At 38.0% G+C, this 144,179-nt stretch overlaps 1 protein-coding gene and 1 pseudogene across 2 annotated transcripts; one reads left to right on the top strand and one right to left on the bottom strand.

The window, feature by feature from the left end:
- Positions 1-41,988: 41,988 nt before the first annotated feature.
- CAND1 (cullin associated and neddylation dissociated 1) lies at positions 41,989-92,811 on the bottom strand. Of its 2 annotated transcripts, XM_032170675.2 has the most exons (15): positions 92,373-92,811; positions 80,277-80,420; positions 69,245-69,399; positions 66,865-66,988; positions 64,363-64,619; positions 64,173-64,278; positions 62,935-63,080; positions 59,448-59,740; positions 57,325-57,466; positions 55,474-56,967; positions 54,585-54,680; positions 51,988-52,157; positions 51,742-51,906; positions 50,130-50,237; positions 41,989-49,333 (listed from the first exon to the last, which is right to left on the bottom strand). In XM_032170675.2, exons 1-15 carry the CDS (start codon positions 92,438-92,440, stop codon positions 49,109-49,111), a joined length of 3,693 nt encoding a protein of 1,230 aa, XP_032026566.1. In that variant the 5' UTR covers positions 92,441-92,811; the 3' UTR covers positions 41,989-49,108. The 2 variants fall into 2 exon arrangements, with proteins under 2 accessions (XP_032026566.1, XP_032026567.1); XM_032170676.2 differs by lacking the exons at positions 80,277-80,420; positions 92,373-92,811 and adding an exon at positions 70,393-70,451 and having other exon boundaries at positions 44,482-49,333.
- A 5,255-nt stretch (positions 92,812-98,066) lies between these two features.
- On the top strand, positions 98,067-99,169 carry LOC116479642 (N-acetyllactosaminide alpha-1,3-galactosyltransferase-like; annotated as a pseudogene).
- Positions 99,170-144,179: the final 45,010 nt, after the last annotated feature.

The following is a 144,179-nucleotide window of genomic DNA, read 5'->3' as shown; positions in this document are numbered from 1 at the left end:
CTGTAGTTCCAGGTGACACATAAACCTTAATCATCTGATCACTTCTTTAGGTATCATACTTTTGTGGGACTCCCATGCACATGTACATAATTAAAATTGTTTTCTTCTGTTAATCCTATGTCAATTTAATTTCTACACCCGCAAGAACCAAGAAAGGTAGAAGGAGGCAATTTTTCCTCCCCTACAATGGTATTGCCTGGCCCTCTACAATGTATTCAGGTCCCTTGTGTGTCTTCTAGCTACTGTGATCTGTTTCTATCCAAAGAATGCCAAACATCAGTGAGAGGAGGAAGGTCTCACACTAACCAGTTCTGTAACTCTAAGGATACCAACTGGGTGTCCTACAATTCAATTCTGACACTATGTACCTGCAGCTAGCATCAGATTCCATAGGTTAAGGGCCCAGCCCCACAACAAGGCTACCCTCATTTTAGATGCCAATCCGAAGTTCAGACCTCCCATGCTTCTGACCAACTGGCTATAAATCAGGGGGTTCCCATTTTGACAAATGGTCATTTTTAGGTGCTCAAATTTAAAACAGAACCAGGCAGCATGGCTGGGTGAAGGAGCAGTCAGGTACTCTGTGTTCTCAGAAAGATACTGTAAAAGTACCATAGGACCTCCCTTTCTACAATCAAGCCAAACTAGTTCCTGTTTTTGGTACCAAGATAAACTGTGGCCCAATACACCCCTACTGGCTGTTTGAAAGAAACATCTGACAGAGACTTCCAGTGTGAGGCTTGGAAGCCAACCAATCAAATATCAGCTGTGTCAACCAATCAGGGCTCAGCTGTATTGACCAATCGGAACTTAGCTGTGCCAACCAATCAGAACTAAGTGCGTTTCAATCCTTCATTTGTATGAGCAGACCTAGTTGGGAACCTGGGCCGGAATTTTGCTATAAAGCTCAAACTCTCTCTTTGCTCTCTGGAAGGTAGCTTCCTTTTACTCCAAAGGCTGCTTCTGCCAGTTTGCAAACTATTTGCTGGAAAAAAAGTCTCTTTCCTCCAAATTCCTTTTTCAGAGAACTTTTTTTACAGCTCCTAGCAAACTCACAGAACTCAGGAAAACACTGCTTACATTCACAGGCTTATTCTAAAGGATACAACTCAAGAACGGCCGCATGGAAGAACTGCATTGGGCAAGGTATGTGGGAAGGAGTGCGGAACTTCCATGTTCTCTCTGGGTGCACCACCCTTCCAGTACCTCACTGTGTTCACCAACCTAAATGCTCTCCAAACACTGTCATTTAGGGTTTTTATGAAAATTTCATTATGTGGGCATGGTTGATTAAATCATTGACCACTGGTGATTGACTTAATCTCCAGCCCCTCTCCCCTCTTCAAAAGTCAGGGGGTGGGGCTGAAAGTTCCAGCCCTCTCATTATGCCTTGGTCTTTATGGTGAGCAGCCCCCAGCTTTTTAGGGGCCCCAGCCACAAAACATCTCGTTACCATGCAAAAGACAGTCATCACTGTGGGGATTGCAAGGGTCTTAGAAGCTCGGTGTCAGGGACCTGGGACTAAGACCAAATACCATAACAAAAGATGTTTCTATTATTACCCCTATCATTCAGGAAATTACCAGGATTTTAGGAGCTCTGTGCCAGGAACTGGGGGTGAAAGCCAAATATATATTCTATATCACAATATCACACTGGCCTTCAGGGACACTGAGCTGACATCTGCTATTACAGTCTGTGATTCCAGTCATTTGCTTCCATTTAACAGGTCTTCAAATTCTTCATTTATTTCTTCTGATCCCCAGCCCCTGATGGTACTCCAACCTCTGAGTGTCTCCAAACCCTCTCACTGGGGCACACAGGGGCTCTGTGATATCCTGCAGGTTGTGGTTGCCCAGAGCCTCAGGCTCATCTCTCTTTCCTGTTGTCTCTGTTTCTCTCTCTCTCTCTCTCTCTCTCTGTCTCTCTCTCTCTCGCTCTCTCTCTGAACCCCACTCTATCCCATTCTACCCCATTGCCCTTTCACCTTTTGGGATATAGTGCCATTTTAAATGCAGAAGCTTGCATTCATCCCCAGGCTCTCATAGAGGAAAGAAGAAGAAAACTTTTTTCCCTACCCACCTTAGGTTTTCTGGCTGGGGCCCTACAAATTAGTCTTGCAAAAGATTAAAAAGAGAAAAACAAATGTAAGTTTAACATATGCATGTACACATGGGAGCACCCAGTGATAAATAACCCCAAGGGATGGTTAGAACTTGGGCTTGTATAACATCTTAGGCTAAACAAAGGAAAGAAAGTTTGAGCTTCTGGGTGGTCAAGTTATGGGAAGGTAACCAGGAAAAGTATAGTAATCAAGGGTTTTTTAGTAAGGTTTGTTATAAAGATTTAAGTATGTACCTTCTCCACTGATAAGAGTTGTTAAGAATCCTACTCTTTCTGCTATGATAGAGGGAGACACCTTTTACAAATGGAAATTTCCTTTATAAATGTAACTTTTCCTTTACAAAAAGAAAACTTCTGCCTTGTTTTTAGAGTTCTCCCTACATCTGCCGGTTCTCAATGGCTTTAGTTCAAAATAACTCATATGCCAAAGAGGCATATATTGGGGTTGCGTATTCTGGTACCCTCTAATATGTTTATGGAAGTGGGCCACTACTACCAATTTCATTACATTCTCTCATGCTTACACACGTTTCTAGATCTCACCTCTTACCATGGTTCAACCCTAAGAGAATAGGAGAAATCAAGGACACTGACACCTCCTTCTTTCGCTCCCTCCCTTCTATCTATCCGTTTCTCCTTCATATTAGAAGAATCTTCTTTTATTTCTTTATCTTGTTTGTCAGGGCCTTGACTCCGATTATTGCCTTCTCCTCAAATCCTTATTTATACTCACCACTTTTCTGGGACTCACACTGACAGAAAGGCTGCAAGAAAACATTTCAAGTTGGAGGAAAAGGAAATGAAAAATACATTCATTTAATATCTTAATATACTCCCCTCACTCCATGATCCATCTACTACATCACTTTCAAATGCCCCTCAAAGGACATTTATTCTATGTAGGTCTCTTCTCTTTCTAAGAAAGTGAGAGCTAGATCTCTGATCTCCATTTATCCTCTAGTCCTGTGCTGTCCAATATGGTAGCCACAAGCCACATGTGAATATTGAGCCCTGGAAATGTGGTTTGTCCATTAAGATGTGCTGTAAATGCATTAGAATACATACCAGATTTTGAAGACTTAGTATTAAAAAAGAGTGTGGTATATTGCATCAATAATTTTTATATTAATTGCATGTTGAAATGATAGATATATTGGGATAAATAAAATATAATGTTAATTTCAGTGGTCTCTTCTTACATTTTAACATAGCTATTAAAAAACTTTAAATTGGCCAGGTGCAGTGGCTCATGCCTGTAATCTCAACACTTCAGAGGCCAATACTGGAGGATCACTTGAGGCCAGGAGTTCAAGACCAGCCTGGGCAACATAGTAAAATCCCATCGCTATAAAAAAATTTTGAAAAATAGCAAGGCATGGTGGTGCATACCTGTAGTCTTAGCTCTTCAGGAGGCTGAGGTGAGAGGACTGTTTGAGCCCAGCAATTTGAGGTTTCAGTAAGCCATGATCATACCATTGCACTCCTGGGTAACAAAATGAGACCCCATACTCTAGGGAAAAAAAAACCTTTAAATTACACATGTGTATGCATCATATTTCTACTAGCCAGCTGCCAGCTTCATGAGACCTAGGACAATTGCTGGTTATTAAGTATTGTACACATGGCTGGTAGCTAGTGCATTGGCCCTGGGGTGGCCATACCAATTGTTTATTGATGTTATCGGTTTTGGCCCTGACATCATGAGTGCTTAAATATTTTTTCTATCACCTGATTGTATTGCCATTAGCTACCACAGTGCCCGCATATAGCAATAGATGGATGGATGGATGGATGGATGGATGGATGGATGGATGGATGAAAACACAAAGGATACTTTTTCAGTATCTAAAATTTCCATGCAACTCTGACATGACAGATGATTGCGTAAATCCGTCACACTATCTAAATTTTCATTCCCTGCCCTATGATCCAAAAGCCTAAACTAGAGTGATCATCACATTAATGTCAAAGCACAAGAAGTAAAAAAAAGCCTCCTGCCCCATCTCTTGCGTGGGAGACTGAATTTCCACTTTCAAATGTAGAATCAGATGAGTAACAAGATATACAAGCACAATTCATGTGAGTTTTTCTGTCTCCATTCCCAGCCTAAGCTACTGTGACAAGGCCAACTTCACACAGGGCTGAGCAACAGCTGTTTATACCGAATGATTGTAGAGCCCCAAGAGACACTTCTACCACTAAAATGTCTTTCTTTCATTTCTTCCCTGGAGAGCTATTCCCTGTTGACTGTAGGGGGTTGAACCGCATAACCCCAAAAATTCATGTGTTAAAGTCCTAATCCCCAATACTTCAGAATGTAAACCTGTTTGGTAATAGGGTTAAATGAGGTCTTCCTGAAGTAGGGTGGGCAGGACTGGAGTCCTTATAAAAAGGGGAAATTTGAAGTCAGACATGCACACAAGGAGAAGACAATGTGAAGATGAAAGCAGAGGTTGGGGTGATGAAGCAAAAACCACAGAACACCAGAGGCTGCCAGCAAACCCCCAGATGCTAGGAAGGAGGCATAGAACAGATTATTCCTCACAGACCTCAGAAGGAACTAACCCTGCCAACATCTTGATCTCAGATGTCTAGTCTTCAGAGCTGTGAGGCAATAAATTTCTGATGTTAAAGTCACCCAGCTTGTGGCACTTTGTTACAGCAGCCCTAGAAAATTAATACACTTTCTTGATCTAAATCAGACTCCTAGTTCTTCCTCATACCACCTCCTTTGTGGTACTTACCAAATTTGTAAATATTTTTCCCTGTGTGTCTGTCTGTGTAATGTCTATGTCTCCATTTTTCTCCAAGCTCAATGCGACACCAGTGTCTGTTTTGTCCACCACTGTCCACCCAACATTTAGAAATGAAGTCCCTTCATAAGCACTTTTGGATGAATACCTGGGCTGTCCGGCCATTGGAACCAGAAATGCAACTGTTACAGGACCACAGGCAGCGCTCCTCAGAAAGAAAAGCCAGAATGCAGGATGGCAAACACTGACAGGCTGTCTCAGCAGCCCTCTTTAAACAAGGTAAAAGATGAAGGTGGCCGGGCACGGTGGCTCACGCCTGTAATCCCAGCACTTTGGGAGGCCGAGGCGGGCTGATCACAAGGTCAGGAGATTAAAACCATCCTGGCTAACACGGTGAAACCCCGTTCTTACTAAAAATACAAAAAATTAGCCAGGCGTGGTGGCGAGCACCTGTAGTCCCAGCTACTTGGGAAGCTGAGGCAGGAGAATGACCTGAACCCTGGAGGCAGAGCTTGCAGTGAGCCGAGATCATGCCACTGCACTCCAGCCTAGGCAATAGAGTGAGACTCTGTCTCAAAAAACACAAAGGGTGAAGGTTAGCGCTGACCTCTTTGGCATAGGCTAGTCTATTCGGTTATCTAACTGGATCAGGCAGAGATCAGGAGCCTGAAGTAAGTTCTAGAAAGAGAACCCCATTCCCCTGGAGACGGCAGACCTAAAGGAAGCATCACAGCGTGCATGTATTGTTGAAGAGGGAGGAGGAGTGTTCCTCTAGAATGGCAGCAACAAGCAAGCACAGGGAACCAAGCCCTCCGCAGTGGAAGGAAACCAGCTGAAGCGAGACAAGCAGAAATGATCACAGTAGCTACCACTTATTGAGTCTTGAGTGCCATGCTGAATGCTTTACTTACATTATTTCATTAAATCCCAATAACAGACTCACCAATAAGTACTATTATTCCCATTTTACATGAAAAAAATGAAGTTGAGAGAGGTTAAGCAATTTGCTCACAGGCACACTGTTAATGAATCATAAGCTACAATTTAAAGCGAGAGATCTGCTGTTTTGATACTTTCCCAGCTTTGCAGCCTTGCATAGAGCTGGCCTTGATGACTTTCTTTCATGCTGTGATTACCAAAATCTGAAAAACCTACGTGTTTTAGAAAACATTACTTACCAATAATTGCTTACATGTCTATCTCCACCTATTAGAAAGCAAATGTCTTGAGATAGCAAATGCATACTCAAACTTATTAGGATTTTGATCCAGTAAATAGTAAGAGCTCAAAAATATTTGTATTAGGAATGAATTAAATAAGCACTTATTGACCACCTAGATGTACTTTAAAAGACATTAATGTTAAAAAAAAACTTCATATTAGAAAAAGAACCCTTACAAAACTACTGCACTAGAATGAAGCATTTATCTTTTCCACTTTTCAATTGCGAAGTACTGCGATATAGTTAAAGTTTCCGTGAATAAAAAACTATTCTGTGCCGCCCTATAGAAAGTTCCCATCCTTAGTTTTACAAACTTCCCTTCTCTGTATATTCATTTTCTTCTTCTAGCTGCTTGTGCTCAACTCTCCATTGGATTCTCTTTTGCATACCTATCCCAGTTTTGCTTGCTAAACCAGGAACTTTTTGTTTTAAGAAAATATTCGGGGGCCCGGGGGAGGGATAGCATTAAGAGAAATACCTAATGTAGGGATGATGAGTTTATGGGTGCAACAAACCAACATGGCACATGTAAACCTATGTAACAAACCAGCACATTGTGCACATGTACCCCAGAACTTAAAGTATAATTTTTTAAAAAAGAAAATATTAAAGGTAATCAAACAGCAGATATTTTCAAATTAGATCACTCTAAAAGATAGTTAATCCTATTAGGATTAGGCAGCTGTTGATGATAAACCTCAGAATAACTTTCTCTCTCCCCTAATAAAGAAATCAGAAATCAACTGGCAGGTGCACAAGTAAGATACCAAATTCCTGTTTCCCAGCCAAGCTCCTGTGGTGAAATTGTTCCTGGCAAATGTCCTTTTTTTTTTAACTTTGCCTTATCTTAAGATGAGGAAAAGCTGCCAAATACCAACTTGGAGAATAGTGTACAAAATGCGAAATATAAAGAGTTGAGGAATATCGGGGCTATTTTAAAAATTAGTCTCTAATAGAGCCTGTCGTATCCTCATATGTCTAGAAAACAGCATGGCAGTCATGTTGGTTTACAGCAAAAGCAATAATTCTAGGTTCAAAAGCCCAATCTACAACAGCACTAGTAAATCTCAGCATCTTTCAACTGGAGGCCAACCTATTTAACATTTCCTGCACTCAACAGCATAAACTCAGAAAATGAGAAACTAAGTGGAAAAACAAGTGATGAGTGGAGTTGAAAGTACTTCTGCTCTCTCTTCAGATATGACTTGGAAGTCAAATATTACAATAAAAGAGCTCACCCAAGGCTCAAATCTTGAATAGTAACTCAACGCTGGTCATAAGCTCCACAATGGGAGGCTTTGGGGGGCAAAACGCATGCATTGTGTACCTTGATATTTATGATGTTCTATCGCCACCTCCTGGAAGAAAAGACCAAGAACTCAAAAAAAAAAAAAAAAAAGGTGCTTAGTATTAAGGCTTCCAGTGAAGATAAATTTCTTCAATTCTCAAGAAAGGTAAAGACATTCTGCAGCCACTGACAGTTCCATTTCAGATGAATTAGCATAATGTTGGGCAAACAGCAAAGCTAAAAGGCGAATGTTCAAGACGCTAGCGTCAGTTATTTGCCAACAAAAGATAACATCGAACATATGAGTAATGAGCTTTTAGAGTTGCCAATCCCCAGGGAAGATTTGAGTTCTCATTAGTAAAGAGATATGAGATCCCATTTTGCAAGAGTCAATAGCACCGCAGGAACACAGAGAGATACTAGAAGAATAATTTCCACACTTGGCTCTGAAGATAATCATCCTTATCTTTGCATTTTAAGTCTCAGAATTTGGCAAAAGAGTTCTGAGGATTTTAAAACATTAATAACAAGACTAAGAATGTTCCCAGATGAACTCTTATTTCTCAGACTATCTTGTTGGAGTTATTTACACATATGACACAAACAAAGCCAAATGAATTGGAATATTTGACTTTCTCTCCACAAGATCTTATCAGTCTTTGTTTCTCAAGGTTTGGTTTGCATACGGACAAAGGAATACAGTCAAATACTTAAAAGCATTATTTTAAAAGACACTTTTTTTAGATAATTATGTCTTTTCCATCAATATCTTTATTCACTATGTGAAAAAAAAAAAGTCATACAACTTCAGAGTAGAAAGCATTTCAGTCCAACCACTTCACAGTCGCAAATCACAAGCTATTCACCCAGGAGGAAAAGCTGCTAAAGTCAATTCCCACTAAATATCACCAGGGGCAGTTTAAACCTTCTGTTCTGTCTAGACATTTTGCCCTCTTCTGCCCAAACATCCTGACTTTTAAGGAGTTTTACAGCTTAGTCAACTCACCAACATCCTGAAGTAGGCTGAGATTGCAGATTTATTTTCTGAACACCAATTATGCTTATTTATAAAACACGGAACATGGAATAAAGAATTTAAGATTTTAGAGCTGCAAGTCACCTTCCTTTTTAATCCACAAAAGTGATTTGCTGCTGATACCTGATGGCCTCTTTTGGAAAACAGAAGGCTTGAACACAGCACTGAAATGTGTCAGACTTTCTTTTTTAAATTTTTTCAGCTTCTTTTGAGAGCATATCCTGTAAAGCACTATGAGAAACATCCGAAAGACACAATTCTTATCCCCCAAAAGCCAACTATGTTGTCTGACTTTGGTTTCCTAAGCTACCCACAAACTGAAAGGCAAGGTATGGTGGTCAAACAGTAAAGTCGATGTCTACACAGAAGCTTCCCTCTTTCCCTCAGCTCTGCCTCTTTCCAATGCTGCTCATGTGATATGATACTTAGTCAAGCTTACTTTTTAAGTCAGCCACTTTGTGGGAACACTTTCTGGAGTGATGGCCAGCAAGAGAGCTAAACTTTGTTACTGCCAAACCTCATCTTGAGGCAGGAACTCTGCCTACACAAAGCAAAAACAATATTTCAGCATCCCACCCTCCCTTTGAACCCACATTTGGAGTCATAATTTCAGTTTTCGTAACTATCCGGAAAACTGAAATGCTTCCCTGGCCCACAACCAAACTCTTGGGCTCTTTTCAAGTCTGCCATCTCCTCCTCTTCATTCCACTTCCTCCCTCACTGTGGAACCTTGCTTGCTTGGACACTCCTGTAGTTTTAGACACCTTCCTGTCCATCTTTGAGCTATTTACCAGCTGAACATTTGTATTGTTGGTGTTAAATGATAAATTCATATAGCTAAGACACTTGACTGATACTAATATCACTGGTCTAAAAGATAGACCGATACTATCATTTGAGCAACTGTCTCCTGCAATCTGTCATCACAATGAGATAGCCATGTTCTAACCTATCAGTAAGACTATACAAAAGTAAACAGAGTTGTCGGTATAAAATTCATTGTCAGCCAGGCACAGTGGCTCAAGCTTGTAATCCCAGCACTTTGGGAGGCCGAGGTGGGTGGATCACAAGGTCAGGAGTTTGAGACCAGCCTGGCCAAGACAGTGAAACGCCATCTCTTCTAAAGATACAAAAATTAGCTGGACATGGAGGCAGGTGCCTGTAATTCCAGCTACTTGGGAAGCTGAGGCAGGAGAATCTCTTGAACCTGGGAGGTGGAGGTTGCAGTGAGGCAAGATCACACCACTGCACTCCACAGAGCTAGACTCCGTCTCAAAAAAAAAATTGCCACTGAGAAGTCATCTTTTATGAAATTCAAAAGTTTTAGAAATGTATCTAAATTGTCACCAATCCTTTCCCTGTAGCATTCACCGGCCTCTGATGAGTTGATTTTAGGCAAATTTCTCACCTTCCACACTCGCAACACAAACTCAACTTCCAGCATACAGAGCTACTTGAAGGTTTCCCTAAATATGCCAGGCACGCTCAGTCACTATGTTACATATATGCTCTTGTTTTTTTGCCCAATGCCTGCTTTGTGACAGCCTGAGTAATACCTACTTGTTTTCAAACTTCAGCTCAGGAGCTGCCTTTGCTTGTCTCATCCAAGCAGTCTGCAGCCCCTAGCTTTTATGCTCCTACAAGACCCTGTTTATAACTCCATCACAGTGCCCATCATATGCTGGTAAAATGGTTTGTTTTCCCCTCTCACCTGCCATAGGTTCATTCTGAAAAAAGATTAAGAGTTTGACCCTGCAACCCCAGCACCCCAGGCTGTATCTAACACGTGGTAGGCACACTGCAAATGTTTGCCAGATGTGTGACCGTTCCTGATGGCCAAGACATTAAGAAAGGGGCCATTTTCCAGTGGCTCATAGCACTATGGACAGCAAAGATGACTGCCTCACCAGTTCAGAAGGGGAATAAGACATGCTCTCACTTACTTTCCTCCCTCCCCTTGTAACGTGTATCTGGAATTCTAGACAGCCCCATTTCCCCATCAGCCAAAGTTTTGGACCTATCAAGAATAAATCTTTAATTGAAGTCTATAAGTCTGTTCTCACACTGCTATACCTGAGACTGGGTAATTTATGAAGAAAGGAGGTTTAATTGACTCACAGTTCCACAGGCTATACAGGAAGCATGAGGCTAGAAGGCCTCAGGAAACTTACAATCACGACAGATGACTGAGGGAAAGCAAGCACGTCTTACTGTGATGAATTAGGAAAGAAAAAGAAGAGGGAGGTGCCACATGCTTTTAAATGATCAGATCTCATGAGAACTCACTCACTATCATGAGAACAGCAAGAAGGAAACATGCCCCCATGATCCAGTGACCTCCCACCAGTCTCCTCCTCCAATTCAACATGAGATTTGGGCAGGAAAAGAAATCCAAACCATATTGTGAATCTTCAGTTGAAATGTTTGATTCTTCAAATAAGTTACTTTCAAGTCAACCCAAGTGGTGTACAACTCTTGTAAACAAGTTTTCTAAAATTTGGTCACATTTTATTAACAAGTATTGAAATTTTAAATCAAGGCATTCAACAAGTGGAAGAACAAAAAACTTCAGCTTGCAAAGCTTTTTAGAGAATTAAAATTATTGAAAACAAAACTTACAGAAGAGCAAATGAAATTTGTCTATACAGAAACAAGGATGTGAACAAATGTTAACAATACAAATTTAAACAGGATACAGGATTTAATTTTGAAATTCTATAATTGCACTTTGGAATATTTTAACTTGAAGAGTCTTTTGATGCAGCTCCTGTATTTATTCAGATATATTGGCATTCTGTTCCAGAATAGAATGGAATAGAGTTGAGAAGTCTACATTTGCACAAAACCTAAATTTGGTGAAATGCTCCAAACAATTATAAAGACAACCTTTTTCTTCCTTTTATTTTTTTTTCTTTTTGGATTAAACATGTGTTTATTAACAGTATGCCTGATTCTGTGGAAAGCCGACTGGAACCCTGGTCATTCTGACTGTCGGGGCCTCATGTTCCAAGGTTGGCTGCTGCAACTCTCTCTTGAGCTCTACGTATGTGTACATCTTGGTGATGTCATTGTACCTGCCTTTGGGGGGCTGGTAGTTAGAGACCCATAGTGTGTAATCTGGACCTTCCCACTCAAAGGGGAACACGCTGCGGTCCCACTTGATGGCCTCAGTGGGGAACTCAGGGGACTCGAGTGGTAGCTCCTGCAGAGCTTCCTGCTGGGCCTCCAGCACAGCCTTGATGGTGTCCCTGTCCATAGTGTACTCTCGCTGCTTGTACAGGGACCACTCATCAGAAGCAGAGCTCTCTACTCACTCTCCTCCAAGGAGAGCTCCACCTGAGGCCACTAGCTTGCTTTATCCAAGAACTTCACAAGGCTAATAAAATCTGCAACAAGAATGAGCTCTTGGCTAGCCTTTTCCAGTTTTCATATCTTATTTTTCAAGCAGCCCTTTCCTGCTTGGTCTTTTTTAGGATTCATCTTCTGCTCTCGAAGAGGTTCTGCTCTCACAGGAATGAGTTCCTAGGAGGACAACACTGAAGCTCGCTGGTGGGTGCCTCAAACCCGCTCCAGAAGCCACTGGGTAGGCACATAGTGCATGCCAGCTCACAGCCTAGCACTAGGACTAGTTGGCAGCCTGGCCCTGAGAAATATTGATCTACAAGATTCGTCTTATAGAAGTGCATATGAAAGAAAGGTATTCCAGATTGAAACAAAAATATCTAGGCTAAAATGTTTACCCTTTTAAATATATTTTCAAAGAGAATTGGGAATATCTTCTATTTAGCTGCATTTGTTGTGAGCCTACTGATTACCTCACCACTCACAGAGAGAATATATTCTCATTAAAAATAGAATTTTCATCTAGAAGTTAAGTAAATATATCAAACATTTTCCATTTATATATCATAAAATTATATTTTGAAGATTAGAGGCAATTTTATAAAAATTTTGGAACCATATTGGGGAAAAAAGCATTATTTACTCAAAGACTAAAGAAAGAAAAGAAGGGGAGGAGGAAGAGAAACAATGTCATAGGCTTAAAGACAGACCAAACTAAGAAACTAAGTAAAATACAGTAATATGTTTGAAGAGTAATTATTACACTTGTGTTTTTTGAAATATTCAATCAATAGATCTGCTCTAATAATTTTTTATTTTTTGTTTTTATTTTTGCTCTTTGTTTTTTTATTTTTGCTTTAATATTTCTTAGAGAGACCTTTTAAAACATAGTTTTAATGGAACTGTTTTATATGCTCAACAATAACATAAAACCAGTTTGTTGAACAATAAGTAAATATTTCAAAACTCATATAATTTTAATTTTTTAACAACTCATTTTCAAAATTGTATCAGTTTGGTTAATAAGTTAGATTCTCATCTAAGCTCAAACTAAGTGCAGCCAGCATGGCAACTTATGGGTTGAATGGAAGTTGTTTAGACCACACTGAGGGGTTCTGATTATATCCTGATGGTTGGAGGATGGAAGAAGGTGCACGAGGAGAGAGGTAGATGAAGCTGAAAATGCAGATGCCAAGCCCTCACCCGTACTTCATCCAGAGCAACTCAGCTTATATTTGATTTACATATTGAATTTCTGTGTAACTTCTAATTTGAAGAAATGGTTCCATGACTAAAAATAAGCTTGAGACCACCACTGTGGGCAATGAAGAGTCAGGGAAGAATTTTAAGCAGGGGAGTAACATGATCATGTTGGCATTTTTAAAAGTCACTCTGGCAATGGGAGGGAAAATGGACACTTACAGAAAATAAACACCTAGAATATGTGGGTTTAGCACATGCATACAATACTTCATTGCATTAAGATTTAATGTCATGCCTGAAAGGCATTCTTTAAGACTTTTAAGAAAGTCCAAAATATTGTTTCAAAGCCCCTTTGTACAAGGATCTGCACATTGAATTATGATTAGAATTTCATAAAAAGTTCATTTCTTTAGATGACCTAATTTGATTCAATTACAAATCAACAAGAACTATATACATAACAGTGTTTTCGTTTTTGACATAGCTGCCTAAATGCTCAGAACTAAAACATTTAACTGCAACTGATTTATTCTACGAACTCACGATACAAATTTTTCCTGTATTTTTTCTTTGTTTTGTTTTGCCTTTTTAAAATAGCCACTTCAAATATCTTTTAGAAGTACTGACTCTAAATAGTAAATAATAACTGTCATGATTATTATTATATAGGGCTTACATGTACCAGACAATGTTCTAAAATCTTTGTATATATTAACTCATTTAATCCTCACCAAAGTAAATATGGAACTATCTCTGGCTTTGGAATTTGTGAATTGATTTATAAAACATAGGTGACATCAGAAAACACCTGTTTCCCTTTATCACCAGTATAAACTTACCTAGTAATTTCTGTGCTTAAAACCCATCGAGCATATTTCAAGGCAATTTCAAAAAAAAACAAACTTGGCTCAAAACAACTAAAAATCAAATCACTAGAAGAAATCACCTCTCTGATCTTCCAGTCTTGTCTATGTAAAATAAATATAAAAATAATGATATATATAAAAAGGTTGTAGGGAATTCTAATGAGAAATGTATAAACCATGTCGAAAATTGTAAGGTGGCAAACAAATATGAGTTACTCTTATTCTGAAAAAGAGACAGTAAGGAATTCTTACTATCTCACCTATCTCATGCAGTCCATGGGCAAGTCAATCTTCACAATACGTCCAGAATCTGACAACTTCTCTGCACCTCCACCCCAACCACTCTTGTCCAGGGCACCATCTTCTTCAACCAGAAGCATTGCTACAGCCTTCTGTTGGGTCTCCTGCTTCAAACTCTTCCCTTCCACCCAGCAGGTACAGAGATTCTTCTAAAATACAGTGCAGATTATATCACTCTTCTGCTCAAAACCCTCTGAGGTGGGCAGAATAATGATCCCTCAAAGATGTCCTGATCCCCTAATTCCTAACCCACAATCCCCAGAACCTGCGAATATGTTGCCTTACATGGTAAAAGAGTCTTTGCAGATGTGACTAAGTTAAGGATCTTGAGGTGGGAGATTATCTTTGATTCTCCAGGTATAATAACAAAGGTTCTTATATGAGGGAGGCAAGAGAGTGAGAGTTAGAGAAGATGAGCCAAAGGAAGGAGAGGTGGGAGTGGCGCCATTGCTGGGGGGGGGCCATGAGCCCAGGAATGTGGACTCTAGAGGTGGCAAGGTCAAAGAACAGATTCCCCGCTAGAGTATCCGGAAGGAATGCAGTCTTGACATCACCTTGATTTTAACCCCATATGTTATGAATTGAATTGTGTCCCCTCCCCCCCAAAAAAAAGTATGTGGGATTCCTAACCCCCAGTATCTCAGAATGTGATCTTATCTGGAGATAGGGTCTTTAATAGAGATAACCAAGTTAAAATGAGGTCATTAGGGCAGGAGCTAATTTAATATGACCAGTGCCCTGAGAAAGAAGTGATAATTGGACACAGACATGAACACAGGAAGAACATCACGTGAAGGTGAAAGCAGAGATTGTGGTGATGCTTCTACAAGCTAAGGTATGCCAAAGATTGCCAGCAAACCATGAGAAACTAGTGGAAAGGCATGAAACAGATTATTCTTCACACCAATCCTGCTGACACCTTGATCTCAGATTTTATCCTCCAGAACTGTGAGACAATAAATTTCTGATGTTTAAGCCACCCAGTTTGTACTTGCTTCATGGCAGCCCTAGAAAATTAATACACTCTGCAAGACTCATTTTGGATATCTGACCTCCAGAACTAGAAGATAATTAATTTGTATTTTCCTAAGCCAGTAACTTTGTGGTAATATGTTACCATAGCAATAGGAAACTAAAATACTCTATGAAGTCTCCCCTTCTAACATCCTAAAATATGAAGTTGAAATGGTTTGGATTTGTGTCCCCACCCAAACCTTGAGTCAAATTGTAATCCCCAGTGTTTGATGGGGAGCCTGGTGGGAGGCGATTGGATCATGGGGGTGGATTTCCTTCTTGCTGTTCTCATGAGAGTGAGTTCTCATGAGATCTGGTTGTATAAAGGTGTGTAGCACCTCCCCCTTTGCTCTCTTCCTCCTCCAGCCATGTAAGATGTGCCTGCTTCCCCTTCACCTTCTGCCATGATTGTAAGTTTCCCGAGTCTTCCCCAACCACGCTTCCTGTTCAGCCTGCTGAACTGTGAATCAATTAAACCTCTTTTCTTTATAAATTACCTAGTCTCAGGTAGTTCTTTATAGCAATGTGAGAATGGACTAATACAGAAGTCCTTACCAGAGTGTAACATCTTCCAACCTGACACTTCCTCTCTGACCTAATCTCCTAGTACTCTTTTCCTCACTCTCTGTGTTCCAGCCCCACTGGCCTCCTTGTTGCGCGTTGAACACTGATACGGTTTGGCACTGTGTCCCCACCCAAATCTCATCTTGAATTGCACTCCCGTAATACCTGCAGGTGTGGGAAGGACCCAATGGGAGATAATTCAAATCATGGGGGCAGTTTTCCTCACACTGTTCTCTTGGTAGCGAAGAAATCTCATGAGATCTGGTGGTTTTATCTGGGGATTCTGCTTTTGCATATTACTCATTTTCTCTTGCCATCACCATGTAAGAAGTGCCTTTTGCCTCGCACCATAATTCTAAGGCCCAAGCATGCTTTAGCTATGCTTGCTAAAGCATAGCAACAGTGGCCTTTACTTTACTTACTTTCCCAAATAAGTTCCTCATCTCCATTTGAGACCACCTCAGCCTGGACTTCACTGTCTATATCACTATCAGCATTTTGGCCACAACCATTCAACGAGTATCTAGGAAGTTCCAAACTTTCCCTTATCTTTCTGTCTTCTGAGCCCTCCAAACTGTTCCAATCTCTGCTCATTACCCAGTTCCAAAGTTGCTTCCACATTTTCAGGTATCTTTATAGCAATACCCCACTACTCGGGACCAATTTTCTGTATTAGTCCACTCTCATCTTGCTATAAAGAACTACCTGAGACTGGGTAACTCACAAAGAAAATAGGTTTAATTGGCTCACATTCCCATAGGCTGTACAGGAATCATGACTGGGGAGGTCTCAGGAAACTTACAATCATGGCAGAAGGTGAAAGGGAAGCAAGCACATCTTGACATGGCCAGAAGGAGAGAGAAAGAGTGAAGGGGGAGGTGCTACACACTTTCAAACAATAAAATCTCATGAGAACTCACTCACTATCACAAGAACAGCAAGGGGGAAATCCGCCCCCATGATCCAATCACTTCTTCCAACAGGGGGGATTACAATTCAGCCTGAGGTTTGGGTGGGGACACAGAACCAAATCATAACAAATAGGCTGTTATTTGGTCCACTCCTGTGTCCCCACTGTCTGTAACAAACAGTGCTAGACACACTGGAACAACTTAATGTATCTTTGTTGATGGAGTAAATTATTCAAAGTTGTTGCTATATTCTGCTTCTAAAGTTCTTTCCACTTAAACTATTTTTAATATTTTTGTCTTTGAGCATATAAACAATGAAACTAATAGGCTCTGGGGTCATAAATCCAATAGGCTTACCCCATGTGACCCTCATCAAAATAAATTGGAAGGAGATAACTCACCGGGGAGATAGCAGCTCAGATTTTTCAACTGAACTTCAAAACCTTTCAAACCACAGTCAAGAGCACATGAAGCACTAGTTCAGAGGCAGACCACTCCTGACCGGAGAAACCAGTCAGAATGTAATGACAGCTCTGGACTTATAATTAATCTCAAAAGGCTGGCTGGGCAATTACTCCTGAGTTTGCAACTAGATATTAACATATTTTTAATGCACTCTCACTTAGAAGTAATAAAGGGGAGGCCACAAGTTGGTTGTTTATAAGGAATTCAATATTAATCATAGTTTTCAAAAGCTTTCTCATTCTGCACCTTATAATTTAACTAATAGAATGTGACTGTTGGTGACAACATTGGCAGCCTCACAATAGACATCACAATATAGATAAACAGGCTGGAGAGAGCAGCTAGAAACAAAACTCTTTCTCAATCCCATACTCTTTTGTGATTTTTTTTTTCTTCAACTTGGAAGTAAGATCATGCTCCACATCTGAATACAGGTGAGGATATAGAGGATTTTGTTTTAGGTTGTGTTTTAACCGTATAATCATCATCCTATCTGTATATCGCCATGCCTGCAGACTTAGAACTTAAAAAATCAAACATAAGCAAAGGAAAGAATGGATTGTCCATTCTTTAAACAACATGTCTTCAGCTTCTTATCAAAGTCAGATATATATCAGTCTGATAAATGATAAGAATAGATTCATCTTGGGAGGTCCTTTTAGACTCCTTAAGTCCCCAAATCCATAATTGCCATTGTAAGAGGAAGAATGCTCATGCTCTTCTAGATACCACCAAGGGAGGAGAAAGAGCTAATCTGATTGGTTAGAATCCAAGATAATCCATCAGACATTGTTATTAAGAGCACATCACATAGCCATTTCCCTTGTAGGATCTTTAGCTCCTGTTCCTTCTCTATAGCAGGAATATTAACTGAGTCAAGGCTGCCTCAGGGTCCAGCAGTCTTACTCTTTCTGAACACATGCCCAAATCTGCTGGTCACTAATGAAAGCTCCTCTACCAGGAAGCCAAGCAGAGGTGGTAAAAGATCCCAACTTTGGATATAGGCTTGAGGGGAACTAGGATGTCCAAATTAGGCCTCAAACCTAAGCCAAGAGCTCCCTTCAATTATATAATTGGGGTACTGGCCTGGTCTGTCCAATAATAAAGTGGCCCTTTGTTTTCCATCTACTTTTGGTCCTTATGTCTAGCTCCCTCAGACATTCCTGGGTCCCTCTTGCCAAATATTATTAAAAATCTGCCCATCACATATACACCATGGAATACCATGCAGCCATAAAAAAAGAATGAGTTCATGTCCTGTGTAGGGACATGGATGAAGCTGGAAACCATCATTCTCAGCAAACTATCGCAAAGACAAAAAACCAAACACCGCATATTCTCACTCATAAGTGAGAATTAAACAGTGAGAACACTTGGACACAGGAAGGGGAACATCACACACCAGGGCCTGTCCTGGGGTGAGGGGAGTGGGGAGGGATAGCATTAGGAGATATACCTAATATCAATGACGAGTTAATGGGTGCAGCACACCAACATGGCACATGTATACATGTGTAACAAACCTGCACATTGTGCTCATGTACCCTATAACTTAAAGTATAATAAAAAAAAATCCACCCATTTACTTCACAGTACCATATAATTTCCACCCACAATGTAAAGGAAAACATCCAGACTCTGAAATAATCCCTTGGGTTTCTTAATGAGCATCAGAGCACACACAGCCATTAGCTGAGAACCTCCTGGTCATCAGCTGGGATCCCTCACCAGTTATTCCACTCTCCCAAATTTGAGCGACATGAAATTACATTCCAGCAAAATCATATAAGCCTGCAGAGCTGCATGTGACTAGTCAAAACCATATACATAAAAAGCAAAAATGTTAAAGGTCAACTGTTTTATTTTCAATAACGCTGACATTTGCTGGGCACAGTGGCTCACACCTGTAATCCCAGCACTTTGGGAGGCTGGGGTGGAAGAATTGCTTGAGTCCAGGAGTTTGAAACCAGCCTGGGCAACATAGTAAGATCCTATCTCTACAAAAAGTAAAAAATCATCCAGGCATGGTGGCATGTGCATGTAGTCCCAACTACTTGGGAGGTTGAGGTGGAAGGATCACTTGAGCCCAGGAGTTCTAGGCTGCAGTGAGCTGTGATCATGCCACTGCATTCCAACCTGGGCAACAGAGTGAGACCCTGGCTCAAAAATAATAATAATAATAAACATTCTGTAGATTCCTGTAGGTAGTTTTCCATAGCTGTTAAATGCACAAGCTGAGGAGTTTGGCAATCTGGGATAGAATTCTGGATCCACCATTCCTAGGGTATGTGGCCTTTAGAAGTTTCCTTAAGATTTTGTTTCCTGAACTGTAAAAGGGGAATAATAATAATAATACTTGGTAGGATTACATAAAAAACACTTTGCACAATGCTTCCCACACAGCATGCATTTAGTAAATGTTAGGAGTTATTGATATTGTTGTTGCTATTATTAATATTATTTCATTACCAAATGAATTTGTCTCACCAAAACTGGTAATGATAAAGATTTAATTAATAATATTCTTTAAACTATGATCATAATTTAGAAATGCATGTAAAAGTAAAGCAATCTTATTGTTTTACATGAGGAAATAGAATATATGCTAAATAAAACACACACACCATCCCTTAACCCCAAGGCCATATCCAAGTCTCAGAGAGAAAAAATACATATATCAATAGACTTCAGTATGATAGAATATGAAGCATGACAGGCCTGTGCATTCATTTTCTGTGCTGGATAATGAATAACCAAAATGTAGTGGCTTAAAACAACACAAAATTATGATCTCACAGTTTCCATGTGTCAGATGTCCAGGCACAGGTTAGCTGGCAACTCTCCTCAGGGTCTTACTAAGCTGAAATGTTATTTACAGGTACAATTTCATCTGAAGCTTGGGACCTCCTCCAAGCTCACTGATTCTTGGTAGAATTAGTTCTGTGTGATTGTAGGACAGAAGACCCTATTTTTCTTGCTGACTGTCAGTTGGGAATTACTCCCAGTTACTAGAAGTCACCCTTAGGTTCCTGCTGTATTGTCTCCTCCATAAGTAGTTCACATGGTTGTTTGTTCCTTCAAAGTCATCAAGACAGCATTTCTGTTGCTTGAAATCTCTCTCACTTCTAGATCCTCTTTCAAGGGTTCATCTGATTAGGTAAAGACTACTCAGAATAATCTCCTTTTTTTATTAACTCAAAGTGAACTTACAGGGACCTCAATTACTTTTCACCTTTGCTATATAACCTAATCTAACCATGGACGTGGCATCCATCATGTTCACAGCTCCTGCCTAGACTCAAAGGGAGTGGATTACACAGGGTGTGTACACCAGGGGATAGGAATCTTGTGGGCCATCTTAGTGTTCTGCCTACCACAATCTGAAATCAAATACTAAAGCGATAAAACATAACGGACTTACTTATTCTGTAATGGTGTCAAAATTATATTTTTAAATAAAGAGAGAAACTAAGAAATAATAATAATAGACTTGGATAAACATAATGGTTGAATATATGTATATATCTCTTTTATCTTTCCCAAATGCACTCAAATGACAGTAAAATAATAAAACATTTCAACATTTTTTAGACAAGGAGAATAGGAGAGTATGGACAAGAGATGTTGATAAGCATTTGGAGGATACGAAATGAATAGAGATATGAATGGCCTTGTAGAAGAAAAGAAAACTGAACCCAAATGCTGGGAGAGGTAAATACCAACCAACATCAGAACCCAGAAAGGCCCAGAGATTAGAGTGTCCTGTGATCTCAAAAAACACATGGGGAAGGGAGGGTGGTTAAAGAATAAAGAAGTAATGCAAGTCTGTATGAGTAATAGAATTACTGAGTCACCTAAAAGTTGGTTTTTTAAAGAGATAAATAAGTTAGCAAACCTTTAGCTAGATTAAGAAAATAAGAGAGAAGGCTCAAATAACTAAAATTATAAGTGAAAGAGGAGACATTACAACTGAGTGACAACAGAGAAATAAAAAGGATAATAAAAGAATACTGTGAACAATTATACACCAACAAATTGGAAAACTAGAAGAAATGGATAAGTTCTTACAAACTTACAACCTACCAAGAGTGAATCATGAAGAAATAGAAAATATGAACAGACCAATAATGAGTACAGAGATAAATTAGTAATCAAAATCCTCCCAACAAAGAAAAACCCAGGACCTAATGGCTTCACTGGTCAACTGTACACTTATTTAAAGAGACCTTCTTAAACTCTTCCAAAACAATTAAGAGAAGGGAACACTTCCAAACTCATTTTACAAGGCCAGGATTACCTTGATACCAAAGCCTGCCAAAAACACTAGAAGAGATGAAAATTATAGGCTAATATACCTGATGAACATAGATGGAAAAATTCTCAACAAAATACTAGCAAACTGAACTCAACAGCAAAGTAAACAATCAACATTATGAAACCTACATGTTGAGAGAAAACATTTTCCAACTATATGGCTGAGAAGGAGTTAATATCCAAAATATATAAAGAATCTAAATAGTAACAAAAAAAACCCCCAACAATCTTTAAAGTGGGCAAATGACCTGAATAAACATTTATCAAGAGAAGACATACGAAGTGGCAATAGGTGCATAAAAAAAGGTCAACATCATTCACTAATCATCAGGGAAATACGAATTAAAATTACCATGAGATATTACCTTACATCTGTTAAAATGGCTATTGCCAAAAAGACAAAAGATAAGAAGTATTGGAGAAGGTGTGGAGAAAAAGGAACCCTTGTGCAGTCTTGGTGAGAATGTATATTGGTACAGTCACGGAAAAAGTTGAAAATAGAACTACCAAATGATCCAGTGATATCACTACTAGGTACATATCCAAAGGACATGAAATCAGTATGTCAAAGAGATATCTACAATCCCATGTTCATTGTAGCATTATTCACAATATCCAAGATATGGAAACAACCCAAGAGTCCAGTGAAAAATGAATGCATTAAAAAAGTAATGTGTATCTACACAGTGGAATATATTCAGATTTTAAAAAAGGAAATCTCGTCATTTTCAAAAATGTGAATGACCCTGGAGGACATTATTCTAAGTGAAATAAGGCAGATACAAAAAGACAAATACTTCATGATATCACTTATATGTGGAAACTAAAAAACACTGAACTCATAGAATCAGAGAGAATGATGGTTACCAAGAACTGGGGGAGGTTGGAATGGGGGGAATGGGGAGATGCTGATCAAAAAGCAAAATATCTCAGGTAGACAGGATGAATAAGTTCTGGAGATCTACTGTATGGCATGGTGACTATAGTTAAAAATAATGTACTGTATACTTGAAAATTGCTGAGATAAGACCTTAATGTTCTCATGACAAAAAATGATAAGTATATGTGGCATGAACATGTTAACTAGCTTGCTTTATTAATTTCATAATGCATATATATATATATCAAAACATCATACACAGTGTAAACACATACAATTTTTAATCATCAATTATACCTTAATAAATGGTAGGGAGGAGAAGAATTCATTCTCCCTAATAATTATTTACTGTCCCTCAAAAGAATTGTCTACATTCCCCGACTCTCCTTTCTCCCTTTCCTTATAAAGAAAGTTGATTTTTCAGCAAACTTTCAGAGGGCAAGGGGGAGGTTTCCCCTTGGTCTCTATAATTTTGGCACCACAGCCAGGATAGCAAAGTCTCTCTATTCTTTTGGGAGTCACAGTCAAGGGAAGCTGGGACCTGAAAAGCCAGGACCTGAAAAGCAAGGAGAAGGGTTTGCCTACTCTGAGAACTAAAACCCTAATTCAGTAGACAAATTGGCACTCACTGGGTCCACCACTGTGACTGCTGGCACCTGAACAAGCCACCTGGAGGCCTAAGGATCAGCCTGCCTGGACTCACTACCACTGATGTTCACATATGCCACATGGGGACCAAGGACTGATCCACCTGGTGTCCCTATGCCCAGCAAAACCTCACCACAGTCTTCACTATCAACCACAGCTAAGCCACTGAAGAACTTACAGACACCACTGATGCTGATTATAGACAAAGAAGTCTTACGGAGACTATACTACTGCATCCACCCAGCTTTCAAAGCCAAAGTGCCCTGCCCAACCAATACTATAGATACATTTATAGGAAAAACTCTTCCTACAAAAACCAACCCACAAAACTGGAAGAAGCAGCTGTAAAAATCGATGTACAGACATCAATGTAATGAAAAAAGAAACATAAAGAAACAAAGAAACATGACACCTCCAAAGAAACACAATTCTCCAGCAACAGATTCCAATGAAAAAGAAATATCTGAAATGCCTAAAACAATTTTCAAAATACTGATATTAAAGAAACACAGTAAGATACAAGAGAACATGGATAAACAATATTTAAAAATCAGGGAAACAACTTATGATCTGAATAAGAAACTCAACAAAGAGATAGGTATCATAAGAAGACTCAAGCAGAAATCCTGAAACTGAAGAATTCAGTGAATAAAATTTTAAAAATACAATTCAGGGCTTCAACAATAGACTAGATCAAGCAGAAGAAAAAATTTCTGAACTAGAAGACAGATCTTTTAAAATAACCCAGTCAGAAAAAAAAAAAATGAAAAAGAAAGAAGGAAGCCTGTATGACATATAGGAAACCATAAAGCAATCAAATATTCTAATTTTGAAAGCTTTAGAAGAAGAAACAATGGGCAAAGGCATAGAAAACCTATTTAACTAAATAGTAGCTGAAAACGTCCCAAGTCCTATAAGAAACAGACATCCAGATATAGAAAGCACAAAGATCTCCAAACAGATTCAACCCAAATAAGTCTTCTCCAAACTACATTATAGTAAAACTGTCAAAAGTCAAAGATAAAGAGAAAATTCTATGAACAGCAAGAGCAAAGGGTCAAGTCATATATAATACAATCCCTATCGACTAACAGCAGGTTTCTCAGCAGAAATCTTATAGGCCAGAAGAGAATGAGTTGGTATTTCCAAAGTGCTAAAAGAAGGGGGAAAACCCTGATAGCCAAGAATACTATGCCCAGAAAATCTATCCTTCAAAAGTAAAGGAGAAATAAAATCTTTCCCAGACAAGCAAAAACTGAGGGAATTCATCACCACTAGACAAGCACTACAAGAAATGCTTAGGTGAGTCCTAGATCTAGAAGTGAAAGGACAATATGTACCATTCTGGAAACATATGAAAGTTTAAGACTCTACTAGTGGAGCAGATACACAAATGAGAAAGAGAAGGGACTAAAATATTACCTCTACAGAAAATCACTAAGCTACAATGATAAACAATAAGAGAGGAAGAAAGAAACAAAAGAAATACAAAGGAACCAGATTAACAACTAACAAAATAACAGGAATAAGTCCTAACCTATCAATAATAGCGTTGAATGTAAATGGATTAAATTCCCCCTTAAAAGATAGACACTTAAAATCCATACACCGGCTGAATACATTTTAAAACAAAACATAACCCCACTATATGTTGCCTACAAGAAACTTCACCTGTAAAGACACATTTAGAGTGAAAGCAAAGGGATGAAAAAAAGGTATTTTATGCAGATGGAAACCAAAAGCAAGCAGGAGCAGCTATACTTACATCAGATAAAAGAGACTTTAAGTCAAAAACTGCAAAAAGAGACAAAGTCCTTATATAATGATTATATGGTTTGGCTGTGTTCCCACTCAAATCTCATCTTGAATTCCCATGTGTTGTGGGAGGGACCCAGTGGGAGGTAATTGAATCATGGGGGCAGGTCTCACAAGATCTGATGGCTTTATAACATGGAGTTTCCCTGCACAAGCTCTCTCTCTTTGACTGCTGCCATCCATGTAAGAAGTGATTTGCTCTTCCTTTCCTTCTGCCATGATTGTGAGGCTCCCCAGGCACATGGAACTGTAAGTCCAATTAAACCTCTTTATATTGTGAATTGCCCAGTCTCAGGTATATCTTGATCAGCAGCATGAAAACAAACTAATACAAATGATAAGGGGTTAATTCATCAAGAGGATATAATAATTCTAAATATATATGCACCCAACATGCAAGTACCCAGATATATAAAGCAAATATTATTGAATCTAAAGAGAAACAGATTCCAATACAATAATAGTGGAGAACTTCAACATCCCACTCTCCGCATTAAACAGATCATCTAGGCAGAAATTAATACAGAAACATTGGATTTAAACTGTACTTTAAATCAAATGGACCTAACAGATATTTAGAGAACGTTTCATACAACAGCTGCACAATACATACTCTTCTAACTGGCATATGGAACATTCTCCAGGATAGACAATATAGGCCACAAAACAAATCTCAGCGAAGTTTTGGAAATTGAAATTATATCAAGAATCTTCCTAAACCACAATGGAATAAACTAGAAATCAATAACAGGAGAAACCTTAGAAAGTGTACAGATAGGTAGAAATTTAAAGAACATACTCCTGAATGACCACTTAGTCAATGATGAAATTAAGAAGGAAATAAAATATTGAAACAAATGAAAATGGAAATACAACATATCAAAACCTATGGGATATAGCAAAAGCAGTGCTAAGAGGGAAGGTTATACTAATAAATATCTACATTAAAAAAAAGATTTCATATCAACAACCTAGTAATACCCCTCAAGGAAATAGAAAAGCAAGAAAAAACACCAAAATTAGTAGGAAAAAATAAATAATAAAAATCAGAGAACTAAATAAAATAGAGACTAAAAAAATAGGACCAATGAAACAAAAAGTTGGTTTTTTTGAAAAGATAAACAAAATCAATGAACCATTAGCCACACTAACCAAGCAAAAAAGAGAAAAGACTCTAACAAATAAAATCAGAAACAAAAAAAGAGACATTACTACTGATGTTACAGGAACATAAAGGATCATTAGAGACTATTATGAACAACTATCTGCTAACAAATTGAAAAACCTAAAGAAAATGGATAAATTCTTGGACATGTACAAACAACCCAGATCGAACTAGAAAGAAAGAAAACACCCGAACAGATTTATAATGAGTAATGAGATTGAATCAGTAATAAAAATTCTCCCAACAATGAAAAGCCCAGGACCAGAGATGGCTTTACTGCTGAATTCTACCTAACTTACAAGTAAAAACTAACACCAATTCTTCTGAAACTATTTCAAAAACACAGAAGAGGAGGAAATTCTTTCTAAGTAATCTACAAGGCCAGTAGATACCAAAACTAAACAAGGACACAACACAAAAAGAAAACCACACGCCAATATCCCTGATGAAGATAGATGCAAAAATCCTCAACAAAATACTAGCATACCAAATGCAATAACACATCAAAAATAAAATACACCATTATCAAGTGAAACTTTCCCAGCAGTGCAAGGTTGGTTCTACATTCATAAATCAATAAAGGTAATACATCACATCAACAGAATAAACAACAAAGGTCATATGATCATCTCAATAGATGCAGTAAAAGCATTAGAATCACAAATTAGACATAAAAAGGAACATATCTCAACATAATAAAGACCATATATGGGCCAGGCGCTGTGGCTCACGCCTGTAATCCCAGCACTTTGGGAGACTGAGGTGGGCAGATCATGAGGTCAGGAGTTCGAGACCAGCTTGGCCAATATGATGAAACCCTGTCTCTACTAAAAATACAAAAATTAGCTGGGCGTGGTGGTGCGTGCCTGTAGTACCAGCTATTCAAGAGGCTGAGGCAGGCGAATTGCTTAAACTGGGGAGGCAGAGGTTGCAGTGAGCCAAGATCATGCCACTGCACTCCAGCCTGGGCGATGAAGCGAGACCATAAGGACCATATATGACAAATCCACAGCTAACATATTGAATGGAGGAAAGCTGAAAGCCTTTCCTCTAAAAACTAAAACATAAGGATGCCTACATTTAGCACTTTTATTCAACACAGTACTGAAAGTCCTAGCCAGGGCAATCAGGTAAGAGAAAGAAATAAAAGGCATCCAGGCCAGGCACAGTGGCTCACACCTGTAATCCCAGCATTTTGGGAAGCCAGGGCAGGCAAATCACTTGGGGCCAGGAGTTCTAGACAAACCTGACTAACAAGGTCAAACTCCATCTCTAATAAAAATACAAAAAATTAGCTGGATGTGGTGGCATGTGCCTGCAGTCCCAGCTACTTGGGAGGTTGAGACAGGAGAATCGCTTGAACCTGGAGGCCAAGGTTGCGGTGAGCCAAGATCACACCACTGCACTCCAGTTTGGGCAACAGAGTGAGACCCTGTCTCAAAAAATAAATAAATACCACCCAAATTGGAAAAAGGGGAAGTCAAATTGTTTCTCTTTGCAGACAACATGATCTTATATATTAAAAAATCTAAAGACTCCATCAGAAAACTATTGGAACTGTTCAACAAACCAACATACAAAAGTCAGTAGCATTTCTATATGTCAGTGATGAACCAGTTGAGAAAGAAATCAAGAAGGCAATCCCATTTACAACAGCTCCAAAAAATTAAAAAAATAAAATACCTAGGGATAAATTTAACCAAAGAAGTGAAAGACTTCTACAAGGAAAACTACAAAACATAGATGAAAGACATTGAAGATACAAACAAATGAAAAGACATCCCATGGTCATGAATTGAAAGAATTAACATTGTTAAAATGACCATGCCACCCAAACAATCTTCAGATTCAATACAATTCCTATCAAAACACCAATAACATTCTTTACAAAATAAAACCTAAAATTCACATGGAACCACAAAAGACCCCAAGGAGCCAAAGCAATCCTGAGCAAAACAACAAAACTGAAGCCCCCACATTACCTGACTTCAAAACATTCTATACAGCTATATAATCAAAACAGCATGGTATTGGTATAAAAACAGACACATAGACCAATGGAACAGAATAGAGAGACCAGAAATAAAACCATGCATTTACAGCCAATGTATTTTTGAGAAAGGCATCGAGAATATACATTGGAATTGAACTCATGCAGATAGAGAGTAGAAGGATGGTTACCAGAAGCCAGGAAGGGTAGTGGGATGGTGGTGGGAGGGAGGGGATGGTTAATGGAGACAAAAAATAGATAGAAAGAATAAGACCTAGTGTTGGTAACACAACAGAGTGACTGTAGTCAATAATAATTTAATTGTACATTTTAAAATAATTAAAAGAGTATAATTGGGTTGTTTGAAATACAAAAGATAAATGCTTGAAGGGATGAATACCCCATTTTCCATGACGTGATTATTACTTATTGCATGCCTGTATCAAATTATCTCATGTATCCCATAAATATATATACCTATTACATACCCCCAATTTAATAAAAAATTAAAAATTTAAAAACATGTAAAACATAAAAAAGAATATACATTGGGAAAGGACGTGTAAGAAATGTAAAAAATTAAAAAAGAATATATCCTCAAATAAATTTTTAATAAAAATTTAAAAATTTTAAAAACATGTAAAAATTTAAAAAAATACATTGGGAAAGGACACCCTCTTCAATAAATGGTGCTGGGAAAACTGGATATCCATATGTAGAAGAATGAAACTAGACCCCTGTATCTCACTATATACAAAAACAACTCCAAGTGGATTAAAGACTTAAACATACACCTGAAACTATAAAACTACTAGAATAAAACAAGGGAAATGCTTCAGGACACTGGTCTAGGCAAATTTTATGGCTAAGACTTCAAAAGTGCAGCCAACGAAAATAAAATAGACAAATGGCACTATAAACTAAAAAGTTTCACACAGCAATGGAAACAATCAACAGAGTGAAGAGACAACCTGTTGAATCAGAAAATATTTGCAAACTATTCATCCAGCAAGAGACTATTATCCAAAATACGTAAGAAACTCAAACAACTCAACAGCAAAAAAAAAAAAAAAAAAAAAAAAACCACAAATAATCCCATTAAGAAGTGGGCAAACTATCTGAATAGACATTTCTCAAGAGATACAAATGGCCAACGGTAAATAAAAAAGTGCTCAACATCATTTATCATCAGGGAAATACAAATCAAAACCACGATGAGATTATCGTCTCACCCCAGTTACAATATCTATTACCAAAAAGACAAAAATTAACAAATGCTAATGAGGATGTAGAGAAAAGAGAACTCTTATACACTGTCAGTGTGTACAGCCACTATGGAAAATAGTATGGACATTTATCCAAAAAACTGAACATAGAACTACCATATTATCCAATAATCCCACTACTGGGTATTTACCCAAAAGAAAGGACATCAGTATATCAAAGGGATACCTGTACCACTTATGTTTATTGCAGCACTATTCACAATAGTTAAGATATAGAATCTACCTAAGCATCTATTAATGGATGAGTGGATAAAGAAAATGTGGTATATATGCACAATAAAATACTATTCAGGCATAAAAAGGAGTAAAATCCTGTCATTTACAGCAACATGGATGAAACTGAAGGTTTTTATGTTAAGTGAAATATATTAAGCCAGGCACAGAAAAACAAATACCAGATGTTCTCACTCCTATACGGGAGCTTAAAAAGGTGATGTCATGGAGGTAGACAGTAGAATGATAGTTACCAGAGGCTGGGAAGGATGGGTGTCTGGGGGTGAAGAGGATGAAAAGAAGTTGGTTAATGAGTACAAACATACAGTTAGATAAATGGAATAAGTTATAGTGTTTGATAGCACAATAGGATGACTATAGTTAATTACAATGTATTGGATATTTCAAAATAGAAGAGAATATTTGAAATATTCCCAACACAAATAATAAATGTTCATGGTGATGAATATCTGAAATGTCCTAATTTGATCATTACATTGCATGTATCAAAAGTCACATGTACCCCATACATTTGTACAATTAGGTATCAATAAAAAAAATGTAATAGCAGGGGGCAAAGGGGCAGGGCAGGAGAAGACTATAAATATTCAGAAATGTCTCTCAGTTTTCTAGCTTTTAAAACATTATACCAATATTAGGCTGGGCAAGGTAGCTCACGCCTGTAATCCCAGCACTTTGGGAGGCTGAGGCAGGCAGATCACTTGAGGGTGAGGAATTTGAGCCTAGCCTGGCCAACACAGTGAAACCCCATCTCTACTAAAAATAGAAAAAAAAATAGCTGGGCATGGTGGTGCACACCTGTAATCCCAGCTACTTGGGAGCCTGAGGTATGAGAATCGCTTTAACCTAGGAGGTGGAGGTTGCAGTGAGTGGAGATTGTGCCACTGCACTCCAGCCTGGGCAATAGAGCAAGACCCTTCTCAAAAAAAAAAAAAAGTAAAAAAGTTTATTTTCACCACAACTCTTCATCACTAAAGATATGTAATAACACCCAAGGAAGTAGAAAAATTAAGAAATTTAATCAAAAAATAGCTTACTATACTTTTATCATGCTTTGACGGTTGGGGATAAAAGAATTAGGTAAAGGGCCAGAGAAAGAAGACACTGAGGGCTTGTGGTGGAGGGCAAAGGTAAAATGTGGTGGATAGGATTATGGTTTGGCCAGGAAGGAAAGAAAAGTGAAAGAGAAAGGAAGACAAAGACAGAGGTAGTCTCAGGGCAAAAGAGTCAAAATGACACCATATATTAGGTCAGTTTGATACAGCAATTTTAACACTCCTGAATCAAAGTAGCCCTATAAAAAATGTATAAGTCTCTGGGTTTTTATTTTTTATTACCAAATAATTATGTATACAACTTGCTGATCTCTACTGCATCCATTAACGCAACCCAGACTACATGAGACTTACATTTTCTTTAAGTTCTATATTATTTGGATTTTTTCACACTATATATTACCATTATTTTAAGTATATATATATATACATTTTTTAAAGTCTGTCCAATTTCTGTAAGCCTCTAATGATGTCTCAATCTTGTCTCCCAAAACATCTTGAAAGAGTTTTTGAATCTTAAATGTAAAATATGTTCATAGGTCAAAGTATCTGTTAGAAATTTAATTCAGGATTACATATGCCATCCAGACTTGAGATTAAGGGATCATATTGTGGCCTAGATATCTACTACCACAACCAGTTCCATCTTCTCATCCTCAGGATATAGGAAGGTAAACAATAGCGTAATCATAACTCCTAAGAGCTATAGTCCATCTTCATGATCTTCAGATTGAAAATAGAATGTTTCATTTGGCCAGGCATAGTGGCTCATGCCTATAATCCCAGCACTTTGGGAGGTGGAGGCAGACAGATCACTTGAGCTCAGGAGTTCGAGACCAGCCTGGGCAACAGAGCGAGATCGTGTATCAAAAAGAAAAAAAAGTTTCATTATTAAGCAGGGACTTATTAGTAAAAAGTACATTATTAATAATTTTAAAAGATAAAGTAATATTTTTTAAAAACCAAAAACTCAAACTATTCAAGATACAAAAGATTATCAGAAAATGCACAGACAGCGTGATGGCTCACGCCTGTAATCCTAGCACTTTGGGATACCAAGGTGGGCAGATCACTTGAAGCCAGGAGTTCAAGACCAGCCTGGCCAACACAGTGAAACCCCATCTCTACGAAAAATACAAAAAGTTGGCTGGGTATGTCGCATGTGCTTGTAATCACAGCTACTTGGGAGGCTGAGACATAAGAATAGCTTGAACTGGGGAGGTGGAGGTTGCAGTGAGCCGAGATCATGCCACTGCATTCCAGCCTGGGCGACCGAGACTCTATCTCCAAAAAAAAGAAAAAAGAGAGAGAGAGAGAAAGAAAGAGAAGAAAGAAAAAAAGAAAGAAAGGAGAGAGGAAGGGAGGGAAAGAAAGAAAGAAGAAAGAAAGAAAGAAAGAAAAAGAAAGAAAGAAAGAAAGAAAGGGAAGGAAAGAAAGAAAGAAAGGGAAAGAAAGAAAGAAAAGAAAGAAAGGAAAGAAAAGAAAGAAAGAAAGAAAGAAAGAAAGAAAGAAAGAAAGAAAGAAAGAAAGAGAAAAGAAAGAAAGAAAGAGAAAGAAAGAGAAAAAAATGCACAGACACTTTGGCCTAGAACAACGGATGGCAGTGCAGTAGACTCCTGGTTACGTGGCTTCTCTGCAAGATGATTCTTAACTCCCTCCCATCCCTGATGGGGCAGAACAGAGTTTGAGGACTGGGAAGCAGAGTGGAGCGCAGTATAACATGTGTTTAGTGATAGAAAATATGTTTAGAGACCATTTAACTCAGATTGATCCTGTCACACTCCAGGGTTGGTAGTTTATGATGTGGTAAGGTCCAATATTTTGTACTTACAATAAGGACATTTTAATATGGCCAAAACCAACCAAAAAGGAAAGAAAAGAGCATCTCATGTACAAATTAGTTGATAATTAAAAAAAAATTTTAACCCAAAGTTAAAATATGTTTCTTAGCAGTTTGGAGATTTCTCAAAGAACCAAAAAGAATTACCATGAATTACTATGTAACCTAGTGATTACACTAGTAGGTATATTCCCAAAGGTGAATAAATCATTTTACCAAAAAGACACCTGCACTCGAATGTTTATGACAGTACTATTCACAATAGCAAAGACATAGGATAAACTCAGGTGTCCATTAATAGTGAGTTGGATTAAGAAACTGTGGTACATATACACCATAGAATACTACACAGCCATAAAAAAGAGCAAACTAATGTCCTTTGCAGCAACACAGACGCCGCTGGAGGCCATTATCCTAAGGAAATTAACAAATTAAGCAAACCAAATATTCTCACTTATAAGTGGGAGGCAAACATTGGCTATACATGGACATAAAGATGGGAACAATAGACACCAGTGACCCCAAAAGGAGAGAGGAGGGAGGGGGACAAAAGGCAAAAAATTACCTATTGGATACTATGTTCACTGCCCAGCTGACAGGTTCAATTGAAGCTCACAGAATCATGCAATATATCCATGTGACACAGCTGCACATGTACCCCCTGAATCTAAAATAAAAATAAGTAAATAAATAAAAATGTTTTCTTTTCATTCTTTTTGGTTTGTTTTGATCACATCAAAATGTTTTCATGTCAATAGTACAAGAATCTTCATTGTAGCATTGTTTGAAATAGTAATATGTTGGAAACAACTTCAATATAGGACTCGCTACATAAATTATGAGAAATTTGTACAATAGAATATTATGGAGCACTTTAAAAGAATGAAACATTTTTATTTCTACTAACACGGAAGGTTCTCCAAGCTATATTGTTAAATGCAGAAAAAAGGGGCAGGGGCAGTATGCTACCATTTGGGTAAAAAAAGAATGTCTACAAATATGTTCATATATGCTTAAACAGTTTGTGGAATACTACACAAGAAACTTAAGAGCAATGCCTCAAAGAAGAGACTCTAGGAGCTTTTTTTTGAGACAAAGTTTCACTCTGTCACCTAGGCTGGAGTGCAGTGGCGTGATCTCGGTTCACTGCAACCTCTGCCTCCTGGGCTCAAGCGATTCTACTGCCTCAGCCTCCCAAGCAGCTGGGTCTACAGGCGTGTGCCACCATGCCTGGCTAATTTTTGTATTTTTAATAGAGATGGGATTTCACCATGTTGGCCATGGTTGTCTCGAATTCCCGACCTCAAGTGATCCGGCTGTGCTGTGATTACAGCCGTGAGCCACTGCGCCCAGCCGATATTTGCTTTTTAATATATACCTTTAAAAATATATTGAATTTTCTACCATACTTATAATACTGATTCACAAGAGTAATTAATAATTAAAAATTTCCCCATGTAAAAACAGCAGCCTCAAGTGGAGCTATCACAATGTTCCTGACACTAAAAATCATTATTTCCAAACATTACATGCTTGGCACCACCACCTGGAATATCTTGAAATATGGAAGTTATTTATTCATTTATTCAATCATTTATGTATATACCATGTACTTATTATACATTAGTGAGATAATAAATCAATAGACAAAATCCCTGCTCACATGGAACTTATGTTCTATGCCGGGAGACAGTTAAAGAACATATGATCCATAGGTTATATTGTACATTTAAAGGTGATAAATGCTATTGTATGGAAACAAAAGGGTAGTAGAGATTGAGAAAAGCAGGATTGGTGACATTTAGGCAGACACTTGAAAAAGCAGAAGGAGAGAGCCATGTGGATATCTGGCATTGACACAGCACTCTGGGGACAGTGTTCCAGGCAGAAGGAAGAGCCCATGTAAATGTCATGCACCTGGCATGATCAATCAACAGCAAGGAGGCTAGGGCAGCTTTAGCGGAGTGAACAAGGGATAAAGTAGCTAGAGATGCAGTGAGAGAAGCAATGAGGGTTAGTATATCATGAAGGGCCTTGTAGGCTGTATGTAATAAGGTGTTTGGCATTTTCTGAGTTAAATGGAAGGCCAGTGGAGGCTTTTGAGCTATGGAATGGTGTAATGAGATTTACTTTCTTATAGGACCACTGTGATTGCTCTTTTGAGACTAGATTGGAGGCGAGCAAGTGAGGAAGCATCAAGGATAGTCGGGAGACTATTACAGCAACCCAGGCAAGCCAGAGATTATGATGAACTACACTAGACTGGTAGTGTAAAAATGCTGAGAGGTGATCAGAGCCACAGACACATTTTGAAAGCAGAACAAACAGGATTTCCTAATAGATTGTATATGGTGTGTGAAAGAAAAGGAGGAATCAAGAATGACTTGCAGCCTTTTGGATTGAGTAGCTGGAAGGATGAGGCTATTACTACAGTGAAGGGCACTACAGGCAGAGAATTTATGAGGTGGAGAGTCAGGAGTTCAGTTCTGGATCTGTCAAGTTTGGGAAGCTACTTAGACATCCAAGTAGAGATGTTAAGTAGCTATAGTTGTATATACAGGGCTTGAGTTCAGGGGAGAAGTTCTGATTGGAGATATTGAGAGTTGTCAGTATAGATGGTATTTAACTCTATACTCTTGAGTTGATGAGACCCCTAGGGAGTGAATGTAGATAAAGAGAAGAGGCCCAAGATCTTAGTCTTGGGGTACCCCTAATGTTAGCAAGTCAAGAAGAGGAGCAACAATAAAGATGACCAAGAAAAATGCTGATGATGTTCTTTTTCTTGTCCAGGGTGATAGTTACATAGTTACATGGGATATTAACATTTTGGTAACTCATTGAGCCATACATTTATGAATTGTGTTCTTTGTATATGTTACACTTCAATAATTTTTTACCCCTCCCCCCTTCCTAGTCCCTTACTTTCTTGCTATTTCTTTATGGAATCATAAAGAAATTAACCCCTTCAGCAAATTTTCTCAAGGCTGCAGTTTTCTTCTCTTCAATGCTGAATCTTCTACCAAACACATGGCATCTGCTCAGGGAACCGAAGTATTTTGAAATTTCTTTTTTTTTTCTTTTTTAGTTTTGTTTTGTTTTAGAGATGGAGTCTTGCTCTGTCACCCAGGCTGTAGTGCAGTGGCACGATCTCGGCTCACTGCAAGCTCTGCCTCCTGGGTTCACCCGCCATTCTCCTGCCTCAGTCTCCCGAGTAGCTGGGACTACAGGCGCCCGCCACCACGCCCAGCTAATTTTTGTATCTTTAGTAGAGACGGGGTTTCACTGTGTTAGCCAGGATGGTCTCGATCTCCTGATCTTGTGATCCACCCGCCTCAGCCTCCCAAAGTGCTGGGATTACAGGCATGAGCCATCACGCTCGGCCTGAAATTTGTTTTAAATCAAATTAAATCTATCTTAGAATCTCACTATTCAAAGTGGCATACAATTCTTTGAATAGAAGTGGGACAGGCAATAGCTCCAAGGACAAAGGATTGGGATGAGGGCCTTCTGTTCTTCACCACTGAGATGCTCAGTTTCCAAGCCCATGTGGCCCATTATTCTGAGGAACTAAGTAATCTTTTTCCAAGGGCCTGTAAGCTTTGGAATCCATAAAGCAGACAGCAATCCCATTCAAAATCTTGAGCACTGTGTGGGGACACAGATCTTTCCCTGACAGTTGTACATATGTGCCCCACTCCCATTTTTCCCAGTCACAGAGAATCTCATTCTTTCCTCAACTCCCTACCACCTTGGGTTTCTCTCGACATACTCCTATATCCTACCTCTCTTCATCTCAGTTGCCAAACATTCTCCTTCCAAACAAAAACTGGATTTCATTTGTTTGTCTTTAAGGCCCATGGTAGTGCTTGTTTTCAGCCATGAAACACAAATCTTATGAATACTTGAGGTAAGAAAACTCAGATGCAGAACACACAGAGATTTGGCTAACTTTGGAAGGTGAAGAAGGCAAAAACTCTTACCACTTTTCAGTTTTCAAGTTATTTTGGTCTGTAGGTTGTGTTCTCCTGGAAAGATCAGCTGTTCTCTTCAGATACGGGTGTTGGGTAAGAAGTCAATGTCAGACCCTTGTTTATATCCCATCTAGTGAGTTTAGGGAAACCAGAAAGTATGAGTTCTAGAGTGAAGAGCCCCAGGCACTATCTCCATTTGCTGCCATCCCTTAAAGAGACTCTTCTGGAACGGGATTCTTCCTCTTTTTTTTAGCTTTTATTTTAGTTTCAGGGGCACACAGGTAAACGCGTGTCACAGGGGTTTGTTGTGCAGGTTATTTTATTGGCTTGTTTGTATGGTTGCTTTATAGTGACACTGGTCTGTGTATTTATATTAGCTGGTAGCAGTCCTATATTTAGTGCTCCTTTCAAGATCACTTGTAAGGCAGGTCTGGTGGTAATGAATTCCCTCAACATTTACTTATCTGAAAAGAATCTTATTTCTCCTTCACTTAGGAAGCTTAGTTCGGCTGGATACGAAATTCTTGGTTGCAGACTTTTTTTCTTTAAGAACGTTGAATATAGACACCCAATCTTCCTGGCTTGCAGGGTTTTAGCTGAGAGGTCCACTGTTATCCTTATGAGGTTCCCTTTGTAAGTGACCTGACCCTTCTCTCTAGCTGCCATTAACATTCTTTCTTTCATTTAGACCTTGGAAAGTCTGACAATTATGTGTCTTGGGGATGATCTTCTTGTGTAAAATCTTTCAGGAGTTCTCTGTATTTCCTGAATTTCACTGTTGGCCTCTCTAGCAAGGTTGGGGAAGTTTTCGTGGACGATAACCTGAGATGTTTTCCAAGTTGTTTGCTTTCTCCCAGTTCCTTTCAGGAATGCCAGTGACTTATAGATTTGGCCTCTTTACCTAATCCCATACTTCTCAGAGGTTTTGTTTATTTCTTTTTATTCTTTTATCTTTATTTTTGTCTATCTTATTTCAGAGAACCAGTCTTCAAGTTCTGAGATTGTCTCCTCAGCTTGGTTTAATTCTGCTATTAATACTTGTGATTGCATTGTGAAATTCCTGTATTGTGTTATTCAGCTCTGTCAAACTCACTTAGGTCCTTTTTCGTACCGGCTGTTTCATTTTTCAGCTCCCATAATGTTTTATTGTAATTTTTATTTTTCTTGGATTGGGTTTTGCCATCCTCCTGAATCTCAATGATATTCATTCCTATCCATATGCTGAATTCTATTTCTGTCATTTCAGACAGTTCAGGCTGGTTAAGAACTCTTGTTGGAGAATTGATACAGTAATTTGGATATACAATACTCTGGCCATTTGAGTTACGAGACTGCTCGTGTTCATTCTTTCTCATCTCTGCATGTGGGTGTTCCTTTAGCTGTAGTGTGGATTGAGTACAGTCAATAGATTTCTTTTCTGGATGTTTTCACCAGGCTGAAGCTTTGTGCAGGGTCTTTATTTGAAGCTGGCTTCTTGTCTCTGGTTTCAGAGTGGAGTAGGTTAGTGAGGTATTTTTGGTGTTGAAGCTTTGGAGTGTGATCCAGCAAGTGATATTTAGGATTATTGGTCAGTTGGTAGACTCCTGGTCAGTTGTATGGCTCCCCTATGTTTCCTCACAATTGCAGTCATGTTCCCTCTCAAGGCCCTGAAAGTGTGGGTTCCTCTCCCATTGAGTGTTGGCTGTAGATTGTGGCTTGGTGCTCCTGGGATGCCCACTGCAGTTCTGAGGCAATCTCTCTGTTTATATTCCTTCCCCAAGTTGCATGCATATGAAGAAGGGACCTTAGTAGTGATTGTGGCCAAGGGTCTTTTGCTTGTTTCCTTGAGGCTCCACCCCAGAGAGATGTAGGTCAGCAATCTCTCAGTGCAGTCCATCCAGGATAAAGGGTCTGTGCTGTAGGCCCAATCCAAGGGTTCCCTGTTTGGTGATGAGCAGTTGGGGGCGGTGGGTGTGGGACCTGTGTAAGACAGACTGGCCTCCTCTCCTTGGGTTGACTGCAGCTTGTTGGAGGGGTGGATAAAGTACTTAGGGTCTTTGCTCCTTCATTAGTCTGAGGGTAGCAAGGGCAGTTCCACTGCAGAAGCAGTGGCAGAGAGGCTGTCAGTTGTCCTTGGAGGCTCTGTTCAGGTCAGGGAGTTCCCGAGTTGCTACTGGCTCAATAGCTCTGGCAGGGGTTGGCTAGAGGCCCAGGCCTGGAGGACCTGCCTCACAGAGATATGGAAATGGGCACCTGTGTAACAATCTGGTCACTTTTCTGTCAGGCTGTTGCAGTGTGCTGGGGACCCACTCTAGTCCCTGGTTGCTGCAGATTTTCTAGTACCTGGTCCAGTGCATTCTGTGAAACATCAAAGATGGTAGCCTGCCCTTCCCTCTGGGAGCTTTGTTCCAGGGAGGTATGGACCTGTTGCCGGCCCAAACACACCTGTAGGAGGTGGCTGGAGACCCTGGTTGGGAGGTCCCACCCAGTGAGGAGGAATGGGATCAGGGACCTACTTGAAGCAGTCTGGCCACATTTTGGTGGATCAGCTGTGCTGTGCTGGGGTACCCTTTCCATCCCCGGTTGGCTCAGACTCTCCAAAACCCAAAGGCTGGAACAGCTAAGTCGCCCAAACAGCAATGATGGCAGCCTGCCCCTCCCTCTGGGAGATCCATCCTAGGGAGAATTCAAGTCTCTGTCAGCTGGAGAACTCTGGCAGGGGTGGCTGGAGGCCCCAGTCAGTGAGAAAGAATGGGATTGGGGTACCTGCTTAAAGAAGCAGTCTGGCCACATTTTTGTAGCGCAGCTGTGCTGTACTGGGAAATCCCTCCCACCCCAGTCGGTTTGGACTTTCCAAAGCCTGAAAGCTGGAGTGGCTAAATTGCCCAAACAGCAGCGGAGATGGCGGCTCACCCCTCCCCCAGGGAGCCCCGTTTCAGGGAGGCGCAAGGCGGCTACCAGGGGCTGGTTGGATTTCCAAGCCCATGGGACTTCTGAGATGCTGTGGAAGTGGGGCCTGCAGACTGTCACTGCGCAGCCTCTTGGATTCAGCCACTTTCCTACGGGTATATACGGGGGTCTAATCTCTCGCTTTGCAGGAGTTGCGGTTACTTTGCTGGAAAGCTTGATTTTCTAAGGCTTCTGGGTCTCCACCCATGCCTGAGCAGCTACTCTGCTAAGACACTATGTAGCTCTGTCTGTCAGACTAAAGGCTCTGGTGAAGTGGGTTCATGAGATCTCCTGACCCCCGCGTTGCAATGATCCACGGGAGAAACCTCGGTTCCCAGGGTCACACATTCACTCACCACTTCCCTGGGTGGGGGAGGTTCCCCTGGCTTGGTGTCACTCCCAGGTGGGCTGTTGTCCTGCCTAGCTTTTCTTTGTTCTCTGTGGGTCAAGTTGTTTCCTTGATTAGTCCCAGTGCAAGTACCTGGATGTTTCAGTTGAAGGTGCTGTAGTCACCCTTCTCATTCCTCTCTCTGAGAGCCATGCACACTTCCTTTTTCTCTTCCGCCATCTTCAATTTATGCCAGGGTTCTTCCTTTGAAAGAATCCACCTCAGCACATTTTGTCAATTTTAAGCTTTTCTCTTGCTAGATTCTCTTGGTTTCCTAGGTGTGTGGTTTTGTCACACACAAAAACAATAGCTTTATTTACTTTCTAACTCACATTATTCATTATATTTTCTTGCCTTATTTCATTTTTTGGAAACCTCCAAGACCATGTTATACAATAATGCTAGTAGTTTATCTTCTGACTTTAAATAAAATTGTTTTAATGTTTCACTGTTTAGGATACTATTTATTACTGGCTTCTGATAACTAGTCTTTATAGTTTTACTACTTCACTAATACTTTTACATTGGTATATTTTCTAATATTGAGCCATCATAGGATTCTCAAAACATAGAGTAGAATATTCCCCTCAAAATACATTTCATAACATCCCTTTCCCTCCTCTAGAAAATGGGAGTAACATGTGAAGAATCCATGAGTGGACTATTAAGGTTCTATAGTCAGTCATTTATGAATAAATGTATTTTTTAAAATATATTTTTTGGGTAATTACTATGTGTTACTGAACCAAACTTAGGTCCATCCACCTGGCACAGCAAAGCCAAACACCAACACCAAGATCTGCAGTTAAGAGAAAGTAGGCATTCATTGCAGGGCACTAAGCAAGGAGAATTGGGCAGCTAATGCTTAAGACTCAAACTCCCCAGTGCCCTCCATGCAAAGGTTTTTAAAGGCGGTGAGGCAGAGTTTACAGGCAGTCATAAATCAATACATGGAGGTTATACATTGGTTTGGCCCTAAAAGGTGAGATATCTTGAAGCAGAGGTTTACAGGTGATAGGTGGATTCAGAGATTCTTCAATTCACCATTGGTTAAGGAAGCGAGGCTTTGTATAAAAACTTGGGGTCAGCAGAAAGGAATGTTAAGGGTTGGCCTGAGGGTATGACTCTGCAGGCCCCTCAGATAGAACTTTACAACAAAGAAGTTCAGCCCTCAGTTCCTTATCTGAGGTTTACATGACAGTCAGCATTTTCCATCAGGTGGGGGTTCAGGTTTCTGAAAAACAACTCAAGCGCAAGTATCAAGATGTTATTTTTAGTTTCTGTGGGAACCAAACATCTTGTGACTCGAACTTACTTGGGTGACTATTGTTCAAGCTATTATTACCTTCTTGCTTATCAAGTTGCTCATTTACTTCTCAAGGCTAGCTAGGTGCTTGGAATTTTCCTTAATTTCCGTGCTTGGAGGGATCCAGCAGGCCCCTAAGAGGAGTCCCTGCCCTGTCTCATGTGTGTTGTACTATATGGTGTGTGTGTGTGTTAACCTTCTTAGTATGTTGGGGGAAACTCTTCTTTCAGACTACTACATATAACTCAATTTGACTAATGAGGAAATAGACCTAGTGAGGCAGGAGAACAGGGTCTAGAGACAGGGAACTTAAGGGCAATTCGTGCTAACTTTTTAAAAGAGAAACCACCAAGGTCTGGGGGCAGGAAATCTAAGGCCAAATCACGCTGACTTCCCAGAGCTGGATCTAAAGGAAAATACCTGGGTCTGGGGACAGGAATCCTAAGGCCAATAAACACAAACTTCCTAAAGCTAAACCCAAAGGGAAAAACCCCATCTCCCCAAGCGAAGTTACAAAGGATCAAAGGCTACTCTCCCTACAACCCTCCCACTTCCACCACATCTCAGATGGAAAGGGAGAGTACCCTGGATTGGCCAAGGGCCACACAGGGACCATCTCTTCATGTGCATAGGGTGCCAATTCACCTCAGCCGTTAGCCACAGACCAAATCCTTCATCCAGATAAGGGATAGATGATAAGAACCTCAAATGGGATACTTAAAGCCCAGAAAACATTGTAACTGGGCCCTTGAGCCCACTCCCAACCAGCAGATGCTTTCTCGCTTTCATAAATTCCTGCTTTTGCTGCTTCATTCCTGCATTTCATTCCTCTGCTACTTTGTGCGTTTTGTTCAGTTCTTTGTTCAAAATGCCCAGGACCTGGACAATTCGTAGTCAAGCCCCTCCACCAGTAACACTAGATACATCAATAATTTGCCCAAAGTCCCACTCCCAAGAAGTGGCAGAACCAGATTTAAACCCAGGTTTAGAGCCTGAACTTTAACAACTATATTATAATGTTTCTCAGTAAAGCATTACCAAAAGACCAAGAAATAACAGAAGCTTCAAGGTGGCAAAAAATCTGATGTGCTTATGTTTATTGTGTCAAAATTCTACTGAAATGACAGTAAATATTTTTTAAAAGGAATGAATCCAAAACCATATATAGAGCAAGAGGGAAGGCCCAAGAATTTCAGAAATTCTGACAAATTTCTAGAAGGCAGAAAGCCGGGGCATCAGAGTACAGAAAGTCACAAACCAGACAACGAGGGGTTACTTTTAGTCCAGCCAAGTCCCAGAAAGGACTCCAAGCTGAGTCTTTAGATACAGAAACTGGAACTAGGTTGGCAGTATTCAGTTTGACATAAAGGGCTGTTTCTGAAAAGCTGGACTAGTCGGCCCTTCCCATACCCTAGCCCACTCAGTAACCATCAGCAATGGTATGGAGGAGAGAAATAGCAGTGTCTGCACCAACGTTAACAGAGAGGTGCTTTTAAAAGGAATTTGACAATATTGCATGCCTGAAAATGGAGTCAGGTTCCAAACATGGGAGTTGGCCCTTGGATTATGCCCTCTTCATTACTTGTCCAGGGAAGACTTCCTGGAGTCCTTGACCTAACCTACAAGACGAAAAGCAGCCAGCTAAGTAAAACAAAAGAGAAGTCAAGTCATTCCAGGCAAAAGGCATAACTTGACCTTGAACAAACTTGAGAAGGCAAGGAATAGCATGGTGGCTGAGGGAAATATTTTATAGTTGTCAGAAGAAAAGGTTAGTCCTAGGTGTGAGAGATGCTGAGGCTGGTGGGGCAGGCAGTAACCAGATCTAGTTTGTACTTATCCTATGGGCAAAAGAGAGACAGTGAAGGATGTAGTGCAAAGATGAAATGGTCAGGACCATTGTTTTGACAGCGGTGTGGAGGAAGGACTGGGAATTAATGCCTTCTGGGTATTTTAATGTGGTCGTTTCCAAGGTGTGGCCTTGGGAAACAGCATTAGGACCTGGGAACGTAGTAGAAATACGAATTATTGGTTTACTACAGCCTACTGAACCACGGCCTCTGGGTGTAGGGCCCAGCGATCTGTTTTAATAAGTCCTACGGGTGACTGTGATGCACACTCATTTGAAAACCATTCTTCTAAGGAAGAGCTCATTCCTCAAGACATTTCATCTCCTTTATGAATTGTTTCTGTCCCACTCACGTTGAATGGACGATACCTTCAATTGTTAATCCCCAGTATCCCCTGTGTATACCACACATAGAGCAGAATTTTATGGTGCTTCCTTATGTCAGTCTTCCCATGATAATCAGCAAGCTTCTTTATATCAAGTACAGTCTCAACAGCTTTTGTAGTCCTGGCAGCACCCTAAGCGTGTAATAAATTGGCTTGCTAAATGAATGAACACAAAAATAACGATTAGCAGGCATTTGCCGCAGTCCAGTCAATAGATAAGGAGGAAATGAGGTCTTAAGCCAAAAGAATAACGGAGATGGGCATGAGAGATACTTAGGAAATAAAAGGGACAAAATGCTAGTAAGAGTTAACAATTGTATTACACTTAGTATGTGCCAGGTAATGTTTTAAGTGCTTTATACAATGTTCCTATTTAATCCTCACAATAACCCTGTAAGGTGCTACTATTTTAATTCCCATTTTATAGACAGGGAAAGTTGAGGTTAAATAATTTACCCAAGTCTAACAGCTAACAGCCAGGATTCAAACTATTATGATATATGATGTCTGTCTGTAGAGTCCTTGTTTTTTTTTGAGACAGGGTCTCGCTGTCACCCAGGCTGGAGTGCAGTGGTGCATGCAATCTTGGGTCACTGCAACCTCCACCTCCCAGGTTCAAGCAATTCTCCTGCCTCAGCCTCCCACATAGCTGGGACTACAGGCATGTGCCACCAAATCCGGCTAATTTCTTTGTGTTTTTTTTAGCAGAGACGAGGTTTCGCCATGTTGGCCAGGCTGGTCTTGAACTCTTGACCTCAGGCGATCCACCCGCCTTGGCCTCCCAGAGTCCTTGGTCTTTATCCTATTCTGCCTCCAAACTCATGCTGAGGCTTTTAGATTTCCAGTTTGAATGACTGGGTAAATGGGATGCCATCAGCTAAGAGACAGGAAAAACCAGGGAAAGATGATGACTTCAGCTTTAGATATGCTGTGTTTGAGATACCTTTTGGAGATGTATAGCAGGTGGTTGGATGTAATAGTCTGAAATAGGGGCATGGACTGGGCTAGATGTATAGATTAAGAAACTGGCTGGGCGACGTGGCTCACGCCTGTAATCCCAGCACTTTGGGAGGCCGAGGCGGGTGGATCACCTAAGATCAGGAGTTTGAGACCAGCCTGGCCAACATGGCAAAACTCCGTCTCTACTGAAAATACAAAAATTAGCTAGGCATGGTGGCACACGCCTGTAATCACAGCTACTTGGGAGGCTGAGGCAGGAGAATCGCTGGAACCCAGGAGGCAGAGGTTGCAGTGAGCCGACATCGCGCCACTGCACTCCAGCCTGGGAGACAAAGCAAGACTCCATCCATCTCAAAAAAAAAAAAAAAAATTAAGAAAGAAAAAAAGAATAAAGAAATCAACAACATGTGGCTGGACAAGGAGGCACTTGCAATAATCTCAGCAGTTTAGGAGGCCAATACAGGATTGCTTGAGCCCCAGGAGTTTGAGATCATCCTGGACAAGGTCATGAGACCCCATCTCTACAAAGAAATAAAAAAATTAGCTGGATGTGGTGGCACACACCTATACTCCCAGCTACTCGGGAGGCTGAGGTGGGAGAATCACTTGTGCCCAGGAAGCTGAGGTGCAGTGAACCATGTTTGTGCTATGTACTCCAGCCTAGGCAACAGAGTGAGACCTTGTCTCAAACACAAAAACAAACCTGTGAGGCCATTTGCACTTCAGTTTCCCTTAAACATTGTTCACTAGGTATTTCAGCCCACATGTATTCTCATTATATGTAATCCTTATTCTTTTAGGGCCATCTCATCCATTCTTATGGTTGCATGTTGTTGATTTTTTTTTTTCTTTTTTTTGGTAGAGACAGGGTCTCACTGTGTTGCCTAGGACTGGTCTTAAACTCCTGTCTTCAAGTGATCCCCCACCCTGGCCTCCCAAAGTGCTGAGATTACAGGCGTGAGCCGCCATCTGGCCCTGAAGTACAATTCTTTACTATTTTTGTGAGAGCATTCTAGACTAAAATCACTTAATATCCATCAACCATTACTTACTGGCAATAGCAAATTAATTCCAATACTTCCTAATCTGGAAACAATGTCACTTTACATAGCATAAGCTTTCTAAGACCTCAGCAAAATAATTATAACTTGCTAAAATCACCACTAATAAGGTATGAAGAGGACAGGGTATTAAGACTCCCCAAACAAAATTAGGTATTTCTGTCTACTAAATATCATTTTGAAACCTGACACCCTGGCATTATAGGGCCCAACAAAGTAAAGTAAAATTATATGCATTACTCCCTTCAGTAGTTTTTGGATTCAGAGCTAACTTTCTAAGTTACAAAGAGCAAAAACATGTTACTGAAAGATCTTGCCTGAAACTACAGCAAAGGTGTTTACAAAATCTTTTCTGGTATTAATAGGAAAACGAGCAATTTACTGTATTGGAAAAGGAAAATGTATGATTTCATTTTGCATCTCCTCTAAGAAAACAGCCTTATCTGATGAGATTTTGGTAGCCTGTAGTCAAATACTTCCACTGTGTTCCACTTTTGCAACCAAAATTATCAAAGGAATTTTATTTAAATGGAAAAGTCAGTTAAAACCAGAATATCCTTTGTCCAATCAGTAAATAAACTATTGCCATACTGTCAATTTTCCATTCCATAAACAAGATTTCAAAAAGAGGTATGAATCTGGGGTAGCAGTGGTTTGAAAATTAGGATTCAGTTTAAAACAGAGCTGGAATCCAAAATTTACTTGCCGAAATGTTTAAGGTCTTTTAACTTCAAAACACTTACTAAGCATAATATATCTAGAAATTGGCAATTAATTTTAACAATTTAGGTATTTAGTAAAATTAATGTGGGCAGAAAATGTTACTTTATTACAAAGTATTACTATATACTTTGTCTTGTGACTAATTACAGCTAACAGGAGTATAAACAAGTTAACTGAATTTTTCAGTGGCTGAGGATTTTGTATGCTTCCTCATTTTGAACTTCAATCATGACTATATAATCATATTCATATATCTGAGACTGAACTAGATATAAAGATATAACAACACCCACTAGAACTGGTTAATTAGATATGCCCCTATGTTATTTCTTCACTATTTACCAAAGAAAAGTATGAAGAAAAAAAGACTAATTTGGTTTACGGTTACATAAAAATTATGTAAATATTCAAACATTTGATGAAATCATCATACTCTAACCCTTAAAGAATTCTAATTCCTAATGGTTAAGCAGCTTTCAGATATCATTAATAAAATACATGATCATCATTTAAAAAATTATCATTCAGTGCTACTGATTTTATAAATAACCTTTTAGGTTAGGCCCTGCCATACCAAATTTCCTGTTTTTTTTTTTTTTTTTTTTTTTTTTGAGACGGACTCTCGCTCTGTTTCCCAGTCCAGAGTGCAGTGGCGTGATCTTGGCTCACTGCCAGCTCCGCCTCCTGGGTTCACACCATTCTCCTGCCTCTCAGCTGTAGCAGCTAGGACTACAGGCATCTGCCACCATGCCTGGCTAATTTTTTGTATTTTCAGTAGAGACGGGTTTTCACAGTGTTAGCCAGGATGGTCTCGATCTCCTGACCTCGTGATCTGCCCGCCTCAGCCTCCCAAAGTGCTGGGATTACAGGCGTGAGCCACCACGCCCAGCCCTCTGCCTTCTTTTAAAATAAATCAGGTAGACCTCAACTAACTTAAATGTTCTCATGAAAATCAATAAACAGCTTGGTTTTGTATTAACTTTTAGATCTCCTCAGAAGCGTACATGTGACAAATTGCTAAGTGTAACACCTTAATATTATTAGTAGGTAGCATGAGTGGTAGACTATGTCTGGACTCCACATCCTGCCACTTCCATTCCAGTATCTGGACCACATCACCACTAGGAGTATGGAGTTAATCATCAGTATGACTCAGCATTGAAATTCTAAGCACTGCTGTTACTAACTTTGTTAATGTATGCATATAAACAGGTATATAAACACTAAAGCCATAAAAGAGCAGCATCTATTTCTTTAGTACTAAAAGAATTTCAACTGTTAGAAAAATGAGGTGGCTTGCAAGACAAAAACAAAGCAAAACAAAACAAAACATGCATCTTGAAAGTCAAAAACAAACAAACTGAAGAAAAAGCCAGTTGAAGTATTTGGATTTAACTTTACCCAACTAAGACATTCACACAACATATGCATGTCAGTCTCCTATTCGGTCCTAGAGCCTGCAGTATTGTAATTTATTGTGAAACCATGTAACCAAATACTTAAATATATCCACAACATCTGTACCACAGAAATGCATAGTACATAATATACTAACATCTCAAAATAAACTTCTATTACAGTTTTATGCAAATTATGGTATAAGATTATCACCTGCCACATTTTGAAATGGCACCAACTTCAACATCAATGCACTAGTCAAAATCCTTCCTAGAAGTGATGTCTTCTGCATTATCATCTGAAAATTCAAAATCAACCTGTTAATCTAATAACCACAGTATGTTATCATTTAAAATCACTGTATATTTGGATGTTAAAGCAGGTAGTAATACAGCAGGAAAAGTGTTTCTAATTCACAGTTTCAAAAATAAAGGGTGCAGTTTTCAAATATCTGATTGCTTAAAATTGGTCACTCAATTTAACAACTGCCTCCTTCAATACATGTAAACTATGTTTGCACAGCATTAGGAGATGTCTTTTATTTCAGAATTAGTTCTTACTGTTACAGGAGCACCACAAATTTTAAGGAAGAGGCTACAGTGTGAAATGAGCTCACTGAAGGATATGTTAAATAAAATTTTAACTACAATATAAGGTACTGCAAAAGCTTTGTTCCCCAGCACAGATCCCTTAATCAGGAAAAGTAGTGAACACTTACCAAATACAATATGTAAATTAGCTCTACAGGAAATGGGGAAAAACCTACCTCAACTAAAAGAAAATACTATTATTAGCTAACAAACCTGTGATAGCTGGCTTCAGAATTTTCCTAAAAATAAAAATTCAAAAGCATACACAGTATTTATATCCTTTGTTAAGGAATGTAGACATCCAAAGGGAATGAAAGAAAAATCTGGTTTTAAGAATTTCTAAGTGGAAACACACGCACACAAATGGGTAACTGAGAAAAACTGAGCACTTAAATACTCAAAATTTAAGAAAGAAGATTTATAATAGAAAAAAGTGGCAAATTGTTACTGTGACTTGATTTGCTGAAAACATCTGCAAATTCACACTGGCATTAAGAAAACCCAAGTCTCAAAAATTCTCCTTTCTCTCCAGATAATGTGTTTTCTGTGCAAAAATAAATATCTGAAAATTGCACTAATACTTATTTTAACTTCTATATTATGAATAATCTGCACATGCTCCTTTACAGACAATACATATTTGTAAACTTGCTCATGCAAAATTAGTGTGTGCAACAGGGATATTGTTAATTTTCATACTTAAAAATGATACCTTATTATCTTTTAAAAATTGCCAAACTCTCTGAAATGGTAACAAATCTTATATGGATATTCTTGTCTGCCAGCTAAAAATCAATTTACGTTGCTGAAAACGAAAAAGAAACATGGTTTTTGTTTTACAAGATTTTTGATTTTTAAATGAGAAAATTTATAAAAGAAAGAAATTCATGGTCACAAAATTTCAACATTTTAATCCTAAACATTACAGGGTAAATAGATACTGGACCCTATCTCCATACTCCATAAAATCCTAACTTTTAGTTTCCATTTCAAATGTTGCTGTAACCACTAAAACACTAGTGGTTTTACAACCTCTGGATTATGGAAATACACATTTCTGAAATAAATGCTACAAAAACAACAATGGAAGAAAGCCAAACAAACAGTCTCCATGAAGGAAAAAAAAGTGGAACATTTTGAAGCTTTTAGACACTTCTCTTTCCATGTCTTATGATTAACCTGTCAATTCAGTGCATTGTATGGTCATAGGTAATGGTCCCCATGGTGAACAAACATCTAACTAGTGTCCATTGATTCCAAGTTAGTAGATGATGAATCTTTCTGGATACTTTCAAAGATAGCCGCCAGCTCAGGGTTAGAACTGATCTGTGACTGGAATTCACTCATCAGTGGACTCTTCTCTGCTTCTGGAATGGTTAGCAGTGCTGCTACTGCTCTCATGGCAGACCGCTTTAATTCATCTTGTTTTTCAAACTCCTGTTTTACTGAGTTTGCCTTTACCTGTAAGATGGAGTAAACTTAGATTACATGCTATAAAAGACAGCTCTTACATGAACAAAATTTAAGCACATAAGATCTTCCTGGTAAAAGCTACTCTCGTAGGTTCACAAGGCATATTACATTCTAAGAACAACTGTTTTTAAACTTATTTTTAAAGTAGCTGTCTCCTTTTAAGGGAATATTTTACACAAAGCCCCATTATAAAAACAGAAAATCTAGACCCAGATGATTTTAACAAAGAGAGTAGGACACTCTTTGTTTCAACTATCTGCTTAGCAAGTCTCACACTTTGACCCCCATCAAGAAAGTACTCCTCTAGCTACCCTATTCTTTGCTATACTCTATTATTCACTTTTTCAGCACACCATATGATGACATCCCAGGCCTTTATTCAAAGCCTGTTTCATCTTCTTGGTCTAAAAAAAAAAATCTTGATTTTTCAAGGTTCATTGCAAATGTTGTCACCCTAATATGAAACCTTCTGACTCCCCTTCCAACCAGAATTAAAAACTTCCTCTTTTGTGGCCTGATCACATTTTATCCCATATCAGTACTTCAAATATGTATCAGTACTTCAAAATGTTAACATATTGATATAGCAATAAACAAAAACTTTTAAGAATAGCCGTTAACAGTGCTAAGTTTTATAAAACATCAGTATTTGATAGGTTAACTTTTTAAACCAACTGCTACACAGAGCACTGGAATAGTTATATTTGGAAAGCTAAAGAAAAGAATTGGCTAGGAATCCCCAATACACCAAGTCTGACCTAGGTTGATACTTATCATTTCTTACCTTAGTTGTACATGTTGCACGTAATGGCTCAACAAGTCGGTCCAACCTCTGCAGTACTGCACTTGGACAAAGGGTAGACAGTCTCACCAACATTAAAAATGTCAGCATCTATTAGGAATAAAAAAGACAGAATTTAGATTTGACATCATTTTCTAAAAACAAAATTCTAAGTTCTGACAAATCCTTTAAAGGAAATAACTAGCATGCAAAGTAAAGCTTCCTTTTAATGTAATCTGCCAATCAGAATCAGACAGATTTGTCTCAAACTTTATCTGAGTTAAGTGCTAAAGAGACCTCACCAGATTGTATTTTAGGTGAGGTCTATTGAGCAGCATATTATAGGTGAGGTCTCTTTAGCACTTAACTCAGGTAAGGTTTGAGACAAATCTGTCTCAAACAGATACAAGAACTAGAAAAGTGGTTTTCAATCTTGGTTGCACATTAGAGTCATCCAGAGAGCTTTAGAAACATACCCATTCTTCAAGCCCCATCCCCAGAGTTTTACTGAACCTGTCAGAATATTGCCACACATTATTTTTTTATTTTTATTTTTTAAAGCTCATGTGCACCAGAATTGAGAATCATAGAACTAGAAAATTACTGAACTGGAACACAATTTCGTAATAAGTTTCCACTATCATAACAGAGTTGACCAGTTATTCAGATTAATCCATGTAAAACCTGATAACCCATAAACCTTTTTCTCTTGGACTATAAATTCATAGAATTAAACTAGCACGTCCTTTTACTTCTTGGTAGGGAGGCTCTCTTCATTGAACTTTGAGAGGCTCAGGTCACTACCACACATGGAAACCTAAGAGTAGGAGTTCAGGTAGTATGGCTGAATTACTGCTGAGTTACCACTTTTGCCCCGCTTGGCCAAAAGCCCTAAATGGAAGAGTGGATGAAAAAGACACAATGCATGTATTTTTTATTTTTCAAATCACCCTTTTACTGTTCACATTTTAAATGGAGATGAACACACAGGAAAACAAGGAACACTTATATGCAAAATTAATTATCCAAACATAAGACGCAGTATGATTTCTCTCAAGTTGCTTCTACAGATTGTTTTGTATATCTGAAAAGTTCCATGTCCTCTAACAAAATTCTTGATATTAAACACAGTATATTATATTGAAAAACAAAAATTCCTCATTCAGGTAAATAATATAGTTACAATTCAGACTAGCCCCAATGGTAGCTCAGAAGAATTAATCAAGACAATGCTAAGAAAACCCTCCATGGGTAGCAACTATGGTCCAATGTTAAGACAGGCCAGAAAGTTACAGATTTATACTTTAAACAGCAAAATCTGTTGGGACTTTTTTGAGGGAAAGGATCTAGGGACTATTCACTAAGCAAGTGGGCACACAGCATTTTGCATCCACTGCCACTTCCTCCTCCAATAAAAAGGGCTCTGGATCTTTCTCACATGTCAACTGGTGTTACACTGCCTATTACTTTTGCACTTTATAGTTTACAATATGCCTATCAAAATCTTGACAGACAACCTGATTTTTCTCAGACACATGAGTAAATTACAAGGGTGAAAGTTGCTCTAGCAAAGTCTTCTTCTAAAACATTGTATAAATAGGCACAAACATCTTACCTTAATATCATAATGGTCCTTCAAACCATCTTCAACATGATTTAGAAATTCAAAGATATCAAGTCTATCAAGACAACTGTCTAGAAGTGTGTACATACACTCAAAAGCTGCCTTTCTAATATCCAGACCATCATCAACTGTATGTTTAAATGGACCCATTTCTACCTGTTAAAGCAAAAAAGAATGTGTGGATATACAATACTTAAGTCAAAGACAAGCTCAGATAAACAGTGTGATCTAACTTACCTCTCTTATAAGCTCCTTTCTAACTTTTGTTTCATTGTAAAGATGTGGAAGAACAGTATCCAATAGATCCCTTATTAATGATGGCTTGTTATGTGCTGCTGAATTAAATGTGACCAAGGCTACTCTTCTCACATTCAAATCTGGGTCTTCCAAAGTTTTTAGGAAATCACCTGAAATATTACAAGAAAAGCAACAGACAGACATGATAAACTTAAAATATAATATACATTGTATTTTCTCTAAGTTGATATAATTTATTTTTGCTGGTGTCATTGTTATTTCTTCAGTGACGGTCAGGGAAGAACCTGATGAAATACTAAGTGAACCATAAAGTTTCTTTCAGCAGCAAGGCAACTATCATTTCTGAAGGTGAATATATTTTCAACTGATAATCCACTCTCAGCACTTATAATGCAGAGGGTATGGAAGAAGAGTCCATAAAGTTCCTCAATATCACTTCTATAGATGTAAGATATGACAGAGACAGCAGCTAAAAAGACTAATAACATGCATGATTCTCCTTGTAGTTCACTAAAAGCAGCAACAAAAATATTTTTAAACCAAGTTCAAAATAAGAATAAAAAAATGAGGTGAAGACAGACCCATTGCTTAATAAAGATGGAGTACTATTAGCAGATATACAATTAATCAAATGAAAGAGAAACGTGCCTCCAAAAGCCCTACTTTATTTCTGCCTTCAGTAAGAAATACATGAATTCACAGGAAAATAATATAAAAGGAGAAAATTGAAAGCTAACATAGGACAAAAGCCAGAGAAGCCATCTAGGTATTTTAAAAGTCTGCTTACTCTTGCAAATGTGGGCAAGAAAGTATAATGCAAAGACCTTTGGAGTTACATGGATGGTGGTTCAAACCATTTTACTTGTTAAATGTATGATTTTGTGCAAGTTACTTTAGGCGAGAACCTCAGTTTCTCACCACAGTTTCTCAGTCAATAAAATGAGGATTATAAACCTTTTAGAGCTATACTGAGCAGAATAAACGGTGCATATATTGTTGAAGACAATGTCTAGTACATACTAAGTATTCACATGTAGCTATTATTCATCATTATATGATCTCAACTCTATCATCAGAAATCTTTTAGAATACACAGGGAAATGTAGGAGAGATAACAAAAGACTTGAATGCCAACTTGAAAAACCAGCAATTTGAAAATATGGGAGGAAAGAGACTTCAGATACTGTAGATTGGCAAACCCAATGTTGATATCCAAGAAAGTTCCAGCACTGATTTAAAAAAAAAAAAAAAAAGTCTGAGAGACAGAGTCGTTTCAAAAGCAATATAAATGTACCAAACTAATCTCCCCTCCCCTTTATTTGCATGCTAAACTGGTAGATAGAAGAGTAATTACAATAGAGTATATATCTGCTTTCAGTAAAGCATCTAAAATATTGCTATTATGGACAAAATGGTGTCATGAACTAGCAATTTCAATTTTTAAAGTTTCCTAGGTGGTTCTGATGTTCAAATAGTCATGAATACTTAACTAGATCATAATTCAATTAGAATGCTAACTACCTGGCTGAGTAACTGTATCAACAATGCATACTGGTTGACTGCTGTCAACATGGAAAGGTATTTCTAGAGATATGGCAGGCGCCTCTTCCTCTGTCCTATTTTGCATAATACCAATGTCCTCAATAAATACATCAAAGCAGAAAATGGGTGGGGGAAATGGCAATAAGAAGTTTATCACATAGACTTTAAATAATTTCTAGGCCCTAGCAATAGAACCCATTTGTGCCTGTGCCTTCCTTATTCTGAATTGGCAATCCCTTTCTATGCAGTTCAAATTTTATATTGTATTTTTTTTCTTTCTGGCATGCTGCAGAATGGCACAAAGCTCCAAAGCTTCTTTGCCAAATCCCTCAATCCTCCCTGATGGTTATCTCTATTATCCTGTCCTCAAGAAAGCAACAAACAAAATTCTGAGGTGTTTTTGGCTACTATCAAACTCTAGGAAAACCAATGATAAAAACAAAATACAAGGAGGTTATAAAATCAGAAATAATCCCAAAAGCTAATTCTTGTCTTCACAGAAATAGAGAAGCCTTAGTTTTTCTTGGGTTATCTCCTCTTAGTTCTTCTGGGAATTAGCTCTCCCCCGCTTTATTTTTTATTCTTAGGTCATTTTGACCTTAAATATGGAAATCTCCATAGGTCTCCTTGGGTATTAGAAGTAATAATTGAAATTTGAGGCCTTAATAGCTCAAGCAAGATTCATTTAAATCTAGGGAGAAACTTCAGACTGGCCAAACAAATCTAGTATCTTTTTGCTTTATCCACTAAAGCTATCTTAGGTCACCCCAAAAATATGGCTATCAAATATGTAGTTGACTCTAAAGACATGCTGGTATATTATAACTTCATTTATGTGCAAAATCATCTAGGAATAATTACAAACAATATAGGCAAATGCAATTTGTTAAAAGTTGTAAGATCTTTTCAATTTTCTTTTAAACAATTATTTTATAAGCATTTTAATTCCTCAATATTTCTAGTTACTAAGTTCAAGAGTTTCTTAAGAATTCTAAAGTCCAAAAATCAGTATGTTTATCTTTGTTTCCACTTACCTATGCAGTTCTTTAACAGTGGATCAATAGGTTGTGGATGGTCAGAAATTGTAAATTTCACAGCCGTAACCACTGAGCTTCGGGCATATGATGAGCCTAGTTAAAAATAAATTGCAAGTCTATTGGTAGGTAGTCAACTAAAACTCAGGGACATCATTTTTAAATCACTTCAAATAACACCAGTGTCTTCAATTCCTTAGAATTCTCCTAGGCCAAGAAGGGTATTTCTTATTGCACACATGAATCCAAAGGAGCAAAGTTAACTCACTTATGAGCCTAAAATATAATCCCATTAGATTTCAAAAGAAACAATTCCTTCTGGGGAGGGACTTGAAGCAGCAGTGGAGGATCTCGCCCTCACAAAATAGAACTAGCTAAATCCAAAACTGCTTAAAAATCTTCAAATTTTTTACTAAAAAAGAAAGCAGTGTCTAAGAATGAATGGCTATTACTGCTATTAATATTACTACCTTTTACTTGTTCTAATGGGGATGACACTGGTAAATTTGAAAACTCTTCCAGAATCTTTCATTTGAAAAAAGTGCTTTCACCAATTATACTTATTGTAATTAGTATCAATAAGCTCTTCAGATTATGTTAATTCATTAGATACGTCTTTTCTGCATTTTAACACAATATAGTAACATTAAAATATAGTTATCATGAGGACTTAGAACAGATTTAACCATTATCTGATTACCACTCTATCCTTTAAAACAACAACATGTCATTTGAATATCATTCCATACTACAAAAGACAGTTTTATCACATACTTAGCTTTTAGGTTTAAGAAAATACAGACATGGCTTAACTTCTTTATTAGGCATCTTTTAAGGCAACCAACTACCAATAAAAAAAATTTTTAAGTAAGAAAATCTAGATACCTACCTGATATCAAGTACCCCTTAAGCCGTGGAAGGAGAGTTTCTGGATCAATTAGAGTGAGTTTTCCTAGACATTCAGCAACAACATTTCTGGTTCCTTCCTCTGCACACTCACAGTGCTTTAGTAATAAGGCCCAGATGTTTTCAACATATGGTTTAAGGCCCACCACTGATGCAGAGCTAATAATTTCCTTCAATGAATGAAGTAAAAGATACTGCCTTTTGGGTTGACTGGTTATTTCTTGCAGGACAAATGGCAGATATTCAGGAAGGTTGCCCACACTAATGCTGCCTAATGCATAGGATGCAGCTGATTTGACTTCTTCACTAGGAGATGAGAAAGCTTCTAGTATTACAGATTTTAGTTCCAACTGTCCACTTAAGTCAATATGATGCCCAACTTCTCCAAGAGAAAGTAGAGCTAAGAGACGAATGGAATCTGTAGACCTTGAGTTCTTGACATCTTGAATAAACTGACCTACTACAGCTGGTCCCTCTTTAGGGCATGCTCGAGTAAGGGCAGCTACACATTTGGCAATGGAATAATAAGACTGCTTATGAGTAAGAGCTGTGCTCTGAGAGTAAACTGGACCAGTCAGCATGCGCAACAAATCCATGTATCCTAAATTATTTGTTCCAGTGACAACCAGTGCTTGGAAAAAGTCTAGCATGGCACTAAGAGCGCCCCCCTGCAATAAGGGTGATCTCACAAGTCCAATAAGTTCATTGAGAATGGATCCACTTATCTTTGAAAGGGAGGAGGGATACACTTTTGCCAAAGTGGTAAGAAAACTGATGGCCATTTGTGAAACATGCATATCACTTTCGCTGATAAGAGGTGGGAGCTCATCTAGAACTGCATCAATCATGGCAGCTGTCAAGCTGTCACTGTAGTTTTTTATTAGAATATCAAGGGCAGAAAGAGTACCCAGTTTCAAAGCTCTCTGGTTTTTTCTAAGAAATGAAGCAAGGATAGGAACCCCTTCTCCCAGAACAGGCCTCAAATCTATCTTCAAAGGTGACCCAGCAATCAGTGTCAATGCCTTTACTGTAGTTAACCTGGTAATTTCATTCTTTAGTCTCTCCAAGAAAATCTGAAGTGTATTAGGCAAGTCAGAACCCAAATTGTCTCCAAGGTTGCAAATAATTTGTCCCATACAGGAAATAGCCCTTTCCTTGACTTCCTGATCAATGTCAGCTGCTTTTAATCTCTTAATGGTACAGGTAAATAGATCTTTGATATAAGGAGTTGCATCAAACGAGGAAGGCTGATCTAAAGGACGAATTACTTTGACAAGCTGTTGAGTAACAAGAAGTGCTTCAGATGTAATTTTGTAAAATGGGTCTCCAACACAAGCCACCACTGGAGGAACCAAAGCCTGAACGTGAGGATGGAAGACTTGAGGAGAATGGTTACAGAGGATTACGTATAGACATGACAAAGCATCAATCTTCAAATTCGATGAGCTTGATTTATCATTCAGTGAGAAAATGATTCCTAAAAAGCCAACAAAAACTCCAATCATTGCTGTGCAGACTTTTAAGAGAGAAAAATTAAAAATCAACCCCTATAGTACTGCTAATGTTCCCACTTCATTATATTATTTCTATAAGTAGAAACTTTCACCATCTACAATAAATATTACAGCCAAATATTTTAGGGTAAGACTTTTAACCTTTTACTCACAAACTTCTAACTTCAGGTATTCAAGACTGTTAGATTAAAAAGTTAGCTCTATGTGCATATTAAGTTGTCACAAATACTCCTTTAAAAGGAAACAATTATTTAAGCTTATCTAAGTCCTAACAAAAAGGCTACGGTAAGTCCCAAAAGAGATTTATGTTTCTTTCATACCTGGTACAAGTACAGGAATGTGTTGCGTTAGGGCCCCAGGTAATACATTTACCAGCTCAGTTAACATGTTAAAACAACACTGTCGGGTCTTCACACTTTTTTCTTTCATCTGTTTGTGAAGAGCTTTAACAATGTTGGGAACCTGCAATTATCATATACTCATTAGCTGGTTCAGCTGTTGGTATTTGCTCAGTACACTTAACATGAATTACGGAGAATGAGGATAAAGGGAAGAGTTTATCTTTTTTTGTTAAATTCCTAATTCAGCTATCTACTGCTGTTGCTAACACAAGATCAAGTTTGTTGCATGTATTATATATGTTCTCTTGTAACTATATTTGCTTGATACTGATAAGAAATTACAGAAAAGCTATCATTTAGCTTTCCAGAGAGCAACAAAACAGTCTTCCCTACTTAAGTTTTAATTGTGAAACATACATGACTAAAAAGAAATTAATAGGCTGGGCGCAGTGGCTCATGCCTGTAATCCCAGCACTTTGTAGGCTGAGGCAGACAGATCACGAGGTCAAGAGATCGAGACCATTGTGGCCAACATGGTGAAACCCCATCTCTATTAAAAATACAAAAATTAGCTGGGCGTGGTGGTGCACGCCTGTACTCCCAGCTACTCAGGAGGCTGAGGCAGGAGAATTGCTTGAACCCAGGAGGTGGAGGTTGCAGTGAGCCGAGATAGCACCACTGCACTCCAGCCTGGCAACAGAGCGAGACTCCATCTCAAAAAAATAAAAAAGGAATAAATAAATTAATCAAATCATATTTTCAATCAAAAATTTAGGAGGTTAATTTATAAATGGTATTTTGAATGACAACAGCACAGATAAAAATCAAAGAAAACAAGACAAATTATGGAAAAGCAACCATCGTACAGGTCCTTTTCTTACTTTCCATTTGCTGTTACAAGGAATCAACCTCACTTCAAATGTAGCTACAAGCAGCAGGGGTATGATTAAAAGACATCTGCTCTAAACTTTCTAATGTTTTGCTAGTCAGTAAAACAAATCAGGTCTCTACTAACAAATCTTATGGATGCAAAGCTATAAACGGAACTTCTAGAATACCTCAACAGCAAAGCAAGTAGAGATTAAAAACAAAAACAAAGCCAAGAAAAATCCCAACAACCAAACTACATGGACACACACCGTAATTACACAATGATCTAAGAACTAGACAAAACAAAAAAATTGTCTAACTTTCCTTAGCATTGTCAGAATTCCTGGCAACTCTACTGAGCAATACCTGACTTCTATATACTCACTCACTTGCATATATCCTCCATACACTTTATCTCATTTCCTTCTACAATTAATCTTCAACATTCACCTTTATGAGTAAGTTCACCACAAAAATGTATTTATTTCTACTTAAAAACAAGATAGATACAGTATGTGTGTCCCGTCCTCTCCACTGGTTTAATCCCTGGCAATATCTGTTTTGTAATCTATAAAAATTGATCTACTATTTGTGCATCCCATAGGGCTACTGTAGAGATTACATGTAAGATAGGAGAATGCCTGGTATGTAATAAATATTCAATAAATGGGAGCAATATAATAGCTCTAATGTTTAGGATCTTAGAAAAAAAATGCCCTCGAGTGAAAAAGTGTGTATTTTATTAGTAAGTACTGGCGTATATCAAGCATATATGTAGTAGGCACTACACTGAATGCTCTACACAGATCATCCAGCTTTCACAACCACAGGCAGATATTTCTAAGTACATTCTTTTTACAAATAAGTGAAGTTTAATAAAATGACTAAATAACTTGCCCAAGATCACACACCTAAATTAGAAGTGAAGTCAGTTATGTGATCACAAGTAGTATGACTCCACAGCTCTAAGACTTCTCTATTAACACCAGAGATAAAGATTACTTTACTGAATCTTAAAATTATTTAAATATTGTTTATCATGTAAAACCAAGAATACTTCAATTAGAATAGTTTACAAGTAACATAATATGAACATGCATTACCTATATAAACATATCCTAGAACTTTCTGCTTCTCTCTCTATATTTTGGAACTCACATTTCCATATAAAGATAATTTTAAAAGCATTGCATTTATTATCATAATTTTCTAAACTTTACTTTAAAACCCACCTGACTCTGAAGCATTGTTAAAGGTGTTTCTCCCTGTTCCATTGCATCGGGGTCACATAGCCAACTTTGCACAGGACGAGTTTGCTTCAAAAGAGAAAGGTATGCGTGAAAAACATCTGCCTTTACATTCTCTTCACGCTCTTTAAATCTGGATATTAGTGCAGGAGAGACGGTCTTGTAGAATTCTGGAAGCATTTCATGCCTTGTGCTAACTACAGCATCCAAGCACTTCGCAGCTGCACGTCTCACTTTCCAACTCATGTCATCATCATCACTGTATTCATCATCACTCCCTAAGAGTAAGTTTTAATGTAAACAGGCTATTAATGACAAGAGAAGTATATCATTTAAAACAGAAAATGAATTGATATTCTTAACCAAATCAGTTAATCTAACTTTCCAGTAACATATACAGCAACAGGCAGGTTTCAACAGAAGTAGAAATTGAACAAAGAGCTTGTTACTTCTATAAATCTGCACATAAATTAAACTTAAAAAACAAACATAATTGTATTTTTAATTAGTTTAACATTTTCTCATTTATTTTGTAATGAACTGCTGCTTATTTGTAACCCTTTAAAATCATCAATTAAAACATTCAACTTCTTTAGAATATAAATACTTATAGTCATAAATTTCCTAGCCTTTGAAACAAAATTCAAAGAACTTAACAGCATAGGAAAAATCAAGCAAACAATCAGGGGCTTTATAAGACAAACCATGAAATGGATTTGTGGTAATAGAGTAGGTGATAAAAAGAATGGTTACCAATCCCAAAACACTGTAGAACTAATCTTCTGGGAATAAAAAGAAAGTTGACATCAGCTTTGTGACTACAAGGCTTTTCACTCAACTTGTTGATAAGCTGTGAGGAACAAACATGTATATTCTAAATCTTTCACAATTTTGTCTTAATGTACTTTAACAAAACCATTTTTGCTTAATTATACCAAGAAAATGCTGCACGCTTAACAGAGGACCATTTTTTTCCCCTAATGCTAAACCTTAAACATTCAAAGCAGAAGCACTAAGAATTGCATCTCACTTATCTATACTTGATAGATAACATGTGTGTGAAATCTCCAGAAAGCCTTTCTTTCTAACACCATCAGGTTTAATTAGTTGGGTAATATGAAGTCAGAAAGGTGGCAGAAATATTAGCAGTTATCATGATAGTCTAAAATTATCTCACAATAATTTCTTTATTCTTAGATAAGACTATACATAGCCTTGAAATAATTGAGCGGAGTAATATCTTTTTACTGGCTTTTATTCCAATTAGCTTAGTTTTACAGTCAAATGTAGCCAGCTAGGCCTTAGAAGATTCTACAATATATAATAAAATAATAAAATTTTCCAACTCAAAAGCTTAAAATTCACCTTAGCACATTATAGGAAAATACAACCAAATACTGCTAAGTGCAAGACATTTGCTTATTTACCAATATCTATTTAAATAAAGTTAAAAGATACTGCCAAAATATACTATCAAGAGCACATAAAATTTTTTCCATGTCAATACACTATGGTAATTGCATCCCCGAAATATAAGCTTTATTCAAAACAAGATTATAAGAAATTAACAAATGTCCTTATTCACTAAAATTATGTTGATTTTATAAATCACAAAAACACCATGGTAGAAAGTCATTTAATGGGTATAATTCATAGTAAGTGATAAAGCAGGTGAAGTACCTGGTTTGTTATATAGCACACAAAAAAACAAAATTCAAAACCTGGAATATACATTGCTACTGCTTTCTTTAAAAGATATTCATATTAAAATACAAGCTAAGGTTTCCCTTCATTAATACAACCCATTTATTGACTGCCTGTGTGTCAAGCACTGTCCTAGGCACTGGAATAAAGCAGTCAATCAAGAGATTAAGACGTCTAGCCTTCACGAAACTTATATTCTAATAGGTAGGAGACCATCAATTACAGTATGTCAGAAAGTTACTAAGTGTGATAAACAAAATAAAAACAATAAAATGAAAGATAGTTCTGAGGTGGAAGACTAGCTGAGGGATGTGTGGAAAAAGGAATCAGGTATGACTGAAAGGTTTTTGGCCTGATCAGCTAAGAAGAATGGAGGTACCATTCTGAGATGGAAAAGGCTAAAGAAGAACAGGTTAGGTGGGAGATGGGGAAGGGGTAGGGAAAAGATATTTTAGATATCCAAGCAGCAATATTAATTAAGCAGTTGCATGGGAATCTGGATTCACAAGCGAGATGTGGATTAAAGATAGGATCTGGGTTGCCAGCATATTGATACTAAAGCCAGGAGACTAGATGAGATCAACAAAAAAATCAAGAGTATAACAGGTAAGTTCAAGGACTGAGCCTTGGGATACTCTAAGCACAGTGGTGAGGGTAAAGAAGAAGAAACAGCATGGAAGACTGGAGTAATCACAATGATAGGACTACATCCAGGCTAGAATGGTATCCCGGAAGCTAAATAAAGAATTGTTGCTGAGACTGAGTAATACAATAGGCAGAGTCAAACATTTGCAATCTCGTCCATCACTGGAGGAGAGAATGGAAACAAGAAAACTGAACTGCATTCTTTTAAGGAGTTCTGTTGTGGAGGAGAGAAACTAGGCAGCAGCTGCTAGAGGTGTTAAGAAACTCTTTTGGTAGTTGTTTTTTAAAGATGGGTGAAATTACTGACTTGATAGGAAAGCTGTTATATAAATTCATTCAAAGAATCAAACTAAAAAGTATTCTCAAAAATAACAAAAAATCCATCAACCTGTTTACCTAGTAATTTACCAACTTAAATATTTGTTATTATGATTCTTCCAATACAAACAAGAAACAAATGACATGAGCAACCCCTATGTCCTTGAAGTGCTCTACTACTTTCTAGAGTAAATATCATAAATCATCGTGTGATGGCATCAATCTTAGGAGCCTCAGAAATGTTGTAAGCTATTAATGAACATTAAATGGGGCCTCAAACAGTATTTAGAATTTTTCATGAACTATGAATAAACAAACCAATATTCTTTCAAACCAAGCTGCCCTAAATATGTGTCTCTACAGATTCAATTCTTTCTAAAACCTTGGTTTATCTTACAAAAATGCTTTGTAGAAAATCTGAATAGTACTTAAAACCAAAAATCATACATAGTTGCTAGCCAAGAGAAAACAAGTGGTAATGGTACTAGTTGTAAATATACAGATTTTTTTCTGTATACTTAAAGAAATAGAATTGGGACATGGTGAGCAATTTTTGCTACATACTTTTTCACCTTATTAACAGCATTAATGAATGATTTTTAGACATGATTTTTTAATGTGTTGCATAACAGTTCAATACATGGATGCCCTCTAACTTAATTTGCTATTGTCAAATATTGAGATCATTTCCCTTTTCACTATTATAACTAAATAAAACAAACAGTACAATTTGCACTAAGAATCATCTTCATCTATAACACTGTCTTTCATAAAAATTTAAAAGATTCTATTTAATTTGAAATACCTTGATCATCATCATCACCACCATCAGCATCCATTGCATTTTCATCTTCATCTTCATCATCGTAATTATAATTTGGATCATAGGTAAGATATTTAAGACAAATATTTATAATGGTAGAAACATGAGGATATACTTCCTTAGGACATCTAAAGACAAAAACAAAAGCTGCCTTGAAGAGCTGTATTTTACTCCTTGATTCATTACCTGCCACATTTTGCTTTATTACCAGCAATAACATAGGAGAGTAGTTCCCAGACTATCTAGCACCAATGATTCTTGCTCTTTCTCTCCCATGGACTTACTATTTTAAAAGGTTTACCTTTCAAATTGTACTTATTTAATCAATTTTAAGATGAACTCCCCCAATCCCCATTTTAACTATGTTATGATTAATGTGTGGCAGAATAGACAGAAATCGGTATATAATCAACATGTTATTAGCAAACCAAACCCAGATGAATGTGCTCTTCAGTAACTAGGATTATTTGTGGAAATGCCAGTGCATATTCACCTAGGCTTGGTCTTCTAGTGATGTAATGAGAGGACAGAACATATAAATGCCCACAGGGCCAGCAAATAAAAGAATACTTTGTGTTTCTCAACTAAAGGAACAAAAATGAATCCAACAATTTCTGATTTTCAGAATACGGTATGATTAAAAGCCACTTCTCAAAACCAGGAGTGTCAAGGGATAAATGCAGAAAACAACCAGTAAGTTCTCAAGACACCATGCTACTGCATTAGTCAAGAGCAAAAATAATGTTACTTATCTTGTATTGCCTTCTAGTACACAAATATACAACTTTTACTAAGCTTTTAAAAAATGTATTAGAATCAGTTTCCAAATTGAGAAACACTGGCCTAGCAAAATGGATGTGACCTAAGAAATTGTTGAAAAGACAATTCACTATTTATTTCTGACAATTTATCCTGCTGGGCTTTCAGTACAAACTACATTATTACACTGGCATTTCTTCCCTTCTAAAGTAAACCCAAAATAATTATAAATACCTTTCCAAAATTCTTTAAATAAAGTCCTAACAATGACAAGAAAAATTTTCAAAATAAATGTGATGACCACATTTTATAACAGCAAGATGACACTAGTTTCAAATACTGTATTATCTGCTATATCTGAAATCCAAAAGGCCACTTCTCCTCACACACCTAATGTAGACCTTATGATTCTATTCTTAAGGAAAAACTTTTTGTAAAAAATAGAGATCTTAAAAACTCACCTTCTTACAAATGATTCAAAGGCTTGAATACAGTACTCTCTTAATTCATCATCATCTACATTGCAAAATTTTACCACCAAAGGAATTATCTTCTCAAGGTATTCACCTAAGAAAAGCATAATGGTTCTTTAAAAACATGCATTAATTTTTTTAATTAAAGAAAACTTTAAAACTTTAAAAGATTTCTTACCTATTCTATGACCAGCTTGCCTACTAATAGCAGCAATACATTGTATGTAGGTTCTTGTTGTTGACATAGAATCATTTTTGGACAACTCTGACAACAGATGTTCAATAAGATCTACAAAAACTATATTTCCACAGCTCATAACCAGATGGCCAAGAGCGATAATGGTTCTTTTCCTCACTGCAAGTCTAGGGCTGGTCAACTGGGGAAGTAGACAGGTCAGAATTGAAGGATGGAAATTAACAAGAAGTCCTCCTTGCCTTAAAATAAAATAAAAAAAGAAAGAAAACAACAAATGAATTCAAGATGCCTGGCCACTACTAAATGTCTGGCCTCTGACCTCAATGCAAATATTCAGAACACAAATTTAGTTGAGACTAATTCATAGTGAAAGGAAAATTAAATTATCACTTTATCTACCAATGCAACTGAAACCTGAGCTAAGTGAATGCAGCACTGAAATTTACATTGCCAAACTGACTCCGGGAATCTAGACCTAAATCCCCAGTTATAGGATATCTAATCAACTGGCTTGGGAAAGTATTAAAAAAAAAAAAAAAAAAACCACAAGCCTGGGTGTGATGGCTCACACCTGTAATCCTGGCACTTTGGGAGGCTGAGGCAGGTAGATTGCTTGACCCCAGGAGTTCGAGACCAGCCTGGGCAACATGGCAAAAACCTCATCTCTACAAAAAACACAAAAATTAGCTGTGTGTGGTGGTGCATGCCTGTAGTCCCAGCTGCTCAGGAGGCTGAAGTGGGAGGATCACCTGAGCCTGGTAAATTGAGGCTGCAATGTGCCACGATCATGCCAATGCACTCCAGCCTGGGCCAAAATCTGTCTCAAAACCAAAACCAAACACAAAACAACAACAACCAAAACCACACAATAATCTTGTCACTTTCTCCTTCCAAAATCTCTAGATGATTTTCCGGGCCAGGCATGGCGGCTCATGCCTATAATCTCAGCACTTTGGGAGGCTGAGGCGGGTGGATAACTTGAGGTTAGATGTTCGAGACCACCCTGGCCAACATGGTAAATCCCTGCCTCTACTAAAAATACAAAAATTAAGCCAGGCGAGGTGGTGGGCACCTGTAATCCCAGCTACTCAAGAAGCTGAGGCAGGAGAATCACTGGAACCTAGGAGGCGGAGGTTGCAGTAAGATGAGATCACGGAACTGTACTCCAGCCTGGGTGACAGAGTGAGACTCCATCTCAAGAAAAAAAAAAAAAAAAAAGAAATCTAAATGATTTTCTGTATTCTGACTTTCTGTATTGCTTTTTTAGGGGGGGATTCACGACACTAAAAAACTGAGCTTCTCTTGAGTTCTCCCTCTCCCTTATTGGCTTTCCTCTATATATAGTTTCATTGTTCCTGTTGTTCCAACACCCCTCTTCCAAATCATCTCAAATGTATAGTTCAATGAGTCACTACTACCCAAACCTGTGCCAGGACAATCAGCATTCGTGATTAAATCACACACAGGACAAAAAGTCTGAATTTTCAGTTTATCAAATTAAACATAAATTCCTCATCTACTTCAACATGACCCCAATCTATCAGAATGATTTCCTACTGCTTTTCTATTCATTCTATATTCTAGAAAACTAGAATATGCTTCCCCATTCGTGTACTACTTATGTATTCTACACCTGGGCACATATACCTATTAAAGTGCTACCCATTCTTCAAAACCCAATTCAAATGCCACTTTCCATAAAAACTATTTTCTTGAATCCTTCATTTTAAAACCGAAAACACACTATGCTCCCAGTTAGTCTTTAGTCCCATTCTGCCCTGTAGCCATTTGTGTTCTTATGTCCTATCGTAAAGTATAAGCTCTTTCAGTGCCAGGATGATAGCTCCTCACTTTATACACACACACCCACATGAAGGCACTTGATTGTTTTTAAGTTGAATTTGCCACAGAAAACATACACACAAATAATGGTGGCCTATAATGAATATGAGAATCAGAAACTGACAGGTCCTTCAAGGTATTTTCTCCTAGGAGTTGCTTAGGTCTGTCTACGTTCTAACATCTGACTTCCAAAGGAAAGTGAAAAAGCAACAAATACATACAAGGCAAGGTCCTCCCTCCCCTAAAATATGCACTATTAATATGGTTACTGAAGATTACCAGCATTCTTTTAACTGGAAAATCCGTAACTACCAGCACATCTCCTTATCTAAATACATCACTGAATGCAAGAATATTATGAGTAAAACAAAACATGAACTGTGCTAAAAAAAATTTAAAATCACAAATTTTATTAATTACTTTAAAGAACTATAAAATGTTTACTATACAATATTATATACTTATACATTACTGTAATTAGCTTATTTCCCCCTCACTGCCAATCACACAAATTGATAAAACAGCCACCATTTAAATATGAATAATTTTTGACCAAGTTTTACTGTATTTACTAGAAAGGGTTTTTAGTAAATTAATGTAGTATCTGTATTACAAGTAATGGAAATAAATAGGCACACTTACCTGCTCAACATATCAGCCATAATATCCAAGGCTTCTAGCTGAACAGAGACATCTTCCTGTTTTGCTATTGCACTGGTAAGACGTCCAGTAATCTTTTTACATACATTAGCAGCTAATGCAGAGCCTGCATGAATAAGAAGCCAATAATAATTTCAAGGCAAGCATGCTGAATTCCCTCTTATATTCATGGTAGTAACCAAATATTTAACAACTCCACACTTGATCATGAGACACAAGAGATCCAGGGCAGAAAAACACATCTTTCAAAACAGGCTGCTTTTCAATAAAATAACTTATTAGAAATAAACAAGAATTAGACCAAATATTTAACAACTCCACACTTGATCATGAGACACAGGAGATCTGTGGGAGAAAAACACATCTTTCAAAACAGGCTGCTTTTCAATAAAATAACTTATTAGACATAAACGAGAATTAGAGATAACTTCAGAAGGGGTAAAGGACACAGAAAACAATACAGATGTCAGCAGATTCTTTCTACTGGATAATAGTAGATATTATAGATAACTAGTAATAGTAGATAGATAACTATTCTATCTACTAGATAATCTGTATGCATTGGTATGAATGCTAGCTATGGAGCCAGTAGTAGCTGCAGTGCTTGCACACCTAGATTGAAAAGCAGCAAGGAGAGTTTTCTCTATTTGAGTCTTTTCTAGTAGACTAGCCTTTTAAACTTCAGTGAATTAAAAAGCATATATTCTGAGCTCCAATGCTTAGCAGCTTCTTTTAAAAAAAAAAAATTAGCCACAACTTTTAATAAGGTCCTTTCCAACCCAAAGATTCCATAACTTCATTATAAAGCAGAAACCTCGTTCCAGGACTCATAAATCAGAATTGTTACTACTTACAGTAGGTCATGTTGTTACTGATGAGAGAAGAAAAAGAACAAGTCACTGTGAAAGTAAGAATCTGAATGGTTAAAAAAATTCTTGTAAGAACTGGAAATTGGCTCAATGCAAACACACTTCAATGACAGAAAAAAAATTAAAAAATATATACATAGCTAATACAATTATAAATAACATACTTCTGAGTTGGTGAAATGTTTTATTGAAATAAGTAACTATTTAATAAAGGTAAAATAACACTGGTATGATACATTGAAGAAAGCATCCTTTTTGGATTAAAAGATAATGGATTTGAATCTTTACCCAATTACTCACTCAACTTTGGGTGAATTAATCTAATCTCTCTGAATTTCAGTTCTCCCATCCACAAACTAGAAGGAATAGTAAGACCTCCCATATGATTGATGTTTAGACTAGTTTACGTACGCAGCCTTTAGCATGAAAACTAGCACAGTGAATGATTTAAGTACATGACTGAAAATAACATACCCAGACTACATTATTTAATTTTTTGTTTTTTTATTTTTTTTGAGACGGAGTTTTGCTCTTGTTCCCCAGGCTGGAGTGCAATGGCACCATCTCGGCTCACCGCAACCTCTGCCTCCTGAGTTAAAGTGATTCTCCTGCCTCAGCCTCCCAAGTAGCTGGGATTACAGGCATGCACCACCACACCCGGCTAATTTTGTATTTTTAGTAGAGACGGGGTTTCTCCATGTTGGTCAGGCTGGTCTCGAACTCCCGACCTCAGGTGATCCGCCTGCCTTGGCCTTCCAAAGTGCTGGGATTATAGGCATGAGCCACCTCGCCTGGCCCCCAGACTACATTATTACCAATCTAAATCCTCCCATGAAATATGTGATAATCTCACCTTTTGCAGATGAGACAGTAACCTTTAGCCTGCTAATTTTAGCAATAGTTTAGTAGTCAAGACCAATTCTAAAATTTATATTACCTACACATTTCTATCAAAGGCCAAAAGCTAATTAGTTGACAAATACATTAATCATAGTTTTAAATTTAATTACCAAGTAGCTGTAAAAGACTCAGCTTTAATTAAAGCTACTAGTAAAGTGAACTATTTCACAGCTATGTCTGAATGGTGTTAAGTTTTACATAGCAAATACTGATGCAAAGTGAAATTAATACTGGAAACAGAGAACTAATCAGGACGTAATATTTTGGTTATCTCTTCCCTCACTGCATAGGTTGGCATAACTCTAGTCTGCAGTCATGGTACACACAGTATAAAATCTTGCTCCAACATATAAAAATCCTTCACTGAAATTCATATTATGTACAAGTTCAATCGAAATATTCATTTAACATTTAATTTATTTCTAAGAAAAATAAGGCTTCAAGCTTTAATTTTCTTAATTGTCCAAAGGGATTCCTATGAAGATCTGTAAGGACAGCCACCTCCCTCCCTCCTTGGCCAGAAGGGGAAAAAAAGGTGGGGAGAAATACCTCCACATAAAAAGAAATAGGAAGAAAAATGTGCTGTTGCTTACCACTGGAAGCTGGAGGAAGTTCTCCAATTACTGTTTTAAGACCAATACTTGAAATGTCTCGAAGTTGTTCTTTATCAGAAAGCATGTTAGTGCAGAGGGTATCTACAATTGTCTCTACTTGGTATTCTTTCACTTTACTCACTAAAGGGCCAAGACTGTAATACAAAGAAGAAATTGTTTAAAAAAAAGCTAGATAAGCACAAAAACAGGAAAATACATAAGTAGAAATGTTAACCTTTCCACCTAGAACTTTCAAGATAAAGTATATACCATGTCTGTATCATAAATAGTATACAAATGACGTAAAAAATTGTGATTGGTTAAGATTTTTGCAGTTGGTTTCCAAGTTTTTCTCATTGATTTCCATCCTAGTAACATGAAACTGAAGCTGCTTTACGTATCATACCCCATGACATACCCCTAAAGCTAATTAGTTGACAAATACACAGAAAACTTATTTTTTATTTTTTTTGAGAGACAGGATCTCACTGTTGTTCACACTGGCCTTGAACTCCTGGGCTCAAGCAATCCTCCCACTTCAGCCTCCTGAGTAACTAGGACTACAAGGGCACAACACCATGGCTGGCATAAAACTTTTTAGTAATAAGGTAAGGCCAGATGCAGTGGCTCACACCTGTAATCCCAGCACTTCAGGAGGCCAAGGCAGGTGGATCACTTGAGGCCAGGAGTTCGAGACCAGCCTGGCCAACATGGTGAAATCCCATGCCTACTAAAAATACAAAAAAAATTAGCTGGGCGTGCTGGTATGTGCCCGTAGTCCCAGCTACTTGGGAAGCTGAGGCACAAGAATTGCTTAAACCCAGGAGGCGGAGGTTGCAGTGAGCCCAGATTGTACCACTGCACTGTAGCCTGGGCCAAAGGAGACTCTGTCTCAATTAATCAATCAATAGGTGAATCAGGAGTTTCCTCCTAACAAGAAGTTTTTCCTACAATGGAAGTTCCATCCAACATATAGATTTAACATCCCTCATCTAAAAATTCAAAACTTTTTGAGTGCCATGGTGGAAAATTCCACACCTGACCTCATGTGCTGGTCAGTCAAAGCTTTGTTTCATGCAGAGAATTATTATTTTTTCCCCTTCCTATCTTCAATGTACAGAATTACTAAAAATATCATATAAAATTACCTTGGGGCTATAAGAGATATATATGAAACATAAATGAATTTCATGTTTAGACTTGGGTTCCATGCCCAAGTTATCTCATTTTGTATATGCAAATATTCCAAAATCTGGAAAAATACAAAATATGAAACACTCTGGTCACAAGCACTTCAGATAAAGGACACTAAACCTGCATCACTTTGCCAACGTTGACCCTTTCTTTCTATTACCAAACACCACCTCATGAACCAAAAGAATTTCCACTGCCCTTGAATCTCCTTGAGGAGATTTATAAAACAATGTGCCTTTTACAATCTTGTCTAAATGTTAAAAGCATAAAGTAACTGGTTGTAAAGATGAAAACAAGTGAATACTACACTACCCTGTGCTCCCAAAGCGCCCTGCATATACTTTTCTCATTACTATCATGGATGTTGTTACAAGTTTGCATTATGTCCACCAATTGAACCATTTCTTGAGGATGGAGGAAAGTCCTTCCTTTGTGTTCTTCCCATAGATTTTATTAGGTAAGTTTGGTACATGAATATCATTAAGACAGCAGTTCCCAACCATTTTGGCAGCAGGGACCGATTTCATGGAAGACAATTTTTCCACGGATTTGCAGGGGAGGCGGTTTCAGAATGAACTGTTCGACCTCAGATCATCAGGCATTAGATTCTCATAAGGAGCATGCAACCTAGATCCCTTGCACTCACAGTTTACGATAGGGTTTGTGCTCCTATGAGAATCGAATGCCACCGCTGATCTGACAGGAGGCAAAGCTCAGGCAGTAATGCTGGCTCGCCCTCTGCTCTCCTCCTGCTGTGCAGCCCAGTTCCCAACAGGCCAAGGATCTGTACGGGTCCACGGCCCAGGGTGTAAGGATCCCTATATTAAGAAGTCGCTGTATTCAAAATTATTGAATAACAAAGACAGTATGGCCCCTATCTTCAAAAACTTAACCATCTGGTTGATGAACTAAGGAACGCACGTAACTATGAAACAGAGAAGGCATTCACTACTCTGGCATGATTAAAAACAAATTAAAAAAGACTTTTAAGCCGGGCGTGGTGGCTCAAGCCTGTAATCCCAGCACTTTGGGAGGCTGAGGCGGGCGGATCACGAGGTCAGGAGATCGAGACCATCCTGGCTAACACAGTGAAACCCCGTCTCTACTAAAAACACAAAAAATTAGCCGGGCGTGTTGGCGGGCGCCTGTATTCCCAGCTACTCGGGAGGCTGAGGCAGGAGAATGGCGTGAACCCAGGAGGTGGAGGTTGCGGTGAGCCGAGATCGCGCCACTGCACTCCAGCCTGGGGGACAGAGAAAGACTCCTTCTCAAAAAAAAAAAAAGACTTTTAAATGCAATGTCAGCATTTACAGGGTAAGAGACTGAACATTAACAGTCAGATTTTTAGGTATTAAGTTTTTTTGTTTTTTTTTTTTTGAGACACAATCTTGCTTTGTCGCCAGGCTGGAGTGCAGTGGTCTGATGTTGGCTCACTGTAACCTCAGCCTCCGAGGTTCAAGTGATTCTCATGCCTCAGCCTCCCAAGTAGCTGGGACTACAAGTGTGTACCAATATGTCCCATTAATTTTTGTATTTTTAGTAGAGACGGGGTTTCACCATGTTGATTAGGCTGGTCTCGAACTCCTGACCTCAAGTGATCCACCCGCCTTGGCCTCCCAAAGTGCTGGGATTATAGGCATAAGCCACGCCAGGCTGGCACTGAACTTTCATGAGACAGTTAGAAAAGAAAAGCATTTCAAATGAGGAAACAAGCTCTTGTAAAGAACAGAGACTAAAACAAGTGGAATGCACATTGAAATAAATTAGGAGTAAAAAGAACTGCTTGATACAAAAGGCAGATGGAAAACACCACAGGAAAAATAACCACCTATGATATTACAGAGAACTCTTAATGTCTAGTCGATGACTTGAAATGTGATAAAACTGGAAGCCAATGCATTTTTTCAAGCATAAGTAACATCATGAAAATTTAATTTGATAAATGCTCAGATCAGTGTCTCAAATAGATGCTCAATTGATGACTGCTGACTGCTTGACCAGAGAAGTAGTAGGCAGGTCAATTTGGTGATTTAAAAGAAAAGATAAAAATAAAAAAACAGAAAGGTTAAATACATAAATACAGCCTAATCCAAAATGAAGGCAGTGATAACTGAAACATGGCAGATACATGGAAAGACCGAATATAAAATAATAAAAATTGGGAGTGAAGTTAAAAGGAACTCAAAAATGAATTTAAAGAGTTATAGCTTTCAGCAGAATAGTGGTGAGTCACGATTGTAATCCGAGCACTTTGGGAGACTGAGGCGAGTGGGCTCTTGAGCTTGCCCAGCCTGGGCAACATGGTGAAACCCTGCCTCTAACAAAAATACTAAAATTAGCCGGGGGTGGTGCATGCACCTGTGGTCCCAGCTACTTGGGAGGCTGAGGTGAGGATCACTGGAGCCCAGGAAGTCAAGGCTGCAGTGAGCCATGATCACACCACTGCACTCTCACCTGGGTGACAGGGTGAGACCCTGCCTTAAAAAAAGAGAATGTTATTATTAATTAGCTGGACGTGGTGGCGCATGCCTGTAATCCCAGCTACTCGGGAGGCTGGGGCAGGAGAATCACTCGAACCTGGGAGGCAGAGGTTGTGGTTAGCTGAGATGGCGCCACTGCACTCTAGCCTAGGCAACAAGAGCAAAACTCCGTCTCAAACAAATAAAATAAAAATAACAAAAAATTTAAATGCTGTATTTAAAAACTAAAAATAAAAAATAAAGCGCAGAAATTATAAAACTGAATAAAAGAAAAAACAAGACTTAACTACCTGCTATCTACAACAAACAATTTTAAAATAAAAACAGATAAAACAAGAAATAAAAAAGATACATATGCACATACACCAATCTTGAAACAAACGGGAGTGGCTATATTACTAACATCAGAGAAAATATATTTCAAGGTAAGGTGTATTACCAGAGATAAAGAGAAATGTCTTATATTCATAAAAGGGTCATACATCAAGAAGACGTCACTAGTATAAATGTTTATGTACCCAGTCATTGGCAAAGACTCTCTGACCAAACTTTACTAAGCCACGTCTGAGCCCTCTTCTCAAGAAGTAGTTCTTGACTCTGGGCCCCTGTCCTTGCCAGGCCTACATAGCCCAATTGTAGCGAGAATCTCACCACCCCTCATGTTTGTTCTTGTATAATGTTCCATCTCTGACCGACTCCGCTTTTTGGCTATAAATTTCCACTTGTCATAGTATTTGAAGTTGGGATCAATCTCTTTCTCCTATTGCAATAGTCTTTACACCTATCACAATAGTCCTGATTAAAGTATTTCTTACTGTTTAAACAAATGTCAGAACAATTTTGTCTTTAACATTATACAGCTTTAAAATGCAAGAAAAAGAAACTGACTTTATTATAGGGAAAAGTAATACATAGTTGAAAGTTTTAACATCCTTCCCAACAGTCAACAGATCAACTAAACAAAAAATCAGAAAGGACAGCCGGGCATGGTGGCTTATGTCTAAAATACCAGCTCTTTGGGAGGTGGAGGTGGGCGGATTACTTGAGGTCAGGAGTTCCAGACCAGCCTGGCCAACATGGTGAAACCCTGTCTCTACAAAAATACAAAAATTAGCCGAGTGTGATGGTGTGCGCCTGTAACCCCAGTTACTTGGGAGGCAGTCTGAGAATCGCTTGAACCTGGGAGGCAGAGGTTGCAGTGAGCAAAGATCACACCACTGCACTCCAGCCTGGGTGACAGACTGGAGTCTAAAAAAAAAAAAATTTCAGAAAAGATATAAATCTGAACACTATCAAATACCTTGACCTGACACTTATAAAACACTTTACCCAACAACTGCAGAATATACTTTCAAGTATATATAAAACATTTGCCAAGACCTACCATGTGGTACACCACAAAACAAATCTCAATAAATGTTAAAAGAAAGTGCCCTGACCACAGCAGAATTAAACTATACACCAGTAAAAAAATAGATAACCTCCAAATATCTGGAAACTGCTTCTAAATAACCAATTGACTAAAATAAAAAAAAAATCACATCACAAATTAAAATATTTCAAACTGAATAATGAATATACCAAAATTTCTAGGATGTAGCTAAAGACATACTTAGAGGAAAATATATACCTTTATATGTTTAAATTAGAAAGAAAGCCATTAGGAAAGCAATAATCACAGAAGAAATCAATGAAACAGACAACAAACAGACAAAATTAACAAACCTACAAGTCAGGTCTTTGATTAAGATTAGTAAAGCTGGCAAGTTCTTGATTCAATTAACTGATGATTAAAAAAAGGAACAAAAATTATCAAAATTAGGATTGAAAGAAAGGGATATTCACTGATGACATGATTGTTTAGGTAGAAAATCCTGAGGACTCGGCAAAAACGACTTTAACAAGTATGAGATACTATGGTTCATGGTTGAAAGACTATTGTTAATACACAAATTCTTCTCAAATACTCCTAAAGCTTCAACACAATTTTAATCAAAATTCAAGCAAGCTTATTTTTAAGAATAAAAGCTGACAACTCTAAAATTTACATGGAAATATAAATGACCTAAAAAACTAAACTACTCTTGAGAAAGGAAGAATGAAGCTAGAGAACTTAAATTACCTTTTACTTTACACTTAGCTACACCTGTGTTTCTCAACAGGGCAATTTTTGCTCTCCAAGAGATATCTGGCAATGCCTGCAGACATTTTTGATTGTTACAATTGGGAGAGGTGGGAATGCTATTGGCAAATACTGAGTAAAGGCCAGGGATGCTGCTAAACACTCTACAATACACAGAATACATAGCTCCGAACAACAAAAAGAATTATCTGGCCCAGAGAGTCAGTAATGCCAAAGTTGATAAACCCTGAGTTACAATGAATGCAAGTGTTGTACTGGTATAAGTATAGACAAATAAACCAATGGAACAAAACAGCATCTATAAATAGACCCACACTTTTATAGTCAATTGATTTTTTGACGAGGATGCCAAAGTAATTCAGTAGGGAAGGAAGGTCTTTTCAATAAATGGTGCTGCATCAACTGGATATCCATTTGGAGAAAAAAGAAAAAGTTAATTCCTACCTCATATCCTTTGCAAAAATAAATTCAAGATAGATCATAGAACTAAAAGTAAAGCTAAAATTAGAAATCTTATTTGGAGAAAATCTTTACAACCTAAGGTAAACAAAGATTTCTTAGGACACAGAAAACAATAACCAGAAAAGAAAATTTTTAATTAACTTATAAATTAAATCAAACTAAATTCAAAACCAAAATTAAAAACTTAAGCTCATCAAATTCAGAGAAGAACTACAACTTGATAATAAAAAGTCCATGCACAAAAAAAACAAATGGCCAAAAAACACAGGAAACAGTGCTTGACATCATTAGTTATCAGAGAAACAGAAATTAAAACCACACTTACACACCTACTGAAGTGGCTAAAATTAAAAACTGGCACAACCAAATGGCTGGTGAGAATGTGGAGCAACTGGTACTTTCACATAAAGTGGTAGATAGACTTTTGGAAACCATTTGGCGTTTTCATAAAAAGCTAAGTGAACAAGAGCAGTTTCACTCTTGGGTATCAGTAAAAAATAAAGACGGCCGGGCGCGGTGGCTCCCAGCACTTTGGGAAGCCGAGGTGGGCGGATCACGAGGTCAGGAGATCGCGACCATCCTGGCTAACACAGTGAAACCCCGTCTCTACTAAAAGAATACAAAAAGATTAGCTGGGCATGGTGGCGGGCACCTACAGTCCCAGCTAGAGGGGAGGCTCAGACAGGAGAATGGCGTGAACCCGGGAGGCGGAGCTTGCAGTGAGCGGAGACCCAGCCACTGCACTCCAGCCAGGGCAACTGAGCGAGACTCTGTCTCAAAAAAATAATAATAATAAATAAAATAAAGACATATGTCCTAAAAGGGACTTGTACGCGAAACGTTCACTGTATATTTATTCACAGTAGTCAAATCCGTGAAAGAAACCAAATGAATAAACAAACTATCAATGGACTACTAATCATTAATAAAAAGGCATGAACTACTAATATACACAACATGGATGAACTTGTGGTGTTATGAGAGCAAAAATAGCCAGATACAGGAACACATACTATGTAATTCCATTTATATGAGTTTTGTAACAGGCAAAACTAATTTATGGTAAATAAAACGTGAATAATGGTGACCTTGATTGGAGATGTTGTATGATAAAATTATATAATTTTATCAAATGATTATCCAGTCATTTGAAAAAGGTCCATCTTTTTCTCAGTGATGCCACCTTCATAACATACTTTCCATTCTATTTTACCTCACTGGTCTATTAATGCCCCACTACCTCACTGCTTTGATTATACAGACATAATATTTATAGGGCTAACCAACACCTCTCTACCTTCAGCAATTGTTCTACCTGTTCAGAGTTTTCTTAACTATCTTCAGCACATGCTCACTCTCAACCCTAATATACTTTAGTCAATTTGTCTAGTTTCTGGAAAAAAACTTAATGATTTTTATAATTTTTTTATAATTATTTTATAATTAGTTTAGCATAAAAGTAACCTGAAGAGAACCAAAACTTATTTGTGGAGTTATCCCATCCAAGGACATGGGATATCTCTCTCCTTGTTCAAGTACATTTCTGTATCTTAAAGTATTTTAAAATTTCTCTCCCATAAATTTGGAATAACAGAAATCTGTAATCTTACCTTATACTACACAACACTGCAATCCAAGGTCACCATTGTAACATTTCTTGTTACATTTACTCCTACTTTGTCTTTCTGTTGCTATAATAAATGGGTGTTCCTTTCTATTGTATCTTCTAATTGCCCATATGAAAACCTAGTTATCAAAAGCTTATATGAAAAGCTACTAATTTTGTAAATTTTACATCCTACCTCACTGAATTCTTTTTGTAAATTCAATTTTTCATAATTGACTTGTTTTTCCCACACATACTTTTCAATTCTTATGCCTCTTTCTTCCTACCCCTCTGTCTTAAAGTGGTTAATACCCTCAAAAGAAACGGCAGAGAGATACACATATTTGCCTTGTCCCTGACTTTAGGGTGAATGTATCTGGTATTTTATAACTTTTGGACTGAAGTAAGTGTGTGTATGTGTGTGTGTCAGGGGCGGGGGCTGAAGTGTGTCTGTGTGTATGTGTGTGAGGGCTGAAGAAAGTGTGTGTGTGTGTGTGTGTGTGTGTACGTGCATGTGTACTCTTTTAAGGACCTATCAATTCCTATGTTGTTACATGTTTGACCTGGAACAGATGATGAATTCTGTCAAGTGGGATAATACATCTTCAAACTGTTCTTCACTCTAATGACAAATCAAGTATGATGCTGGTTTTTGGAAGTTTTTCACCTCCCTAATTACATTAAGTAAACTAAGTGCTTTTGTTTTGTTTTGTTTTAATCAAGATTCAATGTTGACTCTTACCAGTGTCTTGACAACTAACCAGATAGTTTTTTCTCCCTTTGACCTACTAACATAATAACTGTATTAATAAAGCATATAATACTGAACTGCCCCCTTAAAATCTTAGTCACAGTATGTTACTAATAATACACTGCTATATTTTATTTTGAACATTTAAATGAAGCTAGTCTATAATTTTCTTTCTTTTTTTTTTTTTAAGTATTATCATTAGTCAGGATCTGTTACCAGTATTTAATTTGAATAAAAGTCTGGAAGGTTTTCATACTTACCCTATGTTCTAGAACAGTACTACAACTCTCTGTACTGGAATTATCTGTTCTTTGAGGTTTTAAAGATGTCTGTGAAATATTTCTGGATCTTTCTTTTGGGTGATGAATTCTTTGTTCAATTTTTCCAATTTTTTGATACGGCTGCTTAATAGTTGATATGGCTGCTTAATAATCTATCTATTGGGATTTTCCATCCTCCAAGACCGAGCTCTTAGATTATTTACTATCATTTTATCTCCTACTCTATTTATTTATATCCTAATTCCTTTATTTTCTTGAATATATGTTATTTATCCCCAACTCCTCTAATTATAAATATAAAATACCAACAAAAGGTCAAGAAACTCAGGTTCCTAATGAGTAAAGATACATACTAAAGTGACTAAGAAGTACGTACCTCCCAACTCTCAATTTAGGACAAAAATTACTTTTTTAAAGACTTATTTTTTTAAAAGGTTGAGAAACATTCAGGAAACATTTTGAACGAAGTTTAATTTTGTTTATTAGGCACATGGCAAAAAGATATTAAAAGATAAAGAATTAAAGTAAAATTACTGACTCATCTGTATCATTCTATAACGTCTTTTTTTTTTTTGAGACACAGTCTTGCTGTCACCCAGGCTGGCATGCAGTGGCACGATCTTGGCTCCCTGCAACCTCTGCCTTCCGGGTTCAAGCGATTCTGCTGCCTCAGCCTCCCAAGTAGCAGGGATTACAGGCGTGCGCCACCATGCCTGGCTAATTTTTGTATTTTAGTAGAGACAGGGTTTCTATATGTTGCCCAGGCTGGTCTCGAACTCCTGACCTCAGGTGATCCACCTGCCTCGGCCTCCCAAAGTGCTGGGATTACAGATGTGAGCCACCACTCCCATACAACATCACTTTTTGAAAGGCCCATTTTATTTTAAACTTAATTTTTATTTTAAACTTAATTTCTTTAACTTGTCCCAAGTTAAAGAAATTTGTATTGCATGTCTGGAAATTCTATGCTGACAAATTAGTTCTCATATTTTTATGTACTTTTACAAGGGATATGTAAAAGTTTAGGCTAAAACAAATTTAAAATCCTTTAAAAACAAGCAATGCTTTATTTAAATTGATACCAAATATAATGATGTACAAAAAGACATAATTCCATAATTTTTATGAGGCTAAAGGTTATACTAATAACTATGTAAATTAAGGGTTTCTAAAAGTTGACATTCATAAACTAAATCAGTATGTTAATGGAATTTATTGAGAACTCAAATTATTTACCCTACTAAAAATAAGAAACCAAACTGCCAACATCATGCATAGCAAGAAGCTCCCACTGCACTGTATACACAAAGACAATCAGAATCTCCATAATTCTTAGAAAAGACTCTCTGTAACTATTGTATCATATGTCTATTGTATCAACTGATGATATATATATATTGTATCATCAGTGTTGTTTTGAGTTAACTATGGTTTAACTGCTGCTATTCTTTATTAAGAATTTTATTATTATTAGTTTTTTGGCGGGCATGGTGGCTGATGCCTATAATCCCAGCACTTTGGGAGGCCAAGGTGGGAGGATCACTTGAGCCCAGGAGTTCGAGACCAGCCTGGGCCACAGAGTGAGACCTTGTCTCTACAAGAAAATTTTAAAAATTGAGGCAGGAGGATTTTAGCCCAGGAAATCAAGGCTGCAGTGAGCTGTGATCACACCACTGCACTCTCAGCTGGGAGACAAGGTGAGACCTTGCCTTAAAAAAAAAAGAATATTATTATTAGTTTTTCATTTTCCTTAATCATTTCATTTTAAAATTTCATCCCCACTGGAATACAGAGATACATAGAGGCAAGTAGGCCTTTAACTCAGCTAAAAATGTAGGCTATAGTCAAACAAATGAGAGAATCATTGTTTTTGGAGTTCCCTACATGCACTTCGTAAGAATTAAAAGAAAATACCATTTAGTAACTTATATGCTGTAAGGAAATACACTATATATACCATATACAAACACTAAACATTAGTCACCTAAAAATTCTACACACAAACACTAGAAAGAGATAGTACAAGGCTAAGATAATTTACTACTTATCAGAGAGTTTTTAAAAACAGGGCTGGGGGAGCAGGAAGAAAGACTCAACCAGTAAAAAACAACTTACCATTTGACAGCTAAATTCTGTACCTCTCCATTTTTATCTTCCAGTAACTTCAAAATCATTTTCACTACTTTCCTTTCACTATCATCATCCAACTTGATGGAATCTTTCTGCAGTTCCGTCATCAAATCATTTGTAGCCATAAACCTATTAAAAAAATAAAATAAAATTTGTTAATTTTAAAATTTTAAAGCATTAATTTAAAAAGATGATTTTTCAAATCCACTGCTATACCATTCACTCAACAGAAACATCTTTTATTATAAAAGTCATCCACTTTTTAAAAAAAGTGATCATAAATTTAATCTAAAAGCTACCAAGGAAAAGAGCAATAATGTACTTAAAATTCATTGTATCCAGAGAGACGGTGAGAGATTAAGTACTGATATGCTTTTATATGAGGTACCATTATCCAAAATTATTTTCCCCAGGTCAGTCTTGATCTCAAATTGACTACCAGGACCGACAGTGAGTACTTTTTCATTCTAATTAATTGCATCACTGCTTTTAGGTGAGAAAAGTTCCTCTTTTTCTTTACATGGGATTTGAATTCTATCTAGGAAGCCCTTAACCATAAACATTAAGAACACCTTCCAAACATTAAGAACACTTTCAAAACAAGTATGTTGCACTGCAGGGGATGGTCACATATTACTGGAAATTTTCCAAAATACCCATCACTAGGTATCAGGCCTATTTTCTTTTTCATTCTCTTTTTTAAATACAGGGAGTCTTGCTCTGTCGCCCAGGCTGGAGTGCAGTGGCAGGATCTCGGCTCACTGCACCCTCTGCCTCCCAGGTTCAAGCTATTTTCCCGCCTCAGCCTCTCAAGTAGTTGGGATTACAGGCACCTGTCACCACGCCCGGCTAATTTTTGTATTTTTAGTAGAGACAGGGTTTCACCATGTTGCCCAGGCTGGTCTCGAACTCCTGACCTCAGGGAATCCGCCTGCCTCGGCCTCCCACAGTGCTGGGATTACAAGCATGAGCCACTGTGCCCAGCCACCAAGCTTATTTTCAAAATAGTGAAGAGGTGATTCTAGAAAGTAGCTCCCCCTGACATCTCCCACCTCCCCCCACCCCTTAAGAACCACTGCCAAAGGAAGGTTTAACAGTGAACAGCCTGGCAAAAACCCAGAGTGATCAATCATCTAATCTCAGCTTTAAATGAAAAGGACTGAATAGTGGACAAGATAAATAGAGTTTCAGGTAAAATAAGGTATAAACAGCATCTCAGAGTTTCTTCTCCACATGCCTTACCAAACAATTCATTGTTTTAAAAGTGATTTCTCAGAATATGAGATAATCACATTCAAATAAAGCCCTAAGATCTCCTTAAAAGCCAAATGAACTTGTCCCATAATTCTTGGCTCCCCTCCACTTATGGAAGCAATCCAACTAAGATAACTAGTTAACACTCTTTTATTTGAACCAGATCCAGTTTTAGTAAAAATACATTATTTTGTACACTACAGAGAAATGTCAAAATCCATGTTTAAATAAAAAAACAACTATTGGAGCTGAATTGATAAACAGCTATGGAGATAGTCTGCAACATGGGTAATAAACTGTGTGGTAAAGGTTGGCAAAACAACTTAATAATTTAGAAATGCATTACATGTAAGGTAATTTTAAGGATAATTCCAATAACTAGTATGTTCATTTAATACTGATCTGACAAAGTTTTACACTACATGCAAGTATGTATTATGGCAAAAACCACAATTACTCTTGCACCAACCTAATAGTTTAATTCTTACCACGTTCTGTAAAACTGCTTATTTTTAAAAAAGCTTATATTTACATTGGGGCAATACAAGATCAATTAAGCATGTACTTTTAAAAAATGGACACAGCTCTCCTAATTGGAAGCCCCTCACCCATTGTATAATGTGACAAAACAAAATTAAAACTACATGACTAATTTTCATTAATATTCTGGAAAGTGAAAAAACTGAGTAACACATTAATGCAGGCACTCCTGCACACAAAGTACTGAAAACATCTTAACTGTTTTACTTAAATAAAATCCATTAAATAACCATAATAGTTATGACCTCTAAGAACCACTGCAATGCCAGTTATCTGCTTCCAGAGAAAACAGTGATCATCAATTTAAGTAGAAAAACACAATCCCAAGTAAAAAGTTGTTTTATGGTCCTGTATGGTTCTATCGGCACAAATTCATTCTTTACTTACTATTTATTCACTATTATGTAAGAAACCCTGGACTAAGAAATAAGGACAGATAAAAGTTGAATACACTTTGGCCCCCCTAACATCAGGAAGCTTATATTGTAATAAAGAAGCCTACTGATTTTCAGAAATCTATGATTAATGGTTAAATATTTTAAAAAGCTGAAACGAGCACTATCAAAATTAGCAATAGATATTTTTAAAAAGCAGAAAAAGTAGATTATTGTAATACCAAGAGTTACTTTTAAATGGTGACCCTGAAATCACAAAGTTCTGGGAATAATTTATTCCTTCTGTAAATATTAAAAATTTACACTATTAATCTTGTTAAGGAAGCTGTTTGACCAGTTTGAAAGCTGTCCATGGCATGTCCATATCTCTTCAGCATTTACTTTTAGGTATGGTGCTAAGGGCACAAATCTCAATACATTTTATAAAACACTACTCAAGAGCATATGGAAATTATCACACCCAAGAGTTGACTGTTAGGTTGGATCTCAGAGGATGAATAGGGGTTTGCATGGGAAAAACTGGTTTGGGATTTAAATTACTATTTTTTTTTTTTTTTTTTTTTTTGGTGGTGGGGAAGGACAGAGCACCTCAGAGTGAAGGACTAAGGAAACAGTTCAGTATGTGGAGCACAGAAACCTAATAGGAAGATGATGGGAATATAGGCTGAAGTCAAGATGGGAAGGGCATTATATACTCATAGACTATCTAATAAGAACCTACTACATATCAGGTACCGTACTAGTTGTTGCTGATATAAGGACTAACCAAAGCACACACAATTCTTGCTGTCTTGGAGCTTACATTACAGTCTAGTAAAAGGCATATTAACTTTTTAAATTGCATATATGAGTAAGCACCTGTAGAACTAAGAACTAAGATAAATGCTATGAAGGAAAGTGTTATCAAGAAAACACCATGGGGCCAGATGCCAGTGGCTCACGCCTGTAATCCCAGCACTTTGGGAGGCCGAGGCAGGCAGATCTCCTGAGATCAGGAGTTTGAGACCAGCCTGGCCAACATGGTGAAACCCCGTCTCTACTAAAATTACAAAAATTAGCTGGGTGTTGTGGTGCACACCTGTAATCTCAGCTACTTGGGAGGCTAAGGCAGGAGAATTGCTTGAACCTGGGAGACAGAGGTTGCAGTGAGCCGAGATTGAGCCACTGCACTCCAGCCTGGGTGACAGAGTGAGATTCATCTCAAAACAAGAAAGCACTATCGTATAAACAAAGTAACATGACCTAGACTGAAATGCGGGTTGTGTCAGGAAAGACTGATCTAAAGAGTAGAGGTTGGGCATGGTGGCTCACACCTGTAATCCCAGCACTTTAGGAGACCTAGGCGGGTGGAGGTCAGGAGTTCAAGACCAGCCTGGGCAACATGATGAAACCCCGTCTCTACCAAAAATACAAAATTAGCCAGGCGTGGTAGTACATGCCTGTAATCCCAGCTATTTGGGAGGCTGAGGCAGGGGAAATGCTTGAACCTGGGAGGCAGTCGCTTGAAGCCGGGCGATGGAGGTTGCCGTGAGTCAAGATCATGCCACTGCACACCAGCCTGGACAAAAGAGTGACACTCTGTCTCAAAAATAAATAAAGAGTAGGCAGAATTATGGTGAAGCAAGAGGAAATTAGTGCCAGGTAAGCAAGGGCCAGGAATTTAAAGGATTTGTAGACCATATCAGGATTTTAGCCTTTATTCTAAGAGCAATGGGAAGCTACTGAAAAACAACTGGGTTACAGATGGGGAATAAATGCAATGATCAGATTTACATTTCAGAAACATTACTCCAGCTATACTGTGAACCATACTTTGGAGAGAACCAATCTTCATTTGGCCATACTGAATGGAGACTAGTTAGGAGAATGACTAAGTGAGAAATCATGATAGCCTGAGTTAGGTTATGGCAATCAATGAAGATGGAAAAAAAAATGACATACAGTTGATTCTTATTATTCCCAGGTTCCGTATTTGCAAATTCACCTACTCATTAACATTTATTTGTAAAGCCAAAATTAATGCTTCCTATTTCACAGTCATTTGGATGAATGTCGAGTGGCGAAAAATTTGAGTAATCCAACACATACATTTCCAGCCGTGGTGGCACAAAGCAACACTCTGCCTTCTAGCTCCAGCACTCATGTTGTAAACAACCATCTTCTTCTTGGCCTATTTCAGCCCATGTTTTTCATGTTTGTGCTTTTTGTTGGTGCTCTTGTTGTTTAATATGGCCTCCAAGCACAGTGCTGAAATGCTGTCTAGCATTCCTAAGTGCAAGAAGGCTATAATGTGCCTTCTGAAAAGAACATATGTGTTAGATAAGCTTCTTTATTGGCTGTAATTCAATGTTATTCAATCAGCAATATATATTAAGACATCTTTAAAAGAAACACTCATAAAACAAGGTTACAAACTCACCAACTGATTAAAATAATGTGACTCAGGAATCACAGAAAGTAATTCCATAATTCCCTCAGAAGCAATGGTTCAGTACTTGCTAACTCAGTGTTTGTGATAATGTTACAAAACATACTACAAATAATGAGAACTAGTTCATTTGAATTTTACAAATTAAAATTAATAGTTCTTCAAAATGGATTAGATATAGGGATGGTAAGGATGAGCTAGGAGGAAGAAGTAAAAGGAAAACCAAAAGACGGTATTACAGTCAGCTAACGTATCCTTGTCCAAAGTCTTAATGTTACCCTGCAGCCATTGTCACATCAGATGAATAAACTGCTCATCTTACAATAGAAGAAAGGATTAACTTTGGTTAAACTGCAAACTACATGGAATGGATATTCCTCTGATCTTAACAAAATCTCCACCATAGTGAAGACGTGAAAATCAAAAATTAATGTCCTGCAGCCCAACTTTGTCTACCCTTGGCCAAAAGTGGGCACTGATAAAGAAAAAAACAGCAGCCTCCACGTTCCAGAAACTTATCTGAGACTCATAACTAAACCTCAATGTTATTACCAACCGATCTGATGCTTAATAGCTAAGGCATATTGTTTTCTTAGACATAAACAATCTCACAGAACATCCATTTCGGATAAGGTCACCGAGCAATACAAAATATCAAACATTCCTCTCTCCCTTCTTTACCAACTACAGCTTTCCCCCTGCTTAGGTCAGCCCTCCCTATAAAATTTATTAAGAGGCCGAATCATAGAATTGACCTCACTTTCTGACAACACTCAATCTAAAGCAAGGCTTCACTTCCTTAGACTCTTTCCCAAATTACCCAAATGAATAGGTTCCTTCTAACATCCTCTGATACCCTAAAGCGTGTGTTCTCCCTGACTATTATGGACAAAAAACCCAACTTGTGTCAGGATGCCCATATAAGAGAATTCCAAGAAGGAAAAAGTGATTAAAAAAAAAATACCAAATAGATGAGCAAAGAAAATATCCACTAAATGAGTTACATTAGGAGACTAGGGAGACTGTCAGGGATTTTAGGAGAGCGGTCTCTACGAATTCAGATGGGCAACAGCTAAGAAATCTGGAGTTTATCTTGTAGTCAATGGAAATTAGTGAGGGAGGCAATGATCAGCTGCAGTATATACGAAGAAAATTCTAATGGCCAGAGGGAACAAACTGGGTTAGGGAGAGGCCTGAGACAGCAAGATTAATTTGAGAAATACTTATCAGGAGACCAAAGAAGACAGACAGGAAGGGTGATATCAAAGGTTTTCTGCTTGTGACTTTCAGTGGATGGTAATTTAACAGGCCAAAATAAGGATAAAGAAGGCATTAAGATGGGAAAAGAAAAAGATAAATGGTTACGTTTCAGATTTCAATGGAATTCCCAGGTTGATATGACCTGTAGGCAGTGCCATCTCATTCCTTAATTCAACAAGTATTTTGAGGGCACCAACATAAGGAACTCTACTCTGCAAACACAGTGATGAGTAACACAGTCTGGAACTTACACTAGGTATGCACTAGATCGACAGATACCTTGCACTCACAATAACTCTCATCACAGCCTCTCCCATCATACATAAACAGAATTTTACTCGTTTCCAACCAGAAATCTAGTTGATATGGTCAACTTTATCACTGAGTACACCAATTACCTTTCAGAGATCCTGCACATACACCACTGCTATTTCACTTTTCCTCAGTTATTCCTTAGAGTGCTATGAATTAAGTTGGAACAGTTTTTTTTTTTTTTTCTTTTTGAGACAGTCTCCCTCTGTCGCCCAGGCCACAGTGCAGTGGTGCAATCTCGGCTCACTGCAACCTCTGCCTCGCGGGTTCAAGCAATTCTGCTGCCTCAGCCTCACGAGTAGCTGGGATTACAGGTGTGCACCACCATGCCCGGCTAATTTTTGTATTTTTAGTAGAGATGAGGTTTCACCATGTTGTCCAGGCTGGTCATGAACTCCTGACCTCAGATGATCTGCCTGCCTTGGCCTCCCAAAGTGCTGGAATTATAGGCATGAGCCACCGCACAGGCCTAAATTGGAATAGTCTTAATATTGTTCATGTAAAGAAATCTAATTTTTACTGATCTTTCTTCCCAGTTTTCTCTGTGAGGTCCCTTCCTCCTCTTTCTCAGTGGTGAGCCCTAATCACTGCTGATAACCAGTTAGCATAGTATATATCAAGAAAAAAACATCTAAGTAAAATCAAGAAAGTTACCGCCATCAACCTGCTAAGTATTTTTAAAGTGCCCAGAAATCACCTTCTTAATCTCTGCAAATCTATTTCTTCTGATTAAACCTGCTTTTCTTCAAGCATAAGTACTTAAGATAATTTCACTATTTCCTGTTGTTATTGTAAATGCCCACCCACACTGTACTTTCAGCTATATTATAGGATCTCTAAGGTTCCTTCTAGCTCTGAAAACCTGATTCCTTAAAAGGCTTGAGATTTTTTTATAAGCATTTTAAACAGTTTCCAAAAGAAAAAACCATCCAATATCCAAAACACTTAAATAAATAAATCTTTATCTAATTGGGAAAAACTTGCATTCTAAAATGGGGTGAATTATTTTAAGAAGATTCTATCAAGTGGTATTTAAACAGTTTAGTTGATTTTACAATGGTTTCCTGAAGGTTCCTAAAATCCCTATATAATGGAAATAAAATCCAATTCTACTTAAACAAGCACCTACTGAGAACCCACATGGCCCAGAGCCAGACAAAGAGAAGGATTCCGTTTAGTAAGACAAGGTCCCTATTCTTAAGAAGTTCTGTGGACAATATCCATCCAGCTACAGTCAAGTTATCTATTCCCTCTTCCCCAGTGAAGTTTTGTATCGTGTGCTTTACATTTTCTCTTTCTGTCGAGAGTTTCATTTTCAAGACCTGGCTCAAATCTCTCCATGGACATGAATCTTCTTGCTTTAATATTCTCTGCCACTTAATGTCTGACAATTACATATTGTCCTGGGTTATTCATCTTTTTACAACAGTGTCTTAACTATTCAACAAGCATGTAGATTTAGGGAAAGTAAGCACTAGATCTTAAACTTTCTGTAGTCCTCAGGAATTATTAAAAGCATCTTCTAGCATGAAATATTCTATAAGCCTAATTTTAGAGGGAAATGAAATTTAAGGCCTGAATCTTAACATCCCCTAGTCTAAACCCCGGAGAAGTGACATAACTGGGTGGTTAAGAGTTCATGCTCTGGGGGTAAAGAGATCCTATAAGTCCCAGACCTACTATCTATCTGACCTTAAACAAGTACTTAATCTCTCCAAATCTAAGTTTCTTCAACTGTAAATCAGATTATTATTATCCTCTTTTACTAAAGTTGTAAGGATAAATAAAAATCAAGCTCACAGTAAGCATTAATATTAACTATTACATATAGAAAGATAATGATATTTTCTTTAGCTCTTGATTCCTTGGAATATTTTAAATCAACTAGTGGTTGAAGAATATTAAAATAAAAGAAGTGGCTGGGTACAGTGGCTCAATCCTGTAATCCCAGCACTTTGGGAGGCCAAGGTGGGCAGACTGCTGGAACTCAAGAGTTTGAGATCAGCCTGGGAAACATGGTGACACCCGTCTCTATAAAAAAAATTAGCTGAGTGTAGTGGTGCACACCTGTAGTCCCAGCTACTCTGGGGGCTGAGGTGGGAAGAAGATTGCTTGAGCCCAGGAGGTTGAAGCTGCAGTGACTTGAGGTGGTGCTACTGCACTCCAGCGTGGGCGACAGAGCAAGACCCTATCTCTAAAACAAAAAAAAAAGAAAATAACTTAGTTACCTCAACCCACCAAATATTCAATATTAATATTCACAAATGGAGTGTCACATGGTTCATCCACATTAAAGCTTTCACTCTGGTATCAACCGAATACCCTATCTATTGGCTACATTATAAGGTTTACTCTTTATTCATTTATGGACCATGCATCACTAGAGGTCCTTAAAATAACTATATACACCGGTATAAATGTTTTCTGGCAAAAAGTCTCAGTACACTCCAGAAGTGTTTCTTTTAGGGAGGAAGTGATGAGAAGCGCTGTTCTAAGGTACTGTCCCAAGGAATATTTCTTCATTTTTCTTCTGAAGGTTTTATTTGAATTGGCATTCATTAATAACTTTTCATTAAACCGAGGCTAGTAAGTAACAGGCACTATCCTGGTAATTAAGACACACAAATGCCTCCTCCTTTTTTTATAAAAGAGCTCCTAGTCTCCTTTTTTTTAAACAAACAAACAAAAAACCCTGCATGGGTGGACACGGTGGCTCTCGCCTGTAATCCCAGCACTTTGGGAGGCCCAGGCGGGCGGATCACGAGGTTAGAAGATCGACACCATGTTGGCGAACATGGTGAAACCCCGTCTCGACTAAAATACAAAAACATTAGCCAGGCGTGGTGGTGCGTGCCTGTAATCCCAGCTATTTGGGAGGCTGAAGCAAGGGAGTCGCTTGAACCCGGGAGGCGGAGACTGAAGTGAGCTGAGATGGCGCCACTGCACTCCAGCCTGGCGACAGAAAAGACTCCGTCTCAAAAAAACAAACAAAAAAACCCAAAACAACAACAACAAAAACCCTGCATATGGCATCAGAGTTCCTAATCTCAGCATTTCTCATCCGAATGCTTCCTCATTTCTCCTGTCTTAATATCTCATTTTAAAATAATGCACGATACTAAAACACAAAAGAAATATTACACAATTTTTCAATAAATTGAGCCTATTAAGTCCTACAAAAAGATTCTTTTAAAATGCTGAAATTTCCAAATTTTTAAGCCTGCATTCATTTCTGTACCTTCTCTGTATTAATGGACTATGTAATTATATAAATAGACCTGGAATTTTATGCCTATAAGCAACCTTTTGTAGTTAGTCATGTCCATGCCTCTCAGAAGTGAAAATGTAATCTCAGATTAAATAGCTTGCGTAAGATCTTACAGTTCACAACAAAGAATCACACATGATTAGAACCCAGATCTTTTGACTAGGTCAAATTCTCTTTGGATTCTACCATGAGGATAATAAAATTTGCTCTTCATTTTGGCAGCATTTTTTTCTTCTCTCGTCCTTAGTACAGGCAGAGTGCTTTGCACATGTTGGTCATTCCATAATGTTAACCTTGCCCTCAAGATCCTTCTAGTGCTAGGTATTTTTAAAATATGTAGCCACAAATCTTGGTATTTAAGCCAAAATAAATAAACTTCTGAGAACAAAGCATCATTTTTTTTAAAAAAGAGCAAATTAAAATAAATGCCTATACTAAAAATATGCAGAAAAAATTTCAAAATTCTTGAATCCAAACGCTCACTAATTATTAAATGTCTGTTTAAACTGAATATATAAAGTGCTTTAGTTCCAAAGACTTGTCTATTAACTAGATGGCCACAGCGCATTATAAAAATGTTTTTTAGAAAAGAGTTGATAAAAATAACTTAATGATGTCAAATTACTGGAAATCACGTACTGCTCCTCAACATACCTTGTTTAGTATTCACCAACTATTAGGAATATATCAATATTACACTAATCCTGCTGACAATGTTTTGATTCAGTACAACCAAAATTCATAGATAATCTTTATCAAATTCAGCAGTGACTGTCATTTAGTATCAGAGCATTATTTCTTTCATGTAATTTATTTAAAAAAAACAACTAGGTATGTACATGTTATCTTTCTTTCACAGGAAATTTAAGAAAGCAAGCTTCAGTCAATAATCACATGTATGGTGTCACCACATAATTTCTTTGGCCTTTCTAAACTTATACCCACACAGGAGTCTGACTGGTTGAACAAAATTGTATTATTATAAAGTGCTACCTTCAGACTGAAATTGACCACAATCAGAATGAAATTTACCACCTTTACAGGATGAGCCAAACTGACAGCAATGGGGAGGAAATCACGCCACACACCTTATCCATTACTTGAACTGGAAGCAAGCAAAGCCCCAAAAATCAAACAGCATTCCAATCCGTAAAACACCACAAAACTTTTATTTCCCCCAAGAATCTTAATTTTGGCCCTAGAACTACACAAATCTAAAATACACAAAACAAACATGTCACCTCCAAAAAGTTACAATACTAAAATTTTTACCATTAGCGAACTGATTTTTAAGTTTTAAATACAACACTTAAGAGCTGCCTAGGTAGAAATATTTTTTAAAGTAATATGTGGTTTTGTGGTCACTGACTATTTTAATAAGCTAGTATATCAATTTAACCAGGAACACAATTACTACTTTCTCATGGTTTTCCTTTCACAAATCCGAAACGTTCTTCCCAGTCTACATGGTTTGGACACATTTTCAGGTGTTAAAACATTGTTCATACAAAACAAACAGGCTCTTTAGTCACAATTTTAGTTGAAGACTATTTGTTATTTCCTTTAAAATGCACCCAATTACAACCAGTAAGCATTAGAGAACAAAACAGGTATAAGGAAATAAGCAACTTTTTTTTTTTTTTAGATTGAGAACTTATTTGTGAAGAGATGGGAGGCGGGAAAGAATGCAACAATCACCGTAGCGTGCAAGGAAAAATAAAAACAAAGATAACCTGTACAAATATAACAAATCTTCACTGTGCATATTACAACAATTTGGAACCAACAGTACAGATCGGAACAGAACTGCTGTAATAAAGCTTCATATTCACCAGGTCCGTATTAAACATCTCTTCCTTTTGAAGATCCGTCTGCTATGATTAAGATCCAGCAATCCATCCCTTTGGCAGTGATTTTGGATATGAGGACATGAGACTGAAACCCCGAGTTCCTAAGTTGGTTTTACCTGACAAGGGGAACTGACAGTGATGCTGGCGGGAAAACCCTACGAGAGAAGTTGCCTCCATCCTGGCTCCCCTCCCCCTTCTTCCTACCTTCATGAAAATAAATAATCCAAAAAAGAAGTATGTATCAGCCAAGAGCGCAAAAGTTCATCATTCCACCTGAATGCAGCAAGGCCCACGCGCACCTGCGGGCAGAGAGGAGGCTGCCGGGTCTCCGAGTGGGCAGCAGCTTGGGCCCCAGCGAGCAGGGCGGCCTAGCGCCGCAGGATGGCAAGCGAGTAGGCCCGGCGCCCGGTCTCCCAGCCTAGAGCAACTCCCTTCTCCACAATGGTGGGTGGTTTCGCCCCTTCGCGCTACCTGAGACGCAAGAATCGCCTCCCGGTGGGGCAGGGAAGGATGTGGGGGCGCTGAGACACGCAAACGGGGCCTAGAGACCGCGGCGGGCAACTGCCTAGGAGAAAGAATGGGGGGAGGGGGTTGCAAGAGGGGAGAGGAAAGGGGCTCGCCAGGGATCGGGAGGCCAGCGGACCGGTGGGCTGGAGACCTCGGGGCAGAGAAGCTACCGGCTACGGCCGAAGGGGTGGGGCAAGGCCTGCGTGACGGCCAGGGCCGCGGCTGGGAGAACCCCGAGGTGGGGTGAGGGTCGGATCTCGGCCTCACCTAAAGTCCTTGTCGCTGGATGTCATTTTTTCCAGCAAATTGGAAATGTGGTACGAGGCGCTCGCCATTTTGACGGCCTCGATCCCGCCCGCTGGCGCTGCTGGAGCTGCTGCCCGCTGCCGCTGCCGCCGCCACTGGAGCTCCTCCTCTCGCTCGCGGCGGCTCCCGCTTCCAGGGTCGCAGCGCGACGCCGACGCTGACTAGGGAGGCGCCTCGACGGGCTGCCCCCTCCCCGGCGAGGCGTGGGCCTGTCCCGGGGTAAGCCGAGGCTACAGGGCCAGCTTAACGACAGCGCTGTTCAGGTGAGAACGAGCTCATGGGCGGCGGGGCGTACACTAGGGCCTCTACGGGGAGCCAGACACTTCCACTCAGGGCCGTCTCGCTCCCACTCGCTCCGCACTCGCTCCCTAGGGCAAAAGGCCAAAGCCCGCCTCCTTCGCTCCGGGGGCGGGGGCGGCAGACGCGGGACGCTACGGAAAGCTAAGGTCAGAGTTCACGGAGGCCTGCCCACGCACACTGTGGAGACGAGAGTTAAAAGACAATTTGGTTGGCTGAAGCCTGTGTCAGTTTTCGCGTGACCCGCCTTTTGGAGACATGACGACGACAAAAAAAGGGGCTGTTCTCGCGAGACTTTAAAGCGACGGTTAAAGGACAGGAGACGAGTGGAGCGAGTGGGCCTTAATCTGAAAATAACTTGATTATTTAATGACATTAAGAGAAAAAGATTACGAGCTTTGAGTAGGAGAAAGCCTGAGAGTAACGACAGTTAAGGAGTTAGCTTGCGGAACCAACATAATAATTTATAACAGGGAAGTGTCGTTTGAGATCAGACGCGTGGCCTGCATTGCCTTAACCACCGTGGTGTAATGTTGCCACGTGAAAACCACAAATCCCAGAATTCAGTCGGGTGATACACTGGCTCAGAATGTGATTGGCTGCGGGAACTTGTAGCTTCCTCATTGGCTCCCGTGGAAGGAGTGAATGCTGGGATTTGCAGTCTGACGGGGGAGCCGTGCTGGGTAAAAACCTTTAATCGTCGCGCACTCCGTTTCTGCCGCGGATTCTTATATTCTCCAATACAGGCTTTTTCTGTCATGCGGTATTTGCAGAGCAGGCTGCTGCAGTTTGGCCAGGCGCATTGCGGAACAATTGGTGTTCTTGCCAGAGGCCTAGCAGCAACTTCCTAGCGCTACTCCTTGCACCTCCCAAGGCAGCTGAGCCTCCCCACTGCTCTGGCCAGACACACTCCTTCCGTGCATCGTAGAACCACCTCTCTGACGCCAGCAGGACCTTAGTAAGACTAATGGGTATGCGACAGATGACTGTAGTCAGGCCCTACTGATTTCAAAATAGCTAAAAGACTATCTCTGTAGTTAGCTTTTGCGGCCTTGATGGACCTGCAGCTGTGTATTGTTCCCTCAGACGTACAAATTCGTGGAGATGAGTTATGAAAGTATTTAATATCCAAGTTTTTCATCTGCTTAATATTTGGGATTTTAAACACAAGTTTTGCCAGCTATGGGCCAACATCCCTGAAAGTGTTAGGGATGGAGCTAGCTGACAGGCCTTTCTAAAAGAACAGAGAGCCTGGTGAAGAGATGAAAAATCAATCTCACTTGATACTCCTGTTAAAAACAACAAACCTTTAAATAGCTCTACTAACACATACCTCACATCTCATCAAATCTACCTGACCTTTACCATTGTTTTCTGTATTCATCAACTATTACTGAGTACTTCAAAGTCAGGCAATAGGGAGTTAATAAACAGATGAAAACTTGATTTAGCCTCATAATATGTGTCTAAATTTCACACATACCTCTGATCTGCTCTCATGTATCCTTTTACTTAAATGTATGTAATGTAAAGGCCGGGTGCGGTGGCTCATGCCTGTAACCCCACCACTTTGGGAGGCCGAGGCGGGCAGATCAGGAGGTGAGGAGTTCGAGACCAGCCTGGCCAATGTGGTGAAACCCCATCTCTACTAAAAATACAAAAATTAGCTGGGCATGGTGGCGCGCCTGTAGTCGCAGCTACTCAGGAGGCTGAGGCAGAAAAATTGCTTGAACCCAGGAGGTGGAGGTTGCAGTGAGCCGAGATCATGCCGCTGCACTCCAGCCTGGGCGACAGAGCGAGACAACGTCTTAAAATGATAATAATATATATGTAATATATGATATTTTTTCTCCCCAGTAATGCCATATTTCTTTATTTTACCCATCTGCCATGATTAACATATCTTTCATCAAACTGTCCTTAGTGCTTCAGCCACAGTTAATTGCCTTTTGCTCTGAATAGCCTTTCCACCATATTTAATGTAAAACATACACACATACACACACAAAGAAGCAGGTCTTTTTTTTGTATGTGTGGACCTCAAGGCCTCAGTCATTTGGTATTATCAATAATACTTTCTTTTAGCCTGTGTCCACTCAGAAAGCAAATCATGGTTTGTCTTTTTCTGTGTGTGAATTCTTTCACTTTTTTTTTTTTTTTTTTTGAGACGGAGTCTTGCTCTGTCGCTCAGGCTGGAGTGCAGTGGCGCAATCTCGGCTCACTGCAAGCTCCGCCTCCCGGGTTCACGCCATTCTCCTGCCTCAGCCTCTCCGAGTAACTGGGACCACAGGCGCCCGCCACCAAGCCCGGCTAATTTTTTTTTTTTTTTTGTATTTTTAGTACAGACTGGGTTTCACCGTGGTCTCGATCTCCTGACCTCGTGATCCGCCCGCCTCGGCCTCCCAAAGTGCTGCAATTACAAGCGTGAGCCCCCGCGCCCGGCCGAATTCTTTCACTTTTGAATTAATAGCTGAACTACAATATTTGGAGTCAGATTCCTTAAATATAAATCATGTTTACAGCCACTTACTTGGTGTCATAGGCAATTCATTTTCATCTTTCTCAACTTCTGTTTCTTCGTGGGTAAATGATGATCAGGATATTACCTCAGGGTTGTTTTAAGAGTTAAATAACTCCTAACCTCAGGTGATCCACCCGCCTCGGCCTCCTAAAGTGCTGGGACTACAGGCATGAGCCACCACACCCGGCCCAGCCAAATATGGTGAAACCCTTTCTCTACTAAAAATACAAAAATGAGCTGGGCATGGTGGCAGGCACCTGTAATTCCAGCTACTCGGGAGGCTGAGGCAAGGAGCATCTCTTGAACCCGGGAGGCAGAGGTTGCAGTGAGCTGAGATCGCGCCATTGCGCTCCAGCCTGGGCAGCAAGAGCAAAACTCCATCTCAAAAAAAAAAAAAGTTAAATAAAATATCCTATATAAGGTGCCTAGCACATTTCCTAGACCATAATAATAATATTTATAACTAATATTTCTTACATACTTAACGAAGGTCCAGTAAAAGCATAAACATTAGCTATTGTTAATCTTTCATCTGTTCCTATTCCCAAGTCATTCTACACAACCACTTCAGAGTTGTCCAAAACATTGTTTTTATAGTACTACTTACTTATTGAAAACATTCAGTGGCTGACTATTACAGAATAAAGTCCAAATGTTTTGGTAGTTGGTGGCCTTCATTTGTCCCTAAGCTTTTCTTTCTGACCTTTCTGTCACTGTTCTAATATATAAATTGCTTCTACTAAAGTTTTGAGTCCTTCAAAGACAAAAGTACAAGTCTTTGTATATAACAATAATTGTAATAATTATGAGCATTTTAAAAATTTGTTTATTTTTTTGAGACAGAGTCTTGCTCTGTAGCCCAGGCTGGAGTGCAATGGCGCAATCTCGGCTCACTGCAACCTCTGCTTCCCGGGTTCAGGCAATTCTCCCTGCCTCAGCCTGGCACGTAGCTGGGATTACAGCACGCCTGGCTAATTCTTGTAATTTTAGTAGAGACAGGGTTTCGCTATGTTGTCCAAGCTGGTCATGAACTGACCTCAGTGATCCACCCACCTCGCCCTCCCAAAGTTCTGGGATTACAGGTGTGAGCCACTGCGCCCAGCCTTTATGAGCATTTTTTTTCCTTGAGAGGGAGTCTCACTCTGTTGCCCAGGCTGGAGTTCAGTGGCACAATCTCCACTCACTGCAACCTCCGCCTCCCATGTTCAAGCAATTCTCATGCCTCAGCCTCCCAAGTAGCTGAGATTACAGGTGTCTGCCACCACGCCTGGCTAATTTTTTTATTTCTAATAGAGATGGCAGGGTTTCACCATGTTAGCCAGGCTGGTCTTGAACTCCTGACCTCAGGTGATCTGTCCACGTCGGCCTCCCTAAGTGCTGGGATTACAGGCGTGAGCCACCATGCCCTGCCGAGCACTTATTTATGAGTCAGGCATTGTATTAACTCAATCCTCATAACAGCCCTATGAGATTGGTGTTTTTCACATTTTTAGTATGAGAGGCACCAAGAGGGTAAATAACTTCATAAAGGTCACCCCTGCTAGAGACTAGGAATGTGAAATAAAAGTAAATGGAATTAAAACCCTCTAAATTTTCACTAAAGTAATTCTGATATGGCATGAAATAAAGAAAACATCAAAATTCTTAGGGGAAGAAAGACCCTCCAGGGCTTTAGATGGCTTTCCATTCTTCCGCCCTGTTATTACAAGGAAGCTCTGCTGTAGGATTTTCCAAGTTTTGAACCCTAGAACACTAGTTCCATAAAATAATAGAAGCAAATACTCTTGGGTCTTGGGTTATGTGTTGACTGGGGAAGGGGGATGTTGTTGCTGAGGAGGGTTGTGGTTAAGAGAAAAAGTGCAGGAAACAGTTTTCTTAATAGTACCATGTCTCCAGACTTTTTTTTTTGAGAAGTAGTCTCACCCTGTCACCCAGGCTGGAGTGTGCAGTGGTGCAATCTCGGCTCACTGCAACCTCCACCTCCCAGGTTCAAGTGATTTCCCTGTCTCAGCCTCCCGAGTAGCTGGGATTACAGGTGCACCCCCTCGCCCGGCTAATTTTTGTATTTTTAGTAGAGACGGGGTTTCACCATATTGGCCAGGCTGGTCTTGAACTCCTGACCTCAAGTGATCGGCCCGCCTCGGCCTCCCAAAGTGCTGGGATTACAGCCACAGCGCCCGGCCCACAGAACATTTAATATGGCAGCATGTAAGAGGAATATGTAGTATGCAGCTGCTTGACACATTTGAGCATAGAATTTAAAGTTGTACCTATGTCATCTCAAGGAATGAGAATACCGTGACCATGAAACATAATTTGAAAACCATTGTTCTGTAGGTAATTTTTTCTGAACTTAGTGCTGAATGGATGATGGGGAGGAGAGAGTCTTGGCAGAAAATAAGTTTGATGTTCATTTTTAAAACAGCCTTCTGCCAAGTACATGTGGCCCGTGCTCAATTTCTACATTTGTTGTAAATGAGTTAAAGGGAATAAATAGATCTCTATTTATTCAACTAGTTGGTAATTTATGAAATAAAATTCTGAGTTGAATGTCAAAGCCGATACGTTTTCCCGGCAGGCCTTGCGGGGCTGTGGTGGACGCGGCTAGGCGGCTGATCCGAGCGCGGAGGGGCCACCTGGGCGGGGAGGGAGGCGGAGTCTTACCTAGGGTCCCTCCCGACGCGCCGACCCTAGGCGCCCGGGTTCTGCCAGTCAAGAGTTGGAACGCAGCACTTTCCCTTCCTTGAACCCTTCCTTCTGCAGAAGGGAGCTCAGTAGAACTTTGTTGTTTTGCCTTTTACTCTGGGGTGAAAGAAGCAGATGATAAGGAGAAAATAATGAATGTCAAAGGAAACGTAATTCTTCCAATGCTGGTTGTCTCACTGCGATTGTTGTGGTTTGGAAATGTATCAACCTCTCTTGTGGATGTATCACTTAAAACACCCAAAAGTTGTTGACGGCGGCAGGCAGAAGGGCCGGTGGTTTCCAAGCTGCTTCAACAATGGGACCCGCAATCCTCAAGCAGAGGAAGAAGAAGACATAGACAAAGAAAAAGAGAAAGAAAAAAGAAAAGAAGATGACAATAAAAGAGCTTTGGCTGTGGAACTGGTTTAATCCATACGATTGCCTAGAGGTGCTGACGGTGACCAGTTGGAATGAGACGGTTGTGTGGGAAGGCACTTAGAACACAACCATCCTAGAAAATTATTATGCCAAACAGAAAATTACTGTGGGTTTGACAGTTTTTACTGTCAGAAGATATGTAGAGTATTACTTGAAGGAGTTCATAACATATGCTGATAGGTACTTCATGGTAAGCCACAAAGTCATATTTTACATCATGGCCGATAGCCGTTGATAGAGCGGGGTCCTCTGTGTTTCTTCAGTGTTTGAGATCAAGCCCGAGAAGAGGTAGCAGGCCATCAGCATGATGGGCATGAAGACCATCAGGGAGCACATGTTGGCCCACATCCAACAGGAAGTTGACTTTTCCTCTTCTGCATGGATGTGGACCAAGTGTTCCAAGACAATTTTGGAGTGGAGACCCTGGGCCAGTCCGTGGCTCAGCTATAGGCCTGGTGGTAACGGGACACATCCTGAGGAGAATACTTATGAGAGGCAGAAGGAGTCTGTGGCGTACATTCCATTTGGCCAGGGGGATTTTTATTACCACGCAGCCATTTTTGGTGGAACACCTATTCACGTTCTCGACATCACGCAGGAGTGCTTTAAGGGAATCCTCCAGGACAGGAAAAATGACCTCGAAGCCAAGTGGCATGATGAAAGCCACCTAAACAAGTATTTCTTCCTCAACATATCCTGTAAGATCTTATCACCAGAATGCTGCTGGGATTATCATATAGGCAATCATGCAGATATTAAAATTGTCAAGCTATCTTGGCAGCGAAAAGAGTATACGTTGGTTAGAAATGATGACTGACTTCAAGTTGTGCCAACAGTTTTTTGAATTTGAGAGAATTATTATTCTGGCTGCTTCCTCAGAAAACAATTTTAACTTTAAGAAAATATTAATGAAATAGGCATGGGCAAGGACTTCATGTCTAAAACACCAAAAGCAATGGCAACAAAAGCCAAAATTGACAAATGGGATCTAATTGAACTAAAGAGCTTCTGCACAGCAAAAGAAACTACCATCAGAGTGAACAGGCAACCTACAAAATGGGAGAAAATTTTTGCAACCTACTCATCTGACAAAGGGCTAGTATCCAGAATCTACAATGAACTCAAACAAATTTACAAGAAAACAAACAACCCCATCAAAAAGTGGGCGAAGGATATGAACAGACACTTCTCAAAAGAAGACATTTATGCAGCCAAAAAACACATGAAGAAATGCTCATCATCACTGGCCATCAGAGAAATGCAAATCAAAACCACAATGAGATACCATCTCACACCAGTTAGAATGGCAATCATTAAAAAGTCAGGAAACAACAGGTGCTGGAGAGGTTGTGGAGGAATAGGAATGCTTTTACACTGTTGGTGGGACTGTAAACTAGTTCAACCATTGTGGAAGTCAGAGTGGCGATTCCTCAGGGATCTAGAACTAGAAATACCATTTGACCCAGCCATCCCATTACTGGGTATATACCCAAAGGACTGTAAATCATGCTGCTATAAAGACACATGCACACGTATGTTTATTGCAGCACTATTCACAGTAGCAAAGAGTTGGAACCAACCCAAATGTCCAACAACGATAGACTGGATTAAGAAAATGTGACACATATACACCATGGAATACTATGCAGCCATAAAAAATGATGAGTTCATGTCCTTTGTAGGGACATGGATGAAACTGGAAACCATCATTCTCAGTAAACTATCGCAAGGACAAAAAACCAAACACCGTATGTTCTCACTCATAGGTGGGAATTGAACAATGAGAACACATGGACACAGGAAGGGGAACATCACACTCCGGGGACTGTTGTGGGGTGGGGGGAGGGGGGAGGGACAGCATTAGGAGATATACCTAATGCTAAACGACGAGTTAATGGGTGCAGCAAAACAACATGGCACATGGATACATATGTAACAAACCTGCACATTGTGCACATGTACCCTAAAACTTAACGTATAATAATGATAATAATAAAAGAAAATATTAATGAAACACCAACATAGCAATCACATACTACTTCTCCTTGTAACTTTGAGCATTGTAATATGAGAGAATGAATCTATGGTAATCAGATGTAAATTCCCAGTGATTTCTTATGTATTCTGAATTTGGGGGAAATACTATCAGCTGAACCAGAAAGAACTTGTCATAGGCAAAGATAAAGCCAGAAACAGGAGAGGCGCGGCGGCTCATGCTTGTAATCCCAGTACTTTGGGAGGCCAAGGCGGGTAGATCACCTGAGGTCAGGAGTTCGAGACCAGCTTGGCCAACATGGTGAAACCCTGTTTCTACTAAAAATACAAAAAATTAGCCAGGCATGGTGGCACACACCTGTAATCCCACCTGCTCAGGAGGCTGAGGCAGCAGAATCACTTGAACCTGGGAGGCAGAGGTTGCAGTGAGCCAGATTGTACCATTGCACTCCAGCCTGGGCAGCAAGAGCGAAATTCCATCTAAAAACAAACAAACAAACAAACAAAAAATCCCAGAAACACTCTACATGTGTCAGATAACATCCTGGAGAAAATAGGGTGGTAAGGGAAGCGTTGGCAGCGAGATAGGGTTGTAGGGGGTTATACCCTTGATTTTAATGTTTTCCTGTTTCCGATGGATCTAAAGAACACAGAGTTTTTATTTGCAGCAGGGGAACTTTCATCAAGGACACCGTTTGCCTTGGCAATCCTCAAAATACTTCAAGAACAGATTGTTTCAGGCCATCTGTAGTCCATTCTTTTCTCATCAGGATGTCATTTGGTTTCTGTGTGAAAGTTTGGTGGAGATTCCCAGTAGATATTTATGATGGTGCATGGTCAGAGTCCCAGGGAACCTGAATGAACCAAGGTGCTCAATGTGAAGTGAAAACAGCCTCAACATGAGTGCTATGAAATAGCAAAGAGAGAGTGCAAGAGAGGGGCTGATTGCTATGGGGCAGTGCCACCTTGCAGGAACTCATGCCATGAGGTTGGTGCTTAAATACATCATGGATCCAGGCACTGAATGGGAAGCAGTATGGGTGATTTCCAGCTTGGTTGACCCCATGACTGACAAACAGCAGGGACTTGAATAGAAGATGCTTCTTGTTTTGCCCAAGTCGTATTCGGTCTACCAGACTCTGCAACTTGTGTCTTCAGATCTTTGGTGAGGAGATATGGATGCTGTCAGAGAAGGCAAATGCCTGCAGTGGATTGAAGAGGTTTTCAAGGAGTTCCATTTCCAGAATGTGGGCTTCATCAGAGGACAATGGATCATCAGCTAGTCCCACCACTTAGCTAGTCTGGACCTCAGGGTTCCTGTGCCCCTCATACCCCAACTTGGAGGGCTGACATCAAAGAGTAAACTGAAGAAATCAAGTAACCTCTCATTTTCCATCTGCACTATGGAAGTGTAACAACTAGACGTGTAACCAGCAAAAGGGTTCTGCCATTTGTTTATAGAAAGGAGTCAAAATAATAATGAGATGTGACAGAAAGAGAGCAAGACTTTACTACTTGTGTTAGCAAGGGGAAGAATGGGTGAAATTTTTTAAAATTTCCACTCTTCCCTTTGTGGAGGGAAGATGGAGATTTTTAAGGAGAGAGGAGTTTGGAATGTAGGAGAGGAAGTGGGTGTGAGGTGGCACGGTTTGTTTTAATGGCTTATTGTGAATTGTTTTATTTGGTGAAGGCGCTGGTGTCATTTTGGGCTTTAATTAGGTTACAAATTAATTGCAGTCAATTTTATGGTCAATTTTTTTTTTCTTGGAGATGGGGTCTCACTCTGTCTCCCAGGCTGGAGTGCAGTGGTGTGATCTTGGCTCAATGCAGCGTTGACCTCCCAGGCTCAGGTGATCCTCTCCTACCTCAGCCTCCCTAGTAGCTAGGACCACAGGCATGCACCACCCAGCCCAGCTAACTTTTTGTATTTTTTTTTTTTTTTGGTGAAGACGGGGTTTCACCATGTTGCCCAGACTGGTCTCAAATTCCTGGGCTCAAGCAGTCCTCCCACCTTAACCTCACAAAGTGCTGGGATTACAGGTGTGAGCCTTTGCATCTGGCCTGTAGTCAATTTTTAGCTGGGAGTGAGTTTCAGCCTTGACTGGGGAGAGAATTTTGGAGGTGTCTGGTTTGTGTTAGGATTTGGCCTTTGACATTTTAATGGAAATATATGACTAGATATGTGAGTATGGCATGTACTTAACAAGGATGTAAGTAAATAAATATGCATAAGGCATGGGAGTATAGTATGGGAAAGAAGGGGAGTGGCAGTTTATAGTACATTTTGAGGCTGTATTTTAAGGCAAAAGGAAGCAGATATATAGTTTGTCTAAAGTTATATTTTGAGATTGGGAGAAGGGAGGAAAGAAAACATTTTGAGGTTGTAAAACACGTTTGTAGTTTGTTTTCAAGTTATATTTTGAGACTGGGGAGAAAGTTGGAAAGGAAAAAAAGTTTTAAAATGCAGTTTGAAGTTAAGCTGTTTGGTTGTAATTTTTATTGTCAAATTTTATTTTATTTGTATGGAAAATTGCTGCCATAATTGTTTTGGCTATTTTTTTGTTGAGAAGGGGCATAGTTTGGGGGTATTAGAATAGAATTGATTTATTTCGATTTGGAAATATTTATGAGTATTTGGGCCTATAGATAATATTTATTGGAGTGTTATAGTTTGAGGTTTAGAAAGTTTTGGGGAAAGTCTGTCTTATAGTTTTACATAGAGGGTATAATAGTAGTAAGTTTTATAACACAGGGATATATCTACCCCTGTAGGCCGGGCCAATGTTATAAGTAGTTTTTGTCACTAAGATGGTCCTGACCTGAATTAGAATGTCCCCTATTGATTTAGTGACAATGTAGGGTCACACATAGATTTAATTTTTTGGTGTATATTTTGTAAGGCTATTTGAGGCATTTTTGAATTTTTAATTATGTAGGGTTTTTATTAATTGTAATTGGATGTGATGACAGGTTGGCTAATATATATATATTTAATAGGCTATAAATAGGGATATGAGTATTTATGAAAGTGGCTTTAAGTCTTGTTTAGTTTTTGAGGGTGGATTAGTTTAGTTAGTTGTTTTATTTAGAAGGTAGTATTGCACATGGGCTAGGCCTTTTTATGTGATGAAGGCAGAAAAAAGTTTAGTAAGAGGCATTTTTATGGAAATAGAAAAGCAAAGATTAATGTTGGAAACTATTTAGATGTTAAAGTACTTTTAGTTATAGGGGAGGAAGGCAGTAGCAATTTGACGTTTTCTTTGTCTGTGTTATAAGGAATAAGCTTTAGTTTGTAAGGCCTCAGGAAAGAGGTAGTAGTAATTTTATTGAGTTTAAGTTAGAAACATAAAAGAAAAAAATTGAAAATATTAGTGTGGAAACTTGTACTCTAGAAAGAATTTAGGATTTAGTTAAAATTATAGAAAATAATAAAAACTCAAAAACAGTAGATAAGACTAGAATTTAATTACAGGTGTATTATAGTTAGGTTTTTTTGAAACTTTTTTTTAGTTTTTGTTTTTATTAAAGACAATTTATAATAGGACAAATTTATAGGCAAAATAAGTTTTAGTTTTATTATATTTGGCTTGAGTATTTGTATAAAGTCAGTAAGAATAATTATCTGTCATATAGGCTTTTTTAAAAATTGGCTTTGTTGGAACTTTGTTATAGGGAATTTCAGATTAGATCTTTTGAAGTTTTGAGTCCAGTCATGGGTTTATTTGTGTCTTTAAATATTTATATTAAATGGGCAAATTTTTTATTTTGAGGACTCAAGAAAACTTGGGGCTGTGGTTCCTGTTAGAAAGTGACACTTTTTATTTGTTATAGGTTAAGAATTTTGCATAGACACTGTATAGACAAGGCACGAGGTTAGTTTTTTAAGGGGCTTTTATTGGCTTTATAGGTTAATTTTGATATTTTAAAGTAGTTTGTAAGTATGTTTTTTAAATTAAAATTTTGGTAAAATAGTGTTTTTAATTGTGTTATAAAAGAAAATAGATTTTTATTGAATTTATGTAAATAATATTGTTATAAATTAAGTATATTTACAAATAGTTTGTAAATTTTGGAGAGATTAGATAGAGAAAAATATGTCTTAAATTTTCTTTATAGGAGTGTATTTTATCTGACTGTTGAAAGTTGTCAATAGCTAAAAAGAAAAAGTTTTTTGGACTTTGTAAAACAGAAGAATTAACAGTGTTTTAAATAAAAAGTTATAAAAAGATTTTTTATTAGTATAGTTTATGTAATTAATTTCTGTTTTGTTTGATATGTATGAACACAGTAGGTTTTATGGGAGTCTTGAAATTTTTTTTATTTTACTGGCATAATTTTTAAAGTTATTACATATTTGTATTTAAGAGTATTAGAGTTTTATAGTTGATTATAAAATTGTTTTGAAAATAATTAAAACAATTGTGGATGAAAAAAGTTTTAAAGTAATCATGGTTAAAGCTTGGTTACTTTTGTGGCACATAATAACTTCATCTAATTATCGATATATATTGAAACAGAATTATAGGAATTTTATATAGTTTTGGAATATGTATTGACAATATATTTACGTAAATATACCTTAAAGAAGAAAGTCAAACACTATTTTATCCTTAACAAGTTTTTTGTATAATTTTAATACATTAAATGTCAAATTTATTTTCTTGGACTTTAAGGGACTTAATATTTAAAGAGTCGATTAGATTACAAGAAGGCTTAAAGCCAGGTATGATGGCTTGCCCTTGTAATCTCAGCACTTTGGGAGGCTGAGGTGGGAAGATTGCTTGAGCCCAGGAGTTTAAGACCAGCCTGGGAAACATGGGGAAACCTTGTCTGTATAAAAAATAAAAAAAATTAGCCAAGTGTAGTTGTGCACATCTGTAGTCCCAGCTACTGGGGAGGCTGAGGTGGGAGGATCGCTTAAGCCTGGTAGATGGAGGTTGTAGTGAGCCATAATTGTGCCACTGGATTCCAGCCTGGGTGACAGAATGAGACACTGTCTCAAAAAAAAAAAAGAAAAGAAAAGAAAAGAAAAAAGGCTTAATTTAGAATTTAACTTTGAAAAGTTTGTCAAGTATTCAAGGCTTAAATACTTGATACTATAAAATAAATAAAATTTTAGGTTATTGTCAGTTATTTAGTTCAAGTGACAAATAAAAAAAATTTAAGGCAAAAATCTCTACTCATTGATAGAGGGAGGCTGTTTTTTAAATAGGATCCAATAAAAACAGCATGAGGCCAGCATGTCTCTTTTTTTCTTCTTTTTTTGTTGCTTATTTAAAAGGCAAATAAAAATCTTTTATTGTTTTTAATATTATATGAAAGTGTTGTTTAAAAGAGAAAGGTAAATTTTACTTTTGTATTAGTGTATTATTAATGTTAAACCCAATTTTTAATAAAACTTTATATTTAATTATAATGACTATAAGGTAAAATTTTTATAAAATTTTTATAACTATAATTTTTTGTTAAAAAGTAGATTCATTTTTTGAGAAAACCCTGTTATTTAGACACATGGTCCCATATTTTGGCCCTGGATTAGTATATTTTTATTTTAATGTTTAACCTATGGAGAAACTAAATAATTCCCTTTAAATTTTAGTCAACTTGTTTATGCTTATAGAACTTTTTTTTTTTTTTTTTTTGAGACGGAGTCTTGCTCTGTTGCCCAGGCTGGAGTGCAGTGGCGCGATCTCGGCTCACTGCAACCTCCGCCTCCCGGGTTCACGCCATTCTCCTGCCTCAGCCTCTCCGAGTAGCTGGGACTACAGGCGCCCGCCACCACGCCCGGCTAATTTTTTTTTGTATTTTTGGTAGAGACGGGGTTTCACCGTGGTCTCGATCTCCTGACCTCGTGATCCGCCCGCCTTGGCCTCCCAAAGTGCTGGGATTACAAGCGTGAGCCACCGCGCCCGGCCCTTATAGAACTTTTAAAATAAGATGAATGCTTTACAAATTTTTTACATTTGTTTAAATTTTTAGTTTTGTTTTGTTAAGGTAACTTTTAAAACTCTTTGGATTCGACAAAAATTATATTTTTTAACAAAAATCATATATATATATTTTTTTTTTTTTTTTTTTGAATGGATTTTGTTTTGTGCCCAGGCGAGTGCAATGGACCTTTTTGTCACCGCATCGGCTCCAGGTTGTCAGACTGCCTCACATCCCGATACTGGATTACAGGGCCCACCACCACTGGCTAATTTTTTATTTTAGAAAAAAGGTTTCTCATGTTGGTCAGTGTCTCGAATTCCGACCTCAATCTCAAAGTGCTGGGATTACAGGCATGAACCACCGCGTCCGGCCAAAAAATCGTATTTTTATACCATTTATAACTTTTTACTAAAAGCAGATTTAATTTTTTAAATGTATTTTTTGTATATTTTGTATGTAAAACTGTTTTTTAGTAGTTTTAGCTTTTTTTTCAGACAGTCTTGCTCTGTCACCCAGGCTGGAGTGCAGTGGCACCATCTCAGCTCACTGCAACCTTCACCTCCTGGGTTCAAGCGATTCTCCTGCCTCAGCCTCCTGAGTAGCTGGGATTACAGGCATATGCCACCACACCTGGCTAATTTTCATATTTTTAGTAGAGACGGGGTTTCACCATGTTGGTCAGGCTGGTCTTGAACCCCAGACCTCGTGATCCGCCCACCTCAGCCTCCCAAAGATCTGGCATTATAGGTGTGAGCCACTGCGCCCAGCCAAGTTTTAGCATTTTATAGATGAGAACCATTCTACAATTTTGGAATATGTTTTTCATATAATAATTTTTTTAATTGGAAATGGCACAGACATTTAATAAGTAAGCATCTATAATGATTTTAAGATTTTAAATTATATATGAAGTTTACTTATAAGCATTTATCTCATACATACTCAATTTTTTATTTTAATTGTTTATTTAGATTACTTTTGAAAACAGATATTATATAGGGATGGTCATGATTTAAAGTTATTTTTTTCTTAACTATTTCAAAGTTTATGAACATAAGATGTTTAAGAATTTAAACATTAAACACATGGACATCTTGTTGATAATTTAGAAGATTTAGTTTTTATTAAATATTAAGTGTTTTATTTATTAAAAATTATATAAGCAAAAATATTTTGGTTTTGGGTGGGTTTATACTTTTATAATTTTTATGCCAAATTTTGATGCCTAATAATATTTGTCAGAGATGAATATGAAACCATTTAATCAATAAACTCAAACAAAAATGTGCATTAACAGCTTTTTAAACATTTTAAATGTTATTTTATTAATAATTTTTAAGGCCGGCTTATTTATCAAAGGTGCATGTGAACTTGAAAAGCATTTGGGCTTAATTTTATTTTTTTGAGACAGGATCCCACTCTGTCACCCACGCTGCAGTGCAATGGTGTGATCATGGCTCACTGCAGCCTCAGCCTCCCCAGGCTCAGGTGATCCTCTCACCTCAGCCTCCAGAGTAGCTGGGGCTACAGGCATCATCACTATACTCAGCTAGTTTTTATATTTTTTTAAGAGACAGGGTTTCGCCCTGTTGCCCAGGCTGGTCTCAAACTCCTGGGTTCAAGCAATCCACCTTCTTCAGCCTCCCAAAGTGCTGAGATTACTGGCATGAGCCACTTCACCCAGCCGGGATTAATTTATGAGTATTCATTTACCTACATGTCAGTTTGATAGTATGTTAGACACAAGACAGAATGTAACTATTATAAGTATATTATGTATCCATAGCTAAACATGTATACATACATACACAAAGATTCAATAGCTTTTACCTTGGAGCTCTAGTCATGAGACAGCACCACCAACTCACTGACACATAAAAGATAGCTGACTCTCTTAAGTTACTTTTTTGATAAAATTGGAACCTGTTCACATGGCTAAACTTGATTTGCCCTGCTAGGTAATCTAAGCAAGGCTGTGAACCAAAATTTGGGGTAAAGTAGTCTTTATGGCAGTTTGGTTTAACAAAACCTTTTTAAAATATATACTTTAAATGGGTTTTAATATTTATATTGTAGTTAGGCCATAAATAATGAGTCTTCTCTCAGTACTAGTAGTTTAGTAACAGTAGATTTAAAGCAGGCAGGAAAAAGGAAAATAGAGTTTTTAAGACTCTATTTAACTCTATAGTGTAGGTTAACTCTTGAGCTTTGAATTTTTTTGTTGTAATTTGTCTATCAGTTTAAAATGTGCAGAGAAATGGGCCATAATATGTAACCACTTGGAGTTTCAAAGAGAACAACAAAATTAGAGGCCAGGATGTTGGAAACTGTTTTTCCCTTTCAAGGCTAGACCCCTAGATTGAACAGAACAAGGGAAAGAGAAAAGAAAGGAATGGAGAGGAAAGAGGTCAAGTTTTACAGGAGGGCTTCTGAGCCTTTCAGCTACTGTAGGTGTGGGGTCAGTACCCCCAACCCATCCTCATTTATCTCCCATCAGGGAGAGCCTTAGCACCCCAGACCTACAAGGTGTGGGACAAATCTCTCCCACCTCCACAAGTCACCAGTCAAGGTGAGCCATTTCCAGCTAGAGGGAGTTAAGGGTACTTTGGGCCCAGAGGAGTAAGGCTGTAGGTAGCTTCCAAGATAATCAGGAGGACGAAGTTGGAAGAAGGGGAAAGAGAGAGATCAGGGCCCATACACACACAAATATCACAAAATGGCCCCCCAGGTGACAGAGTTGGATGTGAGCAAAGCCCTGAGAATGCCACAAATACAAACAAATACAAATGTATACAAATGGCTTGCTCCCAAGCAAATCCCCGTAAGGGTCTGGGTAGAGTTCCAAATTTCATATCTTAATTTTAACCGGTCCTCCTAGATGATTGAGTCGATGTGAGCAAAGCCCTGAGTGTGTCACAAGTACAAATGCATAAAAATGCCCAAATGATGATGCCAGCAGCTAAGTCTAAACAGAGCAGAGCCCCAGCAACACCCCAAAAGAGGCAGAGGAAGGTTGGATGCACACCAACAACTCACTCAGTTCCAAAGTTTGTCAACGTCTTCAAAATGTCACTTTCTTTTTATCAGCAAAGCATTGGAAGCAGCGGATGCCACGGCAGGAAAAGAAAGGGAGGTTCCCTGAAACAAAGGTGCCTAGGCAGCTGCTGAGAGCTCTCCTAATGTTCTGGCCACAGGGTCAGTTAGCCACGAGCAGCTGGCACTCACAGGAGGCTCCATGCCCTGTCTGACAGGGGATCAGTCTGGCAGGCCCAGGGCCTCCTGGGAACGCACGGTGCTCTCTGTCCTGGCCACCAAAATTTGTATCTGGCAAAAGGAGTCCACGGTTTGTTGTTTGTAAAAAGAAGTCAAAATAATAATGAGGTGTGATAGAAAGAGAGCAAGACTTTATTATCCATGTTAGCAAGGATAAGAGCAGGTGGAATTCTTTCCAAAAATGTCCACTTTCCCTTGGTGGAGGGAGTACAGTATTTTTTTTTTTTTTTTTTTTTTTTTTAGAGAGAGGGGTTTGAAATGCGGGGAAAAAAGGGGGGGCTAGGAGTTGCCAGGTGGTGCAATCTGCTCCAGTGGCTTATTTTTAATTATTGTTTTATTTGGTGAAGGGGCCAATGCCATTTTGGGCCCAAATAGGTTATGAATTACTCAGTCGATCTTTTGGTCAATCTCTAGCTGGGAGTGAGTTTCTGCCTTTACTGGGGAGAGATTTTCAAAGGTGTCTGGTGCATGTCGGGATCTGGCCTCTGAAGCTTTTAAGGAAATATATGACCAGATATGTGAGTGTGTCATGCACTTAAGAAGCATTTAAGTAAATAAATATGCAGAAGGCATGGGAGTATAGTATAGGAAAAGAAAGGGAGTGGATGTTTATAGCACATTTTGAGGCTGTATTTTAAGGTGAAAGGAAGCACATATATATTTCGTCTCAAAGTTATATCTTGAGATTGGGGAGAACAGAGGAAAGAAAATACTTTGAGGGTATAAAACACATGCGTAGTTTATTTTAGAACTGTTTCTTGAGACTGAGGAGAAAAGAGGAAAGGAAAAAGGTTTTAAAACCCGGTTTGAAGATAAACCGTTTGGTTTGTAGAGACAGGGGTTTCGCCATGTTGCCCAGGCTGGTCTCGAACTCCTAAACTCAAGTGATCAACCCGCCTGAGCCTTCTAAAGTGTTAGGATGGCTGGGCGTGGTGGCTCACGCTTGTAATCCCAGCACTTTGGGAGGCTGAGGCGGGTGGATCACGAGGTCAGGAGATCGAGACCACGGTGAAACCCTGTCTCTACTAAAAATACAAAAAAATTAGCCGGGCGTGGTGGCGGGCGCCTGTGGTCCCAGCTACTCGGAGAGGCTGAGGCAGGAGAATGGCATGAACCCGGGAGGCGGAGCTTGCAGTGAGCCGAGATTCCGAGATCGCGCCACTGCACTCCAGCCTGGGCGATAGAGCGAGACTCCGTCTCAAAAAAAAAAAAAAAAAGTGTTAGGATTACAGGCGTGAGCCACCGCATCTGGCCTATTTGTTTCCATTGCCAAGCAGTTTATTTGAAGAGCCATTGCACTAGTTTGATATATAGTGCAGTGGGCTTCTTTGATAAAATGAAATTTACATTTTTCTCTACCATTTCACTGTGTCTCCTACTTCAATCCTTGCCAAAAAAATTTCACATCCAATAAGATAAAACAATAAAAAAAAACCACAAAAATCCTGAATTAGTGAGCTCTGAAGGAGAAGCAGACTACACATCAGTTAAGAATTTTGCTTCTCTATTACTCAAGTTGTCTTGGATCCAGTCTGGAGTAGGGAGAATTTAATGGTTTAAGTCCTGAACCAAAGAAATGATCTAGCCTGAAAGTTTAGAGAAAAGGGTTGCTTCAGAGTCAATTTTTTGATTTTTAAAAAATTCCCTAAAATTTAAATCTCCAATGGACAAATTCAAGATCTCGTTAATGGTTATTGTGGTTATTCTTTTTGTTTGTTTGTTTGTTTTGGTTTGGTTTGTTTTTTTGAGACGGAGTCTCACTCTGTTGCCCAGGCTGGAGGGCAGTGGCGTGATCACGGCTCACTGCAACCTCCACCTCCACCTCCTGGGTTCAAGTGATTCTCCCAAGTAGCTGGGATTACAGGTGCACGCCAGCACGCCCAGCTAATTTTTTTGTGTTTTTAGTAGAGACAGTTTCACCACGTTGCCCAGGCTGGTCTAGAACTCCTGAGCTCAGGCAATCCACCCGCCTCATCCTCCCAAAATGCTAGCAGGCCTGAGCCACTGCACCTGGCATTAATGGTTATTCTTAAATGGTTTTTAAAAATAAAATTCCTGCTTTACAATTAAATAAATTAATTTCTCAGTTAAAAAAAAGCTGATATGTTAATGGGGAGAAAACGGCAGTTCTGATTTATGTTTCAGTGTAGACAGCTTCACACTCGAACAGACACAAAATGCTTCCTGTTATGTATTATTTATCAATACTGAACTCAATTTAGATACAAAAGGAAGTAAATGCTACATAAGACTAATCTCAAGGAGATTTATTTCCAGTTGATAGGAAACAACCCAACAGCTAGAGTTGTTCCTGTGATCTCCTCTCTTCTAAACAACTGCTAGAAGGTCTTGGTTAATTTTTAGTGGCACTCTAAATCAAATGTAATTGTGATTCTGTGAAAGGATTTTTTTTTTTTTAGAGTTAGAAATACATTTGCAGCATGTTAGAGAAAATGACAAAGATTATTTATGTCACAGAGGTACTTCCTTTGGAATATCTACTAGTTTTATTCTTACCTTTGACTTTTATGATGGTATTATATTATCCATCATCTGGCATTTAAATATAATAACATTTTCTGATACGAATTGATAAGTGCACTGTCCGGGATTTTCAGACAACTAAAAATATAACTTTATAATGTAAGGATGGTTATCAGTTTTGACAGAAGGATGCAGAAAAAAGTTCTAGAATTCAGCAAATGCTGCAGTTTGCTTCAAATATAGATGTTGTGCTGATGATGACTTACCTATTGCTTTAAAAGGTATTCTGCTTACTACCAAGTGCAAGTTTTGATTTTTGAAAAAAAAAAGTTGTTAAAGAGTAGAGAGAAATTATGAACCCAAAGGATTAGGGACTGGAAAAAATTATGATAAAATGAAGCTGAATAAATAGGAATTTTAATGAAAATAAATGCGACAAAATAGTACTGAGATTTTTTAGCAATGGATATTTTATGCAATGATATTAGTCCGTCGTTACTACTTATACTAGTAAAGGAAGTAGTAAACATATTCCATTCTAGAAAAGTGCTCATTATATAAAATGTGTTTTGCTATATTAACATCTTTTTGGAAAATGTAAACTTTTCTATATGACCTAAGAAGAGAAACTGAAGTAAACGCTCTTTGTATTTAATGAAGAAAGCAATAAAAACTTTGCATCAATTCCTAACAAGTGTCAGGGCTTTGCTATAATGAATGTGGTTATTAACATTTAAGATATGTCACAATCTATAATTGGTTTAGAGGAAAATGTTTATTGATTGTGTAAATGATTACTTTTAACAGTTCAACCATGATTTAAAACAAGAGAAAATATTTGCAAAACATACATTTGACAAAAGACTTGTACTCAGAATATGTAATCAATTCACACAACTCAGTAGTAAGAAGACAGAAATCCTGATTTTAAAACATGCAAAAGGTTTGACCAGGCATATCACCAAAGAAGCTACAGGATGACAAATAAACACATGAAAAGGTGCTCAAAATCATTAGTATCAGAGAAAGACAAAGCTACAATGAGATACCACTAAATGTTTCTTAGAATCATTAAAATTTAAAAGGCTAATCATACTAAGTGTTGATAAAGATATGGGGCAACTGGAACTCCTATACATGGCTGCTAGAAACAGTTTGGTAGTTTCTTAAAAAGTTAAACATACATCTGCAGCCATTCCATTCCTAGGTATTTACCTAAGAGAAATGAAAGCACATGTCCATACAAAGACAAAAAACATGAATATTCATAACATCTATTTGCCATAATCCCAAACTGTAACAAACTACATGTCTACCAACAGATGAATGGATAAACAAATTGTGATTACTTCCAAGCAATACAGAAGAGTGAAGCATGTATACACAGATGCATTTCTTTTTTTCTTTTCTTTTCTGTTCTTTTTTTTTTTTTTTTTTTGACAGGGTCTTGCTCTGTCGCCCAAGCTGGAGTGCAGTGGCACAATCTCGACTCACTGCAGCCTCTGCCTCCAGGGTTCAAGCGAGTCTCCTGCCTTAGCCTCCCAAGTAGCTGAGACTACAGGCATGCACCACCATGCCTGGCTAAGTTCTGTATTTTTTAGTAGAGACGGGGTTTCACCATGTTGCCCAGGCTGGTCTGGAACTCCTGGGCTCAAGTGATCTGCCCGCCTCAGCCTCCCAAAGTGCTGCCTCCCAAAGTGGGCCATCGTGCCCACTCAAACATGGATGTATTTCAAAGTCATTCTAAGTGAAAGAAGTCAGGCAAAAAAAGAATAAAAAGTAACGTCTATGAGTCTATTTATAAATAATTCTAGGAACTGCAAACTAATCTGTAGAGACACAAAGCACATCAGTGCTTACCTGGTGATGAGGATGGAGAGAGGGACTCCCAAATAGATTAGAGTTCTTATTAAGGGGCTCATTAAGGGGCTCCCAAATAGATTAGAATGATGGAAATATTTGCTATTTTAATTGTGGTAATGATTTCACTTGTGTGTATATATGTCAAAACTCATCAATATGTGCACTTTAAATGTGTGCTGCTTATTGGATGTCAATTATACCTCAATAAAGCTTTCAAATAATAAAAATAGAAACCATTTTTTAAATGGTTTAAATACAAATGAACTTATTTAGACCACAGGAGTCAAAGTAACTTTAGTTTTTTTTTTTTTTTTAGTTTCCTCCCAAAATGAGAGTATTTGGTCTAAGATATAAGAGTAACTCAGTATTGTCATAACTGATGAGCAAAAGCTATTTATTACAAAGAAGGAACCAGGGATTGTATAAAATAGGGTATATCTGTCCCATACAAGAATTTTTAGCAACTAGTGATAAAATATTTATGACACACAAAACTGTTTGTGCTAATGTTCCATTTAAAATTACTTAATAGATATATTTATAAACTATTAACTACTTAAGCTTATAATTAATCATTTTGCCTGTGCTTTAGACCTGTTTCCAACTGCTCTGGCATATTTCTGCTTGGATATTACACAGTTACCTTAAACTCAGCATGAGTGGCTGTGGAGCAATTCAGAGTGCCAGCTCTCACTCACATAGACCTGGGCTCAAATCCTGATTATACCACTTACTCTGTAATCTCTTGGGCAACTTCTCTAGGTGGGAATAATATGAATAGTCCCTATTTCATAGGGTTGTATAAGGCTTAAATCAGATCAATATAAAATACTTGGCAGAAGGTAAGTACTTTATAAATATTTCCTGTATTATTAAAAACCAAAATTATTTTTCTCCAGAAAATAAGCCCCTTATTGGCACATTTTTTCCATAGATCTACAAATATTTCAATATCCTAGGCTAGAAAATCTTGAGAAAATATTTGAACATTGTATTTTCTTCATTATCTATATTCGCTTAAGCACCAAGTCTTCATTAAAATATCATTTATTATTTTTTCTTTTTAATAAATTCTCAGTTCAATTGGTCTCTCCAGGCCATTTTCACTTCATTACTCATGTAATAATTCAGTAAACCTTAGCCAAACTAGATACCAGCCAGAAGTCTTAGACAAGTTACTTAACCTCTCTAAGCCTCAGTTTTCTCCACCACAAATTGGGGATTATAATATCTATCTCGAAGAGTTAATGTGAAGATTAAACAATATGACGCACTAAAAATCCTTTTTACTGTGCATGATACGAGAGTAATTGCCTTATAAGAGTAATTACTTACAAATGAAAGTAAGCTTTTACTATTTCCTAATTGGCTTTTTTTTTTTTTTTTTTTTTTGAGACAGGGTCTCACTTTGTTGCCCAGGGTGGAGTGCAGTGGCACTCACTGCAACCTCTGCCTCCTGGGCTCAAGCGATCCTCTTGCCTCAGCCTCCTGAGTAGCTGAGGCCATAGGCGCACACCACCACGCCCGACTAATTTTTGTACTTTTTTGTAGAGATGGGTTTTGCTATGTTGCCCAGACTTATCTCAAATTCCTGAGCTCTAGCAATCCACCCACCTCAGCCTCCCAAAGTGCCAGGATATTACAGGCGTGAGCCACCACGCCCAACCTACTATTTCCTAATTTTCTATTTGGTATCTACAACTGAAGATAATTTTAGCTTTTTCAGTTGCCACATCTCACAGGATCATTGGTTCATTGATCTTACAGTCCCACAGAATCCTTTAAACATTTCTGTACATGCACTGGGCTATAGTTATTCCACTTACCACCCTTTACTTCCATAGTTAGTGTATTATAGGTGATTCTCCACAGTCACTGAACTTGAAATCCTTTGGAATGTGTTTTTAAAATACTGATGCTCAGGTTGCACCCCAGGCCAATTAAATAAAAGTCTCCCCAGATGATTTTAATATGCAACTGGCACTGAGAACCACAATTGTGCTTTGTTTGGCTTTTGTTTTGTTGTTCTTGTTTTGCTTTGTTTTGTTTGAGATCTAATTGTATAGTTTTGTTTCAATTTCTGATGATCATTTTGGATCTTGATTTTACCATAAGATGTTAGCTACTCCTTGCTACTACCGAGTTTCTGCAAATTTGAGCATCATGCCAGCAATATCCTGAACAAAATCATTTGGTGAAAAGAAGAGAGAGAGCGAGAGAGAGAGTAACTTATATCTGGAGAATTTTCCATAACGTGGCATTAATTCATTAATCAGTACTTTGGGGAATATCATTAATAAAGTACTCTAATTACAAATCAATGTAATTGCACTTGATGATACTTCTTAATCTGCAACATCATTCCTTCTATATCTTCTACAAAGGAAGAGAACCTGTCAAAGGACTTCCTAACATCAAGATATATATATAATTCTATCTAAAAATATGAGCTTTTTCTGGCTTGATTAAAAAATAATAAACCTACTCGGCTTCCTCCTCATCACAAGTTTCTATTCTTAGTGCTTAAAGATTCAATAATTCACCCTAGAGTCTAACTGGGAGTCATATCAAGTTCTCAATCCCATAGTTTGCAGCATTCTTTTTAAAAAAAAAAATTGGAGGTTTGATTTTTCTAACTCTAAATTTTAAGCTCCTCTTCGGTTCTCTCCAAATTCTCAAAGATTATCAATAGCCACTTAGTAACAGTCAATGGCCTTTTGATAGACTGAGATGCCAATCTTTTTGTCATCTTGAGATATTGATCATTCAGGCCTTGAGATGAACTAGAACAGATGGATATTTCTTTACTATTTTATTCTCTAGGTCTCTCATTTATTTGTGCTAATATTTATTTTGCTCTTTCTACATGATGATATTTCCACAGAAAGGATAGAACATGCATAAGGAGTTAGCTGAGTTAAAGAGAGTTAAGTAATTCAACTTAATTTCTTCTTTTTGGTAGCATTATGCCATTTACCCCATTCTGTAGCTTTTATGCCATTTTTGTTTCCTTAACTCACAAATAAAACTTTTTTCTTGCTATAAATAATTTTCACAAGCCCGAGAATCTTCTGAGCTTTTAGCTTCACTGGTATCATTTTTATGAATTCCTTGCTATTTCTCCAAATTATTTCTCATTAAAGTTATTATTTATGAGCCTTTCTCTTATATTTCTTTTCAAACTTTCTCAAGACTCTTAAGATATTAACTCACTGGAGAATTCTCCATGCATTCATATTCATCACGTTATGTGTCTCCCGTTTGCTCCCTCATCGTTGTAGATAAGAGGTTGGCAAACTTTTTCTGTAAATTGATACAGACAGTAAATATTTTGGGCTTTGTGGGCTGTACAGTCTCTGTTGTAACTACTGAACTCTGCCATTGTCACAGAAAAGCAACCACGGAAAATACATAAACAAATGAGTGTAGCTGTGTTTCAACAAAACTATATTTATGGACACTTATTTTAGAGTTTCATATACATTTCACATATTATAAAAGTTATTTTTTAATTTGAGAAAACCACTTAAAAATGTAAAAACTGTTCTTAGCTGATGGGCCTTATAAAAAAACAGATGGCTGGATGGAATTCTCATGTGGGTTATTGTTCACTAACCTTACTGTGGAGGGGTCAAAGTGTACAATACACACTACACTCAATAATAAGGAAAAATTGTTTTTTTCTCTTTCTTAGAAAACCTTGAATTGACTTTAAATGATGAATACAAGTTTTTTGGCCTCCAAAGAGTAACCTTAGCTTTAGAAGTCTCTCTGTAGGAAATTTAGAACAAGTTCTCAATAGCTATCCTGGAGTGCATTCCGGAAACTCCCTCTGGTGCTATTCTTTTTTTTTTTTTTTTTAATTATACTTTAAGTTCTAGGGTACATGTGCACAATGCGCAGGTTTGTTACATATGTATACATGTGGCATGTTGGTGTGCTACACCCATTAACTCGTCATTTACAATAGGTATATCTCCTAATGCTATCCCTCCCCCCTCCCCCCACCCCACAACAGGCCCCAGTGTGTGATGTTCCCCTTCCTGTGTCCAAGTGTTCTCATTGTTCAGTTCCCACCTATGAGTGAGAACATGTGGTGTTTTTTTTATCCTTATGATAGTTTGCCGAGAATGATGGTTTCCAGCTTCATCCACATCCCTACAAAGGACATGAACTCATCATTTTTTATGGCTGCATAGTATTCCATGCTATGTATGCGCCACATTTTCTTAATCCAGTCTATCATTGTTGAACATTTGGGTTGGTTCCAAGTCTTTGCTATTGTGAGTAGTGCCACAATAAACATACGTGTGCATGTGTCTTTATAGCAGCATGATTTATATTCCTTTGGATATATACCCAGTAATGGGATGGCTGGGTCAAATGGTATTTCTAGTTCTAGATCCTTGAGGAATCACCACACTGTCTTCCACAATGGTTGAACTAGTTTACAGTCCCACCAACAGTGTAAAAGTGTTCCTATCTACAAGGAGGAGCTGGTACCATTCCTTCTGAAACTATTCCAATCAACAGAAAAAGAGGGAATCCTCCCTAACTCATTGTATGAGGCCAGCATCATCCTGAAACCAAAGCCTGACAAAGGCACAACAAAAAAAGAGAATTTTAGACCAATATCCCTGATGAACATCGATGCAAAAATCCTCAATAAAATACTGGCAAACCAAATCCAGCAGCACATCAAAAAGCTTATCCATCATAATCAAGTAGGCTTCATCCCTGGGATGCAAGGGTTGTTCAACATACACAAATCAATAAATGTAATCCAGCATATAAACAGAACCAAAGACAAAAACCACATAATTATCTCAATAGATGCAGAAAAGGCCTTTGACAAAATTCAACAGCCCTTCATGCTAAAAACTCTCAATAAATTAGGTATCGATGGGACGTATCTCAAAAAGAGCTATTTATGACAAACCCACAGTCAATATCATACTGAATGGGCAAAAACTGGAAGCATTCCCTTTGAAAACTGGCACAAGACAGGGATGCCCTCTCTCACCACTCCTATTCAACATAGTGTTGGAAGTTCTGGCCAGGGCAATCGGGCAAATGAAGGAAATAAAGGGTATTCAATTAGGTAAAGAGGAAGTCAAATTGTCCCTGTTTGCAGATGACATGATTGTATATCTAGAAAACCCCATCGTCTCAGCTGATAAGCAACTTCAGCAAAGTCTCAGGATACAAAATCAATGTGCAAAAATCACAAGCATTCTTATACACCGATAACAGACAGAGAGCCAAATCATGAGTGAACTCCCATTCACAATTGCTTCAATAAGAATAAAATACCTAGGAATCCAACTTACAATGGATGTGAAGGACCTCTTCAAGGAGAACTACAAACCACTGCTCAACAAAATAAAAGAGGACACAAATGGAAGAACATTCTATGCTCATGGATAGGAAGAATCAATATCGTGAAAATGGCCATACTGCCCAAGGTAATTTATAGATTCAATGCCATCCCCATCAAGCTACCAACGACTTTCTTCACAGAATTGGAAAAAACTACTTTAAAGTCCATATGGAACCAAAAAAGAGCCTGCGTTGCCAAGTCAATGGTAAGCCAAAAGAAGAAAGCTGGAGGCATCACACTATCTGACTTCAAACTATACTACAAGTCTACAGTAACCAAAACAGCATGGTACTGGTACCAAAACAGAGATATAGACCAATGGAACAGATCGGAGCCCTCAGAAATAATACCACAGATCTACAACTATCTGATCTTTGACAAACCTGACAAAAACAAGAAATGGGGAAAGGATTCCCTATTTAACAAATGGAGCTGGGAAAAGTGGCTAGTCATGTGTAGAAAGCTGAAACTGTATCCCTTCCTTACATCTTATACAAAAATTAATTCAAGATGGATTAAAGACTTAAATGCTAGACCTAAAACCATAAAAACCATAGAAGAAAACCTAGGTAATACCATTCAGGACATAGGCATGGGCAAGGACTTCATGTCTAAAACACCAAAAACAATGGCAACAGAAGCCAAAATTGACAAATGGGATATAATTAAACTAAAGAACTTCTGCATAGCAAAAGAAACTACCATCAGAATGAACAGGCAACCTACAGAATGGGAAAACATTTTTGCAATCTACTCATCTGACAAACGGCTAATATCCATAATCTACAAAGAACTCAGACAAATTTACAAGAAAATAACAAACAACCCCATCAAAAAGTGGGCAAAGGATATGAACAGACACTTCTCAAAAGAAGACATTTATGCATCCAACAGACACATGAAAAAATGCTCATCATCACTGGCCATCAGAGAAATGCAAATCAAAACCACAATGAGATATCATCTTGCACCAGTTAGAATGGTGCTATTCTTTAAAGGGTTATTTTCTATCCAAGCTGGCCTCTCAATTCCAAACTCATCTTCCACAATGTGACTTTCTCCTGTCTCAGGAGGAATTTCCTGTCTTCTGAGGCATCTTCTAGTATCTTACAATCTCTTCCACCAGCAATCCCCAAAATCTGGACAAATGGATCTTCATAATTTCTCTTGGGATGCCTCAGTCAAATAGGATTGCTGGTGGCCTATTTGACATCCTAGAATTCTTGAAAAGAGTATGTAAATACTACAGTGCACCAGTGAATTTCCTCTGTAGAATTACTCTATATTTTAATGTGCATCATTGACCATCTACTGTGAATTTGGAAAAGTCAAAGAATAACAAAAATTTAAAATATAATATAGATTGTAAGGCAAGCATTTTCTCTTAGGTGAATTTATTTTCAGCCCAGCATGGTGGCTCATGCCTGTAATCCCAGCACTTTGGGAGGCCGAGGTGGGTGGATCGCATGAGGCCAGGAGTTCAGGACCAGATTGGCCAACATGGTGAAACCTCGTCTCTACTAAAAAATACAAAAATTAGCCTGGCATGGTGCTGCACACCTGTAGTCTCAGCTACTTGGGAGGCTGAGGCAGGAGAATCCCTGGAACCCGGGAGGCAGAGGTTGCAGTGAGCTGAGATCAAACCACTGCACTCCAGACTGGGCAACACAGTGAAACTGTAAAAGAATTATTTTCTTTTCACGGAATTTTCCAACTTAAATAGTATTATATTATCTTGCTTTCTAATATTTTACTTCAGAATAACACATTATTATAGTCCACTGGTTTGCTTCCCGTATTCCTTGCCTTAAAAAAACACAAAACTATGTTTAAAGAACATACGAATTTTAAGGGCCAATAAAATGACCTATTAAATTTATATTAATATACATAATTTGAATATGTATATTCAAAGTAACTGGTTTTGCTTGATGATGTGTGATGTAGAAAGAAACCCACAAAGTAACTGTTTTGCATTTATCATTTCAAATTAACTAACATTTGTGATTACCCATTTTGTACACGGTGCTATGCTTGATGTCATGATACTGTTGATACTATCCCAACCCTTTGCAGATCCCTGTCTAGTTTTTATAACTTATAAAATGCAATATGGAAGAGGGGTATTGACTTTGATGTCAGATAGAGTGGAGCTCTTCTTAGCTACGATTTACCAACTATAATCTTGGACAAAGTAGCTGTTATTATTATCAGACTGATGGTGGAAAGTGCCGCAATGTGCAATATGTAAACTACAGATAAATGACTAGGTCTGACTGTGGTGTAGATAGACTTAAAATACTCGATAAGTAAATGGAAATAGAGAGGGACTTTTAAAGATGGGTAGGAGAGCAGAAGGAGGGGCCCTGGTGGGGCCAGAATAAAAAGGGTATTTCTTGATTTTAAAATAAAACACCCCCAATTCTTTTTTTTTTTGAGACAGAGTCTCACTCTGTTGCCCAAGCTGGAGCGCAGTGGCACAAACACTGCTCACTGCAGCCTGGACCTCCCGGGCTCAAGTGATCCTCCCACCGCAGCCTTCTGAGTAGCTGGGTCCATAGGCATGTGCCACCATGCCCAGCTAATTTTTTTTTTTTTTGTAGAGTTGAGCAACATCTCTTGCCCATGTTGCCCAGGCTGGTAAACCCCTAATTTAAAAGTATCTGTGCCTGATTATTTGACTTAAATGTTTAATTAATATAAATGTCATCGATACATGTAAATGTGCCTTTTTTGTTTATATTTTATAAAATACTCAAGTGAATATGTTGTGACAATGTTACACAATCTAATATATACCAAAATACATAATTTTAAACTCAGTTGTTCTATGGAGCTAACCAAAAATGATTGTTAAAGTAAATAATCAAGGAATTTTGCACATAAGACCCACTTTATCCAATAAAAGTTTAAACTTTATACTAAACTTATATTAAATTCTTGCAAATCCTTAAGTCTGTTTTGTTGACTCCTCTCAAACTGGGTTTAATTCTGTTTTGAGCATAGTACTTCACAATGCAACAAATAGTTTAGATACCAGGGAAATTCTTGTTCACCATTGGACACAATCTCTCTAGAAATGTTATTCCTGAATAAACATAGTAATTTTTTCAAATGTTCCTTTATCTTATTTCTAGAAGTTAAATGCATTAAGATTGTTGCCAGTCAGGGGACTCATGTTTTTAAAAGTAAGGCCAGGCCAACTTGTACCAGTCGAGTCTAGACCAGTGGTGCACTCTGTGTGTGTGTGTGTATGTTTGTGCGTGCATGTGTGCGTGTGTGTGTGTGTGTGTGTGAGAGAGAGAGAGTGAGAGAGAGAAGGGGACATGGAAGGTGTACTCCAGGGGTTGCTCAAGACTATCCACTGAGGTTTAGCAAGAAAATGTAAGAACTTTTGTTTATATTTATTTTTTAATTCTATTTTATATGTGTACATACTTTGTTAGAATGATAATATGTATATATATAGAATTTACAGATAAATTAAACATCATATCTTGGGGAAGGCACTCAATTATTTTTAATTGTTAAGGATATCCAAACAATTAAAATATTTGAAAACATTGGGCTGAAAGCAAAATCAAGAAGTATCCTTTTTCTTCTGGCCCTGCCAGAGCTCCTTTTTCCGCAGTCCTACCCATCTTTAAAGGTCCCTCTCTAATTCCATTTCTTTGTCAAGTATTTTGCAGTCTATTCTCACCACAGTTAAATATATTCAAAATATATTTGAAAACATCAGCCCCACTTTTTCACACATCCCAGAGTGCCAGTATAAGTTCCAAGAGAACCTGAATTTTCTCATTCTGGGCCTGTGAGTACCACCTAGTACCCTTGTCAAAAGGCTACTACAACCCTACAATATTGCGTAAGGAGAATCAGTTCCCTTTGATTTTTGCACTCTGGGCACTATGTCGGGGTTAGTTATAAAGCAGGAATAATCCAAATCCACAATGTCATTTGGTGTATCTTCCATCAGAGAATAGATGCAATTATAAGTCAGATTTGGATTTTATACTTGCTTCACAATTGAAGATTTAAAAAAAAAAAAAGAGCAAAAGTGCTCCATATCCCTTGGCTCCAGTACTGTTTTGATTTATCAGCTTGAGATTGACAATAGCAAATAATTCATAGTGACTTCATAATGAAATTAAATGTCATCTATTGAATTATTTCGGATCTCACAGAAAACATAGTGGATAATGGCATAAAGTGCCTGTTACGGCTCCAGAAGATAAAGAACTTATTCTCAAATGTAGAAACTATTAACTTTCTTCATGTGAAGCTCCAGAACCCCCTTGGCCCCTCCAAAAAAAAGGGCTCAATGAGAGAATCTCTCAGTTAAAGGAATGAAGAACGCTTTGGTTGATTATTTTCTGAGTAAATTTTGTTTAATTTAAAAAATGCTTTTTGTCCAACTTTTATATTAAAAATGACTTTGGATGCTATTGTGCACTTCATTACAGTAAAGATGATTACATCTCCTTTTTATCCTAATAAAGGATTTGTATGGACGCAGAGCTGTCATTCTTCATACCAACTTTCAATTTCTAGAAGTGTGCAATGGAAGATTAAACAGCGTGTACTGACCTCAAGTAAACACTTGACATTTAGGAATTATTTTCATAAAATACTTAGGTTGGCATCATGTGCTTGCCATCTACCACTTTCTCTGAAAATAGGGCACTGTTAGGCCATTTTGGTTAAATTGAAGACTCTGGTCAATTGGGGGTTGGGTCATCTATTAATTTTGGTTTTACTTTAAGCACTCCTTTGGGTGGCCAGTCCCTCAAAAATACATCTCAGGAGAATACATTATTTAGCCCATTGAAACAGGTAATACTCTTTCTGCTTCTGTTCTCTGACTTTTTCTTTGGAAATTTAGCACTAAAGATTCCGAGGCAATTTTCTCATATTCTTTTAACCAGAAAAGATAGGAATTCTCTAATGTAAAAAATAGAGAACACGCCTACAGCCAGAAGTGTTTGGAAATTCTAGGGATAAAGGAAACTAATTTTCTTCTTGATTTCAAATTTCTCCCAACACATGCTGTCAACTTTGTTTTACATAATAAGCCCACTGCTTGAGTACACATAATCTCAAAGATGAAAGGGTTTGTCATCTACTCTTCACTGAGTGAGACACCCAGTAATGGTTTACAGTTGGTTCTCAGTAGTGGTGGGCCATGACACTTGCCTCTCGTCTTTTTAGAAAGAAGCATTTGTTCTTTAAAAGGTAAACTTTAAGGTTGTAATTTCAATATTGGTTATGGCACTGTTTGAGAGTTGGCTGACGCTAGTCTTTCCTAAAATTTTCTTGAAGAGTAAACCAAACCTCAGCCTGGATAAATCACCTAATAGTATTTTCTTAGAAGAGTGGAACTAGTATGACAACATGAGAATAGCAGTATAAGAATAGAGGTGTTTAACAACAATTTTGAGCAATAATATAAAATATTACCCATGCGTGATGGCTCATGCCTGTAATCCCAGCTTGTTGGGAGAGGGAGACAGAAGGATCGCTTGAAGCCAGAAGTTCAAGATCAGCCTGGGCAACATCAGTGAGACTCCATTTCTACCTGAAAACCCTTGTTTTAAATTAAAATATATACATTGCATGTATTTTGTACAGCCTATAAATAATAGCTTTCTGTATAAGATGGCCTACCACAAAAACATAATTATATGAGAGAATTTCATTATTTGGGGACATAAATATCTTGCCTTAAAGTTACTTGAAGATTCTTGTTTTTTGGTACACAGAACATCTTAGGAGATAGAAGTAAAATGCTGTCAAACTGCAGTGTATGGCAGTGTTAAGGATTTGGAATGGGATAGAAAGTCCTAAGTTAGAAAACAGGCTTGGGAGTTTCGTGAGCCTTGTTTTATTTAAGGATAACAGTCTCTAGTACATAGGTTTGTTGTAAAGACAAAAGGGAAACCTGTATAGAAAACTTTGCCCAGCACCTGGCACATCAGTAAGTCCTCTAATGGAAAGGGTTACTAGCAGTGAGGCTGTGCTAAACTGTCAACAGTGTTAAAACAGGATTGTACTCTCTTTTTGAGAGTAAGAGAAAGGTGGTGAGGAATTAGCAGTAGTGTTTGTATTTTGAAAAAAGTACAAATCTTTTTTCAATCTCCCTTTCAAATGTTTACTGTCTTCTTAGTACTTGTGTTCACCCCCATAGTTCAGAAAGGGAGCAAAACATTCTCATGAATTAAAATGTTTTATTATCACTAATGAGCCCATGGAACCTCTGAGGAAAGTAAGACATACTGATCAAGTGTATTTGATTATTTTAGAATCAGTCACAAAATTCGGCTCTTACTACTTTCCAGTCTGTGTTTGCTGTGTCCAGGATTCAACCAGGCTATTGCATGCCCTTGCATGACTCATCATGCAATTAGAAAGAGACCTAGACTATTTATCTTCACAAAGAAAATGTCTTTACTTCTATCTCTACCAAGTCATTTCACAAATCTTCATTCAAAATGTATGTCTATGCTTTTGCAGTTTTAGTAAAATAGTCAATTAACCAAACTTTTATTTGCATATAATCTGTCAGGGTAGACTTACCTCTGAATACTCCAGAGTCTGTTTGCTCTAATAATGATAAGTTTTTTTCATATACCCCAAAGAATTCAGTATCTAAATAAGGCCATTATGCCAAAAAGATAAATATTCTGAATTCAGGTAGCTTTGTAATCTCTTTCATATATGAAATGAAACTAAATCCTGTCCTATTAGAGACAAACGTAAACAGAAAACACTAAAACAGGAGGAGTTGCAGTAAATAAGGAGAAATATTCAAACATGAAGCATGTTTTGTCATGAGGCAACTCAGTTGACAACCTCATGCTTTGTCATGAGGCAACTCACTTGACATTTGTGACTGAAGGTCCATAACCTGATTGGTTCTAAGTCTTTGGTGGCAGCTAGGATGAGTTAGAGGATTAATCTTCAGGTGCATTGGCACCGATCAGGGACTCAGTCGTGCCTCACTTTTTTGCCTTTGGACCAGATTAAAAAACAGTGCAGAATATTAACAGTTGTTTCTTGCTTTAGCTTAATGATGCAACAGAATTTGCTAGCGCCTGCTGGTCAGCTGGCTGCCATTTGTTTCCGGGTCACTATCAAGATTCAGATTAATTAGGTCACATGTGATGATAAACCAGTTAACTACCCCAAAATTTCTCTTTGTTCAATCTTAATTATCACAAAGTAAACACTTGTATAGGCGTTTCATATATTATAGAATATAGAAGACTCTTTGTTCAATCTTAATTATCACAAAAGTGAACACTTGTGTAGGCCTTCCATATATTATAGAATATAGAAGAAAATGGCACCAAATCAGGTTTTTGGAGACACATTTTTACCAGGCCCCACATTAAGAAAAACATTTTATAACACAACTTGGCACATGCAAATTTATAGATACATATACACATATGTATGTATGCATGCACACATACATATGTAATGTGAAACAAATATTTCCATGAAACAGTATTTGCTCTTACTAGGGGCAATGCACTCCAGTGCTTTCTGATCTATTTTATTTTTTTCTAAATTGTTGGGACCTACTAACAGATTGTGACCTGCAGTTTGAAAAACCCCTTCTCATGAGAGTCCCTAGATCTTGCCCCCCTACCTGAGAATTTGCTGAGTTTGTCACTGTCAGTGCACAGGGTAAAACCGTTCTGTTCTGCTAGACTTTTGTATAATTTCTTATGTCAGGAACCAGCAAGAAACACATTTTTATTACTATCACAATGTAAACATGTTCAGGGAAATAGGCCTAAAGACTGTTTAATTGTATTGAAATAACGACACCAATACTTCTTGACTATCTTCTGATGAACTAGTTAAACATACTGTAAGCAATGGGAAAAAAGGGAGGAACTTCAAATACTTAAAAAAATACAATTTTAATATTATTTCTGTTGCTTCCAGAATAACACCTGCAAATACTGTAGTGAGGGCAAAAGGACAGTGCTTGCTGCCTGGAGGAAGGGATGCTGGTTCCCTATCTGATGTCAGTTTAACACAGTAGTAAAAGGTGCACAATTCCCATTTTGTCCTATCATGGGCAGGCTCTGTAGTCAAGGCTTTCTTTTTTGTTTTTTTAGCTTTCTAGTTGCCTTTTAGTCTTGCAAGCTATTTGCAGTCCATGGTTGGAAATAGGTTTTCTATTTAGCTGTGTGTGCAGTTGGCGATCAGAATCAGGGGGAGCTTCTGTTTGCCACAGCAGAAACGTGGAGAGGCAGATGTGGCATGCCTGATGGAGCTTGGACTAAGAAAACCTAGGTTTGCAGGTTCCACTCCATGTATAACACGTTCCCTTGTGAAGAAAAGCATTTAACATCTCTGAACCCCTGTTTACTATCAAACATATATGGTTCCTATTGAATACCAGGCATGGTGCCAGGTTTTGGAAGATAACAATGACTAAAAAATAGTTCATACCCCTAAAATGGAGATGATAATGCTGTAATATATGATTATGAGAACTGCAGTATTTTTATCAGCATTAAAAGAGAGAAGAAACAGGAAATATCCAGCACAATGTGTCACCTTTGTTAGAATTACTTCGCTATGTTAGAATTGTTTATTTTTTGGATTTGAAGCTGTTTTGTTATGAAATATTACATACCTTTTGAAAAGTGCAAAAACATATATGTTCAGCTAAGTGAATTATTAAAGAGCGTTCATGTAACTCTTACCCAGATATAGAAATGGAATATTGCCATCACCCCGGAAATCCCCAGATGCTCCACTGAATCACAACCTCTTCCTCCCTAAGGCATTCCCACATTCTTGACTTGTACAGTTTTCACTTTGTTGCTGTTCATATATATATAAGCATACTTTTGTAGTTTATAGATATATATAAATAAACTACAAAAGTATGCATCTGAAACATTATTGTTTCATTTAGCCTGGTTTTGAACTTTATGTTATTCTATTCTAGCTTGTTTCTTCTACTCATCATTCCATTATTTCAACTATCCACATTCTAAATATGAGTTGTAGTTAATTACTTTCCATTGCTGTATAACATTCAGTTAAATAAATATGTCAGATTTTCTTTTTTAAATCCACCCTATTATTGATAGACATTTGGCTACTACACAAAATGCTGCTTTGGAAATTCTTATGTATATCTTTTGATACAAGTAGGTCTGCATTTCTATAGAGTAGATACTTAGGGAAAGAAAACAACTGGGTATTCAACTGAGTCATACGACTTACGTATCTTCATTCCTTCTAGATCACGCCGGTTTTCCAAAGTGTTGTGCCAGTGTACACTCTAATTAGAAATGAATGACAGTTGCTTTTGCACCACTTTCAGTTATTGTCAGATTGTTAATTTTAGCTACTCAAGTGGGTATTTAGGATCTCACGTTAGTTTAAATCACGTATTCCCTGATTACTAATAAGGCTGAACACTTTTATCAGCCATTTGCTTTTCTTCCTATGTGAAGAAAGATTTTCTTCTTATGTGTTTAAGATTTTGGACCTTTTGTTATTTAGTTCTCTGTCTTTTTTATAATGCTCTGGATCTAATCTTTTTGTCAATACATGAAGTATAAATGCTATGCAAATAACTTCTACCGCTCCGTATCTTGTCTTTTAGTCTCTTATTAATGTATTTTGATGTACAGAAGTTCACAATTTTAATATTAGTCCACTGTATTGTTAATTTTCTTTACATTAGTGTTTTTCTTTGTTCCAACATTTACTGAAAAAACCATCTTTTCCCTCATTAAACTCCAATGCTATATCTGTGATAAATCAAGTGTTCATATACATGTAGGTGTGTTAGTTCTCTTTATGTTTCCAGAGACCTATGTGTCTATCATTGCAACAAACCCACAAATCTTCTATATCCTTACTGATTTTTATCTGCTAATTTAATAAGTTACTGGAAAATGTATGTTACAATATAATTATGGATTTGTCCATTTCACTTTGTAACTTTATCAATTTTTGCATCCATATATTTTGAGGCTAACTTATTAGATACATACAATTTTTTATTTGTTATACATTCTTTGTGAATTGAACTTATCAAAGTGAAATGTCTACCTTTATTTCTAGTAATAGTATGTCTAAGTATCTACTTTGTATGATATTAATGAGGTAAGGCCACCATTTATTAGATTCTTGTTCAGTTTATCATTTTATATACATTTCTTTTTATATCTTCTATGTCTTTATTTCTTAGATGTACTTTTTGCAAGTAGCATTTAGTTGTGATTTCATGAAAATCTTTGCCTTTTAAGGAGATCACTTTGTTTATATTTAATGCAATTACTGATTCATTAGTTTACACCAGTTACATCACCTTAGTTCTAGTCCATTTAGTGTTGCTGTGAAGGAATATCTAAGGCTAGGTAGCTTATAAAGAAAAGAGGTTTATTTGGCTTATGATTCTGCTGGCTGGAAGGTTCAATATTGGGCATCTGGTGAGGGCCTCAGGCTATTTCTACTCATAGCGGAAGGCAAAGGGGAGCCTGTATGTGCAGAGATCACTCAGCGGGAGAGAAAGCAAGAGGGGTAGGGGAGGTGCCAGGCTCTTCTTAACAATCAGCTCTTACAGGAACTGATAGAGTGAGAACTCATCCCCCACTCCCAGGGAAGTCACTAATCTATTTATGAGGTATCTGCTCCTATGGCCCAAACACCACCCATTAGGGCCTGTCTCCCAACACTACCACACTGGTGATCAAATTTTAACATAAGATTTGGGGGGACAAGTATCCAAAGCATACCAGCCTATCTGCCCCAAAACTACCCTTCACTGCCATGCTTGTGACATTAGAAAAATTTTTCTCTGACAACTGGCAGACAGAGTGCTACACTTTATCAGTAAAGGCCACTGGAAAGACAAAGGAGGATGAAGAGGTCAAAAACATGTAACACCTCCCTGGGAATAGCTTTCTCTAGGACTTAAGGGGAGGCTTCCCAGTAAGACCTGTTATTGGGGCGCCTTAGCACACTTGTCTGCTATCCTGTGGGCCATGCCCACAACCTTTCCAATGAGACTGGATTTAAGCCCTAGGGAAAAGGGAGAGTGTCCAGATATTTTTGTATTTTGAATGACCCGCCTCTAGTCCTAGAGGTAAAGGATATTCCCTTCATCTACTCTTTCGACTTTCTTTACGGTTCCCTTTACCCTTCAGTAGGTACTCCCTATTCAATAGTTAAATATTCTTTATATTAAACCTTCCCTGTTCAAAATACGGTGTTGTTCCTTTCTCCTGATTGGATACAGGATTTAATCTTCTATTTGTTTTCTATTTGCCCATCTTGTTACACCAAATTTTTCGATATTCTATTTCAGCAACTTTATTAGTTTGCTAGTTATATATATTTTTGTTCGTCTTAATGGTTACCCTAATTATTATAATATGCTTCTTTGACTTATAAAACTTGATACTTTTTTCCTTTTCCCGGAAAATATAAGGTCATTAGAAAAATTTAATTCCATTTAATTTCCTCCAAACTTTCATGTTGATTATTATGTATTTTAACTCTATATAATTTTAATCATCATAAGATTTCATTATCATGGCCAGGCATGGTGTCTCACACCTATAATCCCAGCACTTTGGGAGGTTGAGGTGGGTGGATCACCTGAGGTCAGGAGTTTGAGACCAGCCTGGCCAACGTGGTGAAACCCCATCTCTACAAAAAAATACAAAAATTAGCCAGGCGTGGTGGCACTTGCCTGTAATCCCATCTACTTGGGAGGCTGAGGCAGGAAAATCACTTGAACTCAGGGGGCAGAGGTTGCAGTGAGCCGAGATTGTGCCACCGCACTCCAGCCTGGGAGACAGAGTGAGACTTTGTCTCAAAAAAAAAAAAGCCATTATTACTATTTTATACTCTCAATGTTCATTTAGATATACCTAGACATTTTCCTTTACATTGTTCTTATTTCTTCCTACACTTTAGAGCATCTGTGGTTATTTTACTCTGGCCTGAAGAACATTCTTTATATTTCTATGAGTGTGGATCTGTTGGTGACAGATGACTCATCCTTAATTTGTCTTAATGTGATTTGATTTTACCTACATTGCTGAAAGGTATTTTCTTCTGGTAGAGAATTTTAGATTGTTAGTCTTTTTTTTTTTTTTTATCTCTTTGATGATACTGTTTCATAGTCTTTTGGTTTTCATTGTTTCTGTTGAGTAGCCAGCTGTAGGGCTTTTGAGTTGACGGTATTTTTTTGCCCTATGACTATTTTAAGATTTTTCTTCTTTGGTTCTATGGGGTTTCACCTCAATGTGGCAAAATATGAATTTATTTTAATTTATTTGACTTCGGAGTCATTGAACTTCATAAATATTTGGTTTGATGTCTTTTGTAAGATTTGGAAACATTCACAGCTAATTTCTCTCCAGATATTGCTCTTGTTCTATTTTCTGTCTTTATTTCTTCTAGGACTCCAATTACATGTATGTTAGATATTCTTACTGTGTTCCCTGTTTTTCTCACCTTCTCTTTTGCAATTTCCATCCATGCACTTCTTTGTGCTTCATTCTAAGTATTTGCTCCTGACTGATCATCCAGTTTACTACTTCTTTCTTCAGACTCGTCTTGTCTGCAGTTAAACCCATCTAATGAGTCCTTAATTTTAGCTATTTTCTTTTTACTTTCTGTTATAATTTTTCACTTCTCTGACAAAATTCTCAGTTTTGTCTTTTATCTCCTTGAACATGTTAAGGATAGTTATTTTGAAGATTACGTTGGATAATGCTATTAACTTCTTCCCCTGTGGTTATGTTTCTATTTTTTATTGTTTGTCTTGTTTTTATTTCTGTTGTCTTGTCTCTTTGTGTGTTTGGTTATTTTTGCTTGTGTGCAGAACATTGTATACAAAAAAACTATAAAAAACAATGTGGCATCTAGAAAAATATTATCTTCCCCAGAATGGAGATAAATTTGCTTCTGTAGGCAGCTAAAGACAGTAGGAATATGGTATTGCCTTAGTCCAATTTCAAAAATTTAGATAATTTTAACTTGAACCTTGCTTCTATAAACTATCCCTGTGAGACTGAACCTAAAGTTTCATAGGATAAGGAAACTGTGGTACATATACACCATGGGATACTATGCAGCCATAAAAAAGAACAAGTCTTTTGTGGGAACACAGATGGAGCTGGAGGCCATTTTCCTTAGCAACTAATTCAGGAACAGAAAACCAAATACTGTATATTCTCACATATAAGTGAGAGCTAAATGATGAGAACTTATGAACACAAAGAAGGAAACAACAGACACTGGGGTCTACTTAAGGGTAAAGGGTGAAAGGAGGGAGAGGAGCAGAAAAAATAACTATTGGGTACTAGGCTTAGTACCTGGGTGACAAAATAATCCATACAACAAACCCCCATGACATGAGTTTGCCCATATAACAAACCTGCACATGTACCCTTGAACCTAAAATAAAAGTTAAGACAAAAAAAAGGAAGTGTCTTTAGTTTGCCAGTGAAAGCACTAGGGTAAGGCAAGCAAATTGCCTAGCGTGTAAAATATAAGAAGGCACGCACTCTCAAGCTCGTGCACTTGCAGGACTGGCTTCTGACAGTGATTTCCTTCTTCAACTTTGCATGCTGAGTGTCTTGCTTGCCTCACCCTAGTTCTGACCCTGTACTTTGCTTTCATTCTTGAGTTGTTATTGCTGGGTATGGAATTCTTACTCAGAAATTTTGTTCTTTCCATTCATTGAAAGAATATTATTTTATTGTCTTCTGGTTTTTCTAATAGCTGTGAAAAGTATTGGAAACAACCCATATAATTGTTTTCATTGAAGGCAGTATTTCTTCTCTGGCTGCTGTAAGATTTTTCTCTTTGTCTTTGCCACTATATGCAGCTTCATCATTGTATATCTAAGTGTGGGTTTAAAAAAATTATGCTGCTCATGGTGCTTTAGACTTGTTAAATCTATGAATCTCTGTTTTTCACCACCAATTTTGAAAATTCTGTGCCATTATCTCTTCAAAGTTGCTTCTATTCAATTATCTTTTTTTTTCTTTCTTCTGGGAATTTAACTAAGTAGTCATATGTGGCTTAACAACCAGAACACATTCTGAGAAATTCCCCATTAGGCTGTTTCATCACTCTACAAATATTATAGAGTGTACTTACACAAACCTAGTTTATGTAAGCCTATTATCACCTAGGCTATATGGGATAGCTTATTGCTCCTAAGCTATAAAACTGCAAAGCATGTTACTTTACTGAATACTGTAGGCAATTTTAACACAATGATATTTGTGTATATGAGCATATCTAAACATAGAAAAGACATAGTGAAAATACACATTATAATCTTATGAGACCATCATTGGATAGGAGGTCCATCCTTGACCAAAATGTTGTTATGTAGTTCGTGATTATACATTAGGCAATCTCTCTCCTTTATGTGTCTTGTCATTACTTCCTCTATTTTCCATGATTTTGTTCCCCTGTGCTTAATTTTGATATTTTTCTGTTCTATTTTCTAGTTCACTAATTTTATTTTTTGTTATATCTCATCTGCTTTCTAATTCTTTCAGGTTCTTAATTTTTGTTATTGTATGTTTAACTTCTATAATTTTTATTTAATTCTTTCTTAAATCTTTGATATAACTTCTTATGGTTTCTAGTTTTCTGCTGAAATCTTCAAACATGGTCTTTATATTTGAAATAAACATAAAACGAGCATTGTAGACATCATGGTTTTTCAGTCTTTATCTGGTAATTCTAGCATTTGGAGTCCTCTTGGTTTTCTTTCTGCTGTTTCACTTATCTGACTTGTGTCATTATGTGGCTTATTGTCTTTAATGGTGTGCTAGTCATTCTATTTGAAAATATGTCTAAAAGAAAATTTTGAGGACTTACATAATTCTGTCTTCCTTCAGACATTTTTTATTCTTTCTGTCAGGTGTCTGAAGGCACTTACTATCAATAATACTCTTTATCTTTTTTAAGCCTCAGGATTTGGGAGAACACCTAGATGACCTAAAACCAGGCATTTTTCCATATGAGGGCTGGTTTATTTTGTTTATATTCTTACACAAAGAGGAATCCCAAAATAAGGAAGGAGTGGTAAGTGTCTCCACATCTACTGAGCTCTGGACTCTGAAAAATTGGCATCAAATCCTAGGCCCATAGTTCTGAATTTCTTCCACTACCTAGATATTAGCCTAGTAGTTCATCACTATCTGATTAAATCTTCAGTGCTTCTAAGAAGAATTTTTCAAAAGTGTCCTCTGGCTTACTTGAGCTATGTTCAGCAATAACTTCATCTGTCGTTACCAGAAGTAGAATTAGCCTAGTTGGATGGTTGATTTATTTACTTATTTATTTTTAAGTGACCTAAATAACACATACTTTGTTTCAAGCACTATTACTCTTTGCAAATACTAACTCACTGAATTCTGATAACAACCCTAAAAGATAAGTATTATTATCATTGAAGTTTACAAATGAAGAAACAAGGCTCTGAGAGTTTAAATAATTTCCCCAAGGTCCACAGCAAACAAGTTGTAACACTAAGATTCTAAGTGAGGCAATCTTTCTCTAGAGCCCATACTCCTAACCACTGCGTTTGGCTTCTCCAGAAATTCATTATCTGTACAGATCTTATTCTCCAAGAGTTACTTGAGTCTATGGTCAACTTCTCAAAAGGATGTATCTTAAGATACTGCAAAGTATCTTTAAGTACAGAACTCTGTCACTTCTGTTAGATACAACCTCAGCCCTCGAGTATCCCATTCCAGTCTCCAACACTGCTCAGTTTGCTGGCACAACAAGCAGAATTCTTCAGCATACTAGACTTTAATTACTAGAAAGAGGAGCTGTGAAGACAGACTTCACTTGATTTGCAATTGTGTTTGGGTGTATCCTATTTTAGGCTTAGAAAGATAGAAATTTTACAAATACCATGAATGTCTTAGCTGATAAACTCTCACGAAGGTTCAGTGACTTCTCTATTTCCCAACACTTCAACTTTGTTTTTTTTTTTAGTCTAAATTAGTATCAGCAGGAGACTTAAAATTTCAATGAAAGGTCATTTGAGTCCAGTGGCATTTTTAGAGTCATGATACTTTGAAATGTGTATTTTTAGAGGATTATTTGTATGAAACATAGAGGAATCAAAAACAGTGGGAAAATAATTCCCTGGTTTATAATGAGGAGCTAAATATAACCACAGAGTTGGCAGGACATGCTTTTTGTACATTGTTAGTTCCTAGGACTAATTTCAATTTATGACACTCAATAGAATATGTATACACTAATAGCTTTCATTTGATATCTGAATTTTCCCTTCTGTGTTTTAAATGTTGAAAAATAAATAATAAATGTCCCTGTCTGACAGCTTTGAAGAGAGTAGTGGTTCTCCCAGCACAGAGTTTGAGATCTGAGAACGGACAGACTGCCTCCTCAAATGGGTCTCTGACCCCTGAGTAGCCTAACTGGGAGGCACCTCCCAGTAGGGGTCGACTGACACCTCATAAGGCCCGGTGCCCCTCTGAGACAAAGCTTCCAGAGGAAGGATTAGGCAGCAACATTTGCTGTTCTGCAGCCTCTGCTGGTAATACCCAGGCAAACAGGTTCTGGAGTGGACCTCCAGCAAACTCCAACAGACCTGCAACTGAGGGACCTGACTGTTAGAAGGAAAACTAACAAACAGAAAGGACATCCACACCAAAACCCCACCTGTACGTCACCATCATCAAAGACCAAAGGAAGATAAAACCACAAAGATGGGGAGAAACCAGAGCAGAAAAGCTGAAAATTCTAAAAATCGGAGCGCCTTTTCTCCTCCAAAGGGACGCAGCTCCTCACCAGCAATGGAACAAAGCTGGACGGAGAATGACTTTGACAAGTCGAGAGAAGACGGCTTCAGATGATCGATAATAACAAACTTCTCCGAGCTAAAGGAGGATGTTTGAATGCATCGCAAAGAAGCTAAAAACCTTGAAAAAAGAGGAGACAAATGGCTAACTAGAATAAACAGTGTAGAGAAGTCCTTAAATGACCTGATGGAGCTGAAAACCATCGCACAAGAACTACGTGACGCATGCACAAGCTTCAGTAGCCGATTTGATCAAATGGAAGAAAGGGTATCAGTGATTGAAGATCAAATGAATGAAATGAAGTGAGAAGTTTGGAGAAAAAAGAGCAAAAAGAAACGAACAAAGCCTCCAAGAAACATGGGACTATGTGAAAAGACCAAATCTACGTCTGATTGGTGTACCTGAAAGTGATGGGGAGAATGCAACCAAGTTGGAAGACACTCTGCAGGATATCATCCAGCAGAACTTCCCCAACCTAGCAAGGCAGGCCAACATTCAAATTCAGGAAACACAGAGAATGCCACAAAGATACTCCTTGAGAAGAGCAACTCCAAGACGCATAATTGTCAGATTCACCAAAGTTTAAATGAAGGAAAAAATGTTAAGGGCAGCCAGAGAGAAAGGTCGGGTTACCCACAAAGGGAAGCCCATCAGACTAACATCTGATCTCTCGGCAGAAACTCTGCAAGCCAGAAGAGAGTAGGGGCCAATATTCAACATTCTTAAAGAAACGAATTTTCAATCCAGAATTTGATATCCAGCCAAACTAAGCTTCAAAAGTGATGGAGAAATCAAATACTTTACAAACAAATGCTGAGAGATTTTGTCACCACCAGGCCTGCCTTACAAGAGCTCCTGAAGGAAACACTAAATGTGGAAAGGAACAACCGGTACCAGCCCCTGCAAAAACATGCCAAATTGTAAAGACCATCGATACTAGGAAGAAACTGCATCAACTAATGAGCAAAATAACCAGCTAACATCATAATGACAGGAGCAAATTCACACATAACAAATTAACCTTAAATGTAAATGGGCTAAATGCTCCAATTAAAAGACACAGACTGGCAAATTGGATAAAGAGTCAAGACCCATCAGTGTGCTGTATTCAGGAGACCCATCTCATGTGCAGAGACACACATAGACTCAAAATAAAGGGATGGAGGAAGATCTACCAAGCAAATGGAAAACATTTGCAATCCTAGGGGTTGCGATCCTAGTCTCTGATAAAACAGACTTTAAACCAACAAAGATCAAAAGAGACAAAGAAGGCCTTATATAATGGTAAAGGGATCAATTCAACAATAAGAGCTAACTATCTTAAATATATATGCACCCAATACAGGAGCACCCAGATTCATAAAGCAAATCCTTAGAGACATACAAAGAGACTTAGACTCCCACATGATAATAATGGGAGACTTTAACACCCCACTTTCGACATTAGACAGATCAACAAGACAGAAAGTTAACAAGGATATCCAGAAATTGAGCTCAGCTCTGCACCAAGTGGACCTAATAGACATCAACAGAACTCTCCACTCCAAAACAGCAGAATATACATTCTTCTCAGCACCACATCACACTTATTCCAAAATTGACCACATAGTTGGAAGTAAAGCACTCCTCAGCAAATGTAAAAGAACAGAAATTATAACAAACTGTCTCTCAGACCACAGGGCAATCAAACTAGAACTCAGGATTAAGAAACTCACTCAAAACCGCTCAACTACATGGAAACTGAACAATCTGCTCCCTATTGACTACTGGGTACATAACAAAATGAAGGCAGAAATAAAGATGTTCTTTGAAACCAATGAGAAAAAGACACAACATACCAGAATGTCTGGGACACATTTAAAGCAGTGTGTAGAGGGAAATTTATAGCACTAAATGCCCACAAGAGAAAGCAGGAAAGATCTAAAATTGACACCCTAACATCACAATTAAAAGAACTAGAGAAACAAGAGCAAACACATTCAAAAGCTAGCAGAAGGCAAGAAATAACTAAAATCAGAGCAGAACTGAAGGAGATAGAGACACAAAAAACCCTTCAAAAAATCAATGAAGCCAAGAGCTGGTTTTTGAAAAGATGAACAAAATTGATAGACTCCTAGCAAGACTGATAAAGAAGAAAAGAGAGAAGAATCAAATAGACGCAATAAAAAATGATAAAGGGGATATCACCACCGATCCCACAGAAATACAAACTACCATCAGAGAATACTACAAACACCTCTATTCAAATAAACTAGAAAATCTAGAAGAAATGGATAAATTCCTGGACACATACACCCTCCCAAGACTAAACCAGGAAGAAGTGGAACCCCTGAATAGACCAATAACAGGTTCTGAAATTGAAGCAATGATTAACAGCCTACTAACCAAAAAAAGTCCAGGAACAGACAGATTCACAGCGGTTCAAAGAGGAGCTGATTCCATTCCTCTGAAACTATTCTAATCAATAGAAAAAGAGGGAATCCTCCCTAATTCATTTTATGAGGCCAACATCATCCTGATACCAAAACCTGGCAGAGACGCAACAAAAAAAGAGAATTTTAGACCAGTATTCCTGATGAACATCGATGCAAAAATCCTCAATAAGATACTGGCAAACCAAATCCAGCAGGACATCAAAAAGCTTATCCACCATGATCAAGTTGGCTTCATCCCTAGGATGCAAGGCTGGTTCAGCATATGCAAATCAGTAAACGTAATCCATCATATAAACAGAACCAAAGACAAAAACCACATGATTATCTCAATAGATGCAGAAAAGGCCTTTGACAAAATTCAACAACCCTTCATACTAAAAACTAAAGAAACTAGATATTGATGGGATGTATCTCAAAATAATAAGAGCTATTTATGACAAACCCACAGCTAATATCATACTGACTGGGTAAAAACTGGAAGCATTCCCTTTGAAAACTGGCACAAGACAGGGATGCCCTCTCTCACCACTCCTATTCAACATAGTGTTGGAAGTTCTGGCCAGGGCAATCAGGCAGGAGAAAGAAATAAAGGGTATTCAATTAGGAAAAGAGGAAGTCAAATTGTCCCTGTTTGCAGAAGACATGATTGTATATTTAGAAAACCCCATTGTCTCAGCCCAAATCTCCTTAAGCTGATAAGCAACTTCAGCAAAGTCTCAGGATATAAAATCAATGTGCAAAAATCACAAGCATTCTTATACACCAATAACAGACAAACAGAAAGCTAAATCATGAGTAAACTCCCATTCACAATTGCTTCAATGAGAATAAAATACCTAGGAATCCAACTTACAAGGGATGTGAAGGACCTCTTCAAGGAGAACTGCAAAAAACTGCTCAACGAAATAAAAGAGGACACAAACAAATGGAAGAACATTCCATGCTCATGGATAGGAAGAAACAGTATTGTGAAAATGGCCATACTGCCCAAGGTAATTTATAGATTCAATGCCATCCCCATCAAGCTACCAAAGACTTTCTTCACAGAATTGGAAAAAACTACTTTAAAGTTCATATGGAACCAAAAAAGAGCCCGCATTGCCAACTCAATCCTAAGCCCAAAGAACAAAGCTGGAGGCATCACGCTACCTGACCTCAAACTATACTACAAGGCTACAGTAACCAAAACAGCGTGGTACTGGTACCAAAACAGAGATATAGACCAATGGAACACAATAGAGCCCTCGGAAATAATACCACACATCTACAACCATCTGACCTTTGACAAACCTGACAAAAACAAGAAATGGGGAAAGGATTCCCTATTTAATAAATGGTGCTGGGAAAACTGGCTTAGCCATATATAGAAAGCCGAAATTGGATCCCTTCCTCACACCTTATACAAAAATCAATTCAAGATGGATTAAAGACTTAAATGTTAGACCTTAAACCATAAAAACTCTAGAAGAAAACCTAGGCAATACCATTCAGGCCATAGGCATGGGCAAGGACTTAATGTCTAAAACACCAAAAGCAATGGCAACAAAAGCCAAAATTGACAAATGGGATCTAATTAAACTAAAGAGCTTCTGCACAGCAAAAGAAACTATCATCAGAGTGAACAGGCAACCTACAGAATAGGAGAGAATTTTTGCAATCTACCCATCTGACAAAGGGCTGATATCAAGAACCTACAAAGAACTTAAACAGATTTACAAGAAAAAATCAAACAACCCCATCAAAAAGTGGGCAAAGGATATGAACAGACACTTCTCAAAAGAAGACATTTATGCAGTCAACAGACACATGAAAAAATGCTCATCATCACTGGCCATCAGAGAAATGCAAATCAAAACCACAATGAGATACCATCTCACACCAGTTAGAATGGCAATCATTAAAAAGTCAGGAAACAACAGGTGCTGGAGAGGTTGTGGAGGAATAGGAACGCTTTTACACTGTTGATGGGACTGTAAACTAGTTCAACCATTGTGGAAGTCAGTGTGGCAATTCCTCAAGGATCTAGAACTAGAAATACTATTTGACCCAGCCATCCCATTACTGGGCATATACCTAAAGGATTACAAATCATGCTGCTATAAAGACATATGCACACATATGTTTATAGTGGCACTATTCACAATAGCAAAGACTTGGAACCAACCCAAATGTCCATCAATGATAGACTGGATTAAGAAAATGTGACACATATACACCATGGAATACTATGCAGCCATAAAAAATGATGAGTTCATGTCCTTTGTAGGGACATGGATGAAGCTGGAAACCATCATTCTGAGCAAACTATCACAAGGACAGAAAACCAAACACCACATTTTCTCACTCATAGGTGGGAATTGAACAATGGGAGCACTTGGACACAGGGTGGGGAACGTCACACACCGGGGCCTGCTGGGGGGTGGGGAGATGGGGGAGGGATAGCATTAGGAGATATACCTAATGTCGATGACGAGATAACGGGTGCAGCTCACCAACATGGCACATGTATACATATGTAACAAACCTGCACATTGTGCACTTGTACCCTAGAACTTAAAGTAAAATAATAATAAAAAAAGAAAAAAGAAAAATAAATATTAATCCCTCCTCATGGTAGCTTACATTAATATTCTTTCTAATTAAAACTCATTCTTAAACACATCACAATCACTAATTGCTTCCCATTGTCTCTTTTTCACCTTTAATGTCCACAGACCACTGAACAGAGAGTAGAAGCAGCTAAGATTTATTGTTTACTGTAAGTCTGACACAATACAGGTTTTGTACTACTGTCCCTAGGCTCTGTCAGATTTTAAACACTCCTTTCTCTATGCTATTTCTAGTGCTGAATTTTTCACATTGCATTATAATTTATCTAGGTATCTTACTGTCTCCACTACTAGGACAAGTTCCTTAAGAGTAAGATCTATTCATTTGTTATCTCTATTCCATAGTGTTGAGTGCTAGTAAGTATCATGACCAAAATCTAAACATAGATATGTCTCTTTCTTCTATTCCGTGCTCATTACAGAATGGGTCACGCTAAGCGGGGCTATTATTTTGTTGTTCAGAGTAGAATCGTCTTTTGAATTTGATCTTGATAGTATGAAATAAGGAAGAGTCTTATGTCACATGACTATGTGCCAACCACTTTGCATATATTGATTATACTCGTCTTCATAAGATGCAGATTATTATGATCATGTTGCAGAGAAAGACATTGAAACCCAAAGAGGTTAAGTACAATTTCTCAGGTCATGCAGCTTCTGAGTGGCAGAGACAGAATTCAAACCCAATTAGTCAGGCTCTTAAGTCTATATATTTAACCGTTAACATACTGACCATTTACATTGTTTAAAAAGGTAAGAAAATACTATAATAAATACCTATAAACTTACCACTCAAGATAAGAAACAAAACATGACTAGATACTGATCAGATTCTCCTCCATCTGCTTCCTCTCCCCAGAGGTAACCATTCTCCTGCATTTGGTAGTTATCATGCCTAGGCACAACATTAGGAATATCCATATGTTTCTAAACAAAATACAAGATTGTTTTCCATGTTGTTGTGCTTATATAAATGACATTCCTCGGCAAATATTTAAGTTTCTATTAATCTATGATACTATGTGCCAACCACTCTTTTAAGTGCAGAGAAAGCAGCAGTGACAAAACAAAATCTCTGCTCTCATGAAATTTAGCTCCTGAGTGAGGAGACAGACAACAAAGCATAAACAAAATATATAAGATGATAATAAGTAAAACAAAATAATGTATAGTAGAGGATAAAGGATGATGGGGTACGGAAGAAAATGAAGGCCTCTTTTATGAGAGATCTTTAGGCAGGTATGTGAAAGGAATGAGAGAATGATATCTTACTTTAAAAAAAACAAAAACAAAAAAAACACTCTTGCTTCTGTGAAGAAGAGATGGCACTGGGCCAAGAGTAGAAACAGGGAGCTCTGTTGCAAAAGGTTTAGACAAAAGATAATGGTGGCTTGGAATTTAAGGAGGAGGTGAGAAGTAGTCAGATTCTGCTTGTATTTTTGAAGGTAGCATTTGTGTACATGTACCCTAAAACTTAAAGTATAATAATAAAATTAAAAAAAAGAACACAAATGGAAGAGAGACATTTATAACCACTGCTTTCCAGTAAAACATCAAAATTGATGTAATAACAACAAAAAAAGAAATGATCTGTAGTTTTCTTTTCTTGTACTGTCCTTATGTTTTTGGAATCAAGATTTCATTGGACTCATAAAATGATCTAGGCAGCTTTTGTTTCACCCTTCAGACCATTTGTATTACATAGGTGCTAACCTTCCCTGACGTGTTGGTGGAATTCACTGTAGAGCCATTCAGGCCTAAGATAATTTGATGAGAGTTGAGGGTGGTGGGCAAAATGGAGGCTTTTTGCTACCATTTCCATTTTTTTAAATTCTTAGTGTTTTCTTCAAATTCCCAAATTTTAATTTCAGCATCTTATTTCTCTTTGAATTTTTTCAACTCAGATCTAAGTTTTCAAATTAGTCAGTATATACTTGTTTATAATATTATGCCTGCATTACTATTCCTTTTCTCATTCTGCATTTTATTTATTTTCATTTTCTTTTTTGTTTACTAAGTCTTACCTGACTATCTTATTAAAGTTTTTGAAGAACAAGTTCTGGGGTTTTGAAAGTCTTCACTAATTTTACTGTCATTGTCATTTTTTGTTTATTTCATAGTTTTCTGCATGTGGCATGAGTAGTATTTTCTTACTTTTTGTTTTTCTGGGTGTCCTCTAACACTTCTCCACTCCCCCATAGTTCTATATTGGATACTTAGCTAATATATTCACATGGTTCAAAAGCCCAAAAGCATAAAACGTTTTACAGTGGAAACTTGACCTCTTATATTAGTTCCCATATGTTCAGTTTCTACCCGTAGATGAGTACTGTTTGTGGTTTCATATGCATCATTCCAGAATTTTTTATGTATATACTAATGGATTCAAATGTGGTTTAATTTTCCTACTTTTCTTGTGAAAGGTTGCATATCATAAATGCTCATCTGTACCTTTCTTGTTCACTTAATAATATATTTTATAGATTTTCCATAACAGAACCTAAAATGCTCTGTAACTTTTTTTTTTACAATTGCATATAATTATATGTATTTTATTCAATCATTCTTCTTTTTATAGTCCTTTGGTTTCTTTTTATCTTTTGTCAATATAAATGATACTTGTAACAGACACCACTTAAATCTTTTCAGCCTCACCAGGGCCCTTTTTTATTGCCCTGCCCCCATTCTATCACTGCCACCTGCAGCTGTGATGACCAGCCCAGCAGGGTAAGGGCTAAGGTTCACTTCAACCAGGCCGTACTTGTTCTTGCCCAAGACATGTGACATTCACTTCCTGCCTTAGGGTGCCTCTGTTGCTACTGAGGCTTGAGAAGTCCTAGGACATGCTTGACACCCACACATTCAACCAGAATTGCAGGAAAGTGCATCTTAGAGAAACAAGAGAGTGAATCTTAGAACGATGGGAGCCGGCAGAAAAATGATTCACCCTTTCTTTCTCCCTCCATCCCACAGACTGTCCTGAAATGCAATAGTTCATAGGCTC

This window comes from Hylobates moloch, unplaced genomic scaffold, assembly GCF_009828535.3.
Source record: "Hylobates moloch isolate HMO894 unplaced genomic scaffold, HMol_V3 SCAFFOLD_12, whole genome shotgun sequence".
Taxonomy (NCBI): domain Eukaryota; kingdom Metazoa; phylum Chordata; class Mammalia; order Primates; family Hylobatidae; genus Hylobates; species Hylobates moloch.
This window is presented reverse-complemented; position numbering and strand designations above follow the sequence as displayed.

Coding starts and splice junctions, on each gene's coding strand:
- CAND1 (XM_032170675.2), bottom strand. CDS start 92,440: ATGGCGAGCGCCTCGTACCACATTTCCAATTTGCTGGAAAAAATGACA. Junction 80,421..92,372: donor TCCAGCGACAAGGACTTTAG/GTGAGGCCGAGA, acceptor TTTTTTTAATAG/GTTTATGGCTACAAATGATT. Junction 69,400..80,276: donor CAGAATTTAGCTGTCAAATG/GTAAGTTGTTTT, acceptor TTTGTATTACAG/TCTTGGCCCTTTAGTGAGTA.